The sequence below is a fragment of the Chelonia mydas genome, chromosome 8 (genome assembly GCF_015237465.2).
Source record: "Chelonia mydas isolate rCheMyd1 chromosome 8, rCheMyd1.pri.v2, whole genome shotgun sequence".
In the NCBI taxonomy this organism is placed as follows: Eukaryota; Metazoa; Chordata; order Testudines; family Cheloniidae; genus Chelonia; species Chelonia mydas.
The window spans coordinates 62770967-62874550 of NC_057854.1; the positions used below are offsets into that span (position 1 = coordinate 62770967).

Here is a 103584-nt window from a genome sequence, read left to right on the forward strand (position 1 = left end):
AACAGGATTGAACAAACATGGCCAAATACAAGAAACGCTAGATCTATATTGAACACTTTCTGGTTTCTCCTACACTTTCAAGAATGTAGCATGTTGTTTCAGGTATATTGGTTTGGAGTTGCTAAAGTTGTGTGGAGACTGGGGAACTTTGGGAAATATTGACATTTGGGCTTTTAACAAGTTATAGCAGAGATTCTCAAACTGGGGGGCTGGCTCCCGGGGAGGGGCATGGAATACATTTTAGGGGCACGAGAAGCTTTAGGGTGGGAAAAAAAATCATGTACTGTGTACATTTTACCCACAGCAACGAATACCTAGCAAAGCTGATCCCTCCAGACCTTTCAGGGCCTCAGATGGCGCTGTGCATTTGACTCTACACGACACTGTGCATTTTGATGGATTTCTGTTAAGCTTTGCATAGCATTATACAAAGTCATTGCCATCTATATGTTAATCCGTTTGGTATGACTCAATGTGCACATTTAATTGCAAGCATGGACCACAATCATAATTTTGCTTTTACTCTTCTCACAATGGATCCTTGGCTCATTCATGCAACAAGGAAAAAAAAAGTGAAAAACAAAGAAGCCGAAACTGATTCAAGTGAAGTGCTGCCACCACATATATTGGTATATGTACTTGTGTGGCAGGGTGTGTGTGTGTGTAAATTACTACAGACACAAAGAAGGGGGAGAATGAGCAAATAAATATGAGAATCACTGAGTTAGAGTAATAGAGTTTAAGGCCAGACCGTCTGACCTCTTGTATTTCACAGGCCGCCAACACCACCCAACACGCTAAACCTAGCAAGCAAAATTAGATCCAAATATTATAGCCCACAGAAGTCTAGACCATTTGTCACTGGGAGAGAATAGGAGGATGCACCAATACCATAGGCCCCTGAAATGGCAGGGAAATGACAGATATACGCACATAATCCTGGCAAGAGGCCTAGGCGCACATACTGCAGAACGTAAAAACCCACCAAGATTACAGCAAATTTGACCTGGGGGAAAATTCCTTCCCAACATACATCTTAAAGTTTCTGCATCTGACTATCTTCTTTGTCTCCTCTCCTCCTCAGGTCACTTCTTGTGCTAACTCAGTAGCCAGTCTTCTCTTCCCAGACCCAATTCCTAGGAGGCCCCAGCCCCCGCAACTACCACTGAAACTCCACTTTAGCTGTTCACTGCTCCAATATTTGCTAGTGACTGGCTTTTAAACCTAGCCAAACTAGGGCAGCACCGCCCTCCTCTTACAGGATACTCAGAAAGCACTGAGTTATGCCACATACCTGCAGCAAGCCACTCACAAATCAAGACCACATTCAGAACACAAAATCATTCTTCTCTCAGGGCATATGCCCACAGAAACTTCACTGCTAGCTGCTTCTTTTGGCAAGACTAGCCCCATATAAGATCATATAAGACATGAATGGGTTATTTGCTAGCATCCAATAGTCTGACATAACAGGAATCATCTAGCAGACATTGTTTTTAAAAAGGTCACTAAAAATTGTAGTGAAAGCATTGGGCACATTTTCAAAGTGATTACTCCTTAGAAGTTTTCTTAAGGTTTGTAATTAGGGGTTTAGAGACTGGAAAACTTTGAGTGCTTGACCTTCAGAACTTTGTTTAAAAACCTGTCCAGCGTATTGCATGAATCTGGAGCACAGCCATCCGAAGTTCAACTTTGCCTGATGATTTAGTGACCAGAAAGACATGGTCTTCCTTTGGCTTTCACTTTATGATGCACCTAGGTTTTCTTTATCACTTAAGAGAGGCGGTTTTGGACATTGCCAATAAGACTATCTAAATAATTGGTTTCAGAAAGCCAGCCCTCAATGGAATGATTCTGAGAAAGAAAATTTCTCCATCCTCCAAAGAGACGCCCTGTGCAGTTTTTGTTTGTTTCTTTTTAATGCTTTCTGTGCTGTTCCTTAGACTTGTTTCAGAAAAATGTGGGTAAGAAGCAGGAAAGAAGAAACATTTAAGGGAGATGCTGTGGAGGGCTACTGGAGGGATGTATCCATGTTCACTGCTGGTTGAACAGGAAGAGTCCTGGCCCCTGTCAGTAACTGATGGCGCAGGAAGAAAGGGTCTAATTAGAGATAAGGATTGTGAGGTTTATGTATCTATCCTCATAACACTCCCCTGTACTATTATCCTTATTTTACAGACAGAGAACTGAAGCACAGATTTAGTGATTTGCCCAAGGTATCTCTAATGGAATGAAAATTGAAATTTGGGTCTCCAACAGCTCAAGGTAGTCCTCTAATCACTGGACCATCCTTCCTCTCATGTATACCATCACTGCAGGCTGACTTGCACACTAATATTTAGTCCTCATTGCCAAATGGCCATTCAAAACACATTCAGCCTTTGTGAGAAGCTGCATGTTAAATTGCTGCCTTGTTTTTTGGTTGTTTTTTTTTTTTTATAAGATTACAGCTGCATAAAAACAGTATATTTGAAATAGTAAAGCAAGGAAAACACCCAAGAGCTTCAAAGCAGTTCAGTATTTTATTGTACAATTGCTTTAGGCATTAGTACAAAGTAGCATTAAAAAAAATGTACATAATACAAAATATAAAATAAAATGCCAATTTTAGAGTAAATTTGCATCTTTAAGTAATCGCTTTTGACACTAATTTGTTTTCCCCCTAAAAAGCATTTAACCATTTTGAATACACACACACACTTTCAAAGATAGTATCTACATTTTAGTGGTAAGCAGTACCAAGTGTATCCATTACCATTCGAATAGCTTGCAGAGGATCTACAATTTCTTGCATGTTATCTTTCCTTAAAACCCAGTCTGGTTTAATTCTGAAAAAAGAATTGCTTGAAATTAGACAACAGTATATTTTCCACAAGAAAACAAAAAAGCAGGTTAATTTAGAATTCTTACCTTGAAACTACTTTTGTTCGTACAGGAGTTACTGGAACAAAGAAACTCCCACTCATGGATGTGTGCATCTTGTGTTTGGAAAGAGTTCTTTCAGCATCCATTTTGTGTTTACGAGCTGTAAGTTTGTACAAGCTATGAATACGAGAAGCAGCTCTAGATGTGCTTCGGATGTCCTAAGAAATACAAATTTCACACAATCAATACTCAAAAGGTAATTGAATAGGAAGTTAATAAATAATGGAAAACTACTCAATTTGCTCAATAGACTACATTTTCATAGAACATGCAGCACTTCTCTCCATGAACACACACGGAAATGTATTTGAAAGCAACAGATCTTTAATTTCTGTAGGCATTTCAACATCCTGATGGCATTAGATATTTGAACTATCAGTGACGCTGGAAGATACACAAGTAGCTTTATAACCAGATATTTCCAACTAAACTATTTCCAGAAAGTAATTTTATGCCTTGAATACAGTTTGTCTAATGATGGTTCCAAAGATACAGCAAACATTAACTAATTCATTTGCTGCACCAGTGGAAGTGCTAGACTGGACAAGGACACAGGTGGATACCAGCAATATTACCACTGAGTAACGTAGAGCTGGTCTGAAGAGATTTAAAATGACATGTGGATAAACAGCTGGTGGCTATTTATATCTGAAGCCTTACCTACACTAACACTTGCAGTGTTGCTACCACCAATTGAGCTACACTGATGGGAATCATTTTAGAAATACAGCTAGTGTACACACAGTTTATTTGTCTGCCACGAACCAGGAAACAATGGTGCATGCCAACATGAAGTCTCACAAACCAACTGTACGGCAAGTAGAATTTGAGAACATTGATAAGTCTTACTGGATTGGAATGGAGAGCAAGGGCAAAGACAATATTTACAAAGTGTCATCAAGAAAAAGAAAGTACCAGTGGATAATTGTCAATGTTTTAAAATATATTAAAAAAAAAAAGGGGGGGGGAGGGTGGAAAGACCCTGTTGTGCAACTCAAAGATCATGCATCACACTCAAGGTGAAATATACACCATATTACACTATTATACCAACAAGTACTATTGTAACTGTGGTGGACACTGCTACAGTCAGATGCATATACTTCAACAGGCAGTCTGAATAATTTAATAGCAACCAGCTGGAAGAAGCCATAAGAAACTACAAAAAATGAAGCACTAAAACTTACAGCAGCTCTCTTTGAATCCTTCAAAAGGATGGCCAACAAACAACACGTTTTTGTGAAAATGCTTCCACCTTTCTCTGAAGTTTTGTCACCAGCCTTTTCTCTGTACATCTGCAGTAGGTCCAATAATGTATCTACAGAATTTTCTACTTCATAAACTGCTTGAGTAGTTCTTTCATACTTAAAAGGAAGACAGAAAAGCTGATGTAAATAGATCTCAAATATAGCCTTATCAAGCTATAAGAAAAAGACTACTCTCATTCAGGCCAACTGGGTGATACTTTTATTATATGGATTGCAGTTCAGATGAAACAATTAATTTCTGGGCATTACGCTGCAGTGCCAAAATGCCCTATGATAAATTGTTCTAAAACTTTTTTCTAGAAACTGGGACAGCAGAGGTACATATTGTGCTCTCAGATTTCTTAGCCAGCTACAATGCAGTTCAGTTGTCTAACCAACATTTTATCCTTTCAAACTTTTCAGCAATGTATACTTCTTTTAAAATCATGCAAGCCTACAAAAAATATTAAAAATCAGTTTGACTGATTAAAATATACTATTTTTGTAATGAAATGCAAGATATTCACTTAGGAAAATTTATTAGACTTGAATGCTAAACATTTTACTGATTTCAGCGCATCACATATGAATGACTGTTTCATAAATCTATACATGTTTGTATTATATAGCCAACACTCAAGTTGGTACATCTAAAATTCACTGGTTTTGCAAACATTTCCATTAAAAAATTAAATCTGTAAATAGAACTAATCCATCTCCAACCCAAAGTTATGCTGAGTTAGCTTTAAATAATAATTTCTTATAGAACTGTTTATCACAGCTATAGATATGAAAAGGTGAGAATTTGGAAAAGCATCCTATACCAGTGTTTTATGTATGATTTGTAATTAAAATATTACAGAAAACTTCAGTATGCAATACCCTACCAATGATTATTTCTCTTTTCTGTACAAAACTGTTTTCCAATTCCATAATGTAAAAAGCTTGGTACTTTTTCAACCACGCACCCTCTGCCACCACTCAGATTTTAGTTTGAATAAAATTAATTCATTGAAAGCCATGATTAAAATTAGACTACTTTACAAGATGTAATAATTGTGCACATTAAGAAAAAATAATTTGATGATCTGGTTCAAAATAATTTGGCATAACTGGTTTTAAAGTCAGGAAAAAGAGTTTGGGGTTTTTTTTTGCAACACTATCAGTTATTACATTGGATAAATTCATGCTAATCTTTTTGGATAAATGTAAGTAAGTATCTGTAAATTAGACAGTCCACAGCTTATGAAACTTAAAAAGCAAAACACTGAAATACCTTTGAAACATTAAGCAGGACTTGAACTGAATATTTGATAACTTCCATACAGGGAATACTGCGGTTGCAATTCCGGATCAAAATAAAAATAGTGAAGATTGCTCCGCTGTGGGCCATATTTTCACAACAGAGAGGGGAGAGCCTGGTAACAACCTCTAAAATAAAAGGGTTCATTTGTGAATGCTAATCAAGTTATTTTCAAACAGTAACATTTTTCTTTATTAGGCTTGGCAAATACATGAGAACAAAAACAAAATCAATTTCAAGCCATGTTTCTAAACTAGGATTTTGAACATTCCGGCAAGTCAAAGGTATCCAGTGTATGTGATACTGCATATAAGGTGAAATTAAAAGTAAGTAGGACTCCCTTTATGCCTTACATGTAGTAAGTAGTACTGCTGGGCATGGGAAGGCCAGGAACTAGAATAATGCATTCATGACTACATTCTGATGTAGTTCTTTAAGACAGCTTGTTATCAGTGTCGTATTTGATTCAGAAGGAAATGGCTTTGCATACTGTTGTGTCCTCTAACTTCGTCACTTTTCCCAGTTGTATTGTAAGCTTGAATATAATCATGTGCTCCCCTTTCTCAGAAGTTTGGGAGTCCACTGCTGTCTTGAGAGTGCCCAATATTTAATTACGAAAAGAAACTACTAACCCAGATGTTTTAACGCTGCAAGAATGTAAGAAAGATGTTTGTATTTTAGAAGATAATCAATGGCAACTGCAGTTCTGTTACACAGTTTGTTTTCTTCTTTGCTCTCTTTGTTAGCCATTTCCAAACTGTGTCGTAACGCTTTAGTTTTTGCTGTGTCATTTTTCTTCCTCCAAGAATATCCTCTCCACAATGCCTGAGAGAAAACATGGCAGAAAGATTTCACAAATGGGGAAAAGAGTAAAAGTGGCTCTAGGAAAGAATATTCATTAGAATCTCAAAATCAACCTTATAGGAGTTTAATAAAATTTTAGTCTCAAAATACTTCAGTTGTAGAACTCTAAGTTATAAGCCTATGATCAGATGTAGTGTATTCAGTCCTTTGAATACTAGATTCCCAGTTCAAAAATACATCTATCAGAAACAGTGTCTTTTACTATTACTTGATGGCTAGTTGGTATTTAGCTTTCCAATCCAGTATTCATCTAAAAAATAAAAAATCAAAAAAAAAATCTGTACCCTTAAAGAAACACCTTTGGTTGGTAATAAAATAAAAGCAGGCTTTTCTAAGAACTATAAAATAGCAGACATGAGCAAGATGGAATTCACTTATTAGAATTCATATACCTGAAATTTAATTATTCCATTCTTCAGCTTTCTTCTGTGTTTGTACAAAAGGAACTTTCGTACAGCTCTTTGGATTGTGATTGCAGCCTCATTTCTCTGTTTCAGCCACCTTCGAACCATTCGCTGTGTTTTAATGATTTTCTGATGATCTTGTAGACTTTTTTTTTGTTGAAGTCTTGCTCGAAACCACCTCTGTTTAAAGATAAATGGGAGTTTTTAAGAGACAAATTAAGTTTTCTTTCTTTTCCTGACACCACCACACATGCATGTATGCACACACTTCTTGTTACTTCAAAATTGATAGAGTAAGGACTAAAATCTGAATTTATCATGGATTTAATTGATGCAAAGCCAGGAACTGAACACCACGATAGCAAAGGTGTGGCTTTGAAAGGGCTGGGAGCACCTAAAGAAACCCTTGGTGAAGGGGGAGATGTGCCACTGGACTGTGACAGTAGTAATGGGACAGGGTGACTAGCTCGCACTTGGCAGAGGTGGATGGGGAGAGAAGTTGCTAGTCCCATCCTTAATCCAGTTGCAGGGTCTCCTTTGATGCTGGGGACTAGGCTGATCACCAGTTTTGGGGTCTGGAAAGAATTTTTCCTTTATAGTAAATTTGCCTGCTTTGGCATGTGGATTTTTTTCTCCACCTTCCATTTAGCAGCCTGAGTCTTGTTTTGGGGAGATTAAATTAGTGGTCTCAACTTAGGCAGGTCCCTGTGTGATTGGTTGGGTTAGAACAGAGGTAGTCAAGAGGCAGACCACAGATCAAATCTGGACCACCAGATGATTTTGAACAGACTATGAAATCTTTTTATTTACTTATTATTATTATTATTGTTATTGTTTTTGTATTATTTTCTCTGGATCTTGACCAAGAAGTTTGGACCTTAACAAAAAATAATTGGATTACCCCTGGGTTAGAAAGTGTCCAAATAAGGTCCCTGTACCCTAGTTGGGGTTGCTTACACATTGGTTCTGAGCATGCTATTGCATGTTTAGGGGATATGACTCCATGTCTCATGCAGCTTGTGATTCCCCTTGAACTTGTCTCTCCTCCCTCCAGGATAGAGAAGAGAGTGGGTCAGGACTCTGGTTTCCAGTCAGGGTCACTGGCAGGTCTGAGAGTGTGGAGGGGACATGGCCTTCACATCCACAATGGGGCCACTGGTGACAGCTGACAGTACTGCAACAACTCTTCTGCACAGTTTGGTGATTATTCCAGTTAGGTAATAGTTAAATAAAATAGCTGAAGAGAATGAGTAGTGTGCAACAGCTCCTCCCTCCCAATAATGCTAACCTGAATACATATGACAGAAGAGATCTGCATTTGTGCATGTTTCAATACAAGGTGAATTCTGAATGCTCTCTGAATTTTAATAGCAGAGAGATGATGATATGCAGCAGCTGAAAAACAAAGCAGCCGCTTCTTCTGTTTCTCACCCAAAATCTGTAGAAAGAAAAACAGAGTCAGGAAACAGCATTAATAATCAAATCCAGAGGTAGCCTTTGCTACATCATAATCATAATCTATGCTAACTCAGAAATGGAGTTCCACAAAAAATAGCTGGGGTTAGTGTAATGTCTGAAACCAGAGTTTTTCCACTGTAGCCTAACTCCTAATCAACCTCATATATTTTAAATGTCTATGTAGTTATAATCACTTAAAAAGACACTTACCTTTTTTCTTACTAACCACCCCCGTAAAAATGCTTGCAGTTTAATAGCAGCTTTTCTAGTTTGGATGTATTTTATGCATTCAAGTCTTCCTTTTTGCCTAGCTCGTATATGTTTTTGGATGACCAAAGCAGCAGCTTTTTGTTGATGAAACTTGTGTCTTTCTTTGAAGCCTCGATAAGCTGCCTGAATCAAACATGCAGCCTGCTGCATCTAGAAGATAAATTGTGTGTTGATAGTCAAGTGTGCTTTTTCTTGTCATAGTGGAAGTACATTAGGTTTTCATGTTTATCGCATTACCCTCTATTGTAAGATGGAAAGAAGTGGCCAAGGATCAAAAATAAAATGAAGGTGCCACTAAAGTTCTCACTTAAATTCAACTCAGCAAGTCAGTCAGCATTCACTAATAGCAGTAGGAGTTTTCACAACTTGGAGGCTTTTTTCCTCCTTAAAGGACTTAAAAATGTTGGCAACGGATTTTATTTTAAGCAGGTTGGCCATGACAGCAATAGACCATTTTTACATTTATTTAAAGTGCAGGTCTTATTATCATCAGTGTAGATTTGGCAAATGCAATATTTGGCAAAGTTTAAGTGACTGGGATCTAGTTTGCTCTCAAAGTAAAGGAAACCTGAACCTTTAAGGAAATGGAAGAGCTCAAAGAGTGGGGGGTGCGGGGGGGGAACAACTCTGATATATTTCTTAGGTGTCATTCACAAATCAATGCAATCTTAGTTCTGGTTTTACTTCTCTTTTCCCCTTCCATACTTCATAATATTTTGGTGACAAACCTTTTTTTAAATAGCAGAAAGTATTATAAGTAGAGCTATCAAAACGATTAAAAAAAATTAATCTCAATTAATCGCACTGTTAAACAATAGAATACCGTTTATTTAAATTATTTCTACATTTTCAAATATATTGATTTCAATTACAACACGGAATACAAAGTGTACAGTGCTCACTTTATTTATTTTTGATTACAAGTATTTGCACTGTAAAAAAAACAAAAATAGTATTTTTCAATTCACCTACTACACGTACTGCAGTGCAATCTCTTTATCATGACAGTTGAACTTACCAATGCAGAATTATGTACAAAAAAGCTGCATTCAAAAATAAAAATTTTAGAGCCTGCAAGTCCACTCAGTCGTACTTCTTGTTCAGCCAATTGCTCAGACAAATAAGTTTGTTTACACTTGCAGGAGATAATGCTGCCCCCTTCTTGCTTAAAATGTCACCTGAAAATGAGAACGGGCGTTTGCATGGCACTGTTGTAGCTCGTGTCACAACATATTAATGTGCCAGATGCACCAAAGATTCATATGTCCCTTCATGCTTCAACCACCATTCCAGAGGCCGTGTGTCCATGCCGATGACGGGTCCTTCTCAATAACAATCCAAAGCAGCGCGGACTGACGCATGTTCATTTTCATTATCTGAGTCAGATGCCACCAGCAGAAGGTGGATTTTCTTTTTTGGTGGTTCTGTAGTTTCCGCATTTGAGTGTTGCTCTTTTAAGACTTTTGAAATCTTGCTCCACACTTTGTCCATCTCAGATTTTGGAAGGCACTTCAGATTCTTAAAACCTTGGGTCAAGTGCGGTAGCCATCTTTAGAAATCTCACACTGGTACCTTCTTTGACTGCACATTTGACAAAACGCAAAGTGTTCTTACAATGAACAACATGTGCTGGGTCATCATCCGAAACAGCTATACCATGAAATATATGGCAGAATGCAGGTAAAAGAGCAGGGGACATACAATCCTCCCCCAAGGAGTTCAGTCACAAATTTAATTGACGCTTTTTAAAAACAAACAAACAAAAAAAACAAGCGGCATCAGCATGGAAGCATGTCCTCTGGAATGGTGACCAAAGCATGAAGGGGCATGTGAATGTTCAGCATATCTGGCACGTAAATACCTTGCAATGACAGCTACAAAAGTGCCATGCAAATGTCTATTCTCACTTTCTGATGACATTGTAAATAAGAAGCGGGCAGCATTATTTTCTGTAAATGTAAACAAACTTGTTTGTCTTAGAGATTGGCTGAACAAGAAGTAGGACTGAGTGGACTTGCAGACTCTGAAGTTTTACATTATTTTGTTTTTGAGTACAATTACGTAACAAAAATATCTACATTTGTAAGTTGCACTTTCAAGACAAAGATTGCATTACAGTACTTGTACGAGGTGAATTGAAAAATACTATTTCTTTTGTTTATCATTTTTACAGTGCAAATATTTGTAATCAAAAATAATACAGTTTGATTTCAATTACAGCAAATACTATATGAAAAAATGTACAAAAACATCCAAAATATTTAATAAATTTCAGTTGATATTCTATTAACAGTGCGATTAAAATTGATTAGTTGCAATTAATTTTTTTAATCACAATTAATTTTGAGTTAATCGTGTGTTAACTGCGATTACTCGACAGCCGTAATTATAAGGATAGCAGACAACGACAGCTGCAGTGAAGGATTACTATGTTCCACTGTTAACTTCAATGGGACTATTCAAAGCGTCAAAAGCTAAGCACATACTTTAAGTCTTTGCTGATAGGGGACTTCACTTTGGCATTTTCTGACTTAAGTACTTCTCTTTTCAACTTTAACATTTTTTTTAATGTAATTTTCTTTATAAATATAGTATAGTTTTAAACTAGAGCCCAACCAAGAAGATTTTCTTTAGGAAAAATTAACTTGAATAAAAAGTAGTTATATATCAAAGGCAATGAACAGGCTCACTTTTTAGAGAGAAAGCTAAATTATTGGCTGAGTACATTATACAAGTTTACTGCACACACTGAAAATATTTAACATTCAACACCACCCATGTCTTAGCTGAATTTAAGAGTGAAAATACCTTTTTAATCTGTTTCCTAGTGCTGTATCTTCTGTAACCTGATTGAATCTTAACTGCAGCTTTCTTGGTTGCTAGGAATTGTAACAGAATTGTTCTTGCAGTGAGGGTTTCTCTCCATCTCCTCTGAATAGTAACTGTAGAGGCCTTCACTTTCAAAAACCTAATGCAAATGAACATTTTAGTTTTTCTAAAAAACAAAAACATGAGTTTTAAAAATGAGACGTTTTCATTTGCATTTATTTATTGCCATCAGCAGAAGATTAGCAAGACAAGTGGCATTCATTGGAAAGTTATCAAATCCATAGACATTTTGGTTTACACACACAGAATGTAAATAGAACACTGGCCCAGCTCTTAAGGCTCAAGACTAGTTAAAGTCAATGGAAACATGAAACACTGGAGTAAAACTAGTAAAAAGTGACTTGAGAAATTTTAGATCTTGTCTCAAGACAAATAAATAGAAAACAAAAATAAGTTTAACTTTGGAGCAGGAACTAGGACTAATTAAAATACAAAAAAATCCCCCACATGTTTTTAATTCTGGAGTTTTCAAAACACAGACATAACTCTCGAGAAGAAAGCAGTGTAGTAAAACTAAACTTCACATATGAGATGAAAGCAAGTACCTGCAGCTGGCTCTCCCCTTCCTTCCTTCCAAGATTAACAAACACAAAACTCACACCAAAAATACAAAGATTAGATTTTTGAGGGCTGGGGCTTAAACATGTGAATAACTTTATGCACATTAGCCACAAGGAGTCAATGGATTACTCACATACTTGAGTCTTTGCAGAATCAGGGCCTAAAGAGATGACAGAGCTTTGCCAGAGTGCAAAGCAATATTAAGTTATGAAACAATAAATAGCTCAAGACCACGAAAAGAAGTATGTCACACAACAATAGTACATTACCAGGTCCTCTGCTGTTTGGTTTTGAAATAACCTTGAATGATACAAGTAGCTTTTACCACAGCTATATATTCTTTTCGTGCTCTGTATCTTCTGAGCCAGGCTTGAATTGTTCGTGCAGCTCTCATTTTACCAGCCAACTGCCTGGCTTTAAAACCTCTAAATAAAGCCTATCAAACATAAAAACAAACAAACAAGCAATTTTGTATTTAATGGGACAAACTAGGATAACCCTCCCCCATCCCCACAACTAGTCACTTCTGCCTGAATGTCTTTTTTTAAATCTTATTGTGACAAGTTACACACAAGATTACTAGAGAGGAGGGGGGAAAAAAAATCTTGTCAGTTTCTTTACTATAGCACTTTGTGTATAGTCACTTTCTCCTGCACACAGCAAGTATAAGCTGGGAAATACTACACACACTTTCATCAATGTCAATTTCACAAAGAGAAAAAAAATCCCAAAATGAATTAAAAGATAAAAGTTACAGATTTTAAAGATCATCCTGGAACAACCTGAACCTAACTACAACTATTTTGATTTGAAGCTGTTTGTTGTTGTTCAATATTTCAAAAGGTGACGTGCTCAGTAGCACTGCTGTATTTACAGAGTTGGAAACTTGTAGTGAAGGTATTGTTGTCTCTAACTAAATCCATGGTAAATCCTAGCATATTTCAGTTTGTACTGTCCTTTTTTTCTGCTCTTACCATAAACTGTGGCTCTACTCACCAATTTCACTTTTTGTAAGTGGCCAATCAAATTATTTCTGCATCTATATTATGGGAATTTGGGATGCTGAGGATCTCCCACCTAACGCACTCTCTGTTTTGAAGGCAGAAGTGCAATCACCTGTCTAGGTACACTTGCACATTAGTAAGAGGTGAGGTTAGATAAGGCAGCAGAAACTCTCCCAGGGGCTCCAGCAACTGAAAAATAAATGGGAGGGTTTCCCCCTTCTCCCAAACAAAAAAATCTGGAACATTATAAGAAACCCTAAAACTCCTACTCCCCTTTTTGGGGTGTGCAGAAGGAAATATAAAAAGGTAAGGAGTATCTTGGCACCCCCTACTCCAGGAAGCTATGGCAGTCCAAGGAGCAATCTCCCTGTCCCCCAAACAAGACAGCTAAGTGGACAAGGGAAAAAAAATCACTTGCAGCTCTTCCCACAAACAAACAGCCTATGGGGGTAGCGAGAGAAATACTCAGCCAAAAAGAGTGGGAAACACCAGAAGGAAGTTCAGAGGACCAGTTACTGTGAACGCACTGGTTAGTTCCCCACTGCTGTCTATGGAGGCAAGAGCAGTGCTCTCTACTTTCTCCCAGCAGCCTTTTGACCTGTCACGGAGGGAGGGAAGTCTGGGTTTTTGAGTGTTTTTCCTCGCATCTCTAGACATATCTCTGGGTTCGTGGACCACACCTTTTTCCCCTCTGATGTTCAGCTGCCTCCCACCCCCTCTTGGGAAAAAAAAATAGTCAGGGGCCTCAAATATCTAATGTTAACAAGTTTTTTAAACTTTTATTCACTCTAAAAGAGAGCCTTTTAAAGAGGGCTGATAGAGACTATGTAAAAATGGCCTCTTCTTACCCGTTGCTCTGTGTATGTTGTCATAGCTTCTCACTTTGACAAAATAAGTGACTACTTTTACTCTATTTACCACTCCAGAGCCCACACATTTACGTAAATGAGCTGGCTTCCATTCCTTCTCATATCAGTAGAACTATTAAGTTACCATTAGTCACATCTGTACAAACCAACTGAATACGAGGGCATAGTTTAACCTGCAGAATCTTTGTTTCCTGCACAAGCAGGAAAAGCACCAACTTGACTTTCGCAGCCTGAAAGTTGAGTTTGTAGGACTAGAATTTAGGAAAAGTTATTACTTGTAAAATGAGCATTTTGGATGTGGAAGTCACTAACAATGCCATTTTTAAAGTCACCTTTCAAAGTATAACTGATTCATCTGTTGATGATCGTTATAGCAGTTATATCAATCATGCTTCAGAAACTTATCACATACTGGCAACCAGTATTGTACTTCTGGTCTTGTTTTTAAACACAATTTATATTACAGTTTGTCATCGGACGTTACAGTATTAACCAGGGATGTATACAGCACAACACATTGCATTTTCACAAACCTGAATTTTTATTGTGCTTTGTTTAATTTTCTGAAGCTTTCTCTGCTCGATGAATCCCCGGATTCTAGACTGTATAATTATAATGCTCTTCCGGGTTCTTAAGTAAGCTCCTCTTTGGTGTTTCATAGCTAAATGTGATTTGAAGTGCTGCTGTAATACAAATGCTGCCTTTCTGTAGGTCATATACTGTAATTTGGTTTTAGTCATCAAGTAGTAAGACTGCAATGTAACAGCTGCTGCTCTGAGTCTAACAAATTTTCTGCGATGCACAGTCATGTGAAGAAAAGCCTGAATCTTTCTTGCAGCACGTTTTTGCTTTGCCATTTTTCTTACTACTGTTCCACGATAGGCAGACTGAATAATTATTACGGCTTGCCTTTGGGCAGAGTACTCAGCTTTCTGTAAACGAGCCATTCGACAGGCTCTGTACCATCGCTGAATCGCAACTGTTGAATCCCGAATTGCTTTGTAGCGAGTTTTCATTCTATGGCATCGGAATGCAGACTGAATTGCTACTGCTGCGGTCTTCTTCTTAAGAAAACGTCTCCTGTCTAAGTACATCTGTAATACTGACTGAATACGCTGTGCAGCTTGTATGATTGTAGCCAACTGCCTAGCTTTTTTAGCACGAAAAGCAGACTGAAGGCAAAGGGCAGCCTTTTTAATTTTGGTATAGTTTTTTACTTCAGCTTCTCTTGCCCTGTTAGCTCTGAACCTTTGCTGTACAACTCTGACTGCCCAGCGTAACTGTTTATAATGATTATGCCATTTGTGCATACGATAAAGAGACTGTATTACAGTTGCTGATGTGCGCATGATTTTCAGTTCTTGTCGTGCTTTCATGCCTCTATAAGCAGCCTGAATGATCAGCACAGATTTCTGAATGGTCAGATATATCTTCCGTTGAACTTTTCCTTTAACATAGAATCGGTAATAATTCTGTATGACTAGAGCTGCAATTCTCATTCTCTGGTAGGAGATTTTAATCTTATGCATTCTAAATGCTGACTGGATTGTGCTGGCAGCCAAATGCATATGTTGAATGTTTCTTCTTGTTTGAATACCCCTGTACAGAGACTGTATACGAATAACTGCTCTACGAAAAGAAAGGTATTCCTGAGTGTGCCATCTTACCAAAATTAAAGCTCTGTATCTTCTCTGAAGGACAATAGCAGCAGCTTTAAGGGAAAGATACCTCTGTCGTTCTTTAAATGTTTTAAAACGTCTCTGAAGAACAACAGCAGCTTGACACATTTCTTGATGTTTTTTTCTTGCTCTCATCTCCCGAAAAGCTCTCTGAATGCAAGTTGCTGCTTTCTTCATAGAAGAGTACTGCTGTACTGCAATTCCTCTCAGCTTACTAGCTCTGTGTCTTTTCTGTATTACTTGGGTTGCCCACTGTACTTTTTTGTAGTAACAACTTTGCTTGTACATTCGATATTTGGTTTGTATTATGGTTGCAGCATTATGTTTTTTCTTTAGGAGCTGTCTTGTTTTCATTCCTCTACAGGCAGCCTGAAGAACTAAAACAGAGTTGTACTGTTTTAAGTACATTTCTCTCACACGTTTTCCCTCCTTGTAAGCTCGGTAATGTTGTTGTATAGTTATTGAAGCAAATTTGACAGATTGATAGGAAACACGCATTCTATACATTCTTAAGGTTGCTTGGATAACTGTAGCAGCCTTGTGCATCTGTTGCATCTTTTCCCTTACCACAAAGCCTCTATAAGCAGACTGTATGGTAACAACAGCCTTACGGACATGAAGATATTCTTGGTGCTGTTGCTTTGCATGTGCTGCTGCTCTATATTTTCTCTGAATCATAACAGCAGCTGCCCTAAGAGAAATATATTTTTTCCTGTTAAGAAAGGACCTAACTCTCCTTTGAAGAAGGGCTGCAGCTACATGCATCATTTTCAAATGTCTCCTGGTTTTCATACCGCGAAATGCAGCCTGGATACAGAGTATGGCCCTCTTCATAATCCTGTATTTGTGTACTTGAACATTTCGTTCTTTGCAAGCACGATACCACTGCTGTATCTGTTTAGTTACCCTGGATAACTTTTTGAAATCTTTTTGTTGTCTGTGCATTCGATAATATGACTGTATTATTGTTGCAGATTGATGCATAATTCTTACCTTTCTTCGAACTTTCATGCCTCTATAGGCAGCCTGAAGGACAAGGGATGATCTCTGTAGCTCTAAATATTTTTTACGTTCCACTCTCCCTTGATGAAATGCTCTATATCTAATTTGAATTACAATTGCTGCCAGTTTCACTGCCCGATACCTAATGTTTATACGATGCATCTTAAACATGGCTTGAATTGAAATAGCCGCCTGATGCATGCAGTGAATTTGTCGTCTTACTTTTATACCTTTATAAATAGCCTGAATTTTAACAACTGCATTCTTTAAAGACAGATATTCCTGCTTTTGATACTTAGCTTGAACAACTGCACGATGCCGCCTTTGAACCATGATAGTCATAGCTTTAAGTGCTGCATATTTTTTTTTTACTACATAGGATCTGTAGGTTGCTTGTATAGTAGTAGCAGCTTTGTTGAATTCCCATAATTGTTTCCTCACTCTCATCCCACGGAAAGCAGCTTGCAAGACTAAGACAGCTGCTTTTGTTTTTAGATAAAGTGTACGTTGTTTCTTTTTCATACAGTAAGCTCTGTAGTGTCTCTGAATCACTAAGACAGCTTGTCTCAAAGTTTTCAACTTTGATTGATTTACATGCATTCTGTAATAGGACTGTATGATTACTGCAAATTGATGCTTCCTTTGAATTTGTTTTCTCACAGTTCTTCCTCTCCAAACTGCCTGGAGTTGTACAATACAGTTATGCAGTTCCATATATTCTTGCCGCTGTTTTCTACCTACAATGCTGGCTCTATAATGCTGCTGGATAGTTAGCACAGCATTGTTTACAAGCCTGAATCTTTGAGCCTGGAACTTTCTAAAGGCAGTCTGTATTCTAACTGCAGCACCATGTTGCCTTTGAACCTGTTTTCGTACTTGCCAACCACGAAGAGCTGCTTGAAGAGAAATCACAGCTGCTCTTCTTTTTAAGAAGCTCAGTCTCACTTTGTAACCAGTTTTGTAGGCTCTGTACCACCTCTGAATCACAAGAGAGGCCTGAATCATTGCTTGATATTTCATTCTTGCAGCATGAGCTCTAAAAGCTGTCTGGATCTTAACAGTGGCAGTATACTGAAGTTTAAGCATTTTGCGTACTCTATAACCTCTGTAGGCTGCTTGCAAGCAGACAACTGCCTTTTTGACTTTCAAGAACTTCTGCCTCTGATGGACTTGCTCTTGGTATGCACAATAACGATTCTGAATGATAACAGTAGCACTATACACCCTCAGATAGCGTTGCCTATCCCTTTTCATTCTGTAGTAAGCCTGGAGCAAGGTTGCAGCCTCTCTCCATCTTTGTACTCGTTTTCTGATCAGATGCCCTCGCACTGCAGCTTGAACGCTGACACAAGCTACGGTCAGTTTTCTATATTCTTTAAGTTGAAGGATGTATTTTTGGGAACGGTATCTTCGTTGAACATAGAGTGCTGCCTCCCTTAAAGCACGATAATGTTTACGTGCTTGTATCATTTTTATAAAAGCCTGAATCTTCACTGCAGCAGCTTTTAAATTTTCAAATCTTCTCTGGGCAACATAAGCACGATAACTTGACTGAATTTTCACCACAGATCTCAATACGTGGGCCTCTTTCCTAGCTTGCATTCTTCTATAGGCAGATTGTAGCACAATAGCAGCAAGGCGTATTTTCTGGAAAGAAGAGACAGCATTTTTGGCCGCAACATATGCTCTGTATCGAGTCTGAATTATGCAAACAGCATTTTTAGTCTCTTTGTATCTTTTTAGTTGTTGATATTTTCTCACATGCGACTGTAATGTAACAACAGACTGTTTCAGGAGTAAAAATCTTCGCTTCTCTTGCCTCATTCTCCAATGTGATTGAACAACACAGACTGCTTTTATTTGTCTATATAACAGACGAGCTTTCCTGCCTCTAAAAGCAGCTTGGAGGACTGTAACTGCTGCACGTTTTTGCAAATAGTTTTTTCTTTGAATTTTACCTAACCGATAAGCTCTGTAATACTTTTGAATCATCAGTATGCAAGCCCTTTTTTCCTCATAAACATGTTTAGCCTGAACACGTCTAAGCCAGGCTTGAATCTGGATAACACTTTTTCTAACATGTAAATACTGCTTCAAATCTTTATGCATTCTATACCAAGACTGTATGACAACAGCAGCTCGCTCTCTCTTAGCTAATTTTGAGGCTCGCCGTTTTCGGAAAGCAGTTTGCAACACTATCGCAGCTTTAATTTTCTGCTCAATTTTGTGTTTTCTCCATCTTCTAAATGCAGATTGAATGACAAGTGATGAAGACTTTAAAGTTTCATATCTTTGCTGATCTTGTTTTGCCACCAAGGAAGCACGCAAATGTCTCTGAATTGTGACAGTTGCCCAAAGAAGTCGTTTATACGCAGAAGCAGCAATCATCATTCTTATCCTAGCTTGCACAAGGATAACATAGTATCTTAGCTGCAGATATCTTTTTCTAGCACAGAATCTTCTCCAGTAAGTCTGCAAGAGAGAACAGAATGATAAATTTATGAATATTAATATAATCTCAGTTTAATTCAAGTTAGCCTAGAAGTTTCACCCCAAGAACTAGTTATTTTTCTTATTGAAAAAGAAAAAACAAAAAAATCCCCCAATTTTGCCACTTTCAACATTAATCCTCAGTTTATGGACTATAGGTCTGTGGGTTCCAATTTATTCACTCCTACCCTATCCCCAGACTAATGATCCAGAACTTTTTTCATGATCACAAATACAGAATGCATTAAGGCTATTCCTTTTTACATACCAATTCTATGCCAAAGGGTGAACCTATTAAACCAGTTAAGATTACCTTTCAAACGGTTGAGAAATAAACTGAGAATTAACACAAAGTCCCAGAGTTTTCTTACAAAAAGTTTAAGTAACATTTGGGTTGAAGTCCACAAGTTACTGTTGGGTATTTATTTATATATTCTTATTTATAAAAGAGTTCTGAATTAAAAGTAACAATAAGGGGTTCTCATACGTATTCAAAGTATGTACCACATCTTAATAGAGAAAATTTCTTATGTATTAGCACAATCAGGAATGAGGCAGTAGATGACTACTTCTCCCACTAAAAGCAAGCATCCCTGTGGCACCTACAGCAATTGCTTATATAGAGAAGGAAGGAATATTAAGAAATTAATGAATTTTCAGGTTCAGTGCTATTTAGCAGCTGGAAAAGAAGCAGAACAGCACCACGTGATCAGAAATGTAGGAACCACTATTTTAAACCCTTTGGTGCACCAATGGGAAACATTAAAAACAATAGCAAATACCTGCATTATGTCCCATTTGGCACTTTCAAAAGGAATAGTCCAGAGTTCTGGGTAGTTTAGTCTGCAGCTACTGAAGGCAGAGAATATACTGCTTTAAGCCTTTGTGATTCCACCAGCAAAACCTCTGACATGGGAATGTGCCTTTTCCTTCAACTTTTAAGTAGAGAAGAAGCTCCTTTTAAAAAGCTTTTTTCCCCCCAGTTAACTTAATTGTACCTGGATGACTGTAGCTGATTCACTTTTAGTTTCCTCCAATTTTGCCTTTTTTAATTTCAAAGTTTTCCTCTCAGCTAAATATCTTCTCCAGTGTTTCTGAATGAAAATTGCTGCATTAACTTTTTTCTGGATGCGCCGGTGAGACAGAAAATTTATTACAGCTGATTGAATAATCCGAGCAGCTTTGTCTTTTTCCTGCAAGGAGTGAATTTCCATTGAAAGTTGTGGTTTTTGTTTGTTTTTTAGTTTAAAAAAGCAAAACAAACAGGAGTATATAGCCAAAGCTATGCCTCCATCGTTTCTCGGAGATCACAGCAGTGTCAGTTGCAAAAATTTACTCAAATACACATTTCACTGTATCTTAGTTTGAGTAACAATGTTTATTTCTCCCTTAAACACACATTTTCAAATAAGTTTCATGTGCTTTTTCAGCATCAAAACAGGATCCCTCTAATTTTAATACATAAAAGCTAATTAGTAAAACTACTATGTTGATTATAGTTATTTTTAGAGATTTGTCAAAGAGAGAGTTTCCCACTAAAAACAAAAGTTGGTTAAAATATATGTAGTGTCATATTTCAATCCTTCCCCCACCCCTTCAGCTTAGATGAGAAGATGTGTTATTTCTTCACCTCCTGTTACCGGAAGCAAAAACTTTCCTGAAATAGATCTTAGGGATTTCAGCTGGTAAGTCATTATAGATGGTACATCTTACGTTCTTGCCTTCTCCCCTTGGACAACGTGCCCTCTTTATTCACGGTCTTCAACATTTTTAACTTTAGATATTAGCAGTAGTGCTAGCTTTTAACTTCAATATTAAGGAACTCTTAGACGAAGTTACTCACCTTTTGCAGTAATGATGGTTCTTCGAGATGTGGGTCCATACGTGTGCTCCACTGTAGGTGTGCTTGCATCCCTATGCTGCTAATCAGAACTTTGGTAGCGGTGTCTGCCAGGGACGCACACGTACGGTCTCTCCTCGTACTGTACCACAACACTCGTCAGCAAGCACACGCTAACCTCCCTTATTTCCTTCTCTACCACAGAGTCATTGACAAGAACTCTGAAGTGGAGGAGGGTGGGTGGCTTGTGGTTTATGCTGGGGTTGGGGACTAAATCATCTCTTTTGTCCCGGTGTATAGATAACCAGTGACTGAAGGGTAGACCTGGAGTCCTTCAGAGCGTGAAGGGAGGCGTCAGTCTTCCCAGAAAAGGGCTTTGTGCCCTCAAAAGGGAAGGTCCTCAACTGTGGAGTACCCCTCTTTCAGGAATCCTGACAAAATGAAGCTATGATGCTCATTGCATTACCACAGCTGTAGAGATGAACCTAGCTGCCATGCTGACTGCATCGAGGGCACATTGCAGCAATGTTTTTGCCACTAATTGGCCCTCCTGGATAATGGCCTTAAAGGAATTGTGATGTGTCTCTGGCAACTTTTCAATAAAGTCATTCAGGTTTGAGTAATTTATGTAGTTGTATTTCGCCATGAGGGCTTGTAGTTGGCGATACAGAACTGCAAAGTGGCTGAGAAGTACACTTCTCTGCCAAAGGATCAAGATGCTTCCAATCCCTATCAGAGGGAGTAGTCTTTGATTGGTGTTATTGGCTGCGGGAGTTGACGGCATCCACCACAATGGAGTTGGGTGAGGAGTGAGAAAATAGGAATTCAGATTCCTGGGCTCAGACACAGTATTTTTGTGTCTGCTCGCTTGCAAGTTGGCACCACTGATGCCAGAGTTTGCCACAAGATGTTTGCCGGGACTAAAATGGCCTAATTAATTGAGAGGGCAATTTTTGAGGAGGATGAAGAGTGGAGGATGTCAAAGAGCTGATGGTGGGTGCCCTTGACTTCCTCCAATTGTATCTTGACTTTTATGTTTTCCAGGAGCTGGCAAACACCCTCATCTGCCAAAGATGGTGTGGGAGGCATGACGGCTTCGCCTGGAGACTAGAATATGCACCTCGGTGTCACTTCCTCCTTGGTACCAGCTTCCTGTTCCTCGATCTCTTGAGGCAGTTAAGAAGCCCTAGATGCTGTGGACAAGGGGGTGTTCTAGGAGGGTTCTCGGGTGAGGCTCAAGAGGCATGCTGTTGGTGCACCACACAAGGGCAGCACAAGGAGAGATAGTGCATGAGTGGGCCTAACAGACAGTGCTATCAAAAGTTCTCCAATCAGCAGTGTAGGGACGCAAGCACACTTAGTGGAGCACCCATAGTGACACTACTCGAAGAAGAAAAATGTAATGCTATACACATGGTAAAGAAGCATGGTGAAATCCTGCAGCCTTGAATGTACCCCAGCTACCTTTCACTTTTAAGTACCTGAATTAAAGTTTGAAGTGGGCAACAAGTTGTTTGGCAATTTGTATAGTCTTGTATATTTCAAAATGAACATATAATTTAGCATAATTCCCTGTAGAAAGTCAGAAATGGAACACCAACATTGTTGAAATTTGCAGTTGAAATGCTTTGGTCAAGTTGTGTGTCAAATCCTATACATTGCACAGCGGCAAGAGACCTAGCTCAAACGTGGTATTCTTTTCATCTTATTTTAAATTGCAAAGTAGTAAAATTAATAAGTGTGGAGTTCTTCATAAAGTTCAGTAAAGCCACTTCAGCCTTGACTTGGGAAAAGGACTGAAACACTCTTATTAACATTAAATGTAACCCTGGCAGAGCACTAGTCTTTACATTGACTACTTCTCATTCTGAAGAGAATGAAAAGACACAATCTTGCTTTAAAGCAAAACGCATCACCATCTTAGTAACGTATGAAGTCCTCAAAAAGTAGTTACAAATGCTACTCTCTGAAGACTATCCATTCACAACTTGGTTGATTTTGTATCCCTTCGCAGCTCCCATTGGCTGGGAACCACGACCAATGGGATCTGGGGGAGGGGTAGTGCTTGCATGGCCATTCTTCTGCTTAGGACAGGGGTGGGCAAACTTTCTGGGCCGAGGGCCACATCTGGGTGGGGAAATTGTATGCAGGGCCGGGGCAGAGGGTCGAGGTGTGAGAGGTGGTGCGGTGTGCAGGAATGGGCTCAGGGCAAGAGATTGAGGCAGAGGAGGGGTGCAGACTGCCGGAGGGGGCTCAGGGCAGGGGGTTGGGGTGCAGGAGGGTTGCGAGGTGCAGGCAGGGGGTTCAGGGCAGGGAGTTGGGGAGCGGGGTGAAGGAGGGGTTCGGGCTCCAGCCTCACTTAGCTAAAGAGGCTCCAGGGTGGCAGAGGTGCGCATTGGGGCCAGGGCAGGCTCCCTGCCTGCATACCCTGGCTCCACTTCGCACCGGGAAGTGGCCAGAGCCATGTCCCTGCGCAGCCCCTGGGGGAGAAGGGGACACAGGGCTCTGCGCACTGCCCTTGCCAGGCCTCCAGGTACCTCCCCCGAAGCTCCCATTGGCCATGGTTCCCCATTCCCAGCCAATGGGAGCTGCCGGGGCAGTGCCTGGAGGCAAGGGCAACGCACAGAGCCCTCCGCCCCCCAGCCCGGGCTGCAGGCATGTGGTGCCGGCCGCTTCCGAGAATGGCGTGGGGCCTGCAGCACCACAGGGGGCAATCCCGTGGGCCAGATCCAAAGCCCTGAGCCCAGATCTGGCCCATGGGCCATAGTGTGCCCACCCCTGGCCTAGGAGCAGCAGGGACATGTTGCCACTTCTGGGGAGCCACACGGAGCCATGTAGGGAGCCTGCTGGCCCCATGCCAACCAGACTATAAACTGGACTTTCTATGAATATTAGAAATGCTGGTTTAGAGAGCTTTCTGGTTGGTACACGGCCGGACAACACAGCTGTTACTGTACTACTTCACAAAAGAATAAAGTCCTTGATAAAAATACCTGGTGGAGTTTTAGCTCTGCTTTCAGTCTGTATTTCCTCCAAACTGACTGAATTAGCCGAGCAGCTCGAGTCTCTTTTCGAAGATCTAGAAGCCGTGAACACAGAAACGACAGATAGGTGATAACAACCTAAAGAAATATACATAAAAAAACACCATGGTAAGTTAGGACTGTCCAGTTTATATGAAATTATATAAAATAAAATTAAAAAAAAAAAAAAACCACCTCTCTCACCTTCTCATCAGGAATTGTATTTGACATATCTGAATGATGAATCATAGCTGGTATTCCACCCAGGTCAGAAACTGCAGTATTAATCAACTGGAAATTTCTCTTTTCATTGTCCAAAAGTTCCTTATAGACGACTGAGGTAGTTATAGCTTTATAACAGAAGGAAAAATATAATCATGTTTGTCAGTCAGATTAAGGGTTTTATTTATTTATTTTTTAAAAAAAACATGCAATCTGCTTCAAAAAACCTTATATTAAAGAATGACTCACTTTGGTCAAATGTTCCAGCCAACATATTTAGAGATGTATCAGATTCAGAGGAAGAATTTAGTGCTACTGTACCAGTTTGTGTACATTCTACTGTTTGAGTGGTACGTTGGGATACAGCTTCCAAAGGCACATAACATGGATGATAGTGGTGAATCAAATAGCACAATACTCTGCCATCTGAGAAAGATACTGTGAAGTTTTCCACCTGGTTTAAAAAAAATAAAAAACCTTGAAATTTTTCACACTCATGAATTAGTACAAGTTTAAAATAGGTCTCATTTGTCATAATATATCTGTAACTGGATAGGAATGTAGCTATGCACATTTCTTTTAATATATACAAAGGAAAATTAAATATATGAAATTCAAGTTATCTGAAAGTAATGCTCATTTGCCGAGTCCATGCTGTGGCTCTCCATTCCTGAAAGTCAGAAATATAAAGGGATGTCTACCCAAAGTAAAAGTGCACCTCATAGAACAACAGTAGTCAAAGAAACCAGACATGGAGAACTCTATGGAAGGATCCTAGAAAGGACCTTCTATAGCATAGTATGTTACTGATGTTTTAATCTACTGTCAAAAAATGTGCTAAATATTTTCAGAATAAGATAGCACCTGTAGCCCATAAATCTTAAACATACTTAACCAACTGACTACTATCTTGGAAAGCAAGAATATGTAGAGAAGCAGTATTAGGAAAACAAGACAAGCAGAATAGAGAACGGAATACACAAAATGCTGTGGAGTTGCTTGTGCGGTACAGTATCCATCATTTTAGTTCCTTGATTTTTATTTATGGGAGTTAAAGAATGGTTTGTGTGAGGGATTGTGACCAGAGGCATTTAAATGAAGACTGATTGTGAGAGACACAGTATCAGGGATGACATTCCACATACATAAGTATTAAAGAGAAGTAGGCATGGATGCACTTGAGACAAACAGAGGAAGACACACACAGTGAAATTCATGAAGTTCAGAGAGAAAGGTGGCTTCATTGATTAGGGACTCAGAAATGGCAATGCCTGGGAAATGAATTTGAAGCCTCCTAAGCTTAAAATAATTAAGTTAGATTTTGTGTTCCTAAATTGTGCCAGCCATTCTGATGAGCAGTAAGTCTCCTTGAACAGGGTTTCACTCCTTGCTCCCTGTCCGTAAGAAACGCCCTACCTCTTGTAAAAATGATATGCCGGCTTGGGGAGAGACAAATACTCACAGGACTATCTTTAGTGTTAATCTTAGTGCCTGAAGTTCTTGAAGGTTATGAAAAACTTATATAGTGGAGGAACTGCTTTGGACCAAGAGGCTCATTAAAAACCATCTCCTTTCCCGCAGACTAGAATCAGCCATCAATGGGATCCTTCAAGGAAGTCTTTCAAAGAGTTTATTCTGCTTGCTCACTAATAGAGGGAAGATTTCCCTCGATTGGTATGTAGCCAGGCAGGTAGTACAGACATTCACTGTGGGAATTCTCTACTAGGAGAATGTATTAAAAATGATAGAAATGCAAGTGGGCCCATGAAGACACATCCTAGATATCTGACATCCCACCAATGGGATAGTCCAAATAAGACTGATAGAACTTCATCCATTACAATACTTATGACAGATCACTATTAATCAATATATATTTGATAGAACACATTTAGTGTTGAATGACATATAATTATAAACATTTCCCATTACAAGACAATGTATCTGCAGATGTACAAAATCTGGAAATATATACACAAAAAACCAGGACTACTTACCTTAATATTGTAAAACCCACAAACAGCATTGACCCAGTCCATCAGCAGCTTCACATTTTTGCTGTAACTTTCAGATGAGTAAGTACTGCTGTTTCTCACTTTACTTTGATAAGAGCAGGACACCAGAGTAGCCATTTGTGTCTTAATATTATGTGTATTCTTTAAAAAAGAAATTTCTTCTTCTAACTGCTTCACATTAAGGGAAACATCCACCTTTAATGGAAACAAACAAATCAATTTTTCTGATACATAAAAAAAACATTACAGTGATCTTGTAAACTTGATGTGGTTAAACAGAGAGGGGATGGTTTGGAAGAAAGCGTCTTAAGTAAGTGCCAGGGACTGACCACTCACACTATTTACTAATATAACAGTTTCCATACTGGATCAAACTAGTTGTTACTCCAACCCAGCATCCTACATGACAGTGGCCAGTACCAGATGCTTTTAAAATAAACTTAAAGGGAAATTGTCTTCCTACCTGGATCAATGGTTGGTTTATACCCTGAAAACATGTATTTTTTTTAATCTTACCTAATGCAGTTGTGGAAGTGGTCATCCATATAACTAATTAAAGAGACTCTAGATCTACCTCAACATCTTGTTGTTGACTGATGCAAATGAATAAATTCATTTTCTCTGCAATATTCTTCAGCATTCAATTGCTCCTTTGGCTTCCTGATAATTCTGCAGCAGTATTCTCTTTAAGATTCTTGCATCAGGTATTATATATAATAAAAAAAAAAGTCTCTGGCTACTTGCTTTTCACATTCCCTCCTAATAGGTTTTATTTTCCATAATGTATACTCCTTCCTATTGGATTCACTTAAGCTGGATATAGATTTTTGAAGAATATTTAGTTGGCTCAAGTAACCTCTTAAACCTTGCCATTAAGCCAAACTCTTCTCCTACTCTCTGCTTCCTTCTTCCATTTAGGGCTATACATACTCCTTGACTCAATTACAAGTACACTAATTAGCCTCCATACTAAGTCCAAAGGTGATTATTTCATTCTTCAAGTGTTTGGAAGTGGTATTAAACACATCCATCTATTTGAGCTATTTTTAGTAGCGCTAAGAGAATTCCTCAGCAAGGAGTTAATTTCTGTGGCCAAAGTTACCTGACCCTTGTTATCACATACTTAACCTTTGTTATAGTATCTGGCACAAGTACAAAAGAAATTCTATGAACAAGTGTACAGAACCTAATTAAAAGGAGTTCTGAATTGTATTACATTTTAGAGCCTAGCTCATCAATGTAGCTAATAGTTGTAAAGCACTTTGAACATACATCACACGATGAGGTCTAACCATGAGAATCCACAAAAGATCATTCTCATGGGTCACCCAGCCAGGTCAATCCAGACTTGACAATTTCAGAGACTACAAATTCTTTGTTGCAAGCCATGCATTATCTCCTCTTGTTTGTAAGATTTCTTAAAATTCTTTACAACTACACACAACTTTATGCAATACCTGGAAAGCAAAGACAATTTTCCACAGCAGTGCTAAAGTTCGCTCTCTGTGCCTGTCCACAATATCCTTAGACTCAATTGAAGCACCTATAAATCAAATACAACAGCGATTAAAATATGTATTCCTGTTCTTCAAATGCATAGTTATTCTAGCGCTACTTTTCAATTCTTACCACATTCATCTTTCAATTGAATTCCCCGCTCTTTAAGAACATGGAGGGCAACATCAACATTATGCATTTTCTGGAGACGACTTATTGCAGGAACTCTTAGCTTCTTTGAGAGACTCCAGTTTTTTGTGAGAAGTTCCATTGTTCTCCTAACAATAAAGTGTCTTAGTTCATCTTACAGAAGGATTAGACAAATATAGATAGTCATAAAACCATTCTGTATCAACTTACACAAGACGAATGCCACACTGCAAGTCTACAGCTAGATTTGTAACAGCAAAGTCAAATTCATCAAGTGGTGTCTGAATATGACTAACAGGTAATCCCAGGAAGCCAAGATGACGGGAAAGGTCACCTTCACCACTCAGGAAGTCTCGTGAAAATGCCAGTAGAACATCTTTACTATTCTAAGGGGAAATAAAATAAACTTAGACCAAATGACCATTTTGATCCCTTCCCCCAAATGCCTTTCGCTTTATTTGTCGTTTAGTACTACGCATAAGATACAAAAATTCAAGTAGTTAAATATCTCTTCATGGCATTTAAATTGTGTCCACAATATTCTAACACTGACACAGATAGCTAACTGGTTTCCTAATGACAGCTTTCATAACTTCCCTAGTGTACAACAAAAAATATCAAGCTGCCGTAACATTAGTTAATCATACCTGCTCTGCATCCTAGTTCATGAATAATTTTTCTTTTTATTTATTCATGCATTTAATTCCTTAAACAGTGTTGTAGTCTAATAGACTACATACGATATTTATACCATGACTTCAACTGACTAGAGTAAAAATGGTTTTTAGTTCAACATAAATGAGGCTATTTACTAATCAAACATATAGCATGACAGATAGGACATGCAGCCTAGCTTTCTGGAACAAAGTATTGTAGGACAGCCCTCAGATAAACTTTCAAAATGCAAGAAGATTTAACTTCAGATAAATGATGTGGCAAAGCAGTATTTAGTCTTAGAAAGAAAAGGAAAGCACCTCTACAATACAAGGCTCTTGAGCGCTCCCTATAAATTATATGCACTTCAGAAGTCCTGATGGTAAGTCTTACAGAGCTAGTGACCTCCTGGAAGATTTGCTGAGTGTGAATAGTACTAAAGTCCTAACATTAAAAAAGCAACTTTATATTATATGCATACAAAGTCATATGTTCAATCAAACATTATTAAAAGAAATGGCTATCATATTTTACCTTGAACTCTGCATCCTTGCAGAAGAGGCAAGGGTCGTGGTCAATGATTCTAGACTGTTTGGCATGATCAAGAAAGCAAACTAACAGCAGTAATTTTTTCAGTGTAAATTTAGACAAAGCTTCTTCATGACCTAAAAATATTAAGTTCATAAAGATGTTATTTATTAATGCAAAGTTAAATGCTAAAAATAGTCTATTTTGAAAAAAAAGTAGTTACCATCCCGATAAAGGTGAGGTACAGTGGGGTGTCTGTATTCAGCTGCTATATCGGGGTTCCAAAGTAGGCGACTGAGAATAAATATTGCCAAACCCATAACATCACTATTACTCTCCAAAGCAATCAGTTCTCCATAAATAGTCTAATGAGAAAAAAAAGGAAACCTTTTTAAAATTTAAAAAAAATGCTCACAATTGTATCATTTATTTCTTTAGAATTTCAGTAGGCTATATTCAAAATAAATAGCAACACACTATTTAAGAGTTTCTCACTTGCCCAAATCATTAGTAACCTAGCCCATTTCTTTGAAAACAGATTCATCTGAAAAACAGCAAACAAAGTTTCAATCCTAGTTTTATTCCAGTAGGTATCCCAAATACAATGTCCATCTAAAAAGTTAAAATTTGTATCAATGGGATCTACTGGTTCTTTGATGTCTGGAAAGTGTCCTCTGATTCCATCAGGAGTTCCCTAACCAGTCCCAACATAGCTGGCTGCAGTGTAGTGGGAGCGCGCTAAGTGTCAATTTCCTAGCGACTACTGAAAGGTAAAGTTACTTGAGCAACACCAAAGGAGCATCAGCCCAGTTCCAGGGTATTCCTCACAGAAAGGCACTTTTAAATTGTCCGATGAAATATTCTCTTTCGTAACAAGACAATCATGAATTAAAAGGAAATGTGAAATTGTTCTGTTCTGATAATAAACCAGAGCTGCCTGTCAGCTATAGTTGAACTTGAGATCCACTCTTGGCATAGGCTTTACAAAAATAGAGTATCCATAAGAAGCATTGCTTACTTCCAGACCTATGCGTAGCCACAAAGGGTTGTAAGATAAAAGCCAGTTGAGGACTTTCTGTCTTTCTCCTGCAATGAATGTAAAGTATGGTGAAATGTTAAATTCAGCAAACACTTTTAAACCATATTTCATCGTTACAAAGCCATCTGGTTAAAAGTTTTTCTACTCTACTTGCTACACTTATAATATGACTCAATGCTATTTTACCAAAAATACTAAATATCAACCTTTGTACATTCTTACCAATATCTTTCCAAAGATGCCTGTCTTTCCGAACTAGCAAACGTCTAGTTTCAATCTCAAACTCCAGTCTCTTAATAGCTTTAACCATTGTTTCAGAGGTAAACAAACGGCAAGCTGCATGTCGTAGTTTATTCAACCTGCATCGAGCAGTATAAGCTCTCAGGGACATTTCTTCTTTTGTTGGTGCTCTAGGAACACTGGCTTTATGATGATTTTCTGCTCCCAAGATAAGTGCAGCTGCATTTACTAATTGAAAAAAAAGAGAATAAAAAAGAAAAATAGGTCTATATATCCAACATAAAGGTAAATTAGCATCTGTTTTACAGGAGTTTGCTATTTTTGCTATCATTTTACTTTTAGTTTAAATGCATACTAATACACAGATGACATATCATGAGAAAAATCAAAAATTCTCAAGACTGTACACTTTCAGTTAAAGAACATGGAAAAAAACACAAATATATAAAATTTCAAAATAGCATTCAGAATTTCCTTCAGTGCAACCTCTACTGAAACAGACACCCAAATGTTAGCTCTACAATTATCAAAGTAGCTCTGTAGGGATGCAAATTGAACTTCCTTTCATTACAATCTCAGGACAGAAATTCATGAAGTGGGTGATGGGGGAGGGGAACCAACCACCTCTTAATATAAAAATTACCCTTATTGAAAAGTTAGTTACATACATACAGATAAATTAATGAAAGCTTAATTGATACTAGCTTTTAGCTAGTGGTTTCATTCATTATATATGAGTTTACTTAAAAAAAAATTCCTAGAGCAAGTTTTGCTTTATATATTGACATTACAGTGTTCCCATGATTTAGCAAGAGTGCACTGTTTCAAAGTTACCTACTTTACCTTGTGAACTCTCTGTTTTTACAGTAAAGTCATCAGGTGTAAGTATGAAATTCAGCCACCAGGTAAAGCCTCGCTGCTGCTTTTCCTTCCAGCGCTCATCATAGAACATGTTTTTAGCAGCAAAAGGCATTGGATGCCTAGGAATGACTTAAGGGGGGGTGGAGGGAAGAGAAAGATTATCTAAACAGACAAAGTTCAAATTAAAATTATTTATGTTTTCTTCAAATATGCAGTTCTTCACTTTAACTTGAATGACTTGCACAAAAATGGAATTATGAGGAAAGTATTTATAGACCACATGCCACATTTATTGTACTTGCTGTTGTCTTCAACTAATAAGTTCTTCAAGACAAGGACAAACAACGAGGAGTCCTTCTGACACCTTGGAGACTAACAAATTTATTTGGGCATAAGCTTACGTGGGCTAAAACACACTTCATTTGATGTAATGCCAGCAGTGCCCCTCTGCCACGTACATTGGACAAAAATTTGTCATCAAGAATTATAACATTCAAAAACCAGTAGGAGAACTCTTCAATCTCCCTGGACACTCAATAACAGACTTAAGTGGCAATTCTTCAACAAAAAAAAAACTTCAAAAATAGACTCCAAAGAGAAACTGCAGAACTGGAATTAATTTGCCAACTGGACACTATCAAATTAGGCCTGAATACAGCCTGGGAGTGGATGGGTCACTACAAAAACTAATTTTCCCTTGCTGATGCTCATACACCTTCTTGTCAACTGTTTGAAATGGGCTACCTTTATTACACTGGCCTCATTAGCACTACAAAAGTGATTTTTTCCCTCCCTTGGTATTCACACTGTCTTGTCAACTGTTGAGAAAAGCCCACTTCCACCTCAATTGAATTGGCTCGTTAGCACTGACCCCCACCCTCCCATACACTTGGTAAGGCAACTCCCATCTTTTCACGTGCTGTGTATTTATACCCGACTCTGTATTTTCCACTCCATGCATCTGATGAAGTGGGTTTTAGCCCACAAAAGCTTATGCCCAAATACATTTGTTAGTCTCTAAGGTGCCACATGGACTCCTCGTTGTTTTTGCTAATACAGACTAACATGGCTACCACTCTGAAGACAAGGACAGTTATTGGTATGATAGTTCATGCTATTATCTAGTGCTTTATCAATATTAACAGTAATGTTAAGTAGCCTAGTGCTTTTAAGTATACTGAAAAACCTTTGAAGCATGATTTATTGTCACATTTCTGCCTACATAAATACAGCACCATTTGATTCCACATATCTGCTCCTTGAGTGTATTCAGAATCACAAGTTATTAGTAGAGGTGAACAAATAATTGATTTTTTGGTTTGCTGTTAAAAAAAAAAAAGGTTTCAAGCGAACTAAATGTTTCGTTGATCCCAAAACACATTTTAGGCATCCAACTTCTTTTTTTTTTTTTTTTTACTAAAAGTAAAAAATCTGGGAATAAGGGGCTACATTGTCAAGGGGATTTAGGCTAGGTCTACACGGGCAATTGAGCAACAGGACTTTTGTCGTTCAGAGGTGTTAACCCGCCCCCCTCGAGAGACAAAAGTTTTGCCATGGCAAGTGTCAGTGTGAACAGCGCGCTGTTGGCAGAAGTACTCTCCCGTCGACAACGCAAACACCGCTCGTTGGGGATGGAAATATTTTGTCAGCAAAAGTGCTGACAAACAGCAGCTACACTGCCCAACTTTCAGCAACACCAACTGTGTTGCTAAAAGCTGTGTAGTGTAGACAAAAGCTTCGGCACCATTCAGACAGCCCCACCCCTTTATCTCCCTGTGGAGCAAGGACTTGAACCCAGGTCTCCCATATCCCAGGTATGCGCCCCAACTACTGAGTATGGGAGTATTCTACGTTAAGGAGTATTCTCAATCTCTCCTGCTGAAGCTGTTCCACTTTGCATTACTAATTAAATATTAATTGGGCCAGAAAGTGAGAATGACTCGGCAGCCTGGTGATTAGAATACTCCACTGGGATGTGGGAGAGTCAAATTCCAGTCCCTGCTCCAATTAATATCTTATACAACATGAAACAGTCTCAATACAAGAGACTGAGAAAGACCCACCTCAAAATGCCCCATAGCCAGGACAATGTCCTGGTATACGGGAGACCTACTCTAGAATGTGGACTTGACCCTTAGTCTCCCGCATCCCAGGACAGCGTCCTAACCACTAACCTAAAATTTATCAGGGCATCACCACACTACCACCTCCTCCCCACCATTTTATGGCTCCATCCCCCAAAAAACTGTTTCATATTATCAAAACAAACTGTTTCATTTTCCTCTTACCAAAACATTTTGATTTTTTGGTTCAGTCATAACCAAATGTTATCTGGCAAAGTCTACCAGAATTTGAATTGGCAAGCAGTTTTGGGTCAACGAGAACTACACTTTTAACAAAAACTATTAACCAAAAAATTTTCCCAGTTCAATTCTGACATTCAATTCAAGAAAAATTCTGACTTCATGGATACTGAAAACCTTTGTTTACCTGTTTTTAATGGTTTCATGAAGGTCAGCTGAGACTGTGCCACACCATCAATGGGCTTAGTAGTTTTGATGATAGTTTTAGACAAAGAACCTAAAAACGTTAACAAAATATCAGATGCCAGCAAAAAAACCTATTTATCACTGAAGGTGAGACTACCACTAACAAGCAAGCAAGGTATAGTTAAGGATTATAGCCTTGAGTCCATTCTTTACCAACCCTATCAATTATGGGGAGAAGTATAACATGATAAGAAAGATCATCGCTATAGAAAATTCCTTAACTCTAGCTGGTATAGGTTGACTAGAGGTTTTATTTTTATCTTTAAATTACCTTCCTGAAACACACTGAAGGAAAAGTCAAAAACAATATTTCAATGTCATCTGTGATGGAGAAACATTAATTCTCTAGATGCTATGTAAGCATAATTATATATAAATCTTCTGGCTAATGAATGTTAGAAGAATGCAGATAAATTGCTTTGCTTGGCAACTGCAAAAAGAGTGGAATAAAAAAATTGAAGTGTAAGTTGCCAGTTAAAAAACACTACTACATTCCATGCTTCCTCACCACACTGAGAAAAAAGTATTACCTGTAATTATTCTCAGAAGATGCACATCCTAATGGACTACCACTTTAAAGTCTATTACCAGCACAAGGTATTAATTTCCAAAGTTCAAAATTCTAAGCCACTGGCATCTATCTGGATGGTCTAATGAGTAGGGTCCTAGCCCGGGCTGTGCGAGACCTGGGTGTCCTGAGATTCATGAGACCTCCTGGGTTCAACTCCCTGTTGTGACACAGACTCCCTACATAACCTTGGGCAAGTCATTTAGTCTCTGGATCAGTTACCCATTATAAAATAGGATTTTACCTTGTGTTCATCACTGAAGGAGGCAAGATATGAATTCATTCTGATCTCCTGTGCTGTTCCACAGCCAGGTACCATTCAGCATTTATATGTGAACACATTGCTCAAGTAGAACAATGTTAGGCCTCAGAAAAGTTAAATTGGGTGTAAGTGTTTCAAAATTACATTTCAATAGTGCAATGTAGCTATATTTAGGGCTGGGGCAAACTGTGTACTGTTATCTCGTCACGCTGCCTCTGTGCTGTTATATCGGTATAACCCTATGAAGACAATGGTGAACATACTTGGAAGACAAAGAGATTACAGAGCTATAACAGAACAGATTTCCACCTGCAAGAACCTTTACAGGCAGTTATACAAGGGCAGGAAAACCGCATCCTAGCTTTCAGTTCCCACGGTGAGTTTGCACAACTGATAAAACTTGGACTCTTTTTTTAAGAAATGGCATCACAAGGGTCACTTTTCAGAGCAGACGTATATTTTAAGAAAATTATAGTGTTAGTACACCAAAGAGAGTTATACTAATGTTAGACTGCTAAATGAGCCAATTGTAAGAAGTAGAGTGAGCAGAGAACCAAGTGTAGAAATTTATGGCACCAGAAATGCATTCACACCTGTGAGCTATTGTGAATAGTCTTTTAGAGAATACCAGGTGAGACATTTAAGCAAACTTTTTGAAATGTATTAATACCAATTATCTGCATTTTTGACAGCACATCACATTCCATGCTAGATTTTCCACAGCCCCACCAAAGTTTATCTAGCACTTCCTCTCCCCATCTTAAAATCCCCTTCATCTACCACCTCTACCCACATTTCTTGCCTGTTGAAATAAACTGCTCAGAACCAGGGCATTGCTCCACAAAGCCACAGGAGACAAATCTAGTACTTCCCCAGCAATGTTGCTAAATATGGCAAGTCTTCTAGCATACCACAAGACTATTTAGTCGATACCAGTTAAGTGGCTTCTGCTAAATGAATGCAGACAGTGTATTCTATAGGCACACTTTATTGCTACCAGACAACTTGAGAAGTTGCTACAGTATCGTCATACTTGCTGCAGAAAGAGGTACTGAAATGCTGAGAGTTCTAGGGGTCCCCTTACAACATTTTGGCAAAATATGGAGACACAAGTTATTTTCTTTCACTAGAGAACACAAATAAAAAAAATGCTCACCAGCTTTCTTTCTGTGGTGTAGTTTCTCTCTGCTTATGTGCTTAGAGACCAGTGGTCTTACAGTAGTTTTTATTTTACTGTCAACACAAGATGTAAAGATTCTTTTGGTTTCTGTTTCTTCCACATATTCTGTAGCTGTAGTCTTAATATCCTCTAAGTATACTTCATTTTTCCTCTTACGACTATGTAAAGTAGATCCAATGGAACAGGAATGTATTTCATCTTTGTGACATTTGGTTTCACCTGAGATGGGATCTATAACCGGAAGGTTCTGGAGTATTTCTAACTTTGAATGTCTAGGAATTATACTTACATCTTCCCGTATCATATTATTAAGAGATTTTCTAGATTTTGGCTTAGTTGTCTCCATTCCTTTTCTTTCAGCAGCAGACAACTTATTTTTGATGACAGTAGCAGAAAGCACAGGACGTTTTTTTGGTTGTTCTCTTTGGGAGCAACTGCGAATCTGAAGATCCTCATCACAAAGAGGAAAACAGAGATGATTTTGTTCAGGTTTGGTACAATGAAGTAACTGAGATTTCACTACTGGCGTCTCATTAAGGACATCATTTGGAAACTTATGTTCTACAGATATACTTATGTACTGCATTTTTTCATTTTCTTTCCATTTTGAAGATGACGACTTCTTTGTGATACAAGTCTCCACACTGGAGGATAAAGAGGATGGTGAAACAGATACATGGACTTGAGACACTGATTCTATAGCTAAGTTGTCTTTTACAAACTGATCGGGTGACAATATGGGAGCAACTTGCTCTGCTACAATTTCTACATTAAGTTGATAACTGTCATTTATAAAAGAATCTGGACTTAAAATTCTCCTTTGACTCAAAGAAGAGTGCAAGGCTGCTGTACATTCCGGAGCACAAACATGTGTATTTGATCTGTGTGCTTGTACTAATCCAGAAGGAGAACTATGTATACTTGAGGATTTTATTTGCTCATTAGGATTATGAAGTTTCTTGACGTTACATGTGTCTATTTCTTGCAATAATTCATCATTTACCACTGTACCAAGAACTGAGTATGTAGTAGATCTTCTCATTGAAAGAGGTGTGCAAATGGTATCATGCTGTTCTTGCAATACAGGACTGATAGGAGATATAGGCAGTTTGTTTTCTAAAGTGATAAGCGAGTTTTTTGAGGGGGACATGCTACCTCCTACCACATCCAAATTTTCACAGGACTGGAGCGGGCTTCTAACTGTATCTGTTTTTTTGGAAACACGAAACGTTTTGTTTACATTTTTAACATTTGAATGTTTTTGCTTAGCTCTTGTAGAAACTGATCCTTCTGAAGTATTTTTCTTTTTAATAGCATCCCAAAGACTCTTCTGAAAAAGCACACACACCAAAATAAGAAAAAAAAAATTAAAGAGTTTCCAAAGTAGTTGCTTTTTTAAAAATATAATACACATATATATTTATGCACACAGATAATGAATTGATAGCTGACACATACAAATACTAAGTTTTTAATTTTGGTTTTTTTTTAAAGTTATTTTGAATAGATACACATTAAAAAAGTAATATGTAGCCACATGCTCTATGCACTTACCATAAACTTTGAAATGCCCACATCAGAAACAACACACCAACATAGCTGAAGCACAGCAATACAATGCAATATAATCCATAATCAAACCAACCAGGAAAATAAGCTAAAGCCACTTTCCTACTCCAATAATTCACCCTTAAGATGTTCTACCATTTTCAAATGGGAAAAGAACAACTTTGAAGCGTTCATCATATTTTGGCTATTTCAGGTGAAAGGAGAGCAAATTCCAAGTTTATTGGGGGCTCCCACTGAGGATACCCAGTCAACAATTCATCCGTGCCTACACTAGTAGAAACAATTGCTACATTGCAAAATTTTGACTCACAAGCAAAAAACAAATAAGACAAAAATAATTAGTGTCAATTAAAAATACATTTCTTACCTTTTTCTTCAGAGGCTGCTCAGCAACACCCAACAATACAGCCTGATGTTTTACAATGCCATTAACAATAAAAGTTACCAGTTCTCTAACTTTTCCTTCTTCTAATGGCATCCATGTTATAGAAATAAAGATTCTTTCTCCAGACTACAAGAGAATGAAGTATTAAAACAAAAATATTGTAAGGACATGAAAATATTTTTAAGAGAATCTATTATTTAAAAAAGAAGCAGTGAACAGAAGTGTTAGTGTCTGTGAATGCTTTTAAGTAAAGTACTATATAAATGCTAAATAGTATGGCTTACATTTTCAGTCACTGAATGCATAAATATGGGTTGGTCTCTCAACATTTTTAAAGTTGGGTGCATAAATTTACTTATTAGATGAATTTACAGTTATGATGGTGCACAGGTGAGAAAGTGCAAAACAGACAATAATGAGGTCAGGAGATAGAATGGATATATGAAGAAAGAAAAGGATGTGATTTTCACTGACAGGAAAACCTGCTAAAATTATTTCATTACATTACTAGCTGTTAAAAAGATCAGTAGTTCATTCATATTTTGTAGTACATATATTTGAATGCTTGTGAAAAGGGCTATATGGGAGTACTGTAAGCAAGAAGGTGAATTACAGACATGCAAGAATAATATTATTAAGTATCCTAAATAATTATCAGAATGTAAGCAAAATTTTAAATAAGCATATTTAGATTTTCTAAGTAATTTTGTTCTCATTTAGCTCAAGTACCCAAGTTCTAAGTTTTGTGTTGATTAGAGCAGATAGACCAATAAGGTCATTGAAAAATAATGAAGATAGTGTCCTTCTTACATGCCAGTAGCTCAACTTTGGGATGTTACAGGGGATTAGAATTAATTTGTTGAACAGCTAGAACTCAGGGAAGATTCTTGCCAAACACTAGGTGAGCTACTGTACATTTTGCTGCTCTGCTGACACTAACACCAGTAGAGTGAAAAATTCCAGTATCTGAAGCACTCTGTGCACTTCTAGCATTACCATTTCTGTCGTTTCACTTGGATATTTGAATCAATATAGCAGCAAAACAGGCAGCTGATGATGGAAAAGGAGAGAAACAAGACAGCACTGCAAAAACCAAAGACTGACATTATGTAATGCCTGAAAATCTCACTATACTTTACTGGTCTTTGTAGCAAAAAAAAAAAAAAAAAAAAAAAAACTGACCGTACATCTTTTTTATGCTTCTTTAATATTAGAAAGAGGTTCCATACACAATTAACTCATCTAACACATTTACTTGCACTACTGGTAGTAAATTGTGGCAGCTATCACTTCCTCAGATTCTGCTCCCTATACTAAGTACCGTATAGATAAATATTGCTGTCAGGAAGGTACTTGTCAAAATTAGCTACCTGCTGTTACAAAGATGGACCGTATACTCCTGGGGGAATTCTGCACCAAAAAATTAAAGATTCCACACACAATATTTTAAAAATCTGCATATTATATTTGTCAAAATAACACAATATAATCACACCAGTTTCAATTATTTTTGGTCATTTATTTCAAAATACCTGACAGAAAGTATGTCTGTAACAATACAGACAACAAAAAAGATTCAGGAAATGTTCTTTGACAAATAGATTCCTTACTAGGCATATCAGATAACGTCATAACCTCATCTGTGGTTCTTCCCATTGGGAGTGTGTGTCTAGCAGTGACCAAAACAGCCTTATGATTAAGCTGTATGTTGTTTTATCTTAAGAGTACCGCAAAGAACACATACAAGAAATTGAGAAAGACCCACCTCAAAATGCCCCATAGCCAGGATGCTGTTCTGGTATACGGGAGACCTAATCTAGAATGTTTTATCTTAAGAGTAGGAACAACAAAACATAAGAAATTCTTCAAACACACAAAAGGCGACACATGTCTGTCTTACCTAAAGCCTAACCATTCTGAAACAGACAGAGGCTAAGCTTCCTCGAGACACACCTACCCTCTGCAGGGTTGACTGGTCAGTTTCTCCCCTTAACTATCTGTCCAGCGGCTTTGACAGCACAGGGGGTTGAGAGGCCCGGCGCCCCAGGGAGCGGGCAGTCAGCGCAGGACGCAGATGCCAAGAGGCTGCACGGACAACGCGGGTAACCCGCGGCCCGTTGCTCGTGGAGAAGAGACCCGTCGCCCGGGGAGGGCAGCAGCGGAGCGGGCGGCTCTGCCCAGCCTCCAGCACCGCCCCCACGAGCCCCTCCAGCCACTGGGGCTGCCCGCAGAGGTCTGGTGAGAGGACGCGGAGCCGCACGGAGCAGCAGCTCAGGCTCTCCCCGGGCCCGGCCCTACCTGGATGAGGAAGCGCCGGCGCTCCAGGCTGAAGCCTGTGGAGGGAGCCGGGAAGCGGTCGATAGCCACATCAGCCTCCTCCGGGTTGGGGTTGTCTACGGCCAGGAGCCGGGTGCAGGAGGCGCCGGGCCGGAGGCTGCCGAAGCTGAGGAAGGGCGGCCGGGAGAAGTGGGTGAGAGTCAGCACGGCGGGGTCCTCCTCCTCCCTATCAGCCCAGCGCCGCCTCCGCCGCCCGGGGCTCTCGGCCGGGCTCAGATCCCAGGCAGCGGCGGCTCCCCTGCGCAGCAGCTCTGCAGCCATCGTCGGCTTGTTGCTGCCGGGGCTCAGCGCGGCCCAGTCCCCGCGCAGCCAGAAGACCCGCACGAGCCAGACTGACAAACAGGCAGCGCGGTACTAACCGACCCGGCCAACCATTCAAACCCAGCGCCACCGCCAATCCCCAAGCGCCCCCACGGCCCGCCAATCCCCACACAGCCCTGGCCCAACCCGCCCACCAACCAGCGGCGCAGCGTTTCTTCTCGGCCACCAATCGTCATACAGTGCCCGCCCTCTAGCCTCTCCGCCAATCACAACGCGGCGTTTTATTTAAATATCAGCTCAGAGTTAGTTGGCTGGGGGTGAGCTCCTCAGAGCAACTTCAGCTGGCGGGCGAGCGCCTCGCTCACGGGGCGGGACTTGGCAGGGTCAGGCAGCCCGGGCAGGGGGCTGGCTCCCGGCTCCCTCGGCCGCCGCCGTCCCCACCCCCCCAGCACAGAGGGGAAGGGAAAGAGGATTCCCCGGGGAGAATTCCATGCGCGTCATGTTTGGGGGCAGTTAGGGATGAGGCGCCTCGCCCCTCACCACTCCTGCCTGCCTAAGAAGCTGCCCCCGCCCCACGGGCTGACAACCAGCCTGAGCCCACTCCCCTGTGTAATGGACGCGTCGCTGCAAGAGCCAGGCGTTTCTTCGGGAGGGCAGGCTGGTCTGGGGGCACGTTTACACCACAGCCTGTAAGGGATGTATGTTGTTGTTATGTAATTACTACGATGGCTGACCTCTACGCTACCCTCCTGTCCAAGCCAGTTTCCACCAACTGGGGGGGTTTAGTATTTGTTATGTGACAGCAATACAATTCAAATCAATACAGGACCTTTTACTTCAACGCTGGCAAATGTCTACCAAGAGCATTTTGAATTAGCAAATAAGTCAAAACATAAACGGTTACAATTAATTTACTCTAAGGGTAGTATGGTTGGGCTGAATGCCTGGAAAGTGCGGCTCTGGAACCTGCCTGCAAAGATGGGGAGACTCCCCTGCCAGGGGGAACCCATCTCTGCACACACACCACACACACCCCTTGGACTGTCCTCCCAGCACCTAGATCTCCTCTCCCCACCCCCCCGCCCCCAACACTGAGCTGGCACATATGACTGTCCTTCAGCTACAGGGTGCCCTGTGTAGGGTAGGATGGGCCATCCAGGGTCAGCCCCCTTCACCATTCAGTCCCACACCCAGGGACTGCCCCCCGCCCAGGACCCACCAGCAACTGCCCCCAGGACCTAGCCCCCAAAAGGACTGCCCTCCAACACTCAACCCCCCATCCAGGGATTGTGCCCCAGTATCTAGCCCCCAATCCAGAGACTACCCCCAGCCATCAGTCCCCCCACCTACAGCATATCCCCCACGCACTGGCTGCACTTTGCTCCCCAGCCCCCTGCACCTCCCTCCCTGCGGTCCTAGCCCCTTGCATCCCCCTCCCTGTGCCTGCTGGTCTCCTACCTTGGCTGCACATAGCTCAGCTTTGCAGCCTGCCTGCCACTGTGGTCCGAGTGCCAGGGAGCCTGCTCCTGCTGGGGTTGATGGACCCATGATCCTATGGGGGAGGAGGAGAGAGCTCTGAGCACCCTCCTGCCAATGCTGCTGGGCCTGATCCTGCAGGGGGTGGGAGGGGCTGACACCACCCCATTTTGCACTCCTGCCCAGCTCTGCATCCTAGAGCAGGTGCCTCTTCTGCCGCACTCTAGTTATGGCCTTATCACATGGATTGCAACTGTGTGCTGATAAGGCTGCAAGTGGCTCACAGGTTGAGAACTGGTTTAGGGCAAGTAAAATGCAATGAGCACAGTGTAATCTCTGCCATACAGAGTTTGCAATGTAATACAAGTATTTTGTAGTCAGACTGTGTCTCACAATAGCTCCCCTAACACTTGCAAGAGTTCCAAGTACACACAAGGAAATCTATTGTCAGTCTGTACATGCATACACATGGGCATGCAGTGACTACAAGTTGGTTAGAAAACTTCTCTACATCTCTCACCTAAGCACCTGCCACAGTTACATACACTGACATTCAGCCATTCCACAGAAGAAACTGCTGTGCTAATACAATAGGGTTTGGGGTTTTTTTGCAGACAGATCTACTGTGTAGTCCTCTTTATAGAACGCCATCTAGATATTCAGAAATACTTGGAACCTACACTTGAGGCCAGCTTTCCAAAAGCACTCAGCAGCTCCTAGTGGAAACAGTAGGAGCTGTTGAATACTGACAGGTTTCAGAGTAGCAGCAATGTTAGTCTGTATTTGCAAAAAGAAAAGGAGTACTTGTGGCACCTTAGAGACTAACCAATTTATTTGAGCATAAGCTTTCGTGAGCTACAGTTAGCTTACGAAAGCTTATGCTCAAATAAATTGGTTAGTCTCTAAGGTGCCACAAGTACTCCTTTTCTTGTTGAATACTGAGTGTTTTTTAAAACATCTGCCCACTTGATTTAGGAGCTGCTGAATACTGATCAGTTCTGAAAATACACCCATGCATCTGAACATCCTAGTTTTTACTATGATAAAGGATATATTTTTGTAATTGTCAACTTCATCCATGCTATGGTCTGCATGACATTAACATACTAGTTCTTGCCTGTGCCTATTAAAGCAGCAAATATCCACCCTATCCTCTAGTTTTTAATGCAACGGGAGGCAACATTGGTTTGCCATATAGTTACTATTGGCCCAATCCTACAATAGCAAAGTACCATTAACTTCAGTGGAAGCAGGATCTTCCTTATATCCTCTCACTAAGAAGCTAAAATAATTAAAGTTTATAGTACCATAGATACACATGACATTTTACAAGCCATTTTATACAGATCCCTGCTCTAAGGAGCCTAAAGGTAGGTTAATTTAACTAACTATAAGACAAGGTTAAACCACAAAGCAGGAGAATACTGTATTGTCTGCCTATACTGAAAGAAGGACAGGAGACATTTGACATGGGTTTAATCAGGCCACAGCTTTATTATTAGATGGCTGGGACTATCCAACAGACAAAAGTGTACAGTGCATGTAACCCCATGTTTATTCTGTGATTACCAGGGGGGCTTTTACCAGCTCCCTCTCTTTTTTCATCTAAGTCCCTCCAGCAAATTTATTGCTGGGTGTGACAAGTTCGGTCACAGAGACCCCCTTGGCATTGTGACCTGATGTGCTGAGACTACCTCTGAGCTCGTTTTCTGTGCCAGTTTGGGCCTCCAGAACCCTGCCTTGTTGAGCCAGATACGCTAATCTGCTGCAACACAGACCCAGGGTCTGGCCCACGCACCCAAAATTGCAGACTTAACTAAAAATGGCTTAGCAAGTGCTGCTGTCTCTAGCATCCAGACACTCAGCTCCCAATGGGATCCAAACCCCAAATAAATCCGTTTTACTCTGTATAAAGCTTATACATTGTCCGCCCTCTATAACACTGATAGAGAGAGATGCACAGCTGTTTGCTCCCCCAGGTATTAATTACTTAGTTGGGTTAATTAATAAGCAAAAGTGATTTTATTAAGTATAAAAAGCAGGATTTAAGTAGTTCCAAGTAATAACAGACAGAAAAAAGTAAGCTACCAAGCAAAATAAAACAAAACACACAAGTCTAAGCCTAATACAGTAGGAAACTGAATACAGGTAAATCTCACACTCTTGAGATGTTCCAATTAGCTTCTTTCACAGACTGGACTCCTTCCTAGTCTGGTCCAATCCTTTTCAGACCAACGTTGTAGTTTATGGCATGGGTCCAGCAGTCCCTTACACACCCATAGTTACTGTCCTTTGTTCCAGTTTCTTTCAGGCATCTCTTTGTGGTGGAGAGGCCATCTCTTGAACCAGCTGAAGAGAAAATGGAGAGGCTTCCAGGGCCTTTTATATTCTCTCTCTTGTGGGAACCCCTTTGTTCTTCTGTGCAAAACACAGCAACAAGATGGAGTTTGTAGCCACCTGGGAAAGTCACAGATCCATGAATGACTCAGCTTTTTGCAGGCCAACACCATTGTTTACATATTCGTTTGAATGTTCCCAGGAAAGCTCAGATGTGGATTGGCGTCTCCCAAAGTCCATTGTCAGTTAAGTGTTTCTTGGTTGGGCACTTACTCAGAATAGTCCTTTCTCAAGAAGCTGACCAAATGCTTCACTGATGCTACTTAGAATCAAACACATTGAGATACAAGTACATAGCCAATATTCATAACTTCAAATACAAAAATGATACACACATACAGACAGCATAATCATAACCAGCAAATTACAATCTTTCCATAGACACCTTACTTGACCTCCTTTGTATGAGATTTGGTGCAATTATAGGACCTTGGTTGCACCAATGATCTATATGGTCACAGTTCATGTCAATAACGTCACACTGGGACCTTACCATACCTGGGGGGCTTCTACCAGCTCCCCTTTTTCCATCCACATCCCTCCAGCAAAGTTATTGCTGGGTCCTTACCATACCCAGAGGGCTCCCACCAGCTCCCCCATTTTTCCATCCAGGTCCCTCAAGCAACTTCATTGCCAGGACCTTACCCTCATATGAGGGTTAAGGTGGGGTATAAGACTAGAGGGTTGGCTCCCTGCCATACCAATCATAGGAGTCCCCAACCGCCTCCCATTCATTCCTTTAACGAACGCTTCTTTTTCCGGTCACTGTATACCTTTCCTATGGAGTACCTGCACTGGACATCTGCCACAAGGAGGCGCCAGCAATTAGCTGGCTGCCTCCCCGACCCCGCAAATCCAGTTGGGTTCCCAGACATCTTTTACTGCCCTCCCTCCCCTTTTACATTGGCCAAAACAAATGGGCTCCAAAGCTTTACAAGGGAACCCTGTACGCCCTGAATAATTTGGTACCCCAGGATACCCAAATTGCTGAGCCTTTTATGACCCCAAGGAATTTTGCCACCTCCCCTTTTAGAATCTGTCAAGTCTTGTGCATCCAGGTGGCGCTCCAAAGCTCTCAGCCAGACCCTGCATGAATACATGTCTGACAACACGGATCTGCATCAAGTCCCTTCTTATTCTGGGCAATAATTGAACTCCTTTACACATTCTCAAATAGTGTTTTCCAATGTGTGCCACATCATGTCAGTGATTGCTGACAAGGCCCTTGGCACACAGCAGTGGCATGAGCTGGTCCAATAACATGCTTCTCCTTCCATGCCAACACAGACTTTCCCCAACCCTGGACCCTGGTTGCCAATCCTTAAAGCCACTAGGATGTCCGCCTATGTGCATAAGAAAAATAATCCTGTGCCCACAGACCCACACCACTGCCTCCATGGCCTGGCTGCCAACATCTGGAATGGAATCACAACACATTAATGGCGACTGACCACCCGATATTGCACACCAGATTATATGCTTCCAAATGCAAACACCCAATTGTCAGAATTGCCTGTGCCCTTATGCCCCGCTGCACCACTGCTGTTGTGGCCCCTGATTGTGAATGACTAAGAACCAAATTCCATAGGGTAGAACCAAGCTCCCAGACTTTCTGGAAGATAACAAATGCTGCCCAGTCTCTTTGATCAGTCGTTGATCATCACAAGTTTAATATCCCTGCTTGCCCCTCCTGGTGTACAACAGCCAGTTCCAAGCCCCCCCTAGACAGTGCTCCTACGTAACCCAGGCATCAGATTGCTGATTCTGAAAGTACCAAAACTGCTTTAAGAATGCTGCTTTGAGCAAGGCCATTTAGATCCCTGAGAATGTTAACTGTGATATGCCCACATGACTGCTGCATGCGGGCATTGGAATACAGCCACTCTGCCAGCAACCTTTGAGTTAAGACTGTTGCGTGGATATGGATAACCATTTAGCCCACTGACAAATGTAACAGCTGAGAGGCAATTCCAATATTGTTGAGGATTCCAGTTGACAGGTTGCCCATGACCCCATGTACCACAGCACCCGCTGCACTGTAATGGGACATTTGGTGATCAGCCTTTCCACTCCTGTAATTACATGAATTTGTTAAGACTTGTCCTATAGCTCTGCCATCAGAAAGGAGGCAGTGGATCTCCATGCTATATTGCTAACCATCTCCCCCATGTTCCATGTAGCTAGCAGGATTCACTCAGGTTCTTGGCTGGCTCCTGGTGCCAGCTTCCAAATCCTGTTATGTAAAAGCGAGGCAAGGCATCTGCTATGCTCGAATAAACCCAGGAAAGGTAATAAAGTAATGGATATTGTCCTGGAGTCTATTTGTGGCCCAAGCCCCAGGAGACAGATCTGCAAGTTATGTGCGGGCCATTGTGTGAAGGGCCCTGCTACCCTGCCCTCAACTGATTCCTGTGGAATCCCTCACCTCCCCCTGCTTTTTTTGTTTAAATCATGTAGCCCAAGCATGTCCCTGACTTTTAATGTGTTTTGTTTGACAGCACATTACATACCCAATCCATGACTCATAGTGGTTTTGTTTGACAGTGTTCTGACAGATTGCCACCTATTCTGGGATGCCACCTGATGTACTGGAGTCCCACTGAGGCCACCCATTCCACCAGTCTTGGCTCTATCACACACACACACACACACACACACACACAGGGACACGCCCAGTTGCAGAAAGACACAAACACTGAAATCAGCTCAGCATGGGAAGAATCAGCTAGAGGATTGCCCAGCACTCAAGTGCACACCCTTCTGGGATACAAATCCCAAACTGTATTGTCTTACACTGTAGTTTTCTATTCAGTGCAAGCTCATGAAATTCACTCCCTCCCTTAATGTGGAAGAAGATATGCACAGCTTTTTGGCCTTCCTCCCCCCTTATGAATTCCACAAACTGGGTTTTAGAATAAACAAAACAAGTTTATTACCTACAAAAGTTAGATTTTAAGGGATAGCAAATAGATCAAAGCAGATTAATTTAATAAAAAAACAAAAACCACAAACTAACCTTAACAAATTACACAGGTAGGATAGAAATTAGCAAATTCTCACCGCGAGAGATAAACAGGCTGTCAGATTCTTAAGGCACAAGTTGCCTTGACTTTACAAAAGCTAAAAATCCTTTTAGTCTGGGACCATCACTTCCCAAACTTCAGTCCTTCAGGTGTTTCCAGGTGTCTTGTTGCAGGTAGAGTTAAGGTCCCCTGATGATGTCATTGTCCACCTTTTATATCTTCTTCCCACTTGCTGGAAAGCTCTTTTGCTGTGACCTGAGTCAGATAGCACTACACAATGGGAACTATCTGTGAGAGTTTTCTATTGTACACAGTTCCTGGGGTAATCCTTTTGCTTGTGTGCATTTCCTCAATAAGCCATTAACATTGTTTGGCCTTTTTACTGTCATACCCGAAAGGCTGCTTGTGGGCGATTTCAACCTTACATCATGGTCCAGTAATACATACATAGCCAAACTTCATAACTTCACATAACACATACAATCCAACAAGATATTAACGTCTAGCGATCAAGACTTTTAGAATGATACCTACAAAACATACTTTGTACAAAACACATCCTAATTACATGACAATGGTGAATAGTGGGGTGGTGTCAGGGTGTCACAAGCGTATTATTTATAGTCTCCATCAACAGAATCTTAAACCCACAGAAATGTACCCCCATCTGCTTTATTAAGGTACTTCCAAATTAGCAACCGTAACATCTGCAGCTGAGTTGGGTGGCACTTGATTTAACCCCTATGCTGGTTTCCCCTGAGACCCTTTCCTTACTGCTGTGGCAAGAACATACTGCATGTGCCCCAAAATATAATCCATAAACACGCCTGCCATGATGGATGTATACACCTTTCCAAAGTGAACACCAAATGCCACAAGCATTTGTTGCTGCCCTGACACACCCCTCCTTTCAGCATTGCCCTCACAGCTTGTAATCAGTTGAGACGAAAGAACATCAATGCTCCAGGTGATCCTATATACTTTGGAAACACCAAATGCTGTGAAGACAACCTTAGAAACAACAGTCTTAACCACTTGCATGAAAATTCCTGCTGACTGAGGTAGAATTTTGCTTCCCTTGGAGTCCCCCAAGCCATGAACCTGGGGAGGAATGCCTTTGGTAATGAAACAGAAAACCCCCAGGGTCCATCTGCCCCTGGCCTAGCACCAGCCCCATGTCCCAGTTGCAAGGCTATTACCCCTGACTCTCACAACCTCACTATATATGTCCTGTGCAGCCTTTGAATCCCTACCCCCTTCTCTCAGTGTTAGTGCTGAGCCCAACAGAAAAGGGAGAAGTGAAAATTCCCTGGGTGCACCCCATGCAAAAACCCTGAAACCAGCCCCTAACCCAGAGGTGGGCAAACTACGGCCTGCGGGCCACATCCAGCCCACGAGACCATCCTGCCTGGCCCCTGGCCGGGGAGGCTAGACCCAGCTCCTCCCCCGCAGCTATGCTGCCACGTGGGCAGTGTGGCTGGCTCCGTCCGAGTGGTGGGGCTGCGAGCTCCTGTTGCTCTGAGTGGCATGGTAAGGGGTGGTGGCAGCGGTGAGGTTGGATAAGGGGTAGCGGGTCTAGGGGGGAAGTTGGATGGATGGAGGTTCAGGGGGGAAAATCAGAGGACAGGGAACGAGGGGGGGGTTGGATAGGGCATGGGAGTCCCAGGGGGCCTGTGATGGGGTGGGCGTATGGATAGGGGTCAGGGCAGTCAGGGGACAAGGAGCAGGGGGGGTTGAATGGGTCAAGGGTTCTGAGGGAGGCAGTCGGGGGCAGGAAGTGGGAGGGGGAAGGGACCAGGCTGCTTGGGGAGGCACAGACTTCCCTACCCGGCCCTCCATACAGTTTCGCACCCCGCTGTGGCCCTCAGGCCAAAAAGTTTGCCCACCCCTGCCCTAGCCCAATTACCACAGCTCAGTTGTTGTAGGACATTTTGCTTTAGATTTCTCCCTGTAAAGGGGAGGCTTCAGGCCCAGGGCTGCCCCCTTTAAACCTGCATTCCTAGGGGATGAGTCAGCGACCACAGGGCCCCTGTTGCAAATGTTTTCATCCACCTGCCCCCAGCCATAAAGCACTGTTCCATTCACTCAGCCAGCCAGATGCACCCCCTCCCCCCACTTAAAGGTTCAGGGCAGTCAATCCTTTAGGTCTCACATACCACAGTCAGTACATGTTAAAAACACAACTAATCTTTCTTAAGCTAAAGTCAGCCTAGAAAGTGATTTTTTTTTTAATTTTTTTTTAAATACAAGAAACCATTACCCATAAAGGAGTCACTTTCCCAAATGGTGATAGTTAACAGAATGCTGGAAAGTCCATCTCTGACTCACTTTTAATAAAGAATGTGGGATGTTAACTACAGTTAATGTATTTTAAAAACCCTTGGTTTTTAAATCATTCTGGCTTCACGCACTGTATGCTAATAAACATTCCCTGTAATGGATTTTCAACAAAATTAGATTACCATCTCATGTTTTGCTAATGGCTTTGGAAAAAACAGTTGTTTGCAACATCAGATAAACACAAGGCTGACAGCTTCAGGTAGGCATACTGAGATTTTCACTGAGCTACTGACTCCCCTCCTCTCCAAGCCAGTTTCTTCACACTTCCACTGCTGGACTTAGTTACCCAACTATGTTATTGTCAGATAATTGATGAAAGGCATGTCACAAGGTAATGTGATAAGGTTGCACAGAATTGGAATATGTTCACAGGTAACAGTGTGAATACTTTCATCTGGTAACTTTCAATGAATAGGGATGCATAGTTTCAGTTCCTTACTCAGATTAACATGTGTTTGGGGAAGAGGGACTACAAAAATAGAGGCAATGGCAGACATTTTTAAATTACGTCACTGGCAAACCACAGGCCTGTATTTGACTCTTAACATCCCCAAAAAGAAATCTAAAATGGCTAGTTTGCCGGATCTAGAGTGAGAAGGATCACCTTTGAGGTTGAAAGCAGTTGTTTCCCTCTCCCATGTTGGGAATGTCAAAAAATTAAAGGGATGGCCAGTTGTGATGGTTCCAAGAATGGCACCTACCTTTGCTTAGAGCAAACCTGGGCAGGATTTGGATAATATTCCATTATCAAGCCTGTCTAGTCCAAAGCCTAGAAAAACTGCAACATCCAAACTTTCTGATCCTTCCAAGGTTCATTAGTTTATCAATTGAGGCAGTTAAACAGCTAAAGTGACCTAGTAGAAAGTTCATGTGTTTTTATGCACATAAAATCAATTTCACTTCTCTAAGTTCACCCAGGCATTTTGAAAGCTGTCCATGCTGGGGGAGATTTTCAAAGGCACAAACCGGAGTTAGGCATCCAACTCCCACTGAGTCTTTGAAAGTCTCACCCATAACTTCCCATTGGGAATGGCTAATACATTATCCTTCTCTACTCCTGTCTATTGCTTGCACATGGTTTAAGAGATCAGGCATAACTGGGTATATGAATATCTATTCCTGTTTCAGTTTTGGAAATTTTATGTTAAATTGCACAATAAGTGCAGTTCCTTTGATAGATCAACTACAAATGGCTTTGATAAGCCTTAAGATTTTTTTTTTTAAAAAAAGGCTTCCCACATTCAAAGATCTGATCAAACCAAGGGTTTTTTCCTAAACTGAATTTAAATTTACAAAATAAAATGTAAGATCATGAGACAGCCACAAATTTGACAAAATTTCCAAAAAAACCCAGATAGTTTATCTTCCATTATCTTTGAATCTGAAAGACAAGCAGAATACTGCATTTTCATGCTGTTAAAATCAGTTCAAATCTAGAGCAACAACCACTCCTGCAAGAAATGTTGAAATGCAAGCAACATTAGGACAAAAGGAACTTTAAATTTTTAATATCAAAGAATTACACACAGGACTGAGTTATTCTACATTTACAATGCCTTATAGCAGAGAGATTTTTCCCTTAAAAAAAAAAAGAATTTACTTTAAAAGACTTCCACCTAAAATAGCAACCTATTACAGACCATACTAAAAACACAGTATTTCATGTAACAGTTGCAAAATATTGCCAAATTATTATTTTTTTATTTTGCTCTTTTTTATATAAAAGTTGAACATTTTAAAATGAACAAAATACTTTGTTATGGGAGACTTCAAACAATTTTAAAATATTGTTACCTTTAATGCACCAGAACCATCATCAAAATATAGAGAAAGGACAGTTATGGGTTTTATCAAAGTGTCTGCCCCCCCCCACTTTTTTTTTTTTTAGCAGTAATAATACTTATGCATGGTAGCTTGTTAAAGAAGAGGCCCATGATGACATGACCTAGATACTCCTGATCTTATAAACAAGGTCAAAGACGACCGCAATCATAAGGATATATATATTATGGAAATTGATCTTGAATTGCTTTTGTTACTTTTATGCAGATATCCATGAATGGATTCCCCATCCCCACCCCAAGAAGGAAAAAAGCTCTAATTTGCAACTATATTCTCACAGTTCACATCTGCTTTACATGAAAGTTCTATCTTGGGGGGGGGGGGGGAGTGGAGGGAAAAAAAGAGAGGGGGGGTAATTCATTCCCTGTCTACATAATAATGAATTTTATATCTGATCAAACATATTATGAAGAAGTTATTGACTTGTTCTGAAGCATTATGTTTTGGATATTGGAACAAGTGACCTGTCCGAAAAATTCTGTTCCCAATATGTTTCTCACCAGGATTGTTCACTACAGTGTATCAGTTTTCTTTACATTTTGTCTTTTGTTTCTGAGACATGATTCATCTTTAAAAATAAAATGATGCAAATTAAAAGTAAAATCATATTTTATCTTCAAAGTACACCACAATATAATCCAAGCTATACCACTATCACTACTACTGCTGTTGTTCAGAATAAGGACAGCCTTGGAAAACGATACTACTGTAAAAAAAAAAAAAAAGTAGCAATGCTCAGGAAGAATTTCTTAAAAATCCAGACTCCAACGAGAGACTGCTGAATTGGAATTAATTTGCAAACGGGATACAATTAACTTAGGCTTGAATAAAGACTGGGAGTGGATGCGTCATTACACAAAGTAAAACTATTTCCCCATGTTTATTCCCCCCCGTTCCTCAGACGTACTTATGAACTGCTGGAAATGGCCCACCTTGATTATCACTACAAAAGGTCCCCCCCCCCCACTCTCCTGCTAATAACTCACCTTACCTGATCACTCTCGTTACAGTGTGTATAGAAACACCCATTGTTTCATGTTCTCTGTGTATATAAATCTCCCCACTGTATTTTCCACTGAATGCATCTGATGAAGTGAGCTGTAGCTCACGAAAGCTTATGCGCAAATAAATTTGTTAGTCTCTAAGGTGCCACAAGTACTCCTTTTCTTTTTGTGGATACAGACTAACACAGCTGCTACTCTGAAACCATTCAAAGATATGATATCCTGGAATAACCAGTGACCCGATAAATACAAGCGAAAAAAAAATAAAAGGTTTTTTTGAAAGGTATATGCAGTATGTAAACAGAACATAGATGCAGTAATTTTTGCAGAACTACACAAGAGTCTAAGATTTAAAGAAAATTTCACAAAAACCCTTTTAGATAGACAAGGAGTACTTGTGGCACCTTAGAGACTAACCAATTTATTTGCGCATAAGCTTTTGTGAGCTACAGCTCACTTCATCAGATGCATATGCCTATGCTCAAATAAACTGGTTAGTCTCTAAGGTGCCACAAGTACTCCTTTTCTTTTTGCGAATACAGACTAACACGGCTGTTATTCTGAAACCTTTTAGATAGAAGAGCACAAACGAAGGTTCCATTTTTCTTCCACAGCTGTTTTTGTGGGAAGAAAAAACAAACAACTTTTAAATATTTGGCACTGATCAGAACGTGACATTTTAAAGAGACCCCCACTTCCTCCTTCAGCTTTAAGTGGTGAGATGAGTCAGTGCTACCAGATTAAAGCAGCCTTAATTGTAAAAACACTTTCTCAATGCTCACAGAATATGTTCTAGTTATGTAAGTACAAATACATGTGTTTACTGATATGAAGGTACCATGGCCAAGAAGCTCTGATCTGTGCAGTCAAGATAGTTCATATTTTTCTCTCAATCCAAACCATTTTATTCAGAAATAGGGCTCTCTCAGGTTGAAGATGATCTCTTCCTGCTTATAGGATGAAGTACCACTCCATGGTGATTTACTTGACTCACATGCAAATTCACTATACCCATAAGGGCATAAGAATCAAAACCCAGCACATAAAAAACCCCAAAAGCTATACTATTTAATAATTTAGCACTTTTATGTAAGTTTTCCTACATAAATTATTTTTCCCTTCAGGCAACGACTGAGCCTGACCAGCAGGTAAAGATGCAAACTAGTTTGGTTAACTGTAAAACTGCACTGATGAACTCTTAGGCCAACATTTTTAAGAGTGTAGTGATTTGGGGTACCCAACTTAAACACCTTTAAAGTGGCTCCAGTTGAGCACCCAAAATCACTAGGCACTTTTGAAAATATTCGCTTTAATATGGTCTTTAATAATTAATCAACTAGAGTGATCAGCCAATGTATAAATAGGCACAATCATGACAGACTTAAAAAGAACATTAAGTAATATATGCCCCAACTTCAATCTCAACATTTAAATAACGTGAAGTGTGTTCCAGACTGATTGGATTTAAAAAACAAAACAACAGAACTTAACCACCAATATTTTTATGCCACTGTTTAATTGCAATCCTCTCCACACTCATTGCAGAGGAAGAAAGTCAGTAAAGAATGCAAAGGTAGAATGTCAGTCTCAGAACTGTGCTGAGAGCACTGATGTCAGTTTATCTCTGACAGTATGAACATAAACTTTGGAAAGGTATACAGAGGGGTAAAAACTCCAGTGCTTGTCAACTTGAAAGGTACAAACTAAATAGTACTTTTGTGCATTGTAGCATAAGTATGGTGGTGATTTAAAAAAATTTTTTGCAGAGGACAAGCAGGAAGTGCAGTACTTGACAGTGTCCTTTTAGAAGATGGCATTCAGTGGGCTGAATATTGTTGTATAATCTTAATTAGTACTCATCTTTTTACCTGACATATATACAGCATCTCAGTATGAGCGTTCCCAGAGTATTTCTCTCATCTTGCTTTGTACATATAAACACAACAGTTAAACATACACTTGGTCCTACTATAGGAACTGAATTTTAAAGATCTGTAAGTCTAGGACTTCTATTGTGCTTCTTTGGACAAGTCCTTATTTAAATAATGATACATTTAAATTCTATGCATGCTAGTACTATTCAACTGCTAACAGAAGTCTTTGGTGCACTTAGATGAGAATCAGTTAGGTTGAAAAGCTTCTACACATGACCAAACACCCAGCTCTGACCCCAATCCTGCAAAGCACTCAAACACATCACAGAAAGTGATTAGCATTTTACAAGACAGGGCCATTAAGAGTTTGTAGCGGTAGGATGCTGACATTTTTTCAGAGACTATTATGCTCCTACCAAATGCAGAAGTTTAATAACTCACCGTGGCAAATGAACTTCCAGTTTCATAATTTAGAAATTGGATATAAAAAATTTACAATAATAATAAAAGTGAGAAAACCAGGTTTTTATGGGAAGTAGGGAAAGTTTAGTCTAAAATGTAATCCCTAATGAGACATAATTGAGAAACAAGTATGATTCTATGTATTTCCTTTGGCACAAGATTGACTAAGCCTACAACAAGGAAAGGATTATTTCGGGAATGAGGTTAGAAGTAGAGCCCTGCGCGAATACAGAGTCTGTATGCGCATCTGATCCACAATCCACAAAAATGATCGGTAGATGTCCATGGATTTGCAGGGCTCTACTTAGAAGAGAATTTGAGGGATTTAATAATTTAAATTATTCTAGATAGTGGATTTGATTTGGTTCCACATTAGAAAAACAGTAAGGAAACAGTAAAAGAATAGTTAAAGGCATTACATGTTCTAATCTTCTTTCCTCTTCCTAATTATTTGTCACCTACATACGATGTATATCACGTAAGGTGAAAAAACAAATGACTTCCTTTCACTTTCTTTTCCAGAAGCCAGCTGAAGTTTTATAATTACTGATTTCATTAATCTTTTAACAAATTTAAGCAAATTACTTTTCTGAAAAGAGCTTTTTAAATTACTTTACATATCAGTATTGTAGAAATGGGGCATACTAGTAAGGGCTTCAGCTTGGTTTGATTCTGTGCTCATAAACAAGGATGAAGTAGTCCAATCTTTTATTACTGCCTGAGGGTTACAGTATATTACCACCACATCTCTCAGCCTTTCAAGGCCCAAATGTTGGAAACTTTATAGAAGACTGAACCAAGGTTAAGAGAGCACAAGTACTTTTTATATTCTCAGATTCATAATTCCACTACTCAGATATGAATTACAGTAAAAAAATGTAACCAGGTTCGTCTGGGATTAAGTTACATTTTATTTTAAGGTGAGGGATCATTAAGAGGTTTAGTTTCATGTTTTTTCCGATCGTGACCCTAATGAATTCAACATAACCCTTAAACCTTCTAGTATATTTTCCATTATCCACAGAAAGGTTTATTTGGAAAGTGAGATGCAGACATATGAACAATTATTTTTATTAATGGCCAGGTATGGGATTAAAGTTTGCTGCAGCTAGTATTCTTAAAAGATATTTGAGAACCTATTTTCAAAAGACCTGCTATAAGATTTTTAAAAGCCTTTAAAACCACAAGAAACACTATAAATATACATTAAAATGTGTCTTAATGTTCATACATGTAAACAAATCTATTTTTTCCTTGCACTTAACAAAACTGTTCAGAAGACTAGAAGTCCAAATGAACTACAAAACTTAATAGCCATATTAGCCTTCTGGTGGCTAATGGCTTAGTAAGTTAAGTGGAATGTTAGGGGTCCAATCATGAATGTTCATTATTTGACATATTCTGTACAGTTGGAGCTGTATCAAGCCCTAATAAAGTTCCAAGGTAAGATTGGTCTCTAGGATCCAACATTTGCTCAGGTCTGACAGGATGTACTATATTTGCAGGCTGGGGAGTGAGAGTATATTTTTCCAGAAATGCCAAATCCGTTCGTTGATAATCTGGCTGCTGTGCCTGTGGGGGAAGAATACCATGAGACTGGGGTGAGAGAGTAGTGTTATGTTGTACTAGATCAGCTTGAGGTTCCCGCATCTGAACTGGTACCAGTGTTACTGGCACACATACTTCTGCTGGTACATTCTGTAGCATAGGTTTGACTTCTGTTTCGTAAACTTCAGGCTGATCCATGTATGGTTTAGACTCAATTTGGAAAACTTTGTCATCAGGGGTGTACTGTACTGGCAAGGAGATTACTTTTTCTTCAGAAGTGGTTACTGTTTCTTCTGCAGCCTTTGTTCCATGCACATGGTCAATATGGTATTTCAACTTGTCTTTTCGTTTAAATGTTGCATTGCAATGCTGGCAGTTAAAAGGTCGAGCATCTGAATGAATAACCATGTGTTTTGTTAATGTCTTCTTAATTCTAAAGGATTGGCTACAAATTTGACATTTGTATGGTTTCTCACCTATAGAAGAAAAGGAGTCAGCATTAATAGATAAAATGTGAAGTCAAGTATCACTGTGTAGAAATCATATGGTTGGGGAGGGGGGTGCTATATTATATAATAAACACGGTTCTCAAGTAGCTCTACTGGAAAAATATGTTTGGCATCTGAGAAAACAATTCACTAAGTGAAAACAGAAAATTTATTTTGAAGTGATATCAGTATAGCATTCTCGTCAAATCCAACTAGTTCGGATTTCTGCCAAGGGCACATGAAGGGGACCAGTCAATAAACCTAACAACATTCACGTTATTGTACTATTGTTAAAGAAGCTCAAATTTGCATTTTTTTTTTTAGGTCCTTCTAGTGAACAATTACTTTCTTGCAGAGAATGAAGAGCTGAGTATTAAAACACTTTCCCCTGGATAGTTGGGTTCCAAATCCTGATTTAGGTTACAAACTGAAATTAAGTATTCCCTAGATCTCCAGACTGAGTAAAAGGTATGAGTAAATTTGGTAAAAATACACAATGCGCATCAGTAGAACACATGCGAATCCAGAAGCTCCTTTGCCTGGAGAAGTCTAAAAAGAACTAACTACTACATTCAGAGGGCAGTATTCACACTCAGAAAAGGATGGCATACAACAAGCAGTAGGGAGCTCAGTTCATGCTCTATCTTGCTACTGCTGCCCTAAAGCGTCATAAAGCCTGAAGCGTTAGAAGAATTCTGGTCAGTCCTGTAGTAATTTATCATCTCCCATCACACCAAGGTGGCAGTAACACAGAGTGATAGATAAAGTTTTACCTGAATGTGTCCTAAAATGCATTTCCAAACTTGATTTCCCTTTAAAAACTTTCTTGCAAACTTCACACTGATGAAATGTTGCTTTATATCTGCAAAGAAGAAAACATGTTTATATTAGAAGATCAGGTTTTTCCAAAAAGTCTCAAATATGTACATAGCCTTTAAAGATTCCACAAATTGCAGAAGAGTCACATATTTCTGTATTTCTCCCTCTACATTTATATTACAATATAACACATAACTGGAGAGGACAGGCAATTCCTTTAGGCATCCACTTGTCAGAGGGCCATCTAGATTTTCTATATTTAATCTTGTTCTCTGCAAAATGAGTAGTCTAGTACTTTGTATTCAGACAGCAAATCCCTTTAAAACTTCCCATCTGAAACCAAAATGTGCCCTGAAGAGGATACTTCAGATCAACATCCAGAGTTGGTCTTCAGTTTAGCAGCAAGTTATGCTACAAAACAAGCTTAAGACTGGCTTATGTTCCTTTCCTCCCAAGAGGAAACAAGTGACAATGAAACATGTTGACTGAGGCAGTGGATTTAAGTATTGACAAAACAAAAGCTAAACAACCCTGTAATTGATTTTATGCATTTCTGTTAGCCAAGATTTACAGTAAATTATTCAAAATATGAACAAATATTAAAAGCAATGCCTTTATCCTGAAACCTAGTTCTGGTTTTCCATCTTAAAGTATAAGGACTTTGGGAGAGCTCACAGACTACTGAACTGATTTTTTGCAATTCAGTCATTTGCCCAGTTTGTAGAGGATAATTAGATTACGTTATTGTAGAAAACAGGCTACCAGCAAAATTACAGATTGATAGAAGAACTGAATTTGATCACTTTTAAAGCTTAAGGTTATTCAGCCTAACTATGGTATGAAAAAGGTCTTGTTTGGATTGCCAAGATGGCTATGATTTCCACATGGCTATTTCAAAACACAGATCTTGGCACTGGCTTTAGGTCACCTAAGGATCTTGACATAACGGAATTAGGGAGAAAGGCAAAACTAACATTTCACATTATCAGAATAATTTATGAAAATCTGTCCAACTTCGTTTACCATATGGAAATGTTTATATTTTTAAACTTCAAAAAATACCTACTTTTGCCACACTTTCTCTCCTAGATGAACACTTTTGTAATGGACAGTTAGGTGATCTCTGCGGCCAAAACACTTTCCACACTCCTCACACTGATGTGCTTTTTCACCTTTAAAAGGAGACCAATAACAAATATAAATTAAGTTGTAACAAGAACTCAAGTTTCAGAAAAAGTACAACCATGTTTAGTACAAAGCCTCCAAACAACAAAAGCTCTTCCATATTTCAAAAGGATTTTTTATTACCCAAAGCAATGACTTCATGACCTTGGGCTGATCCAAGCAGACATGTAGTTTTTACCCATCTCTTCTGTGACGTTGCCCCCCATAATGCTTTATAGAAAAATGCTTATGAATGTAAATATGACATAACTGGAATATGTTTTATGCTAGATATGCCATGTAACATATCTCTGCAAAGGTTATGATCTACTCGATATATTCATCCTATTTACGTATGTATCATTTTTGTATTCAAAGTTATGAATATTGGCTATGTACTTGTTTGATTTTAAGTAACCTCAGTGAACCAGTTGGTCAGCTTCTTGAGAACAGACTATTCTCAGTAAGTGCCCAATCAAAAAACACTTAAGCAAACAATGAACTTTGAGAGACGCCAATCCACATCTGAGCTTTCCTGGGAACGTAGCTCAACCTGTAAAGTTCTGAGTCATGAATGGACATATGACTTGTCCACGTAACTCCAAAACTCCATCTTGCAGCTGGATTCTGCATAAGAGAGGAGGGGGTTTCCACCCACTAGAGAAAGTCTATATAAAGTCTGGGAGATCCCTCCATTTTGTCTTCAGCTGGCTCTAGAGAGAGCGCCTCTCCACCCCCAAAGTATACCTGAAAGAAACTGGAACAAAGGACAGTAACCACAGGGGTGTGAGTGATTGCTGGACCCAGACTAGAAGGAGGCAGTCTGTAAGAGAAAGCTTACTGGAACATCTCTGAGGGTGAGATTTCATCTGTAATCACTTTCTTACTGTATTAGCCTTAGACTTGCGTGTTTTATTTTATTTTGCTTGGTAATTCACTTTGTTCTGTCTGTTATTACTTGGAACCACTTAAATCCTACTTTTCGTATTTAATAAAAATCACTTTTTACTTATTAACCCAGAGTATGTATTAATACCTGGGGGGGCAAACAGCTGTGCATATCTCTCAGTGTTATAGAGGGCAGACAATTTATAAGTTTACCCTGTATAAGCTTTATACAGGGTAAAACAGATTTATTTGGGGTTTGGACCCCATTGGGAGTTGCGTATGTGAGTGCTGGAGACAGGAACACTTCTTAAGCTGTTTTCAGTTAAGCCTGCGTCTGTGTTTGTAGCAGGCTGACATGTCTAGCACAACCAGGCAGGGCACTGAAATCCCAAGCCACCAGGGAAAACAGGCTCAGAGGTAGTCTCAGAACAACAGGTGGCAGTCCCAAAGGGGTTTCTGTGATCCAACCCGTCACATCTTCATTTTTGGTTCCTCATTCCCTGGTCTCTTCTTCCTCCTATATGGTTAGCTAATCTTCATGGCTGGGGGACATTACCCCGTACTGCCACAGAGAGAAGAGGAGGGAGAGGCAAGAGAATGACTGAAAGTTCATTGTTTCATGGTCTCTGTGCATATAATGTCTTCTGCAGTTTCCACAGTATGCATCCGATGAAGTGAGCTGTAGCTCACGAAAGCTCATGCTCAAATAAATTGGTTAGTCTCTAAGGTGCCACAAGTACTCCTTTTCTTTTTGCGAATACAGACTAACACGGCTGTTACTCTGAAACCTGAAAGTTCATCCTCTTTCATGAGACTTGAAATTTCACCTTTAACAATCCAAGCTCCAAGAGCCTTGAAAAAGCCTAAATTTTGGAGTAAATGTAGGACTGCTGTCTCTTGCACTAAGTTCTTAAAACTGATTGCTAAACTGGCAGTGCTACATCCAAATGTTAATCTTTTTTCAAGTTACCTTTTATCTTTTACGTTGTTTAAAAGTCTGGTTGTTTCTTTTGAGTCATCTTGAGATCTTTCACAAAGTGGCAGAATATTTCTTCTCATGTAAGTAGAGGGAGTTTGAACAGTCAAAGTAAGTAACTTTCTGGAGGAAAAAAGGCAAATAGAGTAGAAAAGGGGATTTTTTTGGGGGGGGGGGGGATCTGAGTTTTCAAAGATTTCTTTGTTTTATAGCGGGTGTTAGGGTTTCAAACACTAAATAAGCGGTTTTATTCAAACAAGGGCTCGCAAAGTTTAGTCCTTGATCACTTTCATATCTTCACACTGTTTTGGAAAGTAATTTCCATCCTCTGGGGAATTTTATATTCCCTTAGGAGTCTGTTCTGGAAGAAAAATCTCCAATGGTTCCAATCTTTCTTTTCCTCTACAGATCTAATCCATTTGCCTCAAGATGCAAAATAGCTGGGGGAAAGGGGAGTGGTTAAAAACTTCTATTCTTCCACCTGCTTTGCTGTGCTCAGAGTTGATTCTCCCCATATGTAGGATTTCCTAACTACCAATCCACAATGGGGAACTTTAGAAACCAGACAGTTCAAGTGTCATTTTCCCATATTTGTACTCTATATTAAAGTGATCAGGATGCAAACTTAGACAGAGATTGTGTGAATGACAGCTTAGTTTGTGTTATGGTGTTAATATTTCAAACAGCTGCTATTAGAAAAGAAATCTTAACTCAAAAAAAATCCTCTTTTATCACATTTGCTTTTTTAAATAAATAAAATAAATAAATAAATAAAATGTTACACCTTTTGACTGTCCCTCAGCTCTCTGTATTAACAGAGAGGAAACATTCTACTCTTAAACTTTGCAAGTGTTTGAAGAGATAAATAAATCCGTCTGCAGGACACTGAAAGTAACATTTGTAATAGGCTTAAATACCACTCCTATTAAAACCTTTAAAAAGTATAAAGCATCCAAAATTAATTTTTTGCTCACTCTTACTTACTTTGATCAAACTTCCAAAGATATAGCCTACCTGAGTGTATTTTTTTGTGTTTTGTTAGATGGTCATGCCGAATAAACGTTTTCCCACATTCTTCACATTCATACCTCTTGTCATTATGGTGAACTCGTAGATGAAGTCTATATTAATAGAGAAATTTATGTCACTGTTCAAGTTTAACACATTTATAGTTATTAATGTGATTATAAAAATAGCATTTTCCTCAACAGATCTGCATGCAGAACTAGTACAGCTGTAGGATATAAAGCTGGATTCCTTTCTGGCTCACTCAACTAAATAACTTCCAGTTGCAGAATCATTTACTGTTCTTAAATGAGCCAGAAAGATGACAGCTCTACTTTCAAATCCCAAATTAAATTCGCAGTGCTTGTAATATCTTTTTCTTCTTTACTTGTAAAGGTACGCAAACTTGATATAGAAGTCACTGAGAACTCAGGATGTCTTTTTAATTACTTTTTAGAATATAGCTTCACCTTAACGAACATGGAAACTGCAGTACATTACTTGCCATGGTTTCCCCCCCCAAACAGCACTTACTCAAAATTTGCAGAAGGTCTGGAAGAAGTCAACTTCAATATTATTTGTATTACAGTTGAGGAAAAGAACAATGGAAACATTTTGTTTCTTGCAGTTTGTCATTAAAACTGATATATTTAGTATGTGAAAGGGATTCTGTCATGTACTTTAAGACCCAAATTTAGATAATTAAAAATAAAAAAGGATTTTTCACACCAATATCAATCTAAATTCCCCAAATTTCTTTAAGTTAAAAAACAATTTTGAAAATCGTTGTTTACTCATATTGGAAACCCAAATCAAACATCATCAACATAATTATTCAAGGTGTGTGGGCAAAAGGGGGAGAGAGAGAGACAGAGAGAGATCTATCTATCTATCTATATCACCATCTAGAATGTGGTAGCTTAATCTCTTTAAACAGAATCAGAATCTGCTTCATTACCTGTAGGAACTTCCATGACGAAAACTCTGCCCACAAATACTACAAAGATGAGGCTTCTCCCCACTATGAATTCTCAAATGTTCTTTCAAAGTTGTTCTGGGTTTAAAAAAAAAAAAAAAAAGCAATGTTTTAGGAACTTAGTGTTACTACTACTTTAAAGTGTAGACAGAATAAATGTTCTCTGATCTTGATGCATCACTTTAGGTAAACAGAGGATTAAATACTCAAGTATTTATATTAAATTATATAGAATATGAACAAATAAAGGTCCTGAATTTCATTCATCATGTCTAATCTTCTCTCCACAGGTTTCTTCTGGAAACAAGATACTCTTAAAGGGACACATATCAAAGCACATAAGGAATGCATGTTTATACAAAAGTGGTTTTTACTAATATTTTCTATATTGTCCCCACTGTTATTGGCAATTTGTGTCTTAATGATGGCTTATCCCTCCTCAGTACAACTTCTTTTTCAGCCTGATCCTAAGATATTCGTTCACTGCATGCACCCAAAAATTCTGGATTTGTGTGTGTATATCACTGAAACCTCTCTTTGCTTCTTTTTGCTTATATGAAGACAAGAAAATTCCATGCAAAAAAGTTACTGCAAATCTATAGTTTAAAGTCAAAAGAGAAAAATCAAAATTATAGTCCTCACTGCAAGCCTAATTGAGCATAGTGCGTATGTTCACATATGTGCTAATGTGAAAGTATGCAGCCCTGCCAATTTCCTTTTTTCTTTTTCTAATTCTCTTCCTGTGACTTTGTGACCACTCAGTCAACAAAGGAAACTGATTGACTATACAACTGAAACGGTGAAATTTACTTTCACAAAGTGCTGTCAAATATATAAGCTGTCTGAAAGAAAAAAATCTCTAGTTTCTTTTAATTAGTAATTCTAGATGTTACCAGTAATAGTTAAAATATTTTCAGTTAGAAGTACTGTGATTTTTAAGTTTGCTATTGAAACCAGTAACTCCAAATATATTTACTTCTGTGCACATATACAACTACACTAAAATCTATAAACCTAAGCTAATGCAAAGTTGTTTTATTTACCAACAGCTTGTGTTACAAGCTAAAAATGAGTTACAGGGAATTGAAAATTTTGCTGGGCTTTTGTACCTTATGTACAGATATTACAACAAGCCAGTACATGTTCTATTTAAATGTGCACGTGCCCTTCAGTTCTATAATTTTAAGCAGCACTGATGTTCCCCTTTAGTGTTCTGCTTGACTGCTTTATCTGCTTAAAAAAAACTAAAAGAACTAGTCCCACTTGGGGCCAAATCCTCTTCCAACAGTACTCAGTGGGAGCAGTCAGCGATTTGGAATGAGTCCATAGGGAACATATATAAGCTCAGAAATTTTCGATGTATGATATCTTAAGACGTGTGGAACATCTCAGCCCCAATGACTAAAAGCAGAGATGATTTTGTCAAACCAAGAAATTAATAAAAGTTACCCTCTCCAAAAAGGGGAAAAAAGTGTACCTTTTTACATGAGATTCAAATATAAACTAATATCAGGTTTAATGTAAGAAGTTTCAACCACAGTTTAAAAAAAAAAAAAAAAAAAGAGACAGCCTGGTTTAGCTCAGATGCTTTGCACAGCTATGTGAAAGGTTGTTTCATTAAAAAACCCTCATACCAGGTTTCTCACACAATCAGTTAAGCCTTAACCCCTGAAGAACAAAAATCCTACTTTTGTACGGATTTATACAGTTTCTATAGGAGCCAACCACTGGCCCAGCTATATTAAAATGCTTGTGTTCTGAATCAAAAGTTAAGCATCTGCCATTCCAGGAACTATATGCATGGTAAAGATACATACCCAAAACAATAATGGCAGAAGCTATTACCCAGGTTTTAAAACTTCAAATTGCACATGGCTAGAAATCAGTAAATTTTGCTCCATTTAGGAAATGAAGAGGGGGAAAAAAAAAAAAAAAGATGAGTTTGTCCAATCAATTTTCTAAAATCTTTCATGACATTTTCTCTTTTTTGAAGGGGGGCAGGAATGGCAGAGGAGAATATATATATTTTTAGAAGTTCAGAATTTCTCCAAGTTTCCCCCAGCCACTCCTATAAATTGTTTCTCTTTTTCTCGTTATCATTATCACACTCAGCAATGCACCTGTCCCAGAAAAATCTCAATCCCTCTTCAGTTATGTAACCAATGAAAGATATTCTTGCAAAATGCAGCAAATTCAAATACAGCCAACCAACTTCCCCAGTAGGTCTTCTATATTTAGTGTTTTGCGGTCAATCACCTCTGTTCTCCACTCTCATATTTAAAATACCATAAATGCATATATTGTTTGTGGTAGAGATACTGCTTCTTTGATACATTGTCTTATTAACCCTCTGAAATTAACTGATTTTATACCCTCAAAGCTATTTACTTTCTATATTAAAAACTCATGTTATGCCAAGCCTTGATTGAGATATTCCTTCTTACCTTTCTCTGACTGATTTTCCACATATAAAACACACCCATTTTCTCTTCCCCCCGTGAGTACATTCTATATGGCGTTTTAGATTTCTAGTGTCATTGAACTGACGACCACAAATATCACATGGGAAAGGGCCTGAAAGAAAACCAGAACTGCTATTAGCTGTGAGTAATTACATTAAGTCACAAACAGATGTATATTTTGGGTCACTGACCCAAAAACAAAAAAAATATCTTAATCAACCTACAAGAATAAAAGGCTAGTTTAATGAATTATTATTCTAACATACCTCACATTTTTTCAGTATGTAAAATTTAAACATTTAATATTTTTTCCATTTGTGAGTCAACAATTAAATTTCAGTTTGATAATCTATGCTCTGAACTCTTGTACAACTACCATAAAAACAACCATTTAGTACTAACAGTATACAACCATGATGTGAACCCGCCTGGATTCTTCTAAAACTATTCTAGTTGACAAGAAGGGGTGAATATCAACAAAGGGAAAATTACTCTTTTGTAGTGCTAACGAGGCCAATTCAATCAAAGTGGATATTGATATTCACCCCTTCTTGTCAACTGTTGGGAACAGGCCACGTCCACCCTAACTGAATTGGCCTCGTTAGCACTGACCCCCACTTGGTAAGGCAACTCCCATCTTTTCATGTGCTGTATAAATATACCTGCTTACTGTATTTTGCACTCTATGCATCTGATTAAGTGGGTTATATTCCATGAAAGCTTATGCGCAAATAAACGTGTTAGTCTCTGAGGTGCCACTAGGACCACTCGTTGTTTTTATTGATACAGACTAACACGGCTACCACTCTGAAACCTCATATCTCAGCTGCTATGGTATCGGAAAATTAGTACAAGAGACTGAACAGTTCATAATAATTTGAATATGTTTAGAAGTTTATATTAATATTATATCTTTGGATTTTGTTTTATTAAAGTTTCCAGACTCACGGAATATTTCTCCCTCCTAGAGTTATCTATTATTTGTATAAGAGTGCTGCCTATCAGTAAGTGAACTGGCAATACACGTACTTTGTAGGTGATTAACATACCTACACCTTTAATCATAACCAGAATTTCCCAGTCAGCTAGTCCAACATTGGATTTTGTACATGGTACAGTTATTTGGATGCATATGTTTAAAAATATCATTGCAGTTTAATGAAAAAATCAAAAATTAGTATCAAGCTTTTTTTTAAACCTTTCAAAAGCTTTTAAGAAATCTAATAAAATAAAATATTAAACAGGAGCAAAGGAAAAAAATATCAAACTCTGCACCCATTGGAGGAAGACTGTTTTACTTCAAATCTATTGTTTGCATGTCAGAAGGAGGTTTTTATACCAAGATGGAATTTTTCTTGATGCTTCAATCTTGCAAACCGGGATTTAAAGTGCTCTTCACAATAGGTACACTTGAAAGGTTTATCCTGAGTGTGAAGAATCATGTGTTCTTCCAAATGGGGTCTTCGAGCAAAAGATTTCTTACAAATCTAAAATGACAAAATACTTGGTCAAACATTAGCTAGAGACAAACTCAGGAATTTTTTTTAAGTTTCTATTGCCTCTTTAAAAAAAAAAAATATATATATATAACCAAATAACTTAATTCAAATCTAAGGGCAAGAGACCCCAGTAGTTGTGAAAATTCGAACGTTCAGCTTGCTTACACTTAGGCTTTGGAGAATTAGATTTTTATTTTTTTTATAATGTTGATACATAATATATATAATTATTTTGAAGTATTTAGATTTTTATCATTTTAAATTTTCACAGTTGCACAAATTATGGGTTTTAAGCATTTAGATTCGTATCAACTTATTTTCACAACTGTGGGAAATTATGGATGGATGTTCGACAATCATTTCATGACAGTAGATGGTGAGACCCAAAAAGTTAAAGTTTTATAAACCAGTAAAACACATTGTCAGTCTCACATGTCAAAATGTGCTAAGTAAATATCCTTAAATCAACAGTTTTAAATATTTGCTAGTCTATTTGTAACAAGCCTAATTCAGAAGTCAAAATCATTGGATTGTGCCAATGAAGTCTTACTTTGCCTGTCCGTAAATTTCAATTATCAATAGAAATATTTTTTCCTCCATTTGTGTGCGTATGGTGAAGTCACCATTTACTGATAAAGAGTCAAATCCTTCTAAGCCTAGTTGTAACTGCTGCTACTCCCATTTTTAGTATTCAGATGTGTCCAGGAATTTATCTAGTATGCTGCATAGCCAAAAAGTGTAAGTGCACCAAGTCCTAATGTTCAAACACAGACTACTAGTACTGATCAAATAACATCAGGCAGCCGGTATGCATTTAGTGCATCCGAGTGGAGGAGCTATTTCAAACAAGGCCACAACTTCAGGGCCTAACCTCATTCTCTTGTTCAGTTATACGTGATAAAAATCCCATCCCTGCTCCAAAGTCCTTCCTAACAATATTTCCAATGTGCACTGCTACAGATAAATGAACAACACTCCAATTTTAAACTCAGGTAACACAAAGGATATTTTTTCTCTCTCTCTAAAGGCAGGGCTTGCAAAATCCTCTCACTCATTTGTCCAGGCAAGCATCAAGCTTCCCAAACAAGTGCTCTCAAAATCTAAGCACTCTCTTTTTAATTTCACTTTTAGCTATGACTATGGGATTTGTAAAGAGCTGCATGTCTCATCCAAAAGACAGAACCTGCTGTCACATAATGCCCCTTACCATAATATGCACTGCGTCACAGACTCAAAGGAAAAAACTAATGAACAAACATTTCTGCTTCCTACAGCATCTAGGTGTCTCCCAGCCAACTACTAACCAAGCCCAAACGTGCTTAGTTTTATAAGCCTTAGCAAGATAGCATGTTATGGCTCGCGATGATATGAACTTCTGGACATACAGCAGAGTTAGTATATGTACAACCACTGTGTTGTTGACAAAAAATATTCTGATTCCTTAAAATGTTCCACCTCTTGTAAAAACATGATTTGGGGAAAAAAAAAAAATCTGATTCCATTGACACTAGGGAAATGGGAAAGGGCAGAGAAATCACACAGCCAAAACTTTCATACTAAATTGTTACTTTATTGATACCCAATTTCTTGGGGAAAACTAGAAAAGGCATCTATGGCTTTATATCTAAAGCTAGATTTGGGAAGTCTGCACAATACTTTTACGACACTTAAAGCTTATATTGGTATCTGATTATTGTTCAGTAGGTATCAGCATACAGCCAAATGAGAAAGTATGGGAGTGAGAACTTTGTCCATATTACATTACATATTTTTTTGGTCTTCCCCTGAAGGAGCACCTCCAAGAATATACATTATGGGCAGCGTATGGAATGTATGATTATGATCAAAGAAATCAGAAGTGTACTGCCCTTACTTCTTGTCCTGCCTTCAGTGGACATGGAGAAATTTTGGTCACCGTCCTCTTTATAACAGCCTTTAACATACCTGAATACTTATCTGATCCCACTCAGTCTTCTTTTCTCAAAACTAAATATGCCTATTTTTAAAAAATCTTTCGTCATAGATCAGGTTTTCTAAATCTTTTATCATTTTTGTTACTCTCTCTGGACTCTCTCTCTAATTTGTCTACGTCTTTCTTTAAGTATGGTGCCCAGAATTGGACACAGCATTCCAGCTGAGGCCTCACCAATGCCGAGTACAGCAGGACAATTTCCTCCCATGTCTCACATATGACACTCCTGTTAAGACTCTCCAGAAAGATATTAGCCTTTTTAGAAACTGCATCACATTCTTGACTCATTCAACTTGTGATCCACTCTAAACTCTGGGTCCTTTTCAGCAGTATTACTACCTAGCCAATTATTCCCCATTTTGCAGTTGTGCATTTGATTTTTCCTTCCTACACATAGTACGTCGCACTTGTATTTATTGAATTACATCTTGTAGATTTCAGACCAACGCTTCAATTTCTCAAGGTCATTTTGAATTTTAATTCGTGCAACTCCTCCCAGCTTGGCGTCATGTGAAAATCTTATAAGCACACACTCTACTCCATTGCCCAAGTAATTAATGAAAATATTGAATAGTACCAGACCCAAGACTGATCCGTGCAGGACCCGACTAGATATACATTCTCCCAGTTTGACAGACAACCACTGCTAACTATTTCAAGTATAGTCTTTCAAACAATTTTGTATCCACCTTATAGTAACTTAATCTACATCACATTTCCCTAGTTTGTGTATGAGAACATCAGTTGGAAGGTGTCAAAACCTATACTAAAAATCAAGATACATCATGTTGACAGCTTTCCTCCTATCCACTAGGCCAGTAATCATGTCAAAGAAGGTAATTAGGTTGGTTTGGCATGATTTGTTCTTGGCAATTCCATGCTGGCTATTCCTTGTGACCCTATCATCATCTAGGTATTTGCAAACTGGGCTAAATTCCTTCCAGGATCTTTCCAGGCATAGAAGTTAAGCTGACTGGTCTATAACTTCCCAGTGTCCTCTTTGTTCCCATTTTTAAAGATAAGATATTCCACTAGTTTCTCACTATTGGCTTTATTTTTGTCTTTTTGCTAGTCATAATATTCAACTCCCATTTAATGTGAAATATATGCAAACATACCTATTTTAATGGCCACAGATATTTTGTAAAATTAAGTCCGGTACTTTCTATACAGCCACAGAGTCTTATGCACACACTAAAATACAGTATTTAATATCAACCTGAAACCACAATATTTAACTTACACAGCTTATTTAGACTTCAGGGTGAATGATGCAATGAAAATACTCACTAAATCATTAAACCAAGTAATTTCTGTATAAACTAATTATAAAAAATCCCGTAGAAAAAACCTCAAGTTTGATTTTTTGGTAGACTTAAAGTAGTGCTTACATCACATTTCCAGCCTTCACTCTTTGTCTTTTTAATCGAAAGAAATTCTTGTACGTTCTCTGGATGAAACCTAGGAGAAAAGATCAGTGAAAATGAGTAATGTTAGCTATACATTTCTTAACTCCGATGTTATTTATACTAATGCACGTTAGTTAGCATAGCAAGCAGCATTACCGTGCAGCTCTCTTGTCATTTCCAAGTCTACGTATCTCCACATTTGACAAACATTTTTTAAAAACATAGCCTTTGTTCAAATATGCAGTATATGAAATATTTATTGTTTGACGTGACAGATTCTGAAGTTATATGCATTCAACCACATACGTTAAGATCAGGTCAATAGAGGTATAACTTCAAAAAAATTTATATCTGCCCAAAACCATACCAGGAATATAATTTACAGATGGCCCTGGACAGCTCTACTGTATAAGTTAAACCCAGTTTACATTCACCCTCTTCCTTTTCAAATAAATATAGTCTGCTAACATTACCATTTGTATCTAAACTGAAGTTCATCCAGCTTAAGCTGATGCAGGCCTCAACTCTGGCTGTACACCATGAAAGCCAGTCAAACATTACCATTCCAATCCAATCCAGTGAACTGACAAAGCTGTCATCAGCAGGCTGATGACACTGGAATCCTGAAGGCATAGCATATTAAAGAAAATTGACTAAAGAAACTTGCAGTACCACATGCTAGTCCATGGGCCAGATCATTTGTATTACACCACTCTAGGGGTCCTCTTAAATGAATATATCCCTGCCAGGGTCTATAGGTAAATAAAAATACTTCACTGTTAACTGAATTTTCATCATTCACCAGGAGGCTATATCATTGCCACCAAAACCAGTGCTGTCCCTGCATCAAGCCCAAACCTAACACAGTGAAAGGGATCAAGGAAACAGGAGGACTTTGGATATTATCAGATTTGCTTTGCCAGAAAAAACAACAACACAATCTTACCTAAAAAGGGAGATAATTACTGAGAGGGTCAACTTTAATAAGTAGCTTTCTTGAGCAAGTTGAAATTTATAGTAGAAAGCTATTGTGATACTATCACTTCACAGTACCCTAATATGTTGTGCACACACACTATATATAATTTTTTCCATTTTCAAAGTGCTGTACAAACATTGACTAACTTATCCTTATATGGTAGGTGACTTACTACTGTTAATACTTATGTCCTGTTAAAAGAGGTGTCTTTTAAAAAACAATTCTAGAAAGAAACCAAAAGTTAAATAGTTTCCCAATGTTTTGTGTTTTTATCTACTACAGCTTTGGGGCTGGAAAATACATTACGCAGAAGTGTAACAGACAATCCCACTCATACTTACCTCTTTGCATGTTTTGCTAGAGTCTTTTTGCTTGCATGCAGTTTATTACAATATGGACATTTGTGCTCCTTCTTATGAAATTCTGTTTCATTATTGTGTTTCTTTCTGTGAACTGTCAGGTTAGATTTTGTGGAATAGCGCTGATGACAAATATCACACTCGAAGGGCTTCTCACCTGTGTGCACACGGGTATGGATCTCGAGCTTCCCTAAAAAATAAAATGTTAGTTTAACATAGAACTATCATCAACTACAGTCAGCTTAAAGACACATACCACCGGACAAACAAACTAACTTACGTTCTTTATCATCTTCAGTACTTTCTTGTTTTTGTTAGAATCTCCACTCAGTGTTTTGAAGCCTACAACAATATGGGGCCTTACACAGTTCTGATTCACAGCACACAGACCAGGGTGTCCCTGTATAGTACAAGCACTAAATGCTTTCAGCCAACCTCCATAAATCTAGGCATATTCAACATACATATGAACAATTATTTTACTGAGTTTCACTGGGTAGCTTATAGGGATTATATAGACAAATCAAATAAAGGTTCCCAAAATACTTTAATCTTCACTATTTTTAAAATGTGTTTTATATTTACTCCACATATGCTGTTACCACATCCTGTATACATGAGCCTACATATTCATCTCTGTAAAGCACTCTCTATCCTTGACTGAGAGATGCATTACTTTTTCTTTTTTAAATAATCCAGTTCACGAAGTACCTCTTTCAAAATAGGGAGCAGTCTGGAAACTTAAAAACAGAGCTTTGTGTCATTTATTTTGGTATAATCAAAGACTAAGAAAGAGAGAGACCCTCATACTTCATCCATGATGGGGTCCCAAGGCATTATAACAATACTAAAATAAAATAAAAATAATAATCTAGCCTTCATTCCTTCTACATGGATTTTCATTCTCATTCATTACTTGGCTAAAATTGGACCCCAATCCTGCAATGTGGGTCTGCACTTGTGGAATCAACTGAAGGGCCTTGGACTGGAAGGGGGTTTATTTCTCTGTAAGAACACCTACACACTACTTTTGGACACTCTATAAACACAAAGAAAGAAGTGTATTGTGGTTATTAAAATCGCCAATGGAAGACAGGCTTTTATTTCTCCTTCCACTCCTCCTCCCATCCCCCCTTTTAAAACACAAAAGTTTCGTGGCTCTAAATTACAAGAGTGCAAAGAGAAAAAAAGTTTGACTTTGCACTACCACTCAAAATATTTCATTAAAAAAAAAAACACCCTAAAACTTCAGACTATTAGGCTCTGTAATCTTGACTTTCAGTATCAAAAAATCACCAGCAACAGTTATCAAATTCAGAGAATTTTCCATAAGTTTCTATTTTAAAAAAGAGAGAGAGAGAGATGTCTCACCTTTTTTTAATGTTGAATAGTTATTATTATATAATCTGTGACCTTGGACAACTCATTTCACCTCTGCCTCAGTATCCCCATCTGTAAAATGTGGATAATAATACTTACCAGGTTGTTGTTAGGATCAACTAATTAATTTTGTAAAGTGCTTTGAAGATGAAGAGCACTATATAAAAGCTATCAAGTATCTAGCTAATAATAAAGTGTTGCTACAAGAAAGGTCTGAAACCAAAATGGTTTCCTGCCTTAATGATTAAATTCAAATACCATCAGAGCAAGCTTGCCCATTTCACTATAATATGTCTGAACATATAAGTCAGCTTTTTTTCCCCCATATAATGACTATAAATTCTTAGATCTTAGGATGACAAATTTATAGTGGTAGTCTTTTAGTAGCACTAAAAAGGGCCTGATCTCGTGAGATGCTGCTCTCGTAACTCCCATGACTTCAGCAATCAGTTGAGGAAGCTCAGTACCTCATAATCAAAGTTTAGAAATACATTAACTATCCCAGCTGAAATGAAAAATACTCATGGAGAAGGAAAAACTCAGAGCCAAATCCATTGGGTCAATGGGACTGCTTATGTGAATAAGGCAGGCACGATGTGATCCTCAGTTTAGAAAGATAGTGGGGAAGCTTTGGGTACAGACTGAAGAGCTGTCTTGATACCCTGAGGAACATTTATCACACCTAAACCAGAACTTAATGTGTGATTAAAAGACTTTAACCTGGCTTTGTAAAAGCAGTGTTATTTTATCCCACACCTAAAATTTCAGCCAGCACGTCCCTCAACAAGTGGTATAAAATTAAATTTGACAAAATCTCAGTGGATCATGTCTTGTAAGTAAAAATGCAACTAAATAAATTACTAGTGATCCACACATGAAAAATTCTGCCTTCAGATCTCAACAAAATTTAAAGTTTACTAATGGCAAGACCACTTAATATTGCAATCAGACCTAGTTTAAAATCTAGAAGTGAGTTTAGTGTTATTCTGTTTGACATGCAGCCATGTCAAAACATCTTATTAGTTATGATATTTGTACAAGCATACTAGGCTCATTTTGAAAGACAGACCTCATCTATATTTCTTATGAATTAGAACTGTACATGCAAGTGTTTTCATCATCAGGGAGCCACATGCTGGGGAGTCCATGTTTTTATCATAAGAAATAATTGCTTCTGTAGCATTTAATATAGTATAACTCTAACAGAAAAGTCAGCTACCTTAATCAGCTAAAGTTGGACAGTTTGGTGGGAAGTCAAGCCCATGTTTCAGATTTCTTACAATTTACCTTCCATTCTACTAATAAGTTACTGCACTCTCTTCAAGCCTCTTCTGTATACTAAGAATTGAGACCACGACTGGGGGAAGAGAAAGATTTGTCATTTGCAGGATTTTAAAAAAATAGCACTCTTATTAATTCACTTCCTAATTTTAGTGCTACAGTAATGATAATTGTCTATAAACATAAGAGTCAGAAAGAACTCAGTTTATTTTCCACCTGAAAGTACCACCATGTGGTAAAGAGAAAGGAGACGAACTAATTGCTCTTACCTGTTCGATCAAATGTTTTGTCACACTTGGGACACTGCAATAGTTTTTTGCTACTACTCTGAATGACGACTGGAGTTAAACCTTCAGGAATATTTCCTACTGAATCAACTAGCTCAGGACTCACTTCAGTATCATTATGTTCTTTTTTACTTTGCTCTTCAGTATCTGACTCTTCATCTGATATTTCTTCTTCCTGACCCTCTTCATCTGCATTGCACTCACTTCCACTATCTTCACATTCATTTTTAACAGACATTTCTCTCTCAGAATGCACTTTATCCAAGTTGTTGTCAGACACATCACTGCTTTCGTTATCACTGTTATCAAACTTAGCTGGGCATTTACGGTTCCTTGTAGATCTTCTGGTAGAAAAGTCTGCTTTCTCAACCATTTTTAACCCATGTTTTTTTTCCAGTGGAAGGGATCTGTGAGCTTTAGCCAAGTGGTTTTCTAGGGATTTCTTGTAACAGAAGTTTCGACTGCAAAAAGTGCACTGGTGACTATTTGATAGTTTTCCAGTCAATTCATTGAGAGTTTCAACTGGTACTGGGTTTTCAGTTACCACTTCAGATTGTATGGTGGAAATATTTTCATTATTGAGCAGTCTGACTGCATCTATTATGTCTAAAAATTTAGCTGCTTCCAACACTAAAGGGATTTCATTTTTATACACAAAAAACTCAGATGTGTACAAAAACTCAAGCAAATGCTGAAAAACAGAATGAGTTACATGATCCAGTGTGACAACATCCGTGCTTGGGTTTTTGCTCAAACAAGCATGAAAATAACTACTGCCAACAGCTACAACAACTTTGTGCGCACTAAATTCTTTTCCTTCTACTATGATAAGTAAGTCACAAAAAGATGGTTGTTTGTGTCTATCATCATTTAAATATTTAAGTAGATTTTTATTATACTGCAGTGAACTTAAGAGTTTTCTTTGTTCTGGTGATGGAGGAAGTTCTTGGGAACACTCAAGCTGGCCTGCAATAGCTACTTCAGCAGATTTGGTGACAGTTTCTTGGTCAGAATCTACAAGAATCCCATCAGAAATATTTTTCTCATGGCCAAGATGTATTTTCTCATTCAGATTTCCAGGGAACTTTCTCCTTTTCTTCATTTCAATAGTACAGCTTTAACATCAGAAACTTCATAAGCAGCAGAAAAGATTTATGGTGAAGCCTTAATTCAGTTCTGAATTTTTTTTTAAAAACAGATTGATCAGAATATTTTCATAATCTGTAAAAGAATATTATTAATAATTACACTTGGGACACAACAGTATATAATTTACTTTATAAAACTATATACAATTTCTACTTACTTTTCTGCATACTTTAAGCATTTACTAAATTATTCAAACCTAGTCTCTTCCCATTCTGGCCTACCATGTAACACTGCTGTACACTGATAAAAGAAATAATGTGACATCTGTTTATTAAGCAGCTGAAGAGTGTGCTCCTATAGTTTGTGAAATGTTCCAAGCCAGATGCAACATATCATTCTTAAACAGATTTGCTTTGCTCTTTGAAGCATCTTTTCAGAACCAGAAAAAAATTAAAACCAAAACCCAGCATCAACACTGAATATTGGCCTTATTAACTGTGCACGTCTCACACTGGTGTTGGCTGGGTGACACTCGCTGAACTCGAAACGGGTGCATTCACGTTGAGGCCAATCAGATATTCTGTGCTCAATACTCCATTCTCCTCTTGACATCCGGACTGGGGAGTTTTGTGCTCCTGCAGAACAGCAGCGCGATACTTCCTGTGCGGCTCGGTGAAGAGATTTCGGGTGGCAGGTCGTTTTGCCTCCAAATGTCAAATCCCCAGCCCCGCACGCCCCTGCTTCGGCTCCGGATGCGGGGAGCAACCTCGGGCGATTGAGAGTCTTTGTCCCCCCCGCCCCCCGAGACCGGCTGGGGTCACCGCCGCACGGTCCCCAAGGACAGAGAGGGAGAGGGGCCCTTCACCTCACCCCCAGGGAGCCGAACAGCCCCAGGGGAGCGACGGGAGCGCCCCTGCTCCCCGCTCCGGGGCCTGCGGAGGGTCCCCGATTCCCCCTGCCTCGGAACGGGAGCAGAGTCCCCAACCCCACGGAGCCGCCTCGCCGCGCCCCAGCGGGCTGTGGCGCTCACCCGCCCCTCCACACAGGGCCACGGTCCAGCCAAGGGGGGCGTAAATCGCTCGCCCCACTGGATCCGCCCGCCAGCCGCACACAGGCCGCTCAGCAGCGGTCGCAGCAGCAGCAGCACACACCTGCCCCGCGCCGGGCGCTCCGCGCGGCTCCCCCGCCGCTGCCTGTCAGCCGCTAAACTCCGCCGCTGCGCTCGCGACCACAGCCACCTCCCCCTCCATTTCCGGGTTCCGGCGCGCCTGTGTCAGACGCAGCCTCGCTCTGAGAAGGAATACCTCCACGCACGCGCAGGTAGTAAGAGCGGCTCTTGCACGTCACTGCGTCGCTGGAGGACGCGGTGTCCCCTGTGCGCTGCCCAGCCAGCCTGTGTAGGAGAGACCCGCCCAGGGAGCAGGGCGGAGCCTGCCTATCAAAGTGTCTTGTCTCAGGGCGCGCACGTACTGGGTGTCCCTGGAAGCAAATGTTACACTTTCACATCCCATGAAGTGAGCTGTAGCTCGCGAAAGCTTATGCTCAAATAAATTGGTTAGTCTCTAACGTGCCACACGGGCTCATTTTCTTTTTGCTAGTATAGACTAACACGGCTGTTACTCTGAAAACCTTCCAAAGAGCATCACTGGGACCATGACCCACGTGCGCTCCCGGGGGCAGCGTTTCTCTCTCCAGCGCAATAGCCACTGCAGGCAGCGCTATGTCGCTCCCGACATGAATATTGGCTGTCCAGACACAATCTAGAAATTACACATGCAGTCGCACTGAAATGCAGCCAGTAGGAGGGTGGAAGTGTACCTGACTGGTTCCAGCGAGCGAACAAGTGGCAACAACTGGCACATAACAAGGCAGTAGGGTCAGTGCTTAATTTGTGGCTGGCCTGAGCCCCCAGCACCTCTAGGCTTAGCAGTTCATAGCCCCAGCACCTCTGGGCTTGCTGCATCAGTTATGAATGTAAAAAAATTGCTTGAACCCCAGCACTACTTTCATTACAAGTTAAGCACTGAAAAAAGAAAAGCTATGATACACAATTACAGCTCATGTGACTACCAACTTTGAAGAAGCAGGGACAGATTGAAGTACAGTTTTAGTGCAAAAAAATATTGCCAAGGGAGAGTCCTGTGAAAACCTGATGTCTCTGAATAAAGGGCACATTCCACACTGAATTACATGCATATGGAGCTCCCATTGATTCACACAAAAGTCATACACATGCATCCAAAAGATAGAATTTGACCCATAGTTTGGAAAGGCTGTGTAAATGCAAAGTTAAATTGTCCACACCACAGTTGTCCAGAAAAAAATAGTTGAGAACGTTCTTGCTGAGAAAGTCAAATATCTTTCAGTAATAATAATACTTTGTCCTTAGGTGCTTTCCACTTGAGGGTTTCAAAGCACTTTACAAAAAGCATTTATGAAATTGTCATTGTTTTAATGCTTTCCAAGTGACCAAAAAAAAAAAAGTAAAACAGACAACTGTCAGAGATACATGAGACATGTATCCACTTGGGGGTGCAATTTATCAGCATATCAAGGGCTTCTATAGTCCTGTTAATAGTCATTTCATCATTCCACTAAGAACTAGTTCTTAGTGACAATATGCTCTAGAATACTAATCATGCCTTTAAGAAAGCTGCAAATAAATACCGTTACATGAATGGAAATTTGGGCTTTATTCCACAGGATCTTTGCTCTGTAATTATCGATGTGATTTGTAAATGATATCTTTAGTGACTTCTGTTGCTCATAGTTCACAATCGGTGTTTTTCAAGAATTATTACTGAGAAAAGGTAGGCTAATGCATTGTATTTATCAATAGTATATCCTCTCATTAACCATCATGCTATTTTTATTGTCTCTTTGTACTTTCTTATTTTAAACCCATCTATTTATAATGATTGAATTCTTCTGCTCTTTTATATTTGGTTCTATTTTAGTTTTGCATTTGATTAATCCCAGTGAGGTAAATAGAAAGGAGCATAAACACCACCAAATTAAATGTAAAAATGTAATAAGAAAAGCCAAAAAGGAGTTTGAAGAACAGCTAGCCGAAAACTCAAAAGTTAATAACGAAATGTTTTTTAAGTACATCAGAAGCAGGAAGCCTGCTAAACAACCAGTGGGGCCCCTGGATGATCAAGATACAAAAGGAGCACTTAAAGACGATAAAGTAATAACAGAGAAACTAAATGAATTCTTTGCTTCAGTCTTCACGGCTGAGGATGTTAGGGAGATTCCCAAACCTGAGTTGTCTTTTGTAGGTGACAAATCTGTGGAATTGTCACAGATTGAAGTGTCACTAGAGGAGGTTTTGGAATTAATTGAGAAACTTAACAGTAACAAGTCACCGGGACCAGATGGCATTCACCCAAGAGTTCTGAAAGAACTCAAATGTGAAATTGCAGAACTATTAACTTTGGTATGTAACCTGTCCTTTAAATCAGCTTCTGTACCCAGTGACTGGCAGATAACTAATGTAATGCCAATATTTAAGAAGGGCTCTAGAGATGATCCTGGCAATTACAGACCGGTAAGTCTAACGTCAGTACCAGGCAAATTAGCTGAAACAGTAGTAAAGAATAAAATTGTCAGACACATAGAAGAACATAAATTGTTGCGCAGAAGTCAACATGGTTTCTGAAAGGGAAATCATGTCTTACTAATCTATTAGAGTTCTTTGAAGGGGTCAACAAACACGTGGACAAGGGGGATCCAGTGGACATAGTGTACGTAGATTTCCAGAAAGTCTTTGACAAGGTCCCTCACCAAAGGCTCTTACGTAAATTAAGTTGTCATGGGATAAGAGGGTACATCCTTTCATGGATTGAGAACTGGTTAAAAGACAGGGAACAAAGGGTAGGAATAAATGGTAAATTTTCAGAATGGAGAGGGGTAACTAGTGGTATTCCCCAAGGGTCAGTCCTAGGACCAATCCTAGGACCAATCCTATTCAACTTATTCATAAATGATCTGGAGAAAGGAGTAAACAGTGAGGTGGCAAAATTTGCAGATGATACTAAACTGCTCAAGATAGTTAAGACCAAAGCAGACTGTGAAGAACTTCAAAAAGATCTCACAAAACTAAGTGATTGGGCAACAAAATGGCAAATGAAATTTAATGTGGATAAATGTAAAGTAATGCACATTGGAAAGAATAACCCCAATTATACATACAATATGATGGGGGCTAATTTAGTTACAACTAATCAGGAGAAAGATCTTGGAGTCATCTTGGATAGTTCTCTGAAGACGTCCACGCAGTGTGCAGCGACAGTCAAAAAAGCAAATGGGATGTTAGGAATCATTAAAAAAGGGATAGAGAATAAGACGGAGAATATCTTATTGCCCTTATATAAATCCATGGTATGCCCACATCTTGAATACTGCGTACAGATGTGGTCCCCACATCTCAAAAAAGATATACTGGCATTAGAAAAGATTCAGAAAAGGGCAACTAAAATGATTAGGGGTTTGGAACGGTTTCCATATGAGGAGAGATTAAAGAGGCTAGGACTTTTCAGCTTGGAAAAGAGGAGACTAAGGGGGGATATGATAGAGGTATATAAAATCATGAGTGGTGTGGAGAAAGTGAACAAGGAAAAGTTATTTACTTGTTCCTATAATATAAGAACTAGGGGCCACCAAATGAAGTTGATGGGCAGCAGGTTTAAAACAAATAAAAGGAAGTTCTTCTTCACACAGCACACAGTCAACCTGTGGAACTCCTTGCCTGAGGAGGTTGTGAAGGCTAGGATTATAACAGGGTTTAAAAGAGAACTGGATAAATTCATGGAGGTTAAGTCCATTAATGGCTATTAGCCAGGATGGGTAAGGAATGGTGTCCCTAGCCTCTGTTTGTCAGAGGGTGGAGATGGATGGCAGGAGAGAGATCACTTGATCATTACCTGTTAGGTTCACTCCCTCTGGGGCACCTGGCATTGGCCACTGTCGGTAGACAGGATACTGGGCTGGATGGACCTTTGGTCTGACCCAGTATGGCCATTCTTATGTTCTTGTGTTCTTAATATTGCATGAAATAAGATTATATTTTTAAAATTCAGGGCTAAATTTTCAAATAATACTTGAAATATGTCTCAACTCTTTCCTTCCATTTTTATTGTTGGTCTTAAAATGTAATAACAGCATCATTAAATAACAATAAAGCAATCAGTATTCATTGTGGTTTTTCTTGTGCAATAGGCAAAAATCTAATTTTCTTTGTATGCCCTGTTGGTGTAGCCATGTCAGTCCCAAGATATTGGAGAGACAAGGTGGGTGAGGTAATATTTTTTTATTGGACCAACTTCTGTTGGTGAGAGATACAGTTATACAGAGTTCTTCTTCAGGTCTGGGAAAGGTATTAAGGGCACGTCCACACATACAGAGTGGCACCAGCACAGCTGCCCCAATGCAGCTGTGCTGCTGCAGCACATCTGGTGCCAACGGGAGAGCTGTCTCCCATCGGCATAATAAAACCACCTCTGCAAGGAACAGAAGCTACGTCAGCGGGAGAAGCTCTTCCGCTGACAGCGCTGTCCACACCAACACTTATGTCGTCTAACTTATGTCATTCAGGGGTAGTTTATTTACACCCCCGAGCAACATAAATTATGCTGACTTAAGCTGTAAGTGTAGACACACCCTTAGATTGACACAGCTAAATATAAGTTTCAACAGATAGTTTAGCGTAAGTAGTTAGCACATATTTTAAGGGACCATTGAAAGTGAAGCGATCTGTAAACACCCCTGCAGTGATAGGACAAAAAGGGGGGTTAGTGGGTAACAGATTGTTGTAATAAGCCGTAAATCTAGTGTCTCTGTTCAGTCCATGATTTTTAGTGTTGAGTAAAGTTATGAATTTAAGCTCCTTGGCTTGTTTTTTGAAAGTGTTGTGCAAATTTCCTTTGAGGAGGACGACTGATAGGTCAGGTATAGAGTGATCGCTTTGTGAAAAGTGTTCACCCAAAAATGGAAGGGTGTTTTAGGTTTTTATCATTTTCTATGGGAGTTCATTAGAGAGCATAGTGCTTGTCTGGTTTCACCCACATTATTTTTATTGGGGCATTTAGTGCATTGGATGAGGTGATCCAAGGGTCCTACACATACCTATCACAACATGTAGTGGCTTTCATGTTTATTAGGTCTCACTACTTCTATATCAAATTTGCTCAATTTAAAAGTAGAATCATAGAATCATAGAATATCAGGGTTGGAAGGGACCTCAGGGGGTCATCTAGTCCAACCCCCTGCTCAAAGCAGGACCAATCCCCAATTAAATCATCCCAGCCAGGGCTTTGTCAAGCCTCACCTTAAAAACTTCTAAGGAAGGAGATTCTACCACCTCCCTAGGTAACGCATTCCTGTGTTTCACCACCCTCCTAGTGAAAAAGTTTTTCCTAATATCCAACCTAAACCTCCCCCACTGCAACTTGAGACCATTACTCCTTGTCCTGTCATCTTCTACCACTGAGAATAGTCTAGAACCACCCTCTTTGGAACCACCTCTCAGGTAGTTGAAAGCAGCTATCAAATCCCCCCTCATTCTTCTCTTCTGCAGACTAAACAATCCCAGTTCCCTCAGTCTCTCCTCATAAGTCAATAAGATTGGATGTGGGTAGGAGTAACCCCAAGGCAGTAAGGCTGCCAGCAGGGAGAAAATACTAGGAAATCCCTTTATAGAAGTGGCCTGGCACCTTCACGGTTGTCTTCTTCTCTGGTGGGATCCCTGGGGCTTGCACACTACAACTACTACCTCCTCTAGACACCATAATTTCACAAGCCATTCCTTTAAGTCAAGTAGAAACTCAGCATGCTTAAACTTAGAGTATTCTGCTGAGTATTTATGTTCTGCCAGACTTCAGTTGGGACAGTGTACGTGGCCCTTTGATTTCATTTAAGGAGCAATACTTAGTATTATCTCCCTCCCTCAGCCCTACTGGTGTTTTTTATTCTCTATTGAACAAGCCGGATAGCTACTGGAGGTCTTTAACATTATTATTGCTGTTTCAGAAAAATCTTTTTATTGGTTTGGATTTTCTCAGGCAGCAACTTATTCTCATTGAGATGTATTTAACTGAAAAAAACAGTCCAAGCAGAAGTAATGTGTATTCCGGGCAGAATTCAATACTAGTGTCCAAATTATCCCCTCAGAATAGACACATCTTTTATTGATAGCAATAGGAGTTGCATCTCGGGATAGATTTTGGCCCAAAGCAATGATTTTCTCCCCTCCCCCACAAACAGATGAATTAAAACACCTGCTTATCTCTTCCTCTTCTTCATTATTACTGCTAATATTATTTTTCAGTTGAACACTAATAGCTGTGAAAACCAGAGAGAAAACCATGGTCCTTGCCCTGAGTTGCTTACAGTACAAAATTTAGCAGACAACACTCTCTTCCTCTTGGCGAGACTTACTGTCAGTTTTATCTTTCATGAAGAATAAAAACGATACAATGCTAACTGATTCATCATCATGATTGGCATTACTAAGATAATTCTCCTTTGGAAACTTGATGTCCTTGAACTCTAAGATAATTATGTTTATTTCAGTAGTAATTCTTTCATAGTTAAAAGTGGTACAGACAAATTTTAACCATGTATTAATTCTTATTTTGCTAGTCTTCATGCAGCTATTCATAATGATTTTTATTGCCAGTTTTACCAAAACATCTGTCACCTAGATCAAATGGAAGGGCTGAATTAAATTATTAATACAGGAAAGCGGCAAATATTTAAATATTTGTATTGTAATATACACAGTATTATTTGTCCTACTCATACTAATGAAGATGTGTAAAAAGTGGAAAATGTGACGTTACTATTTTTTTTTACGTCTAATTGCTATGGTCCAGATTGTACTTTTACAGTCACTTGTACTTTCAGAATATGTAGTGCAGGGGTTGGCAACATGCGGCCCATCAGGGTAATCCACTGGGTGGCCGTGAGACATTTTGTTTATATTGACCATCCGCAGGTCAACCATTTTGTTTACGTTGACCCTCGCAGCTCCCAGTGGCTGCGGTTCGCTGTTCCTGGCCAATGGGAGCTGTGGGAAGCTGTGAGCCACAGGGACATGCTGGCTGCCGCTTCTCACAGCTCCCATTGGCCAGTAATGGCGAGCCGCGGCCACTGGGAGCTGCGGGGAGCAGTGCCTGTGGACAGTCAATGTAAACAAAATATCTCGTGGCCTGCCAGCGGATTACCCTGATGGGCTGCATGCTGAAGGTTGCCGATCCCTGATTTAGTGGGTTGTTTAAGCCTAAATATTACATTGTTTGTAGAAGCGTAATACTATTTTCTTCTTCTTCTTCTACTTCTTCTTCTTCTTCTTCTTCAAGTGACATCTTTGATGCAGAGGTTGTTGACCATCACCTTCCATCTTTCACAATCACAACCAGTTGTAAACTTCCACTCTCCTTTGGATACCAGTCTACTGGCAATGTTTCCAAACTAGCTCTCTTCTTCCTCTTCCTGGTTTGCCTGTGAGCTTGTTTGATAGTATGAGGGCTGGAAGCAAGTCGCTCTGAGATCAGCAAGCTAGGTGTCCACAGAAAGATGTTATTCTTTTACCTAGGGTTTCAAGTAGAAGTAGAAGCAGCAGCATAACACTATGTTATATTAGTATTTCCAGAAAAATCTCAATGTTGAGTTACATTTGCAAAAATCATGACAGGTAGGAAATTTCAACAAATCTCTACATTTGCAGAATATTAAAGTAATGAGTCATTCATGAAAAAGGACTCACTTCATAACTAAGTTTGTAGACTTTTGTCAAGAACGAAAATAAAGAAGCACCTGAATTTTTGAAAAATTGGGTCTACAAAAAAGAGGAAGGTATATATGTAAATATAAAGCCAAACTCTCAGCCACCAATTCAGTCAGCTATTCTGGCAGCAGGCCAAAGTGGCTGAAATTGTGCTTCAGCAACTTGATTCTCTTGTGTAAAGAGGTTGGGACTCCACTTATGGGAGAAGAGGAGACAGTACTGGCCAAAAATTCTACATGGATAGCCAATGCAAGTGTGCCAAAAATCTTCACTATTCACACACCCATGCACATTACAAAGTCCATCATGTATAATAAAAACTAATATACATGCAAAAATCTGGTTTTAAACTACTGTAATTCAGCCAAGTTAAGCAGATATTTATTGGATTTTTGAAAGTTACATCTGCAATTGAGAAACTGTCCCTGCCAAATTTCAATTTTTTGCCACCTCCTGCTCATATATAATCCTTCTTTAATGCTATAAACTTTTCTTTAACTTATTATATATATATATAATGTACACACACACACACTTTCCCTTCAACACATTTTCCATGATGCATCAGTCTGCCCTCTTGCTGAGCCACCATGACACATCATAGGAGTACCATGGCTCCAATGCATCACGGGAAATATAGTCTGAGTGGGGAGCACAGCCAACAGAGCCAGGTGATGCCATGTGGAACCTGCGCTACAACTTCCATGACACACCATACTGGCATTTTCATATCAAAATTTTTGGTTTTTCAATGAAATGTTGAAATTTTCCATGGAACCAGACAGTTTTCACAAAAAAATTCTGTTTCGTAAAAATCTCAATATTCTATTGAAAAACCATTTAAACAGAAATTGTTTGATCAGGCCTACATACAGCACAATAATATATAAATGTTACAGCCATATTACTATTACTACTATCATCATTAGGAAAGGAGAATAATCTGTCACTGCCAAGCTGCAAGTACTTGGGACAGGTCTCCAAGTCTTCTAGTACAGAATCTAGAGCTATACTAAGGAACAGTCAGTTATTTTTTGACAAAAAATAGTAATCCTTTTTGACACCCAGACTGGTAACATCTCTTCATGAGACTGAATAGTAAAATATATCCTAAAATAATAAAACAGGAATGAGATTAATGCCAGATAAGCATTGATATGAACTAGAGTGGAAGGAGGAGTTGATATAATAGCTAAAATAGCTCTCAGTACAACCCTGAAGACTTCAGACAAAGTAACAATACAAGAAATGCTGCTATTTAGGTCAAACTAAACAGAGACTGCAACACAGTTAGGTAAAGTTCAACTTGTTTTTATTTTGCATTATGGAGCTCAGTATTTGCATTTGTCTATCAGCCACAAAGAACTTTGTACACACCAACTGGCCTTACCCTATGTTCACCAGCTATCCAATTACCTGCCTCAGCTTTAACTTCAGTCCACTGCACTGTAGCTGTAAGCCCTATGATACATTACATAGCTTACAAATACAGCACTTCAGTAAAATCAGTAATCCTATGGACCAAATAGGTCTATAAAAACACAATGCATCTGCAATGCTAGAAAATCAGGGGAATTCTGCTTTGCCCTAAATTGCAAGGTTATTAAAGGTGATGATTTCAACTCTACACACATGCTCCCAGGTCAAAAATTTCACATCTAAGCTCTAGTAAAAAAAAAAAATTCAGATGGGATCTAATGCAGTGAGTAGTAAGATCATTATATCCAATCATCCTAACTGTAATTTAAGAGAAGCAAAATTACACAAAAAGAGCATTCAACTTTTAAAAGGTGACAGCAAGTCCCATTGATTCATGGGGAAACTAAAATCTTCTCCAGCAGTGTTCACAACATGTCCCCATGACAAACCCACTAGCATAAAAGTCCATGTCCACTTCTAATGAATAGTCTTCACCTTACCCATAGCTTCTGTCTTATCCAATGTAAGAATTTTCATCCCTACAGATCTTGAAGATATACAGTACATGCAACTTTTAATGGTCACTCTTAGCCTACCGTCTCTGAAACATGACCCATATTTTCATTCAGACATTTGTTTTATGATTATTTCATTTCAGCAGTGAGGAATGAGTGTCTGAGGAAAAAAGGCCTGAAACTTGGGTTGTCCTCTTTTCTAAGATTTTTCTGTATTTTATTTCTAGTAGCCACATTCACACAAAACTTTTAAACTAGGCCATGAAGAAAGAGAATCAAAATATTGGCTGGAGGCTTAAACAAATTTTCTAGCAAACTGTGCTGAATTAAACCTACTAGGGAAAATGCTACCAAGATGCAATTTCAACTAGGACATGAAAAGAAAGCCTAGGTCTTCCAATTCAATTCTCTGTGGGATGCTAATCAGTTGGAGGTTTGTAATAGGAATGTTATTTCCCGGCATGTGTGCCCTATTGACCAAGCAGCAGAAGCAGCAATGTGCAGAGATGAGGGTCAGATTCTCTCACTGTGCCAACCTAGCCTATTACCCCGCAAAGCAATCAATGCAAGGGACCACTGGCAGTAGTACTGCTGCTTGTGCTGCTTCAGGATTTCTTCTGGAGAGAGTAGCTTTAGTATCTTCAGGGAGCGGCAGAGGCTGTCGTGGGTGTTTGCTGAATTAGCACAACCTCAACCAGAGCTGCCCTCTCCTAGAGCTGTGCTGGCCAGCTGGGGAGTCCTCCAAGCAGAAAGGAAGTTGCTGGTGCATTGCCCTGCCAGAGACTCCCTGAAAAGCACACTTTGTCCTGCTGGGACCCTGTGCCATTGTGGACCCTAAGTGAAACTAGCCCATAGTTTTAAGATCAGTGGTTCAGATTTCTACAATTTTCTTATTCCTTGAAATTATTACTCCTCTTTATCAAAGCCTGATGAAGTCTCTTGGAAAGTATCAGACTTCTTTTTATACATAGGTGAGGTTTTTCGCAGGAGTGCATGGGTGAAATTCTGTGGCCTGCGTTGTGCAGGAGGTCAGACTAGATGAGCATAATGGTCCTTTCTGACCTTAGTATCTATGAATCTATACAAATCTTCTGTGCTTTGTCTAGCAGCTGATTTAAATTCAGAAAAACCACTTCTATTCCAGGAACCTGGGAAACAGTGAGCTAGGGGAGTAGCATCTTTCCCCCCTTATATGGAGCTTTCACTTGGTGTCTGAGATTTTTCTCAAGGTAATTCTTCTGTTGAAATAGTTCAGAGTTATGGTCCCAGAAATGACCATAAAGAAAAGCAGAAAGTAGAATATAAAATGTAAAATCCCCTACAGAAAAAACAAACCACACTGAAACTAGACTCACCTCTATCTTATCAGTATGTGTCTCGAACGTAAATTTTATAGATAAGTTTCAATCACTAGACAAAGTCAAAGTTAATCTCTAATTTAATAGGCTTGACACTCTGCTGGTGTTGTATTAAACCCTGAAGTTGTATTACTATATTAACATGGTGTGGAATGCTTATTCAGGGGTAATCCTCTCATCAGTGCATACTCAAAACTCCCCTGATTTCAATGGAAATTCCATATGTAGAACAGTTGCCATCTTGTGCTTGGTTGCATGATCTTCTGAGTCAAGATGTCAGCCCCTTATGAGAAAATACTCCAAGTATCAAAAAGGTCATTTTCTAATCATGGACACAAAACCATACCTTCCTGCACAGAAACAATCTTTGGCTCTCCAGAAGCCCCAGCATAGCTGGACATCCCACTGTACTGCACACCAAGAGACTCGCAAATCATCTTGCAGGAGTGAACTATTCATTGAAGTCCTATTATAATACAACAAGTAATAAAGGGTAACAGAGAGGTGATGCCATTTTCACTTTGTTCAGTCAACCAGAAACCAATTATCCCTGGCTGACAGGTCCAATTATATCACTGAATAGTAGGGTATGCCAGCCCTCTTCCCCTTAGATTTAGGCAATTGGAGTATCACTGCAATCACCCTTGGTAGTGCCCATTGGGCCATAAGATAAATGTGAAAGTCTTCCTACCCTTCCCCACTCCTCCTTACATAAACATTTAGCTTTTCTCCTCAGGAGAAGTAGTGGTATTTTGGAACAGGTGTAGCAAGCATGAAAATAAACCATCTTTAATACATTTAGCCCTACCAAACTGAAACCAGAAGGTAACTCCAGCTGTTAAGGTTTTTGAGAGATAAAGTACTAAAGGTAGTTCTGTTGTGTTATATAGCCTCAGACTGAGGTTCTGGGTTGATAGGTAGGCCTTGAATCAAATACCCATGTAAGGATACATAAAGCTCCAACTTGCACATTGGTTTGAAAATTGAGAATAAATATAACTGCTTAGTAATGCATGTAATAATTGGAATTGAGGTCTTGGGGTATTATATAACTCCTGATTCAGCAAAACTGAAGCAGCGAGGCAAAGTTTGTGCTTAGGTCCATCGCTATTCAGCTAAGAACTTACTATGTTATTATACCCAACTTAAAAGTATCTGTACCTTGGTGATGTGACAGACACTTTAGGAAAATGTCTTAGATAGGTGTTCATTTGAGGAATGCTCCCAGTACAAAACTATTGTATAATGAATTTGCAAATGGTACAATTTCTGCACCCTTTGGTCTAATAGACCTTCTGTCCTTCTCTCAGTTGCACATGGAAGTATGCCCTGATTTGCAACCAGTAAAGTATGCCAAATTTTGCACCTTACTTACACCTTGCATAAAGGGATTGCACTGAAAGTAAATAAATACATAATTTGGCCCCTCATATAGAGCTCTGTGAATAATCAGTTTTTCAGTTTGCTGCCCTGGATTAAAAGGTCTTAAAATCCCTCTAGAGTGGGGATTTGAATGTGGGTCTTCCACAACGCAGGGAAATACCCTAACCTCTGGGGCTATACAAAGGAAGGTACCAACTTCTCCTTCTCCTCCACTGGTATTATGAACGAGGCCCCAGTCCCCTGGTGAATTTAGCCCAAAGCTTTTTTTTTTTTTTTTTTGGTACCAAAGCAAATTTCCAAATAGTTGTGGGTTGACCCAAAACTGCATTTGGAGAATAAACTTCTCAACTGAAAAATTTCAGCCAGCTCTACTCATGTTCTAATACTGATGTTGCATAATAAAAAATAGAAACTGGGCTGTATGGTAAGATATATATACACTTATGTACTCAGTGCACTCAATACATTTAATTTGTTAAGACAAAAAAATTGCCTCAAAGAATCATTATATCAAAATATTAATGCTTAGGAATAAAATATCAAGCATGGTAGTTTCTTGATATTGTAAAAAAAAATTAAAAGGCCAGAAATGCTAGTTGATCAAAAGATTAACACATTAAACTGACATGCTACCAATAAGTTCTAAACCACCTTGTCATCTCATAATATTCCATATGTAATGCTAACGACTGTTAGAAGAATTGGGAAAGAATAAAATATCATCAACTAGGCTTTTATCAAGGCTTTGTAGAGCTCTTCCCTTTTCCTCTCCATTATGATGAAACTTCACATGGTTACAGTTGTCAGGCAATCAACATTCATCTCTCGGTTTGAAAGGCAAGGTGTTTCTCAGTGTAAATGGAGATGGAAATTCTATTCTGTGCCATCTTTAATCAGGATTTGCTAAACATGTATATAGTATCAATTTTAAATGATAAATAGAATAGATATTATTGTGTTATCCACAACATTTTTCCTAAAGGAACTTTTTCGTTGAAACTGTAGGATGCCTTTAGGGTCATCAGAGCATTTTTATCAGACATTGTGCATTTATCTGAGCCCAGTTTGTGTGTTCTATGACGTATTCAATCAGTCCAGTTACATGCAGTGTGAGAGGATACATTTACGCAGCTTATACTGTATAGCTTATTACTTGCAGGAAAAAAATAACGTACTACAAAATGAAAGCATGAGCAGCATATCCATTCTCTGGAACATGACTACACTAGAAGCAGACATTTATAGAACCATCCTTTCACTTATATGACACTCATTAGTCATTAGGATTCCTTAATTATATATTTTAAAGTGGTGATTACAAAACTTAACTATGAAAACACAATTAGGTGTAATTAATCAGTATGGAGGGGTCAACTGAAAATCCTTATTACTGAAGATCAATTAAACTTTAAACAACTGTTGAATATATAAAGCAGTACATACTTGTTTTCTGTTAGGAAAAGCCATAATTAGGTTATTATACAATACATAAATGCACAATATTAAAGAAAAGGGTTTGATCTAACTCAGAATAGCCAGGAAATTCAGTGTTATTCCTGACTAATTAGTAGTTCCACGTGTATAAATTGCCAGCATAGGAGTTTATGCAGGAAAATCTGAATTAAGTGCAGAAGAGCACTTTAAAAATTCATATTAACAGCAGAAGAACAATTAAAAGTCTAGTGGCAATTAAGTGACAACTGAGTTAGTAAAATGTCGGTGTAAATGTAATGGCAGCATAATCTCTCCATGTAGCCAGTACAGTGTCAATGCAACAGTATGCCATACCAATTGCTTAGTCTTTTTGAATTTTAAAAAACAACTGTCTTTTACTGAGAAATTATTGGATGCATGGGTTATTATGAACTGTTAAGGTTTTGTCAGTCATTCATGCTTTGTGAAAAACATTCCTAGAAGTAGTTCTTATACTGTGTCCAGAGGCGGATTAGGGATTTGTGGGCTCCTGGGTCAGAGCAAGTGGGGGCCCATCCCCACCCCTTCTGCCTTCAGGGAGCCCCCGTTACTCCTGCTGGGGAAACGGAGTTGGGGCACGGGGGTGTGCCCCACCCCACCCCTGCCCAACACTCCTGCTGGGAAGTTGTGTTGAGGTGCGGGGCCTTGCCCCGCTTTTCCCGCCTGGCACTCCTGCTGGGGAGCAGGGCACGCCCCTCGCCCCCACCCTACTCCCTGGCAGGAGCCCTGGGCAGAGAGGGTCAGGGCATAGGGGCGCCCATTTTTCCAGGGCGGGGGCCCCAATTGGCAAGGGCCCCTAGGCACGGCCCTATTGGCCCAGTGGCTAATCCATCACTGAATGTGTCTATGTAGTAAATATTTCCCCATATCAATACTGCAATGTCTTAAGAGGTTTGTGCTTCTCCATTAAAAATAGCTAAAGGCTGCAGTCCGTTAGCTTGAAAACATTCAGAATAGTATGTGAGTCAGTATAATTGAAATACTCTGCACTACTATAAATATTATTCCTTAAACACTTGCAAAACTAAGGGTCTGAGTCACCGCTGTCTTATTCCATTGTATGACAGTATAACTTCATTGACGACATAAAATTGGAATAATGCAGGGGTGAATCAGGCCCTTGGTTTTTAAAAGGAATTTACTTTTTGTTAGAGGAAATTTAAGAAGCACCTGTAAAACGCCTATATAAAAGGCTAAATTGTCCTTTATGCAAGTTATTTCTAATTCATCCTCTTTGTACTGTGAGCTTCTTTCTGAAACATTCCTCACCATTGCTAACACCATTGCAGCTTCACTAATGGCAGTAACAGTGGGTATGCTAGTGTACTCAAGGTGTTGCCCACTGCTGGCATTTTTAACCTCAGTACTCTGTAGATCTGATTTGAGAAGGGTTAGACGAGAAGGTATTTAAAATGCTAGTAGCTGTCTTTAGTTCTGTCTACATTAGCACTCCAGCTTTTGCTACCTTTGGTTATAACCATGTATAATTTCCACTGATACTAATGAAAATTTATTTACATCAATGTCAAGAATAGGCTTCAAAGGCCATATTTTCAAAGGAACCTCAACTTGACCTCATGTCCATTCCCAATTTTTATGAACACTCACTTGTGCACACCAGGAATAGAATATGCACCAAAATATTTTTGCTCAATTTCTTCCCTGTTTATACTAAATTTGGGTACCCAAATTGGTTGTGTGCATGTAAATTTGATGATTTGTATGCACAAATAACACAAAATCTATGCATAGACATGACTGCATGCACAAAGCTGTGTGCTTACAGTGTCTTTGGATGAAATCCTGTCACCATTGACTTCAGTGAGGCCAGGATTTCACCTTCTATTTCTTTCAAAGTGGGTAAGTAGTTTCCATTCCATTTCCAGAATTTTCTGGATCACCATAGGGATGGTAAATACCTTAGGGTGTTTATTAGCGTTTGCTGAATTATCTTCTTACTCTGGGGACGACACCTCCTTCCTCTGGGTCATGGACATCTCCTCATCCAGAGTATTATCACCCATTTTCTGATCAACCTTACGTCAACAGAATTTATCTCCTTGTTGATGGAAACCTCCTCTTCCTCATGTGGAGGATAGCAAGATGAATAGCCAGGGCAAGAAGGGAACATCCAGGTCCCGGGTGTCCTTGTTCAAGCTGAAATGTGGTCTCTGCAATTAAGAATGAGCAAAGGTAGCCTTCCTTTTTACCTCAGCTATAGGCCATGTAGCAGACAAACATAGTGTAAAATGACCAATCCTGGACAGGGTAGTAGAAAACTACAAGAAACAAGATGAAGGGATATCTCCAGGGTCCCCTGGAATCCTCTTTGCTGAGGCAGGACCTTCTGGTCCTTTGCTGTTCTCGAAATACTCACTAAAGAGGGATTTACATTCTAAATGATTCTGCCTCCTCTTCAACACAAGAGGGGCAAAAGGACTCCATAACATGCCCTTGGAGTCAGCACCCTCATAGTGACAGCATCTGATATCTCTCATCAGTTTGCTCTGTCATTATGGGAGGAACAACATCCAGCTCAAGGGATATGTGATGCATTGGGGCCCAAGTTAGTGCTGGTGACTCACTAGCTGTCATAAATATAAAGGGAGGGGTAACCACCTTTCTGTCCACAGTGCTATAAAATCCCTCCTGGCCAGAGGCAAAACCCTTTTACCTGTAAAGGGTTAAGAAGCTAAGATAACCTCGCTGGCATCTGACCAAAATGACTAATGAGGAGACAAGATACTTTCAAAGCTGGAGGGGTGGGGAACAAAGGGTCTGTCTGTCTGTGTGATGCTTTTGCCAGGAACAGATCAGGAATGCAGCTCAGAACTCCTGTAAAAAGTTAGTAAGTAATCTAGCTAAAAATACATTAGATTTCCTTTTGTTTAATGGCTGGTAAAATAGCTGTGCTGAATGGAACGTATATTCCTGTTTTTGTGTCTTTTTGTAACTTAAGGTTTTGCCTAGAGGGATTCTCTATGTTTTGAATCTGATTACCCTGTAAGGTATTTACCATCCTGATTTTACAGAGGTGATTCTTTTACCTTTTCTTTAATTAAAATTCTTCCTTTAAGAACCTGATTGTTTTTTCATTGTTCTTAAGATGCCAGGGTTTGGGTCTGTGTTAACCTGTACAAATTGGTGAGGATTTTTATCAAGCCTTCCCCAGGAAAGGGGGTGTAGGGCTTGGGGGGATATTTTTGGGGAAGACGTCTCCAAGTGGGCTCTTTCCCTGTTCTTTGTTTAACACGCTTGGTGGTGGCAGCATAGGGTTCAAGGACAAGGCAAAGTTTGTACCTTGAGGAAGTTTTTAACCTAAGATGGTAAGAATAAGCTTAAGGAGTCCTTCATGCAGGTCCCCGCATCTGTACCCTAGAGTTCAGAGTGCGGAAGAAACCTTGACACCAGCCTATTTGACAATGCATGTAGAAGGAAAAGAGGCTGCTGCAGAGGAAAAGGCCACATAGCTCACGATGGTGGGAGGGAGAGGAGTCCTCACTGGAACAGGTAATCTGGCGGATTGCAGTTTGTCTGAGGGAGCTGCTTCTCTCCAAGTCCCAAACTGCTGAGGTGGCAACATGTATAAGACCAGCTTTGAGAAAACATCACCCTACAAGTGTTCCCTATAATCACATCCATTTTTTAAAAGTTTTAGTTACATTAAATTAAGACTATGTTTTTCCAAGGGTATAGACTGACATGATGGAAGGTGATGAGGTTAACAAGCCCTGGCTAGGATGTTATGGTCCTAGAATTACACAGATCAAAGAACTGGTCCACTAATAAGCTCTGTATGTGTCCTAATGACGTCTTCATTTTATTTATACATGACTTGTTTTTAAACAATGTTCTGTTTTGCAGTCTGTTTTAGTGCTGCTTTTACAGACAGTTTTAAGAAGGCTCAATAGGTCTAATCCAAATCAATTGTTCTTCCTGATTTCTTACTATTCTCACTGTCCATAATTTTTTTTAACCATAGATGGAAATATGTTTGTCCTGAAATGTTGTTTTCAGTTAGCACCAAATCCTGGCTGTAAGACAACCGAACCTTGAACTGATTTCTCTTTCACATTTTGTAAACAGATTGGTTCACAATCAAAAATGAGTAAACCTGTGTCCCAGAGTTCAGATTCAGATATAAATTGTCCCAAAGTTCTAAGTGGTTTATTTCTGATATTTGAGTTTCGCTCCATCTCTGTGGTTGTAATAGTTATTAAATATTATGGCATGTTTCAATAACGTACACAACATAGGAATTGCTATATCAAATCAGACCAATGGCCAATGAAGTTCAGTATCTTGGTCAATACTTGGTACTTCCCACCTCTTCTCATGTACACTTAGCTAATTGTGCGATGTTCAACAGCTAAGAAAATCCTTGACACTGCAGTGGATTATGTTATGCCCTCAAACATTCAGAAAAGACTTTGAAATACTTCATGTTTAGCATGGTTTTTTTTACCTGCTTATTACTTGCATCTCATTTTTATGCATCAGATTATGAATAAAAAATTGACATTAGTATGATTATATGCGCAAAAATGACTAAAAATCTTTGACCAAAAAATTGAATTGAAGGATTTTAGCTGTTAACACTAAGATTTACTTGCATGCCAAATACTGTGAAAAACCAAACCTCATTAATTTTATTTTCATTTTCCACCAAAATGTAAGAACAATAATATTTTTGCTACCTTTAAGCTATACATTTCTTTATAAACAGTACACTTATTAAAATAAGATGTGTGATGTTCAGTGATGAGTTTTGTATTAAAAAACAAAATAGAAAACTCTCCACAACAATATTCTTATTGTTATCTGGGCACATTCCCAGACTCCCAATCAAGTCTGGCCATTTATAAATAGTAATGGTGGTATTCTTGTTTTGATTCTAACTTGGCTATGAGTCACAAATGTGACTCTTGGTTTCAAGATTAATGAAAGTTTATGGAAATTAGTAGGATTAAGCTAAGTGCCATAAACTAAGTTCCTTCAGGTCCCAAAGATGCGCTCTGTGTAAACTAGAAAGCTTGTCTCTCTCTCTCACCAACAGAAGTTGGTTCAATAAGAGATATTATCTCACCCACCTTGTCTCTATACTAGAGTGTAATCCTGCATCATTAAAATCAATGGGAGTTTTTCCTTTGCCTTGAATGGATCAAGGATCAAGCCCATAGTGCACAAGTCCTCCTGCATGTCCTCTGCACTGGAGTGAAATTCACTCCAAGTAAACAAAGTTTTCAGATCTCATGTGGTGTTTGGTTTCAGTGGGTGAAATATCTAACCCTGAAAACAAATTATAGGGGGTTAGCTCTCAAACCTTTATTTATAGTGGTTTAAATAGAACCTCCAACACTGAAGTTAAAAGGCACAGCAATAAAAGTAAAATTTGCAATACATTTAACAGAGTATGTTAAAGTTTTATAAAATATCACTTCTCTCTTTGTCAAACCCTTCTGTAACCTTGACAATCACTGGAAGATAATCAGGACGCACAAAAACGTCATGATTAGACAGCTCATTAGCAGGAAGGTACAGAATACTAATCACAAGAGTTTCATCTGCAGTGACAAGGGCTGACCTAGCATTCATCTCTGACAGTGGAATCGCTTCCCTGGTGGTATCAACCACACGCTATGCAGTAAAAACATGTTCTTTGTGCAAGTATTCATCAAAGGTAAGGATAAGTGAATCACACGCTACTGAGTTCTGCAGCTCCCAGGGGAGTCCTGCAGTACCTTAGTAGAGTCAGTTTGTTTTGTCTGTAAAGTGTAAAATACCCAGGGGGCACTTTACATATTAAAAGAAAAATAGCCTAAACTCCTGTCTGAAACTGCAATGATCTGAACAGCCTGCTCCTTAACTGGTTTAAATTGACCATGAGCAAGTACTTGGATCAATAATGCTGTTATAAGTACATACAGTTGAAATATCTAGGGGACAGATTCTGATCCATTACTTCAGATTTACACTGATGTAAACCTCTCCACTACCCTAGCGTATCTCCACTATCCTAGTGTAACTGAGATCAGAATCTGATACCTACCAGCCTACAGTCGTAATTTAGCAATTTGTTTTAAAAATATCGATAGCAAGTATGCACTGCCTTAGTTGGCTATCCCTTCAGGCACCACAACAATTGAACACTTCATTTTCAGCCATGGAAGACATCTTTCTTTATATAAAAATAATAGCAAATACCATTTAATCTTGAGGACACAGGCCCATATTGTTTATAAATTTACCAGCAATTTAGTATGTCTTCCAAATCTTGTGTATTAAACATATTGATAAAAATAATATGATTTCTACTGGCATACTAGAACACAATAGGGTTTATGCTACACATATACTATGATTGGTTGAATGAAGGATATGCAAATTGTGGGGATTTGCAGTGTGCAGTCTGCAAGGACCCTATACAATCCTGATTTGAAAATACCTCCATGAAACTCTATCAAAGCTTTTTAAGACCTCACAGAATAATATGATGCTATCAGACCAGGTGCCAGCTCATGCCAACGCCCATAGGCCTCACTGAACACTGATAAATACATAGCTGGAAACCTGTGCTCTCCCACCTGTGTGTTAGTATTGTTAAAATAGATGTTAGAGTTATGAGAGTCTGTTTCGTGTTTAGACTTTATGAAATGCTTGTAGGACCCTGTATTAATCTTACTTATAATATTTGTATCCCATGTTATAAGGTGATAGTTAGTGTTTGTTCTTTAACTATAAAAATCTTTGTTAAGACTGTAAACCCCCAGAGTTAGGGGAGAAGCATTACCAAGTGTGAAATACTAGTTTACCACAAGAGGTGTCATCTCCAGTACATGAAGGCCTACAGACACCTGACAAACCATTGTGCAACATCAGGAGAAAAGACTTATTTGATTGCTTCCCCCACACCCATGAAGAGGGTAAGAGAACAAGCTCTCATCCCATCATGGCTTGAATGATGGGGAAAGAAAATAAAAATCCCTGTCAAGGAGGAATTGTTATGCTGCTTGGAATTTGGAGAGAACAATATTTCTAAGCATAAGCAAGGGATCCCAAGTTGCTTAGCTTGGGTTAGCCCTAAAGGATACAGAACTTGCACATTACAGTAGCTTCTATTACTTATGGAACCCAAAACTAACTCACTGGAGTGTGTATGTTTACCTGCTTAAACCTTGTAAATAACTCTTACTGCTTTTTCCTAGTTAATACGTCTTTGGTTAGTTGATTACAAGTGTTGTCTTTGGTGAGAGATAATGTACAATTGATCTGGCATAATTGACCGGTCCTTTGGGACTGGGAGTAACCAGCATATTGTGATTGTTGGTGTAAGGGACCATCTATCACAAAGGCAGGCATGCCTGTGTGCCAAGGTAGACTGGAGTGCTTAAAGGCACTGTCTGGGACTCCATATTAAGGCTGCCATAGTGCTGCAGGAGTTCACACGTGATACTTGGTTGGTGAAATCTCACGATAGAACTCACCACCAAGTCGGGGTTTGTGCTGTTCTTTTGTACTCTTCTTTAGCAATTTATCTATATTTCTACTTTTTGTATGGCTGCCATGCACAAGGAGACCCATCTCCCTCTAGTGCACCTACTAGAGGCAGCAATAATTTTTCCGCTTACACTCCGGGAATGCAAGAAGAGGCCAGGCAGCACTCCCACCACTTCTGAACACTGCAAAGGAGGTATGTCTGAGTGGGGTGGGGCCTTTGTCCTACCATCTGCCCAGCACAGTTCAGCAATCTGTAGTTAACCTGACATTTTAGGCTAGCAGTTCAGAAATCCCTCCTTTCCTGACAGGAATAGCAGCTACATGGGCAAACAGCTCTGTGCCCAGAATCTCAGAAACATTTTTGTAGTGCACCAGTAGGCTTGGCAGATTTTGCAAAATGACTGTAAATTTTCAAATCTAACCCTTTCACTTCATAGTCCATTGATCAGCAAATTGGCATAGTTGTGAAGCTTGTGTTCTGTCCTTTTGACCGGAACAGGGTGTTCTGCTTCACTTCTCAGTCCTGTTCTGGCTAAAGAAAAAAGAGCTCAACACAAGAGCAAAATCAAGAGCTCAAGAGAAAAGAAAAAATATTAAGAAAAATTATTTTAAAATGTTAAGAGAAAATGGACTCGAAAGAAAAACATATTTTTACTAAATAATATGCAAAATAAAACTTAATTACAAGATATTTCTGAACAAAAATGACAGGGTGAAAGTAATGTCAGACTGTTGTGTTATTGACACCTGCTTTTGTCAGTGTTACGTGGAATAGATGCACATGTAATTGTTCCTATTACTAGGTTCCTGGCTAAATGTGTGAACAGACCTTTGACAAATTTGTGAGAGTCAAATAGCTTTCTATTGCCTCAGTGGAAACTGCTCACTATCCAGAGGACTGCCAAGCCAGCCTTATTCAAACCAGTTTACGCATTTCGACCAATTACCCAAATAGCAACATCAGTCCGAGATAATTCTGGATCTGAGCTACTTCCCAAGTATATTATCCCTGGGGCTGGTAGAGTGTGTGATTCTGTCTGGGATCCATGCTTCTGTCAGGAATCCAACTACTGAGGCCCAGCTCAAGGCTGGGATAGGAGGGGACTAGAGAATGCGGTCTGAGTTCAGTCGAGAGGGTGAAGGCCAAAAGCATCAATCCGTACCAGTGTTGCACTGTAGGATGAGCTCAGGGTTGAGGCTGATGAGCTATATCAGGTCCGAGCCAAGTGAGTCAGTCAAAATAGGGTTAGAGGAACAGAGATAGAGGAAGGTATCAAGAGCAGATGCCAGGACCAGTAGCAGGAGCAAGGCATCCTGAGTGTACAGTAGGGTCTGTTTGCAGCAGCAAGCTAGGCATCCATTTAGAGTAGCACAGACAGCCCATGTGTGTTTTCCTTAGGTCCTAAATAGCGTGGCTTGGCCAATCAGGAAATGCTGTAGACAGTGTAGCCATCCAGGGGTACTTGAAGCTGTAGGGGTCATAGGCTGCTGTTGCCCACTTTGCCAGAGCTGCTGGGTGGTTGCCATGTCTACGCCACCACCCAGGAGCCAGCAGATGTGTGTTTCAGACCCACAGATCCTAACAAGTTCTGGCAGACTCCATGAATCTAAAGGTTCCGGGTAGGTGTATATTTCAGTGCCCAAAAATGTGATGACAGTGTCTACCTTATTTCCTAAGTTCATGGAAAGGGCATCCACACTGGTGGTGGAACAAAATAAAGTATCAATTTACAGCTGTTCTGTGAGTTGGTCACATGTAATTTAAAGTCAGCTGCCATGATACAGCCTAGCCATGGCTACAATGCTAGGGTCAAATCCTGCTTGCCTTACTTATATGAGCTTTACTCCAGCTTGCTTGGTTTATTTTCTTGGGCTTAGTTGGACAACTTGCATGAGTAAAGCAAGCAGCATTTGACTCCCTCGTCAATGCCTTCAGTTACTTCAGTGACTCCGTACTTTAAAGTTAAAGGAAAAAATGTTGTCCACTGGTTAGATGACCTAACTGGGAGTCTGAACGTCACAACTCCAGACAAGTTGCTTACACCCTGCATTGACTTACACCCTGTGTAACTCCATTGACTTCAGTAGGGTAGTGTGGAATGCAGAATGTGGCTGTTTACCTCTAATTGGCTTAGTTTACCCATCTGCAAAATGGATATCGTAATAATTACTTGCCTCAACCATATTAAGAGACCAAATTAGTTGCTTGTAAAGGAGTTGGATGTGCTTCATAAAATGCTATATTGATAGTATTACAGAAATTAAAATGTTGTATACTTTGTATGGGTTTCAAATGTATTTTTTATAATCCACCTGTTTTAGATTGCCTCTATTTACCATTCTCTTGATGAAAGTTTTCCTAAAATCTATTTATTATGCAGGGATTAAAAGACCTCCCTGTATACTCTGCATTTTCTTTTCTTCTGGTAGCAGCTTGAAGATGTGTGCTGACTGTAAAGTATTCCGTGATGCCTCGACTATGAAAAGCATTATAGAAAGCCAACTAATGCTTTATTATATTCTATCTGGATGACTTAGGATATCTGTGCCACAGATGAGAAACATCTGTTACTTTTATTACAGAGCTTGCAGTACTGATCTCATTACATTATCTTTTTATTTAAGTTAGCACCTGAATAACTTGAGGTCATTTTGTTTCCCTACCAAGACAATTATTTAGGACATTTCTCTTTGGAGAGAAAAATATAGTATTATTGTGACTTCCTCAACCAAACTAGTCATTTAAAGGCATTGATGCACAGCAAACGAAAAACATTTATTTCAGAAATTAAATTTATGTGGGGTCGAAGCCTGGAGTCTTTACTCAGACAAAACTTTGATTGGCCCAAACCCTGACCTGGTTATTCCATTGGTCCCTATTGCAAGATGCAACCTGGCCAGTGATACACATTTGTGATAAAATTTAGCTATCATCTAACACAAGGCTGACAATAAGTACTGCAAGGCAAGGAATAGCCAAAGCCCAGAGGAAAGGCAACACATTACAACATAAACCAGAGTGCATGCATCAGGTGTGCAAAACCTGGAACTGAAGGGAAATAGTACTGAGTTTGTGCAGGAGGCCTAATGGTCTATTATCTTTATCTCTGCCTCTGTGAAGCATTCATGAGAAAGCAGCCACCTAAAAAAAATCTGCCTGCTGTTAGCTAATAATAAATGGCAGTTACTAGGTGTTTTAATTGCCAATGGGAAGAAGGGATCCACTTAAAAGAAAAAACAATTCTGTTTATCATCATTAGTCAACAACAACAGCTTTGTAACATCATGTCTTAAATTTTCAAACTGTAACCTGTACATAGATTATTCAACTACTTTGATTTCTGTTCATGTAATGCTCAGTTTACACGAAAAAACAAACAAATGTTGCACGGACTCTAAAGGAAATACTGATCAGCCAGGAAAATTATCCTTAGTGGTATCTGAACTAAAAGAAAGAGGACTAGAAAATGATCAATCTTAACAGGAATAGTATCACACAATCAAGAAAGAATATGCTCTATGGCAGAGAGGCAGATGTGAGGATAATCAGTGTTAAAGACGTCTCAAAGTTGAAAAATATCACTTATAGCAGAGGGAAAAAAAGATGTAGGTATTGAAGTTTGTTGGCCAGAGGTGAAAAGAGATATTCTAGAAGAAATCACATTGATTGGTAGAGTGTGAGACACACACTGTATTGCAATCACCACAAGTGGTGCAATCAGAACTACAAGAGGCAGCACTTAGGTGAAAGACAGTAGATTCCAATGTGAAGAAATGAGATTGTGAGAGTCAAATGCAGGGGAAATGGTTTCGTGATGGAATTAAGTGACTGCAAAAATGTCATCAAGGCTAAATTGTATTTATATGCAAATTGAATTTATATCTCATGTTTGCTGCATGAAAATAGTATTAATAATGGGGTTCCTTCCTACCTATTCCTTCAACTTCTTCAGTGAATCAGGAGCACCTAAATCTGAAATTAATTTGGTGAGAAGCACATTTAAATTCTAGGACAGCAACGGCTGGCAAAGAGGAAGAAACATTTTATTTAGACCTTTTAAAAATGTGGAGGGGAATTTCAAGAATGAAGAGATAGATGCTATGCTGAAGAAGATGATAGATGCTATGCTGGTCACTTTGGCTGCCCTGAAGATGCTACCCATTTTATGAACTAGCATAGGGATTAGGATTTGTCCATACACTAACTTTGTATCTTGTAATAATGATCTAGTTAGGAGAGCATGGAATTGTTTTGATCAATGAGAAAACATGGATGTTTATAAGGTATTCTTATACTCTAAAATAGGTGGCATGTCTTTGTTCCTCTGGATTTGTATAGAAGCACAGACTTCATTCAATTTTTGCATGAATAAGAGTAAGATATTTTTTATTCACAGTTATAAGAGACAGGTATTTGAAGGATGGATAATGTTGGTTTAGATTTAATAGTTATTGTGACTGTTTTGCTGCAAGGCAGAGCTAAGGACTTTTTAATCCATGTGATAACTATAGATTTTTTGAGTCCTTGCCCTATAAACAATTCTGATCATACACTTCTGACAATTATGCAGAAAAAAGTTTACTCCTCTGTTACAGTGAATACATGAAATTCAGACATATTCTTCCACATACAAATTTGAGGGTGGGGGCAGGTCTGGCTGATTAAAATAAGCATTATATTTGAGATTGCAACCTTAACTATGGAGTTGCGCCCAGTGTTTTCTTAATCCAAGTAAGATTAATTTAATCATTCATCATAACTCCAGCACAATAATATTTATCAAATTCTTATTTGCAGTGACTACAGCCACAAAAACATTTTAGGGATTAATGAAAATTGTAAAGGGAAAAGTCAAGCTTCCAAATAAAATAAATGATAATTAATAATTTAAACCTAAATTCTATTAAGTACTCAGCATTGAATTCAATGGCATAATTTAATCTAACAGAAGAAATTCTCAAAAGGCAGAACACTATTTTCATGTTCATATACTTATGCTCATGTATTTCGCAGAGTAATTTTAGAAATAAACTAAATAGCTGGAAATGAGACAAAGCAGTGAAGCAAAATATAAATCAAAGGAAAGATTTAAAGACAGAGAAAGCTGATTGACCATTAACGTGGACTTTAACATGGAATTATGGTTGTCTGCAAAATGTTACTGTTTCTCACTAGGAATACAGTTCACTGTAAGGTTTGTATCTCATTAGATTTGGCTAGAAAAGTCAACCTCGAACCCCATCAGAGAGACTGGAGGTCTTTCTCGGAATCAATTGGTGGTGGGAAGGCACAGATGAAGCTATAGGCCTGAAAGAAGGGAGTGGTTGGATTTCCAATTCAGATACTGAACAAGCAGAAGGGAGGGAAGGGTCGCAGCCCTGTTTAGAAGTGGACAATCTGAAGCCCCACTGATAGGAGGATAGGGGGTGGGGCGGAGGGCTCAAGTGGCACCTGAGCCTGATTGAGGTGGAAGAGAAGAAAAGGCGAGAAAGCTGAGGAAAAGTGCTTTAAAATGGGTTGGTTTCAGTGTGTAGAAAAGGTTGATGTTCCAGTCAGTGGGCATTGAGAGTACCCACCATCAATTACTTAGAAATAACCAACTCCCTCAAACTAAGATCCTGATTCAGCAAGCTACTTAAGCACATGAACAATCCCATCCCCATTCAGCAAAATGTTTAAGCTTGTGCTTAACTTTAAGCATGTAAGTTCCATTGAATTCATGCTCAAAGTCAAGCATGTGCTTTAGTGCTTTTCTGAATAAAGGTTAAACGTCCTTTGAGTCAAAGGATAGTACCAGGAAAACCCAAATTAGTAAGCATTATTTTTTATAACAAAGCAACAGCCAAACAGATTTTTAAGGGTACACAACCATTTTTTCCTGGACCTAGGGACATGCAGTCTATGTAGTGAGAGTTATCCCAGAGCAAACTTTTATGTCTGAGTTTATAAACTCCCAGAAAACCAGGATTTGTAATGGAGATGATGGTAGATTCCCACCTAGAGCTT

At 39.1% G+C, this 103584-nt stretch overlaps 2 protein-coding genes across 5 annotated transcripts; both read right to left on the reverse strand.

Moving 5' to 3' along the window:
• Positions 1-2503: 2503 nt before the first annotated feature.
• Positions 2504-40353, reverse strand: ASPM (assembly factor for spindle microtubules). Of its 2 annotated transcripts, none has more exons than XM_027826106.3 (28): positions 39846-40353; positions 37530-37673; positions 35570-36923; positions 33525-33614; positions 31017-31163; positions 30156-30401; positions 29913-29980; positions 29118-29259; positions 28901-29031; positions 27923-28098; positions 27695-27840; positions 27523-27608; positions 26048-26260; positions 24300-24504; positions 24033-24178; positions 23799-23927; positions 19964-20158; positions 14328-18947; positions 12191-12357; positions 11280-11439; positions 8412-8621; positions 8032-8181; positions 6732-6923; positions 6108-6300; positions 5449-5603; positions 4113-4289; positions 2911-3083; positions 2504-2828 (listed from the first exon to the last, which is right to left on the reverse strand). In XM_027826106.3, exons 1-28 carry the CDS (start codon positions 40143-40145, stop codon positions 2723-2725), a joined length of 10221 nt encoding a protein of 3406 aa, XP_027681907.2. In that variant the 5' UTR covers positions 40146-40353; the 3' UTR covers positions 2504-2722. The 2 variants fall into 2 exon arrangements, with proteins under 2 accessions (XP_027681907.2, XP_037762957.1); XM_037907029.2 differs by having other exon boundaries at positions 15462-18947; positions 39846-40310.
• Positions 40354-51268: 10915 nt separating this feature from the next.
• Positions 51269-76455, reverse strand: ZBTB41 (zinc finger and BTB domain containing 41). Of its 3 annotated transcripts, none has more exons than XM_037906719.2 (11): positions 76296-76455; positions 74038-75276; positions 71090-71297; positions 69752-69821; positions 66229-66376; positions 64872-65001; positions 62410-62505; positions 61461-61567; positions 58485-58590; positions 57373-57461; positions 51269-56587 (listed from the first exon to the last, which is right to left on the reverse strand). In XM_037906719.2, the coding sequence occupies exons 2-11, from the start codon at positions 75155-75157 to the stop codon at positions 55938-55940; spliced, it is 2724 nt and encodes a 907-aa protein (XP_037762647.1). In that variant the 5' UTR covers positions 75158-75276; positions 76296-76455; the 3' UTR covers positions 51269-55937. The 3 variants fall into 3 exon arrangements, with proteins under 3 accessions (XP_037762647.1, XP_037762648.1, XP_043409062.1); XM_037906720.2 differs by having other exon boundaries at positions 74038-75279; positions 76306-76449; XM_043553127.1 differs by lacking the exon at positions 76296-76455 and adding an exon at positions 76175-76263.
• Between the last annotated feature and the right edge of the window lie 27129 nt (positions 76456-103584).

What these genes read in the sequence shown, in the direction of transcription:
- ASPM (XM_027826106.3), bottom strand. Translation starts at nt 40,145, where the DNA reads ATGGCTGCAGAGCTGCTGCGCAGGGGAGCCGCCGCTGCCTGGGATCTG. An exon ending in CATGAAACCATTAAAAACAG is followed by an intron (nt 31,164 to 33,524) that starts GTAAACAAAGGT and finishes CCCCCCCTTAAG; the next exon opens with TCATTCCTAGGCATCCAATG. An exon ending in ACCTCACCTTTATCGGGATG is followed by an intron (nt 29,032 to 29,117) that starts GTAACTACTTTT and finishes TAATATTTTTAG; the next exon opens with GTCATGAAGAAGCTTTGTCT.
- ZBTB41 (XM_037906719.2), bottom strand. Translation starts at nt 75,157, where the DNA reads ATGAAGAAAAGGAGAAAGTTCCCTGGAAATCTGAATGAGAAAATACAT. An exon ending in CAAAACATTTGATCGAACAG is followed by an intron (nt 71,298 to 74,037) that starts GTAAGAGCAATT and finishes TTTATTTTTTAG; the next exon opens with GGAAGCTCGAGATCCATACC. An exon ending in TCAAGAAAAATTCCATCTTG is followed by an intron (nt 65,002 to 66,228) that starts GTATAAAAACCT and finishes GTTTTCTTTCAG; the next exon opens with GCCCTTTCCCATGTGATATT.